At 40.4% G+C, this 116,663-nt stretch overlaps 8 protein-coding genes across 19 annotated transcripts; 5 read left to right on the forward strand and 3 right to left on the reverse strand.

The window, feature by feature from the left end:
- The first annotated feature begins 3,984 nt into the window (after positions 1–3,984).
- Positions 3,985–87,032, forward strand: LOC122639723 (aspartic proteinase). Of its 11 annotated transcripts, none has more exons than XM_043832651.1 (15): positions 3,985–4,038; positions 4,511–4,888; positions 4,996–5,056; positions 5,568–5,662; positions 5,754–5,866; positions 6,152–6,320; positions 6,410–6,449; positions 6,774–6,838; positions 9,458–9,571; positions 9,757–9,821; positions 11,010–11,169; positions 11,251–11,370; positions 11,468–11,527; positions 35,647–35,675; positions 35,878–36,144. In XM_043832651.1, exons 2-15 carry the CDS (start codon positions 4,517–4,519, stop codon positions 35,960–35,962), a joined length of 1,548 nt encoding a protein of 515 aa, XP_043688586.1. In that variant the 5' UTR covers positions 3,985–4,038; positions 4,511–4,516; the 3' UTR covers positions 35,963–36,144. The 11 variants fall into 11 exon arrangements, with proteins under 11 accessions (XP_043688586.1, XP_043688583.1, XP_043688584.1 ...); XM_043832645.1 differs by lacking the exons at positions 3,985–4,038; positions 4,511–4,888; positions 4,996–5,056; ... (8 more) ...; positions 11,251–11,370; positions 11,468–11,527 and adding exons at positions 28,716–29,097; positions 29,189–29,249; positions 29,706–29,800; ... (8 more) ...; positions 37,485–37,490; positions 41,734–41,745 and having other exon boundaries at positions 35,587–35,675; positions 35,878–35,967; XM_043832648.1 differs by lacking the exons at positions 35,647–35,675; positions 35,878–36,144 and adding an exon at positions 11,751–12,010 and having other exon boundaries at positions 11,468–11,556.
- Positions 40,437–53,889, forward strand: LOC122639667 (mitogen-activated protein kinase kinase kinase 18-like). The gene is made up of 2 exons (XM_043832557.1): positions 40,437–41,450; positions 53,606–53,889. Exons 1-2 carry the CDS (start codon positions 40,460–40,462, stop codon positions 53,887–53,889), a joined length of 1,275 nt encoding a protein of 424 aa, XP_043688492.1. The 5' UTR covers positions 40,437–40,459.
- Positions 46,976–48,342, forward strand: LOC122640149 (mitogen-activated protein kinase kinase kinase 18-like). The gene has a single exon (XM_043833302.1). The coding sequence runs from the start codon at positions 47,011–47,013 to the stop codon at positions 48,340–48,342; it is 1,332 nt and encodes a 443-aa protein (XP_043689237.1). The 5' UTR covers positions 46,976–47,010.
- On the reverse strand, positions 68,738–69,179 carry LOC122639726 (probable histone H2B.3). The gene has a single exon (XM_043832658.1). The coding sequence runs from the start codon at positions 69,156–69,158 to the stop codon at positions 68,739–68,741; it is 420 nt and encodes a 139-aa protein (XP_043688593.1). The 5' UTR covers positions 69,159–69,179; the 3' UTR covers position 68,738.
- On the forward strand, positions 80,043–82,389 carry LOC122639722 (pentatricopeptide repeat-containing protein At4g04370). The gene has a single exon (XM_043832643.1). It carries the CDS (start codon positions 80,054–80,056, stop codon positions 82,274–82,276), a length of 2,223 nt encoding a protein of 740 aa, XP_043688578.1. The 5' UTR covers positions 80,043–80,053; the 3' UTR covers positions 82,277–82,389.
- A 4,254-nt stretch (positions 87,033–91,286) lies between the features above and the next one.
- On the reverse strand, positions 91,287–92,627 carry LOC122640284 (mitogen-activated protein kinase kinase kinase 18-like). The gene has a single exon (XM_043833435.1). It carries the CDS (start codon positions 92,583–92,585, stop codon positions 91,287–91,289), a length of 1,299 nt encoding a protein of 432 aa, XP_043689370.1. The 5' UTR covers positions 92,586–92,627.
- An 11,068-nt stretch (positions 92,628–103,695) lies between these two features.
- Positions 103,696–105,089, forward strand: LOC122640285 (mitogen-activated protein kinase kinase kinase 18-like). The gene has a single exon (XM_043833436.1). It carries the CDS (start codon positions 103,713–103,715, stop codon positions 105,087–105,089), a length of 1,377 nt encoding a protein of 458 aa, XP_043689371.1. The 5' UTR covers positions 103,696–103,712.
- Positions 104,623–111,149, reverse strand: LOC122639724 (probable histone H2B.3). 2 transcript variants are annotated; one of them, XM_043832657.1, is made up of 2 exons: positions 110,660–111,149; positions 104,623–104,632 (listed from the first exon to the last, which is right to left on the reverse strand). In XM_043832657.1, the coding sequence occupies exon 1, from the start codon at positions 111,079–111,081 to the stop codon at positions 110,662–110,664; it is 420 nt and encodes a 139-aa protein (XP_043688592.1). In that variant the 5' UTR covers positions 111,082–111,149; the 3' UTR covers positions 104,623–104,632; positions 110,660–110,661. The 2 variants fall into 2 exon arrangements, with proteins under 2 accessions (XP_043688592.1, XP_043688591.1); XM_043832656.1 differs by lacking the exon at positions 104,623–104,632 and adding an exon at positions 110,473–110,621 and having other exon boundaries at positions 110,662–111,149.
- Between the last annotated feature and the right edge of the window lie 5,514 nt (positions 111,150–116,663).

The following is a 116,663-nucleotide window of genomic DNA, read 5'->3' on the forward strand; positions in this document are numbered from 1 at the left end:
AAAATAAAAATTATTTTTCAGACAGTTGATCGTAATGGTAAAACTTACGAATGAAAGTCTGCATCCTTGGACTGGGCTGGATTGCTATCAACCCTAGCCCAACCTCTCCTGGCCCCAGTAGAACCCTACCCATAAAGGAGCATTGATTTAGAATTATCCATATATGTTAATATTGTACTAAATTTTAAATATCAGGGTGATTAGGGTTGAGAACAACCCAAATTGACCTAGGGCAATAATTGGGAAACCTCAGATTTAGGTTGATTTGGTTCATAATTTTAGGATATATCAACTCAGACTGGGCTGGGTTCACACCAACCAGGCCCAAGTTGCCTAACTTTCCTCATCCAAAAGTTATTTCCTATCACCTGCCTTAAAGTTGAATAATGACTTCCATGGTCTAATTTTTGTATATCAAATGTTTTTTTTAAACAATATAACTATGTTTCTCACCTTGGATAGGTTTTCATTTGTAAGAAAAATATAAGGTTTGGGTTCTACTTTGTAAACTCTTAAGAAAATGAAGTTCAATAAAGTAATTCAAGCACTTTGAGAAGGGTGATTCAGTCTTTAATTAGTAGCTAGATGCTTTATTATAATTCAAACTCCACAATTTCAGCTGTAGATAACTCTTTAGGTTTGTACCATTATACTTAGGACTGAGTTTTCTTTTGCCCATGATGAAGAGAGAAACTCTTCGCTTCTGATTTTTTACGCTTAGATGAAAATTAATGGACAGCACCAAGGGTATTTAGAACATTCGTATAAATGGATCATTATGACATCTCAATGGTGGGATTCAATTCACTAACGATGAAGACAAATTTTTGCCTTACATTATTAGATTCTTTTTTCTCGTCCCCCCCCCCCAACCCCCAAAACAAAACAAAACAAAAAAAGTTCCATGAATACAACCATCATTTACAAATGCTAATAGAAGATGGTCGCGATATGTTTAGGTTTTAAATAGGGATTGTTCTTTCTTTTTTTTTTGGGTTATAAAAGTAAGTAATATCGAAGGTAGTGCTTGGCGCGTTGGTCAAGTGCTCACTTGTTGAACGCTTGATCACGGTAAGGCTGCGTGTATTTGACCTTCTCCAGACCCTGCTAAAAGCGGGAGACTTGTGCACTGGGTACAGTCTTTGAAAAGTAAATAATATCATGTTATGACTTATGACTCTGTGATTCTACTCTTGTTCAAGCTTATAACTATAACCACATTGGTTACTGGTTAGATTTTAACTATGGCCTTGATTCTACCATGTGGTAGTTCAGATGGGGCTGAGAGTTCGTGGACATAAAGATCCCAAGGTCCTTCGTACACTTATCAAGGAGTTTTTCCATGTGATTAACATATTCTTTGAATTAATGTCTTTTCTAAGCTCATATATATGTTGGATATCTATTATGCAATAGACGAGATTGGATGTAGGCCCATTGATTCTCTAGCAACCCATAGCCCATGGGCCATTGCTCACTACTCAGAGGAAAACTTGTCTCATTAACACTCCAGATAGGGGTGTTAATAGCTAGCCCACACCAGTAGGCTCGATGGATCTGATGGCTTAAAGGATTGGGCTCTTGACCTCTCCAGCAACCCCCCCCCCCTCCCAAGTGAGTGCCCAGTGAGGCATTCAATGGCTGGGCTGCTGAACGCGTGCAGGGATGTATGCCTGTGTATAACTGAAATAACATAGTCAAATTGGCCCAAATATGAACTCAACCGATTGTACCATTTATAGTTCGATTGATATGAGCCTGGGGATTGAGATTTGTGCAATCTTCGTATTTATCTTGTAAACCAGTACTAAAGTTCTGTTTGGTATTCCACAGAATTAGGGGGTGCAAGATTGGTCATGTCGGCCTGAACCTGCCTCGGCCTGTTCTGAGCCTGAACAAGGCTGGGGCTAATGTACCCTGGCCCTAAAGACGGGTCAGGGCTGGGAATTTCTGGCCTTGAGTGATGGCCGGGCCAGGCCAGGCCAGGTTTGAGGGCCTTGAGCTGAGCCCAACACTATCTTCTTCTTCTTCTTCTTCGTCCTCTTATTCCTGATCTTGTCCTTTCTTCTTCTTCTTCTTCTCCCCAGCCTGAACCATCCCCCGCATCTCCCTTCCCCTTACCCATGGTTTGGGCTAATTAGGGTCAGTCCGGCCCAACTATGAGGGGCGGGTCAGGGTTGGAGTTTTTAGGCCTTGAGTCAGGGACGGGTTAGGACTAGGCCCAATTAAGGGGACTTAGGGTTGGGCTGGGGTTTTAAAAAGCCCGACCCTATTGCAGCCCTACACGGAGTTATTGATCTTACTGAAAAATGGTGTATCCAGTGCACGAGGCTCCCACCTGGGGAGGGTCATAATGATCGCAGCCTTAACCACCGCGTCAAGAAGGATTGTTTCCCTACTCGAACCTGTGACCATTAGGTTGTTGCGAAGAGGTCCACCTTCTTACCCTAGTTTTAGGAAATCAGTATCGGATACGGGATCAATCTCGGATCTGATACCGATCTAGATTGCCCTGTATCGGTCTAGATCAGACAGATTTATCCTTATTTTTTATTTAAAAAAGCGATACAAAACTGGCCAAGAATCGGGGATTGGGAACCACCGATACCAATCCAGATCAGACCATTCCACCGATCCGCTACCTATTCCTAAAACCATGCTTTTTACACCTGATTTCATTCTATACTTTAAAAACTGAAAAAGCCCAAGGAAGACTTGGTGCAGGATGCGTGATTGTATCATTGAATGGCGTATGATATAACTATCAAAATCAAGCTTTAGCGGGCGGGACACGAAATGAGTCAGCTATAAGTAACGTATGGGACATGAAGCCAAAGTGCTTGAGTGGAGAATGTAGATTTAAGTAAACATCCACCCTTTTTACCCGCCGTACTAAAGCCCGGCCTGGCCCGGCACATTTACTAACCGGGTGGCCCTAGAGTAGGGTCTTAGCCTGTTGGGCGCCCGATCTAGCCCCACCAGTTATAGACCTTCCGACTAAAGCCCGGCCCAGCCAGACACATTTACTAATCGGGTGGTCCCGTAATAGGGTCTCAGCCCGTTGGGCGCCCGATCGATTCCAAGCCTGAACTAACACGATGGGTTACAGCCCGACCTTGTCCGACCCTTTAACTTGTAAACTTTGATATGGGTTGGGCCTCGTTTGATTTATTGGTCCAAATCTATTTATGATATTAACTTTTTGTGCTTGATGTATTGGGTATATTTTTATGATATTTATTAGCTTAAATTTATATCATAGGACATAGGCCAACAGGAGTTCCACTAAAAACATTAGAATTAAAGGATAAATTGACCAAATTGCCTTTGGATTTGAAAAAAGAGAACCAACTCATCTTCCCCAAATTGTTTAGGGTTAGAAATCTGTGAGAAAAACATAATAAATTTTTTGGATTCGTAGAAATCTTCTAGAGGTCACTAAGTCACGATTTGAGGAAGATGAGTTGTAGATATAGCAGAGGAGATGTGTTCCTTTCTTTCTCTTTTTTTTTCAAACCCTAAACAATTAAGGGAAAATGAGGGTAATTTGATCAATTTCTTTTTTAATTCCAACACTGTTAATCCCAAGTTAACAGGATGGGTGCATTTGTTAACTTTTTACAAGAGTAAAGAACATGCAAAATTTTTTAAAATTGACAGATATTTTTGTAATTACATGATACATCAGGGAGGAACTTGAAAATTTCCCATTAATTTTTTAAAAGATTCCTTCCCTCCTTAGAGATGGTGTTGTTGACATTGACGTTAAGCGTGTCAGATAACGTTCATCATCGACGGTGGAAAGTCTGTTGACCAAAGAATCCAACAGCTAAAATAGCATAAACACCACACTCAGATGAAGAAGACTAGTATCTGATTCTGATCTGGGGAGGCACTGTATCTGGAAGTGAAAGGTAGTTTTTCAGTTTCTCTTCCCCTTTTTTCCATTTTTGTCTCTCTTTCTTTCTATTCTCCTCCTCCGTCCTTTCTTCTCTCCCACCCCTCTTCTTCTGCTCTGCTAATTTGATCTTCTGATTGGTAAGTGATGGTTTGCTCTGTTTTTCCTCAGCTCTATTTTCCGGTGGATTTGACAGATTACTAAGTACGATGATCTGTGTTCATTTGTTTTAGTTTGCTCATCTGTCTTGATTAATCTCTAACTGTTTTCTTTCTTTGGTATCTGTTTTAAGGCATTTTTTTTTTTTAAAATGTGAGTGGTAGTAGATGATTTCCTTCATCCTGTAGTGTTTCTTAATTTCTAGTCGATGTGCGTATGCCGATTCGTGTTATTGTTTGTGGCTTTTATTCTGTCTCCTGATTTTCTTCTCTGTAATTTAGTTTACATCTTTCGGTACATTATCGAAGTGTCTACTCAGAGAATTTGATGAGCTTCATTTGTTGAATATAGTTGACTTTTCATCTGTAATTTTTATTTCCAGTTTGTGATGATGGTACATCTTCCTCTTAATGTGGTTGTTGTTCATGAGTTTGCTTGATTGTGAACAAACAGGTCAAAATGGGAACCAAATGCAAAATATTTGTGGTTCCTCTATTCCTGTCGTTCTTTTTGTTCCCTTTGGTCTTCTCTGCTTCTTCGGATGGATTGATTAGGATCGGACTGAAGAAAAGAGCATTGGATCAAAATAACCGGATTGCTTCCCGACTTGAGTCTGAAGAAGCGGAGTCTTTAAGGGCTTCTAGCCGGAATTATCGCCTCCGCGGTAACCTTGGAGACTCCGAGGCCACAGACTTAGTTGCATTAAAGAACTACATGGATTCTCAGTACTTTGGCGAGATTGCGATTGGGACTCCCCCTCAAAAATTCACTGTGATATTTGACACTGGTAGTTCAAATTTGTGGGTGCCATCTACCAAGTGCTACTTTTCTGTGAGTTTTAATTTTCTGTGTGTGTTATAGATTGAAATTGCACACGGTTTCCTTATTTGAAAGTTTGGGCAGAAGAGATTCTTATGATTTTATTCTTTTGCACTCAGGTTGCTTGCTTTCTCCATTCCAAGTACAAATCAAGTCAGTCAAGTACCTACAAGAAGAATGGTTTGTTCCTTCTCCCTTATCCTCTATCATGCATCTATGCAGCTTCTTTCGTCCATAATAACCGTATCAAAAATCAGAATCGATTTGGCCGTGACCAATCCCAATTCCAGCCTATCGGCACGGCTAATTCTAGGGTTTTTGTCACGGATCGCTGATTTTTCATATTCGAAAGCTGATTATAGGGTTTTTGAGATCGATTCCGTCAGATCAGAATTGGCAAGGACTAATCCAACCCCTGATTACGATTTTTATAACCTAGTTCATAATTCATAGTGATAGCTGTAACGTTTTTTCAGCTTGTGAGCCTTTGACCCAATTGTTGTGTGCATTATTAGTAAAGCATGAATTAATTATTACAATCATGAGTAATGCAAAATATTTTTTGAGCTGATGTTACTATTAAATACTCACATCTTATCCTCCCGCATATCTTTAGCATTCTTTCTCCTATAATCCCTAGAGTTATGTTGAAGCACATATTATGAAAAAAATCTGGGCTTCTCCTTCACAGGGAAACCAGCTGCGATTCAATATGGGACTGGAGCTATTTCTGGTTTCTTCAGCCTAGACAGTGTCAAGGTCGGTGAACTATTGGTCAAAGATCAGGTAAGCTCCAACTTTTCATACAATGCCCAAGCTAATAGTTTCTTAAGTCTTTGTCAGCTCTGGTATTCTCTTATATGTGATTCTTTACCAGGAGTTTATTGAGGCGAGTAGTGAGCCGGGTATCACATTTCTGGTAGCCAAGTTTGATGGCATACTTGGACTTGGATTTAAAGAGATCTCTGTTGGGGGTTCTGTCCCTGTATGGTAGGCTGGTGTTCTCTTTTCTATCTAATGTGTTGATACTTGACAAAGAGTGCATCATCTAATCATGATTTGTTAACTTCTCTATGGAATGCAGCTTTTTTGTGCTTTATATGTCATCTTTGAAAATTATTTGTGATACTTAATCATCATTGTTGTTGTTGGTTTTCTTGTTTTTCCTTTTTTTTTTTTTTTTCAATGCTACCTAATTAATGCCTAATTGTTTAGTTAGGTGAATATCTTTTGGCATTATTGATTTTGAGCTGACAAAACTTACAAATGGTTTAGGTACAACATGGTTGATCAAGGGCTTGTTAAGGAAGCTGTTTTCTCATTTTGGATGAACCGAAACACACAAGAGCAAGAAGGTGGTGAAATCGTGTTTGGAGGGATTGATCCCAAGCATCACAAAAGTGAACACACATATGTACCTGTGACTCAGAAAGGTTATTGGCAGGTAGGTTGTTCCTCTATGTCAAGTACTATGATTTATATATTTTTTTCCTCATCATTTTCTAATCAATTATTTGTTAATTCCCTAATCAGTTTGACATGGGTGATGTCCTTATTGATGGAAAATCTACAGGTAATCATAAACTCCTGTTAGCCTTCGTGTACAGTGAACATGGAAATCTATCTCTCTTTCTCTCAAACCATTTATATATAATTATCCCATTGTGAGATAATAAAAGCTCAAGAATTCATTGTGCATGAGGACATAATAGCCATTCACATGAAACAAGAGGGCCTCCAAGTAAAAAGGATTAGTCTATCTTCTGGCTAATAGTGCATCCCAAGTGGCAATTATCCTGTATAGGAGAATCAGATGTTAACTATGTCCTATTGTCCTCCATTGTTGTATCTCCTTAATTCTTTTTGTGCGATCATTAATAATTATACTGGTTTTCAGGATTCTGCTCTGGTGGTTGTGCGGCAATTGCTGACTCTGGAACATCGATGTTGGCTGGTCCAACGGTATGTCTCAGTCTTTTAGAGTCTGGATATGTTAGCAGAGTTCAATTTTCCTCCAACATTGTTGCAGCATTCACGCAATTGATGTTTGTTGCCTAAGCTGTCCATTGCATGGTAAAACTAGAGTCCTGAGCAGTGCAAACCTTAACATAAAATGACACTTCTAGGCATGTTTTGATGTCTTGACAGGAAGACACAGCTCATGTCAGATTACATGAGAAATAAAACTGCAGTTATAAAAGCGCAGTCCAAACATCCTAGATACTCATCATACAAAAGAAACACCAAAAAAACATAACAATATGTTTTTGCAAAGAAGTGATTACCGCACCAGTACAAGGCCCAATATAGCACAGACCTCTATGTATTTGCTTCTTGCCATCTCATCTGCAAGGGAATTACTTGATTATAGCCTCAACAGGAATGAAGTCTTTTAAGGCCAAAGATCTGACTTTCTGAACAGATCGTTGAAAATTTTTAAGACTGCAAGGAAACAGTGCAGAATTGTTGCTAAATCTCTTGTGTTGCACTCTAGTTTCAGTTGGAGCATCGTAGACATGTTGCATGATGTTGGTGTTGCCCCCGTATTCCTTCCCCCCACCCCCCAAAAAAGAAAAGAAAATGAAATATAGGTATAATGGAAGATGCTTTGGAAAAAGTAATATGAATAAATGTAAATTTCTGTCATTTTGTTTTCTGTTTCAAAAATTAAAATGAATAAATATAGTAGAATATTTCCATGAGCAGTAAGCAGCAGATGTCCCCTGATTTTGAGAAAGCTGTGGTTTTAAACCATAGGCATCTCGCCAGGAAGTTGGTGAGCTCATCATGAATTAGGTCGGGGTGGATGGTAGTTTCAGGATCCTGTAGAAAATGCTTCTGTTTCACCTTCTATTTTCAACATCTAGGGTTGTATTGCAAATGGAACATTGGGAGAAGTCTAATATTTATTGTAGGTCATGGTTGCAGGAAGAGAGAGAGAGAGCAATGTATGCAGCCTTACCCCCGCTTCGCTGAAAGGCTGTTTCCAGAGACTCGAACCTGTGACCACTTGGTCACAATGGAGCAACCTTATTGGTGCACCAAGGTCCACCCTCTAAATGAGAAAATGGAGTAGAGATTAAAAATAGAAGTGAGAGGGGGCAAGGGGAAAGAGCTTGATTTTGAAAGGAAAGAGGAGATGGGGGAGGGAAGAGAAAGAGAGAGAGCAGTAAAGGGAAAAGATTGTTCAAGTTTGAAAAACTCTCTTTTTCTAAGCATGTGAGAGTAAGATTTTCTTTTTAAATTTATTCTTTTAGATTAAATAATGTATTGTTGTGATGAAAATGCTTGTCAATCAAATAAGTAGTTGGTTGTACTTTTATATAGTAGTATGATGGTAGCACATACTATATTACTATATAAAAGTACGAACTACTACTAGTTTTTGCATTTTCCATTTCTTGCTTTTCTTATCCCATTTCTTCATTTTTACCTTGCATTCCTCTTCATTCCTCTTACTTTGTTTTTGAAAGGATCCATGTAGCCGACCTCATTTAGTTGGGATAAGGCTGAGTTGTTATTGTATACTATTCTTGTCTAAACCTAAAATGTATTAAAAAGAAAATTTCTCACATTCTTGGATTGAGATCTTTCAAACTCAAATTTGAACTCTCATTTCTCTCCCTTCCTCTCCCCCCACCATCTCCATCTCTCCATCTTTCTCTTCCAAACTCAACCTCTATCTCCTCTCCTATTTCACTTCAGTTTGAAATTTTTTTTAAAATTTTTTTGTCTCCTCCCTTCACTTCTTTATTATTATTCTTCTGTTTCTCCTAGGATCCATGTAGCCAACCCCATTAAGATGGGATAAGGCTATGATGTTGTTGTTGTTGTCTCCTCCATTTCAGACTATTCCTCCCCTCCCCTCCTCTCCCATATTGTTGCTCTCTCTCTCTCTCTCTCTCTAGTAGGGTGTGGGGGTGGAGGAATTACAGTTTGTCTGTCCATGTTGCCACTTTTATATGTCAACTATTCTACTCCTATAAGCATTTAGTAACTAGTTTTTCAACAATCTTCATTGCAGCCTTGGTCCAGTTTTGTATGTGGTGTTGTGAAAGGTGCATCCAAAGCTTCTAGGTTCCCACCTAGTACTTACAAGCTTAGGCAACACCCCAGAAGGCATTATTTGGATCTCCTTCTGAAAGTTTCAATCTTTTATACTAGGCTGTGAGGGGTAATAAATCAAATAGGTCATCAAAGACACCATGTGATCAGAAATCACCTTCTATATCTTTTTAAATAAGTCATTAACCTACAAGTTTAAAAAATAATGCCAGAATTACCTTTTAGCACACTTTGCATCACTTTTGCATCAAGAACTTAGGAAGAGAAAAGAAAGAGATGCCTTTTTCATTCTTACAAAGGAGGATAAGATATTTCTTTTTACCTTTTGCATTATCTGCCCTTCCTCTAGGGGAAAAGGTCTATGCTTTTATGGTTGCCAATTCCATATTTTTATCTTACAGGCTTACACCACTCATATACTTTTGAGTTTTTACCTACACTAACTAGTAGCAAACTGTGGTAAAGCACATGCAATTCCGGGCCTGGTTACCATTTTCTTATTACCTTTATTGGCAGGCCATTATTACTAAAATCAATCTAGCAATTGGAGCCAAAGGGATCGTTAGCCAGGAATGCACGACTATTGTTTCTCAATATGGACAGACGATATTGGACTTATTGTTATCAGAGGTGCATACAAGTGTTCCTTTTCCATTTTTTCCCCCTCCCCTCCCCTCCCCTTCTTCAATTTGACTCAATTATCTTACCGTAGCGGAGAAATATCAATTCTGTTGCTGCCACTTAGTGCTTCGTTATCCTCCAGACTTCCTTGGGGGACTTACTCTTTGTGTCTTCTTTTCTCTTCTGTATTACAGGTGGATCCGGATAAAATATGCTCCCAAATTAGTTTGTGTACTTTTGATGGAACTCGAGGTATCAGGTGAGGTTAAATTATGTTCTGTTATTACATACAAGAAAGCAGTGTATTACCATTTAATGTTGCATCAATTCATTTTTTTAAGGGGGGGGGGGGGGGGGAGAAGGTTCATCAGTGTTATCTCCTACACCATTGTAATGCTGTTAGCCAGTTTCGTTTTTTGCCTCTTGTTCATTGGTAATAATTTGAATTGACTAAGGTTGGGTTGGGCTGTGCTGGGCTTGGGGGCATAGTACGGTGTTCGAGGGTCATATGCCAGACTTTCCACCAAGGCCGGAACTTGATTTGAGGCTCAGGCCTACTTGTCACTTGCTTGCAAGGTTCTAAAATTTTATCGTGTATATAATAGTATGCTTATTTGTTGAGGTTTTTTGTTATTTTGTTCCACAAAAGGATCTTGCTGATGTGATGTTCTGTTGGTAAACCCTTTTTTTTTTGCTGGATTACATCTTGACTTTTCTATCATCCGTCAATCGATAGTGCCATCTTGGTTGGTGTCGAGGTGAACAGACCCCACCGATGTGTTTGATGCCATCCTGAATGCATGGTGTACTGTACTTGTCAAATTCTCGTGAGAGAAGAATTTGACTTCACTTGTCTGAGTTATACACTGACTTACGTTGCTTTAATAGAATCCTTTATTTCACATATAATAGTTCAATTATGTGTGGGAGCCTTTTGTATTTGGTCTGTTGGCAAACTTTTTTGATTAATATGATTTTTGTTGGATTTTACCTTGAATTTTCTATCCTCCATCAATAGAGATAGGGTCATGCTGGTTAATATGAAGGTAAACAAATCCACTTATATGTTTGGTTCCATCTTTACTGTGTGGTATACTGCAGTTGTCAAATTCTAGTGAAAGAAGAAAAGAGGATTACTTATTAGTGTTTTGCTTGGGGTTGTGATGACATAAAGTTTGGTATAAGAGGTTGATGTACCTCCATTCTGTGTTGAAAATATTCGGTTTTGGTTTTATATTTTCAAAGTTTGAGCTAAGTATGGCTGAAATCTTGTAATTTGTGGAAGTCTAGTAGAATATCATGCCAATCCTAGGTATTTATATTGTATTGTTTTATGTATTTATATTGTATTGAACTTAATCTTTTTGGGCTACCAAGGAGTCCATCTACTTGTTTCTACCATAATCTAGTCCATGACTCAGTTTGAATTATGGATGCTGTGTTTCAGTGGTGGCATTGAGAGTGTAGTTGATGAGAAGAATGGTGGCAAGTTATCTGGTGTTTTACAGGATGGCATGTGCACTGCCTGTGAAATGGCTGTTGTATGGATGAAGACTCAGCTTCGTCAGAATGCAACACAGCAATTCATATTGAATTATGTCAAAGAGGTGAAGTAATAATATGCATTATACTCTTGTTTCTTATATGTTAATTTGGAGATTGGCTAATGCCATCTGCTGTAATAGCAGCTTTGTGAACGGTTGCCTAGTCCAATGCAAGAATCAGTTGTTGATTGTGGTAAACTTTCTTCGATGCCTCCTGTTTCTTTTACCATCGGTGGCAAAGCATTCAAACTGACTCCAGAGCAGGTACTGCAACATCCAGAGTTTGTGCTTAATTATTATTATTATTAGCATGTAAAGCTTTAAGTCTAGGTGCTTACATTTTATTACTTTTGGTTATCAGTACATCCTCAAAGTTGGTGAGGGAGATGCAGCTCAGTGCATTAGTGGATTTACAGCTTTGGACATTCCACCTCCCCGTGGTCCTCTCTGGTACTTCACATCTCTCTAATCTTTTCTCACTTGAACGATAGTTCATGCATTGGTTGAACTGAATAAGTTGATGAAGGCAGCTAAGTAGTTGATATTGGAATATTTAACCAATGGTGAAACTGAATCCATTTGATGCAGTGATTAATAAAATTCTTTTCTATATTTTACTAATGGGGATGGTGACTTAAATACAGGATACTGGGAGATGTCTTCATGGGACCCTATCATACAGTCTTCGATTACGGCAATCTTAGAGTTGGCTTTGCAGAAGCGGCATAGACGCAATGCTGGCTTTTCAATTACATCAAATTCTTCTGAACACCTTACACATTTTATGGTTTTTTTTTGGTAGTGGCTGTCCGTGTGGAAGGTCTAGCCTGAAAATTGATGCATGGAATGTAAATATTTCTGGATGTTATCTTTATTTTACTCTGTATATAATAGATGTGCTGCACGCTTTCGTGTCTTTAAAAGCTCAATTAGCTGATGTTGAGGTCGTAGTGCCTGGTCTCTCTAATTTGGTCTGACGACCACTGGAGCCTGAGGTCGTGTGTTTGATGTTTTAAGAAGAATTGAATCTTTCTGGTGCTCCATCTTTAATCACATCTCTTTAATCCTCTCTCAGCTCACTTGAAAGTTTTATCCATTGGAGAAGGTGGGCCTTTGCAACTGTAAAGTTGTTCAATTGTGATCAAATGGTCATGGGTGCGAGTCTGAAAATAGTCTCACCCTGAAAACAGGGGTGAAGTTATGTACATTATGACCCTTTCAAACCCGGCAGCAGTGGGAGGTGGGAAATAGTTTTCGCCTTTTTTTTTTTATTACTATTATAATAGAAACTCTTCAAAACCTTCGAAGCTGCTATTGAATAGACTGTGAACTTGGAATTTTTATATCTTGTTAACAACGTGAACCGCCGGTGGCCAGGTGACACATTAGGGACGAACTATGGTTTAGGTTGCCAGTGGTCAGGTGTCCCAATGACGGTAACTTTTCTCTTTTAAGTGGTTCTTTCTTCTTTGAAACCTTCACTTGTCCCGAACGAGGTACAATCTTCTCGAGGTAAATAGGGCAACTCAATCCAGATTATGTCCATGGTGAGATGAGATCTATAACTAAGGAGACTCAGGATTGGACTGGGGTTTTAAAAAGCTTGACTCTATTGCAGTCCTACATAGAATTATTGATCTCACTAAAAATGGGTGTATCCAAGCTCCTGCCTCGGGAGGGTCATAATGATCACAGCCTTAACCACCGCTTCAGGAAGGACTGTTTCCCTACTCGAACATATGACCATTAGGTTGTTGCGAAGAGGTCCATCTTCTCACCTGCAGTTTTAGGAAATAGGTATCGGTTAGGGATCGGTCTCAGTCGATACCGATCCGGATTGCCCTGTAATGGTTTGGATCGAACAGATTTACCATTATCTTTTATTTAAAAAAAAACGATAAAGAACCAGCCAAGAATCGAGGATTGGAAACCACTGATACCGATCCGGATCAGACCATTCCACCAATCTGCTACCTATCCCTAAACACATGCTTCTCACCATGGTTTATGATCTCGGTATTGGTTGGATCGGGATTGCCCAAACTTGGGCAAATATGACACTTTTGTCCCTATTTTCTTATAAAAAAAATTAGTCTTTTACATTTTTACCCCTATCCGTATAGTTGGATCGGATCGGTATCGGGATCGGTCTGGGCCGATAGATCTGATCCGGTCAAAATTGGCCGATCCGATCCGATACCTCAAACTATGCTTCTCACACCTGATCTCATGCTGTTGTTCAAGAATTGAAAAAAGGACAAGGAAGAGTTGGTACAGGATGCGTGATTGTACACTTGAATGGCGTATGAATAACTACTATAAAATCCTGCCTTAGCGGGTGGGACACGAAATTTTTCCCTTTTTTGGGTAAGAAGGCGGGACACGAAATGAGTCAGCTATAAGTAACGTAGGACATGAAGCCAAATGCTTGAGTGCAGATTAAGTAAACATCCACCCTTTTAACCCTAGGTCCTTTTTGGATGCTCTCCTATATCATCGAATCTAAATCTAAAAGGAAATCCAACGGTGGTGGCCGAGAGAAGAGGTCCCGTGCATCATAGTTCATCATACTAACTACAACACAAAGTACTTTCACTTTTTACTCATATTTTATTTAGATCGTGCGTGACAATGAAAGGAGTATTCTTTACTATTAAATAAACAAGAGGAAACTTCTGATGTATCCCCGGCCTTCCAGACAGATTTGCTTCGAGTGTCCATTAAGTTTGTGGACTGTTGATTTTCGGATTTTTAAAGTTTCTGACGAATCCAAAACCTGGGGACCATTTGATTCAGTATCCTCTCCACGTTTTCCCTTTTGTTTTTTTTAATTTTTAAAAAGATTCTTTCCCTCCTTAGTGAAACTGTTGACCTTTAAGTGAAGCGTGTCTGAAACCATTTATCATCTACGGTGGAAAAATCGTTGACCAAGGAATCCAACGGCTAATAGAGCATAAACACCAAACTCAGTGAAGAAGACTAGTATCTGATTCTGACCCGGGGAAGGCACTGTATCTGAAAGGGAAAGGTGTAGTAGTTTTTCAGTTTCTCTTCCCCTTTTATCCATTTGGGTCTCTCTTTCTTTCTATTCTCCTCCTCCGTCCTTTCTTCTCCCCCAGCCCTCTTCGTCTGCTCTGCAAATTTGATCTTCTGATTGGTAAGTGATGGTTTGCCCTGTTTTTCTCAGCTCTATTTTCCTGTGCATTTGACAGATTACTAAGTACGATAATCTGTGTTCATTTGTTTTGGTTTGCTCATTTGTCTTGATTAATGTCTAACTGTTTTCTTTCTTTTGTACCTGTTTCAATAAGAGGATTTAAAAAAAAAAAATTTGAGTAGCTGTAGATGATTTCCTTCATCTTGTAGGGTTTCTAAATTTCTAGTCGATTTGCGTGTGCCGATTCGTGTTGTTGTTTGTGGCTTTTATTCTGTCTCATGATTTTCTTCTCTGAAATTCAGTTTACCTCTTTCAGTACGTTATCGAAGTGTGTACTCAGAATTTGATGATCTTCATTTGTTGAATATAGTTTCATCTATAAGTTTTACTTCCAGCTTGTGATGCTACATTACCCTTGTAACGTGGTTGTTGTTGTTAATGAGTTTGCTTAAGTAACTAGTCGTCCTAATGTCTCGTTTGATGTTTCACTGAACAATAACTTGATTGTGAACAAACAGGTCAACATGGGGACCAAATGCAAGTTCTTCGTGGTTCCTCTATTCCTGTCGTTCATTTTGTTTCCTTTGGTCTTCTCTGCTTCTTCGGATGGATTGATTAGGATCGGACTGAAGAAAAGAGCATTAGATCAAAATAACAGGATTGCTTCTCGACTTGAGTCTGAAGAAGCTGGGTCCTTAAGGGCTTCTAGCCGTAATTATCGCCTCCATGGTAACCTTGGAGACTCAGGGGAGACAGACATAGTTTCATTAAAGAACTACATGGATTCTCAGTACTTCGGTGAGATTGCGATTGGGACTCCCCCTCAAAAATTCACTGTGATATTTGACACTGGTAGTTCAAATTTGTGGGTGCCTTCTGCCAAGTGCTACTTTTCTGTGAGTATTAATTTTCTCTATGTTATAAATTGAAACTGCACACGGTTTCCTTATTTGAAAGTTTGGGCAGTAGAGATTCTTATGATTTTATTTTTTTGCACTCAGGTTGCTTGCTTTTTCCATACCAAGTACAAGTCAAGTCAGTCAAGTACCTACAAGAAGAATGGTTTCTTCCTTCTCCCTTACTCTATCATGCATCTATGCAACTTCTTTCATTCATAATAACCGTATAATAAATCAGAGTCGATTCGGCTGTGACCGATCCCAACTCCGGCCTATTTTTTACGGCTGATTCTAGGGTTTTCGTCATGGATTGCTGATTTTTCATATTCGAAAGCTGATTCTAGGGTTTTTGAGATCGATTCCACCAGATCGGAGTTGGCAAGGACCGATCCGACCCCTGATTCCAATTTTAATAACCTAGTTCATAATTCATAGTGATAGCTGTAACGTTTTTTCAGCTTGTGAGCCTTTGACTCAATTGTTGTGTGCATTATTAGGAAAGCATGAATTAATTATTACAATTATGAGTAATGCAAATATTTTTTGAGCTGATGCTACTATTAAGTACTCACAATGTTCTCTTGTACTTTTTTCATGTAGTATGGTAGTCTTGTAGTCATAGATGCTTCGACCCATCTATGGCCTCATTGGAGGCTTGTACTACTTTCTTATTTCTTCATTTTAATAGCTTTCTTACTTATCAATGAAAATGTTCTCTCATTTTACTTGTAATTTGTCTCAGTAATTTTTCCAACCTTGGAATATCATTTTTACTGAGCACAATTAATATTTTTGCATCCTAAAATTAGTCCCCTCTGATCCTCCCGCATATCTTTGGCATTCTTTCTCCTATAATCCCTAGAGTTATGTTGAAGCACATATTATGAAAACAATCTGGTCTTCTCCTTCACAGGGAAACCAGCTGCGATTCAATATGGGACTGGAGCTATTTCTGGTTTCTTCAGCCTAGACAATGTCAAGGTCGGTGACCTATTGGTCAAAGATCAGGTAAGCTCCAACTTTTCATACAATGGCCAAGCTAATAGTTTCTTAAATCTTTGTCAGCTCTGGTATTGTCTTACATGTGATTCTTTGCCAGGAGTTTATTGAGGCAAGTAGTGAGCCGGGTATCACATTTCTGGTAGCCAAGTTTGATGGCATACTTGGACTTGGATTTAAAGAGATCTCTGTTGGGGGTTCTGTCCCTGTATGGTAGGCTGGTGTTCTCTTTTCTATCTAATGTGTTGATACTTGACAAAGAGTGCATCATCTAATCATGATTTGTTAACATCTCTATGGAATGCAGCTTTTTTGTGCTTTATATGTCATCTTTGAAAATTATTTGTGATACTTAATCATCATTGTTGTTGTTGGTTTTCTTTTTTTTCCTTTTTTTTTTATGCTACCTAATTAATGCCTAATTGTTTAATTAGGTGAATATCTTTTGGCAGTATTGATTTTGAGCTGACAAAACTTACAAATGGTTTAGGTACAACATGGTTGATCAAGGGCTTGTTAAGGAAGCTGTTTTCTCATTTTGGATGAACCGAAACACACAAGAGCAAGAAGGTGGTGAAATCGTGTTTGGAGGGATTGATCCTAAGCATCACAAGGGTGAACACACATATGTACCTGTGACTCGGAAAGGCTATTGGCAGGTCGGTTGCCCCTCTATGTCTAGTAATATGATTTATATATATTTTTTCCTCATAATTTTCTAATCTATTATTTGTTAATTCCCCCATCAGTTTGAAATGGGTGATGTCCTTATTAACGGCAAGTCTACAGGTAATCATAAACTCCTGTTTGCCTTCGTGTACAGTGAACATGGAAATCTCTCCCTCTCCCTCTCTCTCTCTCTCAAACTATTTATATATAACTATCCCTCTGTGAGATAATAAAGCTGAAGAATACATTGTGCATGAAGATGTTATAGCTATTCACAAGAAACAAGAGGGCCTCCAAGTAAAAAAGATTAGTCTATCTTCTGGCTAATAGTGCATCCCAAGTGGCATTTATCCTGTATAGGAGAATCAATTTTAACTATGGCCTATTGTCCTCTATTGCTGTGTCTCCTTAATTCTTTTTGTGTGATCATTAATAATTATACTGGTTTTCAGGATTCTGCTCTGGTGGTTGTGCGGCAATTGCTGACTCTGGAACATCGTTGTTGGCTGGTCCAACGGTATGTGTCAGTCTTTTAGACTCTGGATGTGTTACCTGAGTTCAATTTTCCTCCAACATTGTTGCATATCCAGCATTCACGCAATTGATGTTTGTGGCCTAAGCTGTCATTGCATGGTAAAACTAGACTCCTCAGAAGTGCAACACCTTAACATAAAATGACACTTCTTGGCATGTGTTGATGTCTTGACAGGAAGACACAGTTCATGTCAGATTACACTAGAAATATAAGTGCAGTTATAAAAGCACAGTCCAAACATCGTAGATACTCATCATACAAGAGAAACACCGAAAAAACAGAACAATATGTTTTTGCAAAGAAGTGATTGCTGCAGGAGTACAATGCCCAATATAGCACAGACCTCTATGCATTTGTTTCTTGCCATCTTATCTGCGAGGGAATTACTTGACTATAGCCTCAACGGGAACGAAGTCTTTTAAAGCCAAAGATCTGATTTTCTTGACAGATGGTTGAAAATTTTTAAGACTGTAAGGAAACAGTGCAGAATTGTTGCTAAATCTCTTGTGTTGTTGCATTCTAGTTAAAGTTGGAGCATCATAGACATGTAACATGTTGCATGATGTTGGTGTTGCCTCCGTATTCCTTCCCCCCACCCCCCAAAAAAGAAAAGAAAATGAAATATAGGTATAATGGATGATGCTTTGGAAAAATTAAAATGAATAAATTTAAGTTTCTGTCATTTTGTTTTTTGTTTAAAAAAAAATTAAAATGAATAAATATAGTGGGATGTTTCCATGAGCAGTAAGCAGCAGATGTACCCTTATTTTGAGACAGCTGTGGTTTTAAACTGTAGACATCTTCCAGGAAGTTGGTGTACTCATCATGAATTAGATTGGGGTGGATGGTCGTTTCAGGATCCCGTAGAAAATGCTTCTGTTTCACCTTCTATTTTCAACGTCTAGGGTTGTATTGCAAATGGAACATTGGGAGAAGTCCAATACATTATTGTGGGTCATGGTTGCAGGGAGGGATAAAAATCAAAAGTAACAGGGGTTGGGGTTAGGATTTGAGTTCGAATGAGAAAATGGAGTAAAGAGTGTACCCAGTGCACAAGGCTCCCGCCACTGTGGGGTCTGGGGAGGGTCATAATGGGTTCCAGAGACTCAAACCCATGACCACATGGTCACAATGGAGCAACCTTACCGTTGCACCAAGGTCCACCCTTTAAATTAGAAAATGGAGTAGAGATTAAAAATAGAAGTGAGAGGAGGCAGGGGGAAAGAGGAGATGGGGAAGGGAAGAGAGAGAGAGAGAGAGAGAGAGAGAGCAGGAAAGGGAAGAGAATTTTTCAAGTTTGAAAAACTCTTTTTTTTCTAAGCATGTGAGAGTAAGATTTTCTTTTTAAACTCATTAGTGTTGTGATGAAAATGCTTGTCAATCAAATAAGTAGTAGTTTGTACTTTTATATAGTAGTATGATATGATATGATATGATGGTAGCACATACTATACTACTATATAAAAGTACAAACTGCTACTAGTTTGATTGCAAGCATTTTCATGGCCATACTACCCTTGTCTAACCTAATATATATTAAAAAAAAATTTTCTCACATTCTTGGATTGCGATATTTCAAACTCAAATTTGAACTCTCATTTCTCCCCTTTCTTCTCCCCCCATCTCAATCTGTCCATCTTTGTCTTTCAAACTCAAACTCTATCTCCTCTCCTATTTCACTTCTGTTTTTTATTTTGTCTCCTCCCTTTACTTCTTTATTACTATTCTTCTATCTCTTCTAGGATCCATGTAGCCGACCCCATTAAGTTGGGATAAGGCTATGTTGTTGTTGTTGTTGTCGTCTCCTCCATTTCAGACTATTCTTCCCCTCCCCTCCTCTCCTCGTTGCTCTCTCTGTCTCTCTCTAGTTACTAGGGTATGGGGGTTGGGGGTGGAGGAATTACTGTTGTCTGTCCATGTTGCCACTTGTATATGTAAACTGCTCTACTCCTTTAAGCATTTAGTTTCTAGTTTTTCAACAATCTTCATTGCAGCCTTGATCCGGTTTTGTATGTGGTGTTGTGAAAGGTGCATCCAAAGCTTCTAGGTTCCCACCTAGTACTTACAAGCTTAGGCAACACCCCAGAAGGCAATATTTGGATCTCCTTATAAGTTTCAACTTGTGGAACCTTTGCCTTAAATTTTCTACTAGATCTTTTATACTATGCGGTGCAGGGTAATAAATCAAATAAGTTATCAAAGACACCATGTGATCAGAAATCACCTTCTATATCTTTTTAAATAAGTCATTAACCTACAAGTTTAGAAAATAATGCCAGAATTACCTTTGTAGCACACTTTGCATCACTTTTGCATCAAGAACTTAGGAAGAGAAAAGAAAGAGATGCCTTTTTTTCATTCTTACACAGGAGGATAAGATATTTCATTTTAATTTTTGCATTATCTGGCCTTCCTCTAGGGGAAAATGTCTATGATTTTACGGTTGCCAATTCCATATTTTTATCTTACAGGCTTACACCACTCATATACTTTTGAGTCTTTTCCTACACTAACCAGTAACAAACTGCGGTAAAGCACATATGCAATTCCAGGCCTGGTTACCATGTTCGTGTTTCCTTTATTGGCAGGCCATTGTTACTGAAATCAATCTCGCAATTGGAGCCAAAGGAGTCATTAGCCAGCAATGCAAGACTGTTGTTTCTCAATATGGACAGACGATATTGGACTTATTGTTAGCACAGGTGTATACTAGTGTTCCTTTTCCATTTTTTCCCCTCCCCTCCCCTTCTTCAATTTGACTCAATTATCTTACCGTAGCGGGAGAAATTTCAATTCTCTTGCTGTTACTTAGTGCTTCGTTAGATATTGAAGCTATCCTCCAGACTTCCTCGGGGGACTTACTCTTTGTCTTCTTTTCTCTTCTGTATTTCAGGTGGATCCGGATAAAGTATGCTCCCAGATTAGTTTGTGTACTTTTGATGGAACTCAAGGTATCAGGTGAGGTTAAATTATGCCCTGTTATTATATACAATAAAGCAGTGTATTACCATTTAATGTTGCATCAATTCAAAATTTTTTTTTTTTTTGGGTGGGTTGGGGGGGGGGGGTTCATCTGTATTATCTCCTACACCATTGTAATGCTGTTAACCAGTCTCATTTTGTGCCTCTTGTTCATTGGTTGGGTTGGGCTGGGTTTGGGGGCATACCACGTTATTCGAGGGTCATTTGCCAGACTTCCAATCAAGGCTGGAACTTGATTTGAGGCTCAGGCCTATTGTTAATTGCTTGTAAGATTCTAAACTTTTATCGTGCATATGATAGTACGCTTATTTGTTAAGGTCTTTCTGTTATTTTGTACCATAAAATGATCTTGCTGATGTGTTGTTCTGTTGGCAAACCTTTTTTTTTTTGGTTGGATTACATCTAGACTTTCCTATCATCAGTCAATAGGATAGTGCCACCTTGGTTGGTGTCAAGGTAAACAGAGCCCACCGATGTGTTTGATGCCATCCTGAATGTGTGGTGTACTACAACAACAATAACAAACTAAGCCTTATCCCATCTAAATGGGGTCGGCTTCATGGATCCTTGCAAATCAAAGTAAGAGAAAATAAGAAATGAAGACACATGAGATGAGCAGTGCGAAAAGAGAAGTGAGGGTACATGAAAGTAAGAGGAAATAGGCCCAGCCCAGGAAGTAAAGGAAATCTTAGCTATATGGGGTCTGTAACATGGATCTTTGCCCTCCAAAAGGCTCTATCCGAGGTCATACCTGGTACATGACCCAGACTACGCATGTCATTTCTCACAACCTCTCCTATGGTCATTTTCTGCGTGCCCCTAGCTCTTTTAGCTCCTTCAATCAGAATCAGGTCAGTCCTCCATACTGGGGCATCCTCAGGCCTCCGTTGAACATAGCCGTACACCTCAAATGACATTCTCGCAGCTTGTCCTTGATCAGGGCAACTCCCAATTCAGCTCTAATATGCTCATTCCTTACTTTATCCTTCATGGTCTTGCTGCACATCCATCTTAACATCCTCATCTCTGCTATACATAACTTCTCTATATGACACTTCTTAACTGCCCAACATTCTGCCCCATACATCATAGCCGGTCGAACAACGGTCCTATAGAATTTTCCTTTAAGCTTTAAATGAATACTTCCGTCACATAGTACTCCAGTCGCACCTCTCCACTTCATCCATCCCACCTTAATTCTTCGTAAAACATCATCATCTATGTCACCTTCTTTATTTATGGTTGACCCTAGATATTTAAAATAGTCACTTGCCGACCCCAGAATGTGTGGTGTACTGTACTCGTCAAATTCTTGTGAGAGAGGAATTTGACTTCACTTGTCTGAGTAATACACTGACTTACATTGCTTTAATAGAATCCTTTATTTCACATATAATAGTACAATTATGTGTTGGAGCCTTTTGTGAAGGATCATGTTGTTGTGTTTGGTCTATTGGTAGACCTTTTTGATTAATATGATTTTTTTGGATTTTACCTTGAATTTTCTATCCTCCATCAATAGAGATAGGATCATGCTAGGTAATGTGAAGATAAACAAATCCACTTATATGTTTGGTGCCATCTTTAATGTGCGGTGTATTGTAGTTGTCAAATTCTAGAGAGAGAAGAAAAGAGGATTACTTATTAGTGTTTTGCTTGGGGTTGTGATGACGTAAAGTTTGGTATAAGAGGTTGGATGTACCTCCATTCTGTGTTGAAAATATTCGGTTTTGGTTTTATTTTTTCCTTGTTTGAGCGAAGTTTGGCTGAAATCATGTAATTTGTGGAAGTCTAGTAGAATATCAAGTCAATCCTAGGTATTTATATTTTATCTTTTTATGTCTGCGTGCTAACCGCAGGCATGAATTTAATCTTTTTGGGCTTCCAAGGAGTCCACGTACTTGTTTCTACCATAATCTTGTCCATGACTCGGTTTGAATTATGGATGCTGTGTTTCAGTGGTGGCATTGAGAGTGTTGTTGGTGAGAAGAGTGGTGGCAAGTCATCTAGTGTTTCGCAGGAAGCCATGTGCGTTGCTTGTGAAATGGCTGTTGTATGGATGAAGACTCAGATTCGTCAGAATGCATCACAGCAATTCATTTTGAATTATGTCAATGAGGTGAAGTAATAATGCATTATACTCTTTTTTCTTATATGTTAATTTGGAGATTGGCTAATGCCATCTGCTGTAATTGCAGCTTTGTGAACGGTTGCCTAGTTCAATGGGACCATCAGCTGTTGATTGTGGTAACCTTTCTTCGATGCCTCCTGTTTCTTTTACCATTGGTGGCAAAGCATTCAAACTGACTCCAGAGCAGGTACTGCAACATCCAGAGTTTTGTGCTTAATTATTATTATTAGCATGTAAAGCTATAATTTAGTTGCTTAACATTTTATTACTTCTTGTTAACAGTACATCCTCAAAGTTGGTGAGGGAGATCAAGCCCAATGCATTAGTGGATTTACAGCTATGGATATTCCACCACCCACTGGTCCTCTCTGGTACTTCTATCTTCAATCACATCTCTCTAATCTTTTCTCACTTGAACGGTGGTTCATGCATTGGTTGAACTGAATAAGTTGCAGGCCGCAAAGTAGTTGATATTGGAATATTTTAACCAATGGTGAAACTGAATGCATTTGATGCAGTGAATAATAAATTTCTTTTATATATTTTACTAATGGGGATAGTGACTTAAATACAGGATACTGGGAGATGTCTTCATGGGACCCTACCATACAGTCTTTGATTACGGCAATCTGAGAGTTGGCTTTGCAGAAGCGGCATAGACACAATGCTGGCTTTTCAATTATGTCAAAATCTTCTGAACGCTTACACATTTTATGGGTTTGTTGTGGCTGTCGTGTGAATGATCTAGCCTGAAAATTGATGCATGGAATGTAAATATTTCTGGGTGTGATCTTTATCGTACTATATATGTCATGTCTTTGAAAGCTCAATTGGCTGATGTTGTGGTCGTAGTGCCTGGTCTCTCTAATTTGGTCTGACGACCACTGGAGCCCGAGGTCGTGTGTTTAATGTTTTATGAAGAGAAACAATAATAATAATAAAGGCAGGGAGGAGGGGGAGGGGGTTGATCTCCGGAATGCCTCAGGGTTTAAAAATCTGGAATTGAATCTTTCTGGTACTCCATCTTTAATCACATCTCTTTAATCCTCTTTCACTTGAAAGGTTTATTATGCATTGGTTGAACTGAATAAGTTGCAGGTAGCAAGTAGTTGATATTACAATATTTAACTAGTGGTAAAACTGAAGAAGGGGCCTTGGTGCAAGGGTTAGATGCTCAATTGTGATCAAGTGATCATGGGTACAAGTCTGAAAACAGTCTCCCTGAAAGCAGGGGTAAAGCTGTGTACATTATGACCCGCCCCAAACCCCGTAGTGGGAGGTGGGAAATAGTTTTTTGGTGCTCCTTTGCTTTGTTTTTTTTTTTTTTTTTAATAGAAACTGATGGCGGGCCTTGGTGCAACAGTAAGGTTGCTCCATGCAAAAGCAGCCTGTCGAGGACCTGGTATACGCCCTTTTTTTTTATTATAATAAAAATTCTTCAAAACTTTTGAACCTGCAATTGAATAGATTCTGAACTTGGGATTTTTATATCTTGTTCACAACCTGATCGGCTGGACTAGTTATCTATGATTCAGGCCGCCGGTGGCCAGGTGACATGTTAGGGACGAGTGAACTATAATTTAGGCCGCCGGTGGCCAGGTGTCTCAATGTTGGTAAAGATTTCTCTTTTAAGTGGTTCTTTCTTCTTTGAAACACGTCGAGGACGAGGTACAATCTTCTCGATAGGGCAACTCAATCCAGACTATTAATTGAACCCTTTCCTCTCTTTTTTGGGCAGATTTTCGAATATAATGGCTGTACACTTGTAACAATGGTGTGTAGAAAACCGTGAATCTAAAACAATGCAGAAAAGAGTGGAAATTGTAAATAATCACATAATGCACACAGGGATTGATGTTGTTCGACAAAATTGTCTATGTCCATGGTGAGATGAGATTTATTTCACCATCAATGGAGAATAAGGTTATAGTCGCTCGTCTTTATATCTCTCTTGGATTGATTGCAGAGAAAAAACCTTTGGCCCTTACGATTTCTTAACAGTTTTTCGAAATCAGCCCACTTATGCAAAATGATGGAATACAAGGCATCAAACCTTGGAAAATTATCTCTTGCAATTCCCTATCTAATACAATTCCCTAGTGCCTCTAATAAGAGGGTGGTGGACCTCACTTTGGCAGTGTGTTTGGGTAGGGGTAAGGGGTAGGGTGGTCATTTTTACCCCCTATGAGAGGAATTGCAAGAATTATAATGGATAGGGAATCGCAGGGAATAGAGATCCATCACCCCCCCCCTCTCCAAAATGTTGCAAAATGATGCAATCGACTTGGTGTGTGCGCAGCTTCAGACTATTGCAACCGAAATTCCCAGGATTCACGACATTGAGGTTTACAAGAATTGCTTCTCTTTCATTCATGTGGTGAGTTGGTAATACGCAAGGAAGAGCATAACAACGAGGGATGGGAGGAAACCATGACCTCTTTACCCGATTGAGTAATTGGATAGAATTCAAAAGATTTCTCTTTTTACCCATTTATCCATTTAGTATCCTACTTCTATAGTAATTCATAGGCATTCATTAATAACTTCTAGCCACTACTCTACGTGATGAACAATCCATACATACTAACAACATAATAACCCATGCAACACCTAACGTTCCCATGCACGCACACACGTATCATTTGGTGCCATTAATTCCATTCATGGGGTGAGTTTTCTACGGCTTCATGGTTGGAGGACCATAGTACCCATTCCTGGATTTGGATCCTCTGGTGCCGTCTGCCCGTTGACGTGTAACCTCACATAGGTAGGGGCAAAATGATCATTGGAGTCCACACCGTGCCGGTGTGAAGCTGCACATTGGCCGTACTGGTAGGTGGCAGCAGAGGATCCAAATTGCCCATTCCTGTGGTTAACATCAGCCTTGGTGAGTTTTCTTTGGCTTCAAGTTGGAACGTTTTGTTTTTGAGCATAAGTGCAATTTTCAAGTAGTCTTCGATCAACTACATTTTAATCAATATTTGATTGATCGATAGGGTTTGATTCCTGATTCTTAAAATTCTGATAAATGATGAAAATTCGATTATCAATTGTGAAGCCATGGTTTTAATGCACTGTATCGGATTGGGTCGATACAACATTGATATACATTGATATAGATCAGTACGGATGAGTCTGTATCTGACAAGTTTGCCCCCGTTTCTTTAAACATTTGGGAATTTTTTAAATGTTCACGGTTCACCCCTGTTAGTACCATTTCACTGATATAGTACTAGCACGGTATCGGATCAGTGGCTATAAATCTATAATCTATAATGTCATAAAAAGCTAAACTGCTGAAGGATAAGGGCAATTTTTATCCTCTGCTGTCTGCTCACATGGGTGTGGAATGACGATTTAACCATCCCTTAAGCAGTGTCTTCGGATAGGGTGGTTAAATCATCATTTCACGCCCATGTGAGAGGACAGCACTCTGCTGTCCGGACAGCGGACAGCAAAGGATAACGATTCGGGTAAAGGGATAAATAGGGGTGTTAATGGGTCGGGTTGGGGTAGGCCTGCCTAAACCCTGACCCTGACCCTAGAGGCCTTAACCTAAACCCTAACCCTGACCCAACCCTGGCAGGACCAAGAAACCCTCAACCTTGACCCAACCCTGGCAGGGGTTTTCCTAACCCGGCCCGACCTCAGGGTCGGATTGGCCCTGATTGACCCTATCTTGACCCTGTTTTGACCCTGATTGATGCAACTTAGAGATTTGAATCTGTTTGTGAGATGATGGGTTGATAGGTAATGAGAAAATGTATAAGAAAAGTGAAAAGGGAGAGTATGATAAAGTTATAATAGGGGGCTGTAGTGACTATATACTGTTAGAATATTGGAAATCTGTTTCTCACAGAAGAAGATATTTGTAGTTGGAAATCGTAGGATTGTTGTACATATTGTTAGAATGAGGATGAGAGTATATCAGTCATCAGTTTCGGTTGTGTGGGTATGAATCTGATTTCCTTTTTTTTTTAATATTATTATTTTTGCGTTCTTTACTCCCTATATTCGCACTGATACAGAAACAATCAATAGAATAAAATGCAGGGAGGGGAAAAAAGAGAGGTTTATGTACTACTAAGATGGGCTGTCAATCAGTGTAACCTTATCTTATTTAACTGACAGGAATCCTTTACCCTCATATACTACTAAGAATTAGATAGCTTCCTGTGTTTTCTGGCAGAAGAGGTGCAAAACAGATTGTTAATGAGAGCAACTAAGGCAGATATGAATGAGGTGTAAGCTTGACTACGATGGTACCTGAAAGTCCCAGGGTCTGAATTCTGAAATTCTATATAAGGGAGTGGGCCTCCTTAGCCATGAACTTATTAGAATTTCTGTGGAAGCTAGGCTATAAAATATTTGTTAAAAGCCTTTCAGCCCCTGCAATCGTCCCCTGGCTTGACTTGAGCTTTGTACTAAATCCAATCCGATGGTACAAAAAATCTCCAAATAGATAAGATCAGAAAGCAACTAATATACAATTCTATTGATTCTTTCAATCTCAAGAAACCTAAAAACTTACCTTAGACCAGAAATGAAAAATAGGTAGAGATGCATGCAAGGATGTCTGATGCGTGGACGGATGAGAGAGAGAGAGAGAGAGAGAGAGAGAGAGATTGGGTACTATTTAATGTATTCGTGTAATAAAATTTTACAGCAATATGAAGTACTAGCAGTAGCGTTGTTGCGAGAATGGGGAATGAAGTGATGAACATACCTTGATGCGAATCTGGGAAGGAGGAACCGAGGAAGAAGAAGGCAGACTGCTACTTTGCTAGTTGAGCGGTGGCTTTCTCGTGGATGAAGAAGTGAAGAACGAAGGGTGAAAACGAAAAAGGAAATAGGAATAATGGGATTAGGATTATCATCTCTTAGACTCTTAAGTCTCTTATGGGTATTTTGGTATTTTCAAAAATATACAAGCTTATAATTAATTCAGGGTTGGGTTCGGACCGGGCCGGGCTAAGCCCGGGGTCTTATCCCGAACCCGATCCGACCCTGCCAGGGTCAATCAAAAACTCAACCCTAACCCGCCCTTCGGACTGGTAGATTAGGATTGGGTCCGAGACGGGCTCAGGGCAGGTTCGGGCCAGCCGGACATTATTGACACCCCTAGGGATAAACCGGTTTCCCCTTTTCTCCACCCTTCTATTCTTCGTTCTGATTACCGTATTATGGTATTTGCGTATAATACTAGCGCGGAATCCAGTGGTTATTCCTTACCGAAAATAAAAAGTTGAATCCAGTGGCTATTAATAATTACTTATATCTACGAGATAGATATTTATTAGAGATAAATAATTGCTTGCATCAAAAAATAATTGCTTATAACTCTACTAGATAAGATATTTATTAGAGAAGCCCGGGGAAAGGGAGAAAACAGACCAAACTCTCTCAGTGAAGACTGGTAGCTGAGCTAGGGAAGGCACTGTATCTGAAAGGTTGTTGTTCAGTTTCTCTTCCCCTCTTTAACCATTTCGATCTCTCGTTTTATTCTCTTACCCCTTTTCCTTCTTCGGCTGCTCTGCGAATTTGATCTTCTGTTAGGTGAGTGACGGTTTGCATGTTTTAGTGTTTTTCTCAGTTCAATTTTCTGTTGATTCGACAGATTACCAAGTACGATGATCTGTGTTCTTTTGTTTTAGTTTGCTCATCTTTCTTGATTAATGTCTAATTTTTTCTTTCTTTCTTTGGAATCTGTTTCAATAAGAGGACGTTAATTTTTATGTGAGTAGCAGTAGATGATTTCCTTCATCTTCTAGGGTTTCTTAATTTCTAGTAGATTTGCATCTACCGATTCCTGTTGTTGCTTGTGGTTTTTATTCTTTCTACTGATTTTCTTCTCTGAATTTCAATTTACCTCTTTCGGTACGTTATCGAAGTGTTTTCTTAGAGAATTTGATGATATTCCTTTGTTGAAATTTATTTGATTTTTCATCTTTGGTTTTTGTCTTTGGCAGCTGATTTCACTTTGTACTTGTATGGATTTCCCCCGTTTTTTTTGTTATCTTGCATGTTAAATCCACATCCAAAAATGAAAATTTTACTCCCATGTCTCTGCGTACACCTTTTTGTTTTATAAGTTATGCATAAATTCCAGTTTGTGATAATACGTTTTCTTCATAAGTCATAACGTGGTGGTTGTTGTTCATGAGTTTTTGCTCGAGTGACTAGTCGTCCTAGTGTCTCGTTTGATGTTTCATTGAACAATAACTTGATTGTGAACTAACAGGTCAACATGGGAACCAAATGCAAAATCTTCGTGATTCCTCTATTCCTGTCGTTCTTTTTGCTCCCTTTGGTCTTCTCTGCTTCTTCGGATGGATTGGTTAGGATCGGACTGAAGAAAAGAGCGTTGGATCAAAATAACCGGCTTGCTGCCAGACTTGAATCTCAAGAAGGGGAGCCTTTAAGGGCTTCTATCAGGAAATATCACCTCCGCGGGAACCTTGGAGACTCTGAGGATACTGACATAGTTGCATTAAAGAACTACATGGATGCTCAATACTTCGGCGAGATTGCGATTGGGACTCCCCCTCAAAAATTCACTGTGATATTTGACACTGGTAGTTCAAATTTGTGGGTGCCCTCTGCCAAGTGTTACTTTTCGGTAAGTTCTAATTTTCTCTACGTTGTAAACGGTTTCCCTCTTTTGAAAGTTTGGGCAGAAGAGATTCTCATGATTTTATTTTAGCGCTCAGGTTGCTTGCTATTTCCATTCCAAGTACAAGTCAAGTCGGTCAAGTACCTACAAGAAGAATGGTTTTCTCCTTCTCCCTTACTCTATCATGCATCTATGCAGCTTCTATCACTCATAATTCATAGTGACAGCTGTAATGTTTTTCCAGATTGTGAAGCTTTTGACTCCATTATGTTCTGTATTAATGGGGAAGCATGAATTTATTATTACAATTATAAGTAATGCAAATTTTTTCCCGACCCATCTATGGTCTCATTGGAGGCTTGTACTACTATATTACTTCTTTTTAATAGCTTTTTATCTTATCAAAGAATATGTTCTCACTCATTTTATAAAGAATTTCTCTCAGTAACTTTTCCAACCTTGGAATATCATTCACTGACCACAATTGATATTTTTGCATCCTAAGATTTGTTCCCTCTTATCCGCCCACATATTTCTAGCAATCTTTCTCCTATAATCGTTAGAGTTTTATTGAAGTAAGTATTATGAAAAAAATCTGGTCTTATCCCTCACAGGGAAACCAGCTGAGATTCGATATGGGACTGGAGCCATCTCCGGTTTCTTCAGCCAAGACCATGTCAAGGTTGGTGACCTCGTGGTCAAAAATCAGGTAAGCTCCAACTTTTCGTATAATGCCCAAGCTAATAGTTTCTTAAGTCTTTGTCTGCTCTGGTATTCGCTTACATGTTATTCTTTGACAGGAGTTTATCGAGGCAAGTAGAGAGCCGAGTATCACATTTCTGGTAGCCAAGTTTGATGGCATACTTGGACTTGGATTTAAAGAGATCTCTGTTGGGGGTGCTGTCCCTGTATGGTACGCTGGTGTTTTCTTTGCTATCTTATGTGTTGATATCTGACAAAAGAGTGCATCATCTAATCATGATTTGTTAACATCTCTGAAAACATGGAATGCAGTTCTTTTGTACTTTATGTATCATCTCTGAAAATTATGTGGTACTTAGCTGTTGTCGTTGTTGGTTTGCTTGTTTTTCCTTTTTGATACTACCTAATTAATACCTAATTGTTTAATTGGGTGAATATCTTTTGGCATTTATTGATTTTTATACTGATAAACTTGCAAATGGTTTAGGTACAACATGGTTGATCAAGGGCTTGTTAAGGAACCTGTTTTCTCATTTTGGATTAACCGAAACACAGAAGAGGAAGAAGGTGGTCAAATTGTGTTTGGAGGGGTTGATCCTAATCATTACAAGGGTGATCACACATATGTACCTGTGACTCAGAAAGGCTATTGGCAGGTAGGTTGTCCCTCTATGTCAATTAACATAATTTATTTATTTTTTCTCATAATTTTCTAATCGATAATTTGTAAATTCCCTCATCAGTTTGACATGGGCGATGTCCTTATTGATGGCAAGTCAACAGGTAATAAACTCCCTTTTGCCTATGTGTTCAACGAATATGGAACGCAATCAATCTCTCTCTCTCTCTCTCTCACTCTCTCACACACACACACACATACACAATATCTGTCTATTACTATCCCTCTGTGAGGTAAGAAAAGCTCAAGAAAACATTGCACATGAGTACATAATAGCCATTCCCAGGAAACAAGAAGGCTTCCAAGTAATAAAAGATTAATCTATTTTCTGGCTAATTTTGCATCCCAAGTGGCACTTATCCTGTCTAGGAGAATCTGATGTTAACTATATCCTATTGTCTTCCATGGTTGTATCTCCTCCTTTTTGTGTGATCATTAATAATTATACTCGTTTTCAGGATTCTGCACTGGTGGTTGTGCTGCCATTGCTGACTCTGGAACGTCGTTGTTGGCTGGTCCAACGGTATGTATCATTCTTTTAGACTCTGGATGTGACACCAGAGTTCAATTTTTCTTCAAAATTGTTGCATATCGAGCATTCACACAATTGATGCCTGTGGCCTAAGCTGCCATTGCATGGAAATCTAGAGTCCTGAGAGGTGCAACACCTAACCTAAAATGACACTTCGAGGCATGTCTTGATGCCTTGTCAGGAAGACACAGGTCATTTCAGATTACACTAATATTAGAAGTGCGGTTATGAGAGCATAGTCAAAACAACCAAGATACTCATCATACGAATGAAACACCTAAAAAAATAGAACAATGAGTATTTGCAAAGAAGTAATTCCCACAGGTATACAAGGCCCAATATATAACACAAACCTCTATGGATTTGTTTCTTGTAGACATGTTGCCGGTGCCTCCCCCCCCCTTAAAAAAATAAAAAAATAAAAAATAAAAAAGAAAGAAAAAAGAGAAGAAGAAGAAGAAGAAATGCCACAGTATTTATATAGCATGAGATATGAAAATGAAATAAAGGTATATTGGAAGATGCTTTGAAAATTTTAAATGAATCAAGTATAATTTTCTTTTGTTTCATCTTCTATTTCAATGTCTTAATGTTGTATTACAAATGTGGGAGAAATTCAATACATAATTATAGGTCATGGTTGCATTGGACTTTGACATTTGTTTGACATAGTGAGGCCCCACCAATTCAACGCTGGTTTTGAAGAACTCTCCTTTCAAAGCATGTGAGAGTAGATTTTTCTTCTTCAGTTCGTTTTAATATTAGATAATGCATTGTGTCATGAAGATTGCATATCATCAAACAAGAAGCAGTTCATACTTTTACATAGTAGTATGATGATACACCATTATACATCATTATATTACTATATAAAAGTTCGAACTGTTTCTTGTTTGAATGGTAAGAATTTTCATGCCCTTAGTATCCTTGTCTAATCGAATATAAATTAAGAAGAAACAAAAAATCTCACATTTGGATAGAGATCTTTCAAACTCAAATTCGAATTCTTAATTCTTTCCTTTCATCTCCCCCATCTCCATCCTTCCATCTTTCCCTTTCAAAATTAAGCTCCATCTCATCTCTATTTTACTTCTATTTAATTTATTTTTTTTTGTCTAGTCTCTTCCATTTCACACTTTTTCTTTTCGCCCCTCCCCCTCCCACACTTCATTCATTGTTCTCTCTTTCTCTCTCTTGTAGGGTGGGGGAATTACTGTTCTGTTCATGTTGCCACTTGTATATGTCAGCAATTCGACTCTTTTAAGCATGTAATTTCTTGGTTTTCAGCAATCTTCTTTGCAGCCTTGGTCCAGTTTTGTATGTGGTGCCGTGAAACGTGCATCCAAAACTTCCAGGTTCCCACCTAGTATTTTAAAAGCTTAGGCAACACCCCACAAGCAATATTTGGATCTCCTTATAAGTTGCAACCTGTGGAAACTTTGTTTTGAATTTTGTGCTAGATCTTTTTAGTAGACTGTAAGGAGTATATATCAAATAGGTCATCAAAGACTCCATGTGATCAGAAATCACCTTTAACCTACATGTTTGAAAAATAATCACTTCATGTGCATTAAGAACTTAGGAAGAGAAAAGAAAGAGATGACTCTTCATTCTTACACAGGAGGATAAGATATTTTGTTTTAATTTTGCATTATCTGCCCTGCTGCTAGGGGAAGAGGTCTATGGTTTTATGGTTGGTCACTTCATATCTTTACCTTACAGGCTTACACCATTCATATAGTTTTGAGTTTGTACCTACACTAACCAGTAGCAAACTGAGGCAAAGCACAAATGCAATTCTGAGCCTGGTTACCATTTTCTGTATTACCTTTATTTGCAGACCATTATTACTGAAATCAATCATGCAATTGGCGCCTCTGGGGTCGTTAGCCAGCAATGCAAGACTGTTGTTGCTGAATATGGACAGCAAATATTGGATTTATTGTCAGCAGAGGTGCATACAAATGTTCCTTTTCCTTTTTTGTTTTTCCCTCTCCCTTCTCCTCTTCTTCAAGTCGACTAAATTAGCTTATTGTAGCTGGAGAAATGTCAATTTTGTTGCTGCTACTTACTACTTTGTGAGATATTGAAGCTATCGTCCAGACTCCCTTGGGGTACTTATCTTATTTTATCTTCCTTTTTCTTCTGTATTACAGACAGATCCCGAGACGGTATGCTCGCAGGTTGGTTTGTGTACTTTTGATGGAACTCGAGGTGTTAGGTAAGGTTAAATTATGTAATGTTATTACATACTAGAAAGCAGTGTATTACCATTTTATGTTGCATCAATTCATTTGTTTTTATTTGGGGGGGAGGGGTGAGAGATCATCATTATCATTTCCTACACCATTATAATGCTGTTAATCAGTTTTGTTTTGGCTTCCTGTTCATTGGTAATAATTTGAATTCTGCCTAGGGTTGGGCTGGGCTTGGCTTGGGGGCATAGCCGTGATGTTCGATGGCCATATGCCAGACTTTTCCATCAAGGCTGGAACTTGATTTGAGGCTCAGGCGCTCACAAGTTTCTAAACTTTTATTGTGTATCTAATAGTACGCTTATTTGTTGAGATATTTTGTTATTTTGTACCATAAAAGGATCTTGCTGATGCGTTGTTCTGTTGGCAAACCTTTTATTGTTGTTGTTGGATTACATCTTGACTTTTCTCTCTTCAGTCAATAGGATAATGCCATCTTGGTTGGTGTCAAGGTAAACAAACCCCAATGGCGTGTTTGGTGCCATCCTGAAGTCATAATGTACTCTTGTCAAATTCTCGTGTGAGAAGAATTTGACTTCACTTGTCTGAGTAGTACACCGATGTACATTACTTTAATTGAATTCTTTATTGCACATATAATAGTACAAGTATATGTTGGGGCTTTTTGTTATTTTGTACCATTAAAAGATCATGTTGTTATGTTTGATCTGTTGGCATACCGTTTTGATTGATTTATGTTGGATTTTACCTTGAATTTCTATAATTTATCAATAGAGATAGGGCCATGCCTGTTGGTGTCAAGGTAAACAAAACCACTTATATGTTTGGTGCCATCTTTAATGCATGGTGTCTGCGCTAGTCAAATTCTAGTGAGAGTAGGAAAAAGGATTACTGATTAGTGTTTTGCTTGGGGTTGTGATAACGTGAAGTTTGGTACAAGTGTTTGATGTACGTCCAAGCTGTGTTGAAAATATTCGGTTTTGGTTTTAGTTTTTCTAAGTTTGAGCAAAGTTTGGCAGGAATTCTGTAATTTTTGGAAGTCTAGTAGAATATATTCGGTTTTGGTTTCAGTTTTTCCAAGTTTGAGCAAAGTTTGGCAGGAATTCTGTAATTTTTGGAAGTCTAGTAGAATATCACGTCAGTCCTAGGTATTTATATCATATTTTTTTATGCATGTGTGCTAACAGGCATGAACTTAATCTTGTTGGGCTTCCTAGGAATCCATTGACTTGTTTCTACCATAATCTTGTCCATGACTTGGTTCGAATTATGGATGTTGTGTTACAGTGGTGGCATTGAGAGCGTAGTTGATGAGAAGAATGGGGGCAAGTCATCTGGTGTTTTGCAGGATGCCATGTGCACTGCCTGTGAAATGGCTGTTGTATGGATTCGGAATCAGCTTAAGCGGAATGAAACACAGGATTACATATTGAATTATGTCAATGAGGTGAAGTAATAATGCATTATACTCATGTTTCTTATATGTTAATTTGGAAATTGGCTAATGCCATCTGTTGTAATTGCAGCTTTGTGAACGCTTGCCTAGTCCAATGGGAGAATCAGCTGTTGACTGTGATCAACTTTCTTCATTACCTCCTGTTTCTTTTACCATCGGTGGCAAAGCATTCAAACTGACTCCAGAGCAGGTACCGCAACATACAGAGTTTGTACTTAATTGTTACCATTATTGTCAAGTCATTTGATTTGTGTATCTATTTAAATTGTTTTCAAGTAGTCAGTTAGCTGATCTGGCGGTTTTGAATTGTTTGTACTTCATCTATAAGCAGTGTAGATATATTAGTGTCAATTTAATGGAATTATTACAATCATTATTTACCTTAGGCTGAGCCATGAATGATTTATGTTTTCTGTGGCATCTCATGTTTATTAGTTTAGAAGATCTGTTATTTATTTATTTATTTATTTATTTTTTGGGTGGGGGGGGGGGGAGTTGGGGAATTAATAAAGTCTCCATAAAATCATTAAAAGGTGAAACATAAATTACACCTATCATTGCACAATGATATATATATATATATATATATATATTTGAACTAAAGAAGCTTCCTCTTAATTGCTGGGGTCTACAGACTTTGTTATGTTGAAAGACATGGTGAGAGGATGAAGTTTGTCTTTCAGGTGATCTCGAATGGTGTTTAATAAAAAAAATTGTGGTGTGGCACATTAACTATCTGTCTTTTCTTTTTCTTTTTCATTTCTAGGAGAGAAAAAGTTTGTTCGAATATGGTTTCAAGTAGAATGTCATGATGTTGGTTGTAAAAGCTAATTGTGATGTTCTCCATGTGATGTATATCATGTAAAGCTTCAAGTCTAGGTGCTTACATTTTCTTACTATTGGTTATCAGTACGTCCTCAAAGTTGTCGCGGGAGATGTAGCACAATGCATCAGTGGATTTACAGCTTTAGATGTGCCACCGCCCCGTGGTCCTCTCTGGTACTTCTTCAATCACATCTCTCTAATCCTTTCTCATTTGAAGGGCTCATGCATTGGTTGAAGTGAATTAGTTTCAGGCAGCAAATTAGTTGATATTGGAATATTTGACCAATGGTGAAAAAACTGAAAGCATTAGAGATGCAGTGAGTAATAAATTTCTTTTCTATATTTTCTAATGGGGATGGTGAACTCTTAAATACAGGATACTGGGAGATGTCTTCATGGGCCGCTACCATACAGTCTTCGATTACGGCAATGAAAGAATTGGCTTTGCAGAAGCGGCATAGAAACAATGCTGGCTTTTCAATTGCGTCAAATTCTTCTGAACACCTTACACAATTTATGGTTTTTCTGTAGTGGCGCTGTACGTGTGGAAAGTTTAGCCTAAAAAATGATACACGAATGTAAATATCTGGGTGTGATCTTTCTCGTAGTCTATATATAATAGACATGGTGCATGCTTTCCTGTATCTAAAAAAGCTCAATTGGCTGATGTTAAGGTATTGTAGTAAGCCTGGTCTGTTTAATTGGCTCCTAAATGGTCTGAGACCACTGGAGTCTCTATTGATAATTGCGTTTGTATTTAGTAGCTCTACTACAAACACTGCAGCTCTGCATCTGTAATTGAGGAGCTCATCCATCTCTATTACCCTTACTTCTTCTACTACTAGTATTATTTCTATGGTTTTAAAAATCTGGATACTAGTCGTATCGTACGGCATCAGATGATTTTGCCTTCACTTTAAAATTTGGAGCTGATACCACTACAGGTCGACTGATACGACCGGTACGGTCTGTATGCATGATACAGACATTTGAAACCATGGCTACTACTACTACTAATTAACCAAGTGGGACTAGTTACAACGAAGGGAAAGTTTGGCATTTACATTTTAGTATACATTGAAATGGACGTGCTTACATGACTTCTCAAGGTCAAACACTAGCTATATCACATTACAATCCATGATCTTTCTTATATCAATAATAATAATCATTATTATTAGTATTATTATTTATTATTATAACAAATAATGTCCTAATTATAATAATAGTAGTAATGATTGATTCTGAAAATCTTCCTCTTCAGTCTTAACCATACTTAATAAGGTTGGGTATTTCAATAATATAAGAATGGATATGTACAAGTGTTTAATACGTGTTTTAATACACTTGGTGACGGATTGGGCCGAATTCCCTAATTTAATTCATTGCAACGGTATCCATCAAAGGTCCGAAAGAGAATATGATAGCGCCAGCAGATCTTTCAACACATTGCAGCCGCAGAGAGAGAGAGAGAGAGAGAGAGAGAGGTCTGAGAAGCTCACATATGGCAGTAGCTGATTTGTCATTTTCCATGGGTAAATTACATGGGAGGTGTCCATTATTTGAGAAAAATACACCTCCATTTTAAAAAATAAGGTATATGTGGTGTATTTTTCTCAAAGAAGGGGCACCTCCCATGTAATTTACCCTTCTTTTTTTGTTTTGGTAATGCTGATTTGTTCACATATATATTAGTAGGGATGTAAACGGATCGGATTCGGTTCGGATAGTGCTATATTCGCATCTGCATCCGCATCCGATTAGCTTTCGGACGGATTCAGATAGTGCTAAACGGATGCGGACATAGATACAGATCAGATATTTTATCCATTTACATGTAAATATAGCTTTTTGGATAGCTATAGCCTATCCGTATCCGTATCCGTTTAGCTTTCGGACAGATTCGGATATTGCTAAACGGATACAAACACGAATTCAGAAACGGATTTTGCCTATCCATTTACATCCCTATACATTAGTCAGTAGACAGTTAGTTTAGTTAGGTGAAATTAAATATTATGTGAGAAAACAAAAATTAAAATAGAAAAAAAAAAAGAAAAAGGAAAACGTTGGTTTTGCGTGCCGCCGCCGCCTTCTTCTTCACCAATCCAACGCATGAAAAGTGTGAAAGGCTACAAAAACATAAACACACACGCACACGTCACACATCCCTGAGACCCACCACCCCTCAGGGCCTCAAGGCCCCCATCAGGTGAGTGAGTGATAGATAGTTTTGGTGATTAAAATGTAATCTGGCCGGTCCCAATCTTCTTTTTTGGTATTCAGGCGTGCGTATGCGCGCGAGAGAGAGAGAATTTTACAATCAAATTCCACTTGTCTACTTTGCTGCTTTCCCCACCTCACCTCAGCTCACACCTCACACCCCTCAACACCCCCCACCCCCCAAAAAAAAAACCGACTAAATTGACAGATTCATCCATCCATATTGCTTGTCTTAAAACCACTTTTTTCTTTTTGTGATTCTGGAAACAGAAAATCATTTTTGAAATCCCACTCTCCTCCTTTCCTTTGAAATATTTGGCTTTTTTTTTCTTAGTCATTTTCTGAGTAATGAATGAATGAGTTGTACTTAGGATCCCTTTCCCCTGAATTCTTCTCTAAACCAAGCATCCCCTTCCTAATTCCGCATCTCAAACTCTAATTTTCTTTTTTTTAGGTTTCGATTAAGGGGGAGGGTTTTCTAAGCAAGCGACATAGGGGAGCCAATCAATGAGATGCCGTAAAACAACATCAGACATTGGAGGGCAGAGAAGTCATTTCATATGAAAAGGAGAGAGATAGATACATAAGTACTAGTGCATCCTACTCCAACTACTCAGAGAACCTTTTCCCTTCAATTAATTATATAATGCAAATCCTTCTCTCTAATATTCACCTTCTTTTCCGATTCATAAACCCCCTCCCTCATCCTTCTCCCATTCACACTTTTCTTCTCTTTCCCCGTTGAAAGCTATTCCAACTTCACATTTACTATCTCCGTTTGTTTTAGCATAAAATTTTACCTGAAAAATTTTAGGCAGCAAAATTTACTTCGTAAATATAAAATTTTACATTTGAAAAAATTTCTAATGTTTGTTTCCATAAAAAACAAACATTGGAACACTTTTTAACATTTAAAATTTTACATCTAAAATTTTTGAGTAAATTTTTCTGGTAAAATTTTACGCCGAAACAAACGGAGCCTTATGGAGTAAATCTATAACAAGGCAAATACCACCTTCCCTTTTGGAAGTGTGTCCTTCAAACCAATTTTTATATTATTTGTTATTAATTAGTTTGCATGATATTGACAAGTTGTGATTGTCTTTAAATATCATTAAAAAAAAACGTGTCCACAGATAGGAACGGAATTGGGCTTTATGTTAATACGATACATTGGGTGCCCTAGAATGCTGATTCTGAGGTACAAATATATATGGACATTGAAATGAATCTTACAAGAATATTGCATGTTTTACTTTTAGTTAATGAAGAACAATGTTCTCGATAGTAGCTTGCAATTAGTCTGTTAACCTAAGAGATCCTTATCTTTATGGTTAATTAGTCATTATGGATTGCGGCGTACGTTCAGTTGTTTGATGTCACTATGGCTATGTATCAATATACTTGATTCATAGTGTGTGATCGTGTACGAAACAGATTCTCAATACATAATCCACAATCCTCTTGAAGAGAGAGAGAGAGAATTTATGCATAGGATTGGACAAAAATATCATAGTTGGTGGCATGTTTATAAATTGTTTACAAAGTGTTGTAAAAATGAATATTATGTATAGAGGAAGGGGTTCATGCATAGTTGAATATGACAATCGAAAGCTTCTTCAAATAGAGGGGTGGGGGGTTTTGGTCATTTAAACCCTTGCATTGTCTCCATTGCACGATTATATGTAGAGCCGTGCACCATGCATGGCAGTATATATAACCTTTCACCTTATATATATTAGTATTATTTTACAAATGTTTTTGAAAATGTTTTATGATCCAATAACTAAATTAGAATTTTTGTACATACATTTAAAGGGATCAGATAGTAATTTATTCACATGCCATAAAATCTATTATGTGATATTGAATAGTTAAGGTCTTCTACCCAAAAAAAATAATAATTAGTTAAGGCCTTTAGGGATTAATTCGTGATTATCTACTTCTTTAGAATAGAATATATTAGTGTTGCATTATCTAAGATGTATATATTGATAAATTCTTTAATAAGATTATAGATTCTAATAAATATTCCATTTTTGGTAGTATTCCCAATGAGATCCTATCTATTTCCAATATTTTAGTAATCTAACAATGCCTTGTAGAAAGAAATGAGAAATCTCACAATCTGTAAGATGAGAACAGAAAATCCTATCTTTTAGGAAACCAATCAGATTGGGTGATTGGCTTCCATCTATAAGAACCATGGAAGAGAGTAAGAAACCCTTCTTTCCTTCCTTCCTTCCTTCCTTCCTAAATCCTAATCTTTTCACTAATAATTAGTACTCTTTCAATTATTTCCTTTCTTCCTTCAGCTTTGAGTGTGTGAATGGACAATGAGTCATGCGTGTTCACACACACCACACACCAAACTGAAATCTTTATCATTGGAACCAACCGCCGCCCTCAGGACCTAAGCTATCAGCATTTACTCTTCTTTTGACACGTGGATCACCCCCACCCCGCAAAGCACCTAACATAAACATTAATTAACAAAAAGATTAACAACGGCCAACAATCTATAGCACACTAAGTACCTTTGCTACACCTAATCAATTATTTAGTGTATTAACCCTCTAAATATATCAAGCAATTCATTAGAGAAAGTTAACAAACTTCTTAAGAGCTATATATAAGATCTAAGATCTTCGTCCACAGCCAACTCTATACCTAAAATACTAAACCCCTCGCACAGGCACACCCAACCTTTTTTCTCATCCTATCCACCACCCACCATGGCGTGGATCATCGGCCGCACCATCGGCCGTGGCTCTTCCTTCACCGTCTCCCTCGCTATGTATAGCCAGTCTGGTGAGGTTCTCGCCGTGAAGTCTGTAGAGCTCTCGAGATCGGAGTTCCTACAAAGGGAGCAGAGGATTCTTTCTCTGCTCAAGTGTCCTCGCATAGTTGCGTACCTTGGCTCCGACGTCACAAATGAGAATGGTCAGCTTGTCTACAATCTCTTCATGGAGTATGTCTCCGGTGGCACCCTCACTGACGCAATTCGACAACAAGGTGGTCGCCTCGACGAGTCTGCGATCCGGTCTCACACGCAAGCGATTCTGCAGGGGTTGGATTATATGCACTCTCGCGGTCTCGTGCATTGTGACATTAAGGGTCGGAATGTCTTGGTTGGACAAAATGGAACCAAAATTTCCGACTTGGGTTGCTCGAGATGGGTCGGAGAACAGCCACCGGCGATGCCGATTGCAGGGACCCCTGTTTTCATGGCACCTGAAGTGGCTCGAGGTGATGAACAGAGTTTCCCTGCAGACGTCTGGGCACTTGGGTGTACCGTAATTGAGATGGCCACAGGACGTCCTCCATGGCTGGATGTTGCAGACCCGGTCTCTGCGCTTCACCGGATCGCCTTCTCCTCTGATTTGCCGGATTTCCCAAGATTCCTGTCGGAGGAAGCAAAGGACTTTTTGGGTAAGTGTCTTAGGAGAGATCCAACGGAGCGATGGACGGTTCATGAGCTTCTGAAACACCCATTTCTCGAAGAGGATTGCCTCGAACAGTTGAATTTGAAGCGAATTCAGAGTTCTATTTCTGCAACTTCTCCCATGAGCATACTCGATCAAGGCATCTGGGAATCATTGGAGGAATCCGAGACAGAGAAGGAAGAAGCCACACCACTTCATATGCCCAACCAATTGGAATTAGTTTCTTCTTCAAATTCTCCGGCAGAAAGAATCCGGCGGTTGATTGAATGCACCCCATCTTCTTCACTAACCCCAAGGCTACCCGATTGGACATGGAACGAACACTGGGTCACAGTCAGAAGAAATAACCATGCGGAACACGTTGTTTGTATGGGCCATGACCAAACCATGACGCCCACCGACGAACACGGGGAGACTAGTAGGTCGCCATATACAGACTTGATTAGTGAGGAAGAAGAGCTGGAGTTACACAGAAGAAGCAGCTCCATTTACTACTCTATAAATAGTAATAACTTTAGTAGTAGCAGTCAGAGAAGCTTGTCTATAGCTTGTAAATGTGTTAGAGATGTTGGTGTAATTAGCAATCCCAACAATGAGGTTCAAGGGGAAAAAAAGTTTTTACTTTCTTCAATTTCAATTCTTTTATAATCCTAAACAAATCTCATATTCTGATCATCTCTTGCTCTTCAAAAACTTGACTTTACTAAGATTATGATCTAAACTCTAATGCTCTGAATTGGAGTGGAGATTTAAGAGGTAAACCCCCAACCCTCTATTATTAAAGTCACAATGTCACTTCGTATGTGTGGCAAGAATTGTATCGGATTGAATCGGACAGTTTTGCTATATAAAAATCTTTTTTAGACCATGATATGTGCTATTCTATTGACTCGTATCGGTCAAAATATATGTTTCTCCACATTCCTCTCTCATCATGTAAACGTGTGGGCCTTTCAATACAGCGTTAGTAACCCATTGAAATCCATACTCCTACTTTTTTGAGGTGTAAAGGGCAAACCCAGTGTCCACGAAGCTTCTGCCATTGTAGGGTCTGTTGAGGGTCACACAGTCTTTAGACCCCCTCCCCCTCCCACTCCCACTCCCACTCCCACTCCCACTCCCACGCTTCTTTTTGTGGAGAAATTATTTCCAGACTTGAACAAGAACCCACTAAGTCGCAATGGAGCAACCTTATCATTGTGCCAAGATTCACCCTCAACCACTTAGTAACAATTGACACCCTTACCCTCGACCACTGGGTTGCGGAGAGACTGTTACTTTTACATGCGTATGAAGTCTATATGCACAAGTAGCATGCCCATTCCTCTCCCAATATTTAATTACAAAGCTACTAATATAATATAAGGTACTAATTAAGAGGGTATTATTTAGTCAAGTAATATTTCTATATATCTAATAGAGTGCAACTCTCTTATCTCTGTCTCTATTATTGCTTGTGATGGTGGTATTTGGTGCTAAGGCATATCCATTCAGTACCAACCCACAAAACGTGATGAAATAGACAACACTGCATCTGATCACAATTTGTATTATTAGGTATCTCTACTCTACTAGCAGCAGCTGCAACTACTACTCCTACTACTACTACTACAAAGCAATCAAGTGGAATTACTATTACAACCAGGTGAAAGTTCGGCATGTTGCATGCATGCATGCATGCTTCCTACATTTACATTTTTAGGATACATTATTGAAACGGACATTCCTACCCATTACATTAATCCATCATCATCTTTTGCATGCCAATAATAATAATAAATAAATAAATAAACATATATTAATTTGAAACTATTATTCTTGACCCATCTATTGTCCACTTGTCTTTTTCTTGGAACACTACTGAATCGGACCTCTTCTGCCTTGCTACCAATTGTACTATAGAATCCTAATGTGTGGGGTATATTCTTCCATCAGTGCCTAGCCGCATAAAAGAGAGAGAGCGAGAGGAGATACTACTGTAAATCTTGAGAATGGATCATCAGCACATACCAACAGGTGAACATATATGTGAGAGTCAATCACATTTTAATTTTGTTTTGATAAAAACCCCTCCTCGATCCCCTTGTAAATGGCAAAAATAGGACAGGTGATTGACTCTCACATGTACGTTCACCTGTTGGTACATGCAGAGGAACATAACTCCTATTGATGTTGTGACCAGTCTTACTCTTAACATAAGCTTGAAAAGCAACTCTATTGTCAATACAAAAAAAAAAAAAAAAAAAAAAAAAAGGAAGTGCTTTGTTGCCAACCTGTGTGGTCCCTATAGCAACAAAGGGGCCAATGTGAATGCACACACAAGCAGCGTTCTTGAGAGAGCGTGAGTGTCTGGGTCCATTGGAACCTCACAAATGGCAACAACTCATTTGTCCACATATACAGTAGTCATTAGATAGTTGGTTGGTTAGGTAAAATAAACAATGGACAAAAGGCAAAATAGAAAAAGAAAAATGTTCGTTTGCTTGTTGAAAATTTAGATAGATATTGTAAGTCATTTCGGATGGAAAATCATATATGTAACTACTAAAAATGAATCCTGCCAGGTTCTATATCATTCACTTGTATCTCTCAGTGTCTATCTCTCTCCTGCCTTCCTATGAATGACATATTTGTCCCCTATTTAGAGGGAGGGAGGTGGGAGAGGAGAGAGATAAGGCACAAGAGGCGCAAGTGTATGCTTTGCAGCCTGACAACATTCTTTGTCCAATTTATCTATTGGTTTGCTTTTTAGGCATGTTGATAGATGTTATAAAACATTTAAGATGGAAAAATATATATTTATCTTATGAAACATTATGGATGGCTTGAAGATAATCATTATACTAGAGTCATTGAACAATTTGGAATGTTCTTGATTGTAATTGGAAAAAGAAATGACGTCAATAGATATTTATCGGAAAGAACTCAACACCCAGGGTAAACTGTAATTTGCAATTTTAAGAAAGTATTGAAGGCTTTCATGCAACTAGCAAAAGATCCTAATAAAGTATTGAAGTACCTTCTATTAAGTTATGAGTCACTTAGAATGAATTAAAAAAACCTACTTAAATATCAATGTATCATTCAATTGCAAAAATTGAAATTGTTGAAATGCTTTTATTAAAGTATTTTCTAAATGCTTTTTTTTTTTTTAATATTCAAAATTACTTTCTATGAATTATTATAAAAAAGTTTCACTCCTATTTCAACAAAAACAAATAACAACAAATACTTAAAATAAAAAATACTTTCACAAAATAGTATTACTAAGTAAGGCCATAGAGTCAAGTGTTTTCAGTTAATTTATTAAGGAGAGGGTGTGGGGGCCTTGGAAATGTTAGTGATGCTATTACTCTCAACACAAGAGAGAGATAGAGAGAGAGAATTCTTGATGTTACGACTTCTGACGATTCTATTCCATGTTTTGAGGAATCGATAACAGATCAGTCGGATTGATCAATTTGTATAGGTATTGGTGGAGACTAATACTGAGTTTAGATCGATCTTATATCGGTGGATTAGTATAGATAATGGTAAAATGTTCAAAAAAAAAAATAACAGGTTTTAAACTGTCTAATCCAAACGCATATGAACCAATCCATGGACCAAGACCAATACTGGTATCAATACTGATTACTAAAACCCTACCCTACTCTATCGGAAGTTTCAAAAGTCAACTTTTTCAGTAAAAAAATTGAAAGGAAGTAAAGCGATGAGGTCTGAAGAGCTCACAAACGGCAGCACCTCATTTGTCCACATGTACATAAGTAGAGATTTTTTTTTTTTGGTTAATAGTAGAGAGTTAGTTAGTTAGTTTGGTGATACTAAAATAGAAAAAAGGGTAAGGAAAAGGTTAGTTTTGCACTTTTGCTTGCTTGCTTGCTGTCTTAATGACGACCCAACGCATGAAAAGTGAAACGCTACACACACGCGTCATACCATGCATCACACCCCGGTCACAGTGAAAACGAGGTCAGAGGCTATAAGTTGGATTAGATGTTGTGCTTATTTTTTAAATTAAATACTTTTGGTGAGTAATATTAGATAGATAACTTTGTTTAAATAATTTATCTTTGATGATTAAAATGTAATGTGGCCGGTCCGGGTTTTGAGTTCTTATTATTAGTAGAAATAATTAGAATTTGGGCTTTCGGGTGAAAGTCCGAAAGGGCTTACGATTCCTTCTCATAACCTGTGACTTCCCCAACCTTCTTGTTCGGTATTCAGGCCAAGCCAAGTAAAAAAGAATACTTGGAATAAGAAAGCAAAAAAGAGAGAGAGAGAGAGAGAGAGAGAGAGAGAGAGAAGGTGATTCTTCCCAAAGGGTATCGCTTTCCTTTACAACCAAATGCGACCTTTCGGCTTTGCCACTTTCTCCCCCCCACCCTCAAACACACACACCCCTCACAGGCCACAGCAGGCACAGCTCACCCACTCACACCTTTGCCAACCCAAAGTGAGAGAATCATCCATCCACCATCCATATTGCCTTACTTAAAAACACATTTTCTTTTTTTGGAATTTCCTACCTCCGGTTTGAAAAATCGGATTGGACCGATCCATTCAGGTCGACCAGGATCGAAATTATTAGAGGCTGATCCTGATTCCATTCGATTCAGATCAGACTGATGCTATACAGAAACTAGGGTTTAAGAGGTTTCTATTTTTTTTTTCCCAATTTTCACTGATTCTAGATCGATTTTTGAAGTGAGTGGAAATCGGTAGAGACCGATCCATATCTTGATTCCTGTTTTTAAAATCTGTTCACCCTCCTTAAATCTAGTCTGAATTGTGTCCTTGTACAAATACTGTCCAAGACAGAAAACTATTCGAATATAAATACAAAGAGTATTATAATTCGATTCAAATACGATTCTTTCTCATCCCTAATCCCTAGACCAAGTGAAGTGTCTCACAAACAAACTACTATCTAAAGGCTTTTTTTTGTTAAATGGATATAAAGGATTTCAAAATATGGCAATAATTACCTTCCTTGCTTAGACCGCTCCCAACATCCATTGTACAATAATATCCAATCCTAACCCCTACCTTACTTACCAACCCTTAAATCAACATCTTCTCACTAATTAAAACTTTTTCCGTCCTTCCTCCCTTGAGCTTTGAGTGCTTGAATGAATCAAGAAAACTCATGCGTGTTCATACACATGACACCACACCAAAATCTTTGGCAACTGTTGCTGCTGCTCACGTGTCACCTTGTGAGTCGTATCATTGGAACCCAAAGCAAAGGAAGCAACCTTCCCAAGCCGAACAAAGCTGTCAGCATTTCCTTTTGTTTTGACACGTGGATCATCACAAGTCGTACGTATCCCATTCCAAAGCCCCTAATTAATAGCAACAAAAGATTTTGGTGTGGTGTAAACATTAACAATCGGGAAAAGTTTTCATACACGGTCGTGTAAACCATGTATGTGAGAGGGTGGGAGTTTCTTGGCATGAATTAATGGGTGGGGATTTATGACTTTTCCAAGTCTTTGTGAGAGACCCTCTCACATACACGGCTTACACAATCGTGTATGAAAACTTTCCCCTAACAATATATATATATTTTTTGGATGAAAACATTAAGAAAGATTAATAACTCTCTAATTAGTGTCATCTTTGTTTATTATGTATATTGTCTGACCCACTTCACTCCTCCAAACACAAATACCAAGCAATTCATTATAGAAAGTTACCGAACTTCCTTATATATTGGGGTTTCCTTTCTTATTGGCACCCACCAAGGTGTTCTATATTAGACTTTCGTCTCAAGTGTTACTAAACCCCCCACACCCAAACCCACACTCTTTCCTCTTCCTATTCTCATTCAATCCACCATGGCGTGGATCAGAGGCCCGACCCTCGGCCGTGGCTCTTCTGCCACCGTCTCCCTCGCTATGGATCGTCAGTCTGGTGAGGTTTTCGCCGTGAAGTCTGTAGAGCTCTCGAGATCGGAGTTCTTACAAAGGGAGCAGAGGATTCTTTCTCGGCTCAAGTTTCCTCGCATAGTTGGGTACCGTGGCTGCGACGTTACAAATGAGATTGGTCAGCTTTTCTACAATCTCTTCATGGAGTATGTCTCCGGTGGCACCCTCACTGACGCAATTCAACAACAAGGTGGTCGCCTCGACGAGTCTGCGATCCAGTCTCACACGCAAGCGATTCTGCAGGGGTTGGATTATATGCACTCTCGCGGTCTCGTGCATTGTGACATTAAGGGTCGGAATGTCTTGGTTGGACAAAATGGAACCAAAATTGCAGACTTGGGTTGCGCGAGATGGGTCGGAGAACAGCCTCCGGCGATGCCGATTGCAGGGACCCCTGTTTTCATGGCACCTGAAGTGGCTCGAGGTGATGAACAGGGTTTTCCTGCCGACGTCTGGGCTCTTGGGTGTACTGTAATTGAGATGGCAACAGGACGTCCTCCATGGCCGGATGTTGCAGACCCGGTCTCTGCACTTCACCGGATCGCATTCTCCTCTGATCTGCCTGATTTCCCTAATTTCCTGTCAGAGGAAGCAAAAGACTTTTTGGGCAAGTGTCTTAGGAGAGATCCAAATGAGCGATGGCCGGCTCATGAGCTTCTGAAACACCCATTTCTCGAAGAGGGTATTGGCGTACAATTGAATTTGAAGCGAATTCAGGGTTCTACCTCCGCAACTTCTCCCATGAGCATATTCGATCAAGGATTCTGGGAATCGGTGGAGGAATCTGAAACAGAGACAGAAGAAGTGGCACCACTTCAAATGCCCAACCAATTAGGATTAGGATTGGGTGGTTCTTCTTCAAATTCTCCGACAGAAAGAATCCGGCGGTTGATTCAATGGTTCCCATCTTCTTCTCCAACCCCAATGTTACCTGATTGGACATGCGACAAAGATTGGGTCACAATCAGATGTAACAAAAACCACGCAGAACACGCGGAAACTAGTGGATCGTCATATACAGACTTGATTAGTGAAGAAGAAGAGTTGGAATTACTTGGAAGAAGCAGCAGCAGTAGCTCCATTCACTACTCTGTAAATAGTAATAACTTTAGTAGTAGCAATCAGGGAAGCTTGTCTATAGCTTGTAAATGCGTTGGAGATGTTGGTGTAATTAGCAATCCCTACAATGAGCGTCCAAGGGAAAAGAAATTTTTATCTCTAAACAAATATCATATTTTCTAATTTATCTCTTGCTCTTAAAGACTTAGAGTTTAGTATGATTATAATCTAAAGCTTTGAATTGGAGAGGAGACCTGATTGCGTAAAGAGTGAACAAGAGACCCCGGCATAAAAGTCAAAACGTCAATAGTGTGCATCATGTCCTTGTACAAGTACGGTCCAAAGCCCTCCAAGTCCAGTCACATGAAATCTACTCTCACATTAGATTTCATGTGTGGCCCTATTTGATCATATTCGGCTCTCCTCCAACCCTGGCGAGAGCTGGAGGATCCAGCCTAGTAAAAACATGGGTGTTCTAATCCGATACCAGAACTTAGAATTGAGCACTTATACACGTTTTATCACATTCCTCTCTAGAAATGTAATCTAGCTACTTAAATATTGTATTCTTCTCTTTATTCTACAACAAAGCTACTAAAATAAGATATTAATTAAGAGGGTATTATTTAGTTAAGTAATCACCAGTATATAATAGTGTAAGTCTCTTATCTATCTCTATTATTTCCTTGTGATGGTATGTGGTGCTAAAGGCATCCATCCAATACCACCCAAAAAACGTGATGAAATAGACAACACTGCATCTGATCATAATTTGTATTATTAGGTAGCTCTACTACCAACAGCAACAACTACTAATACTGTAACCAAGTGAAAGTTTGGCATGCTGCATGCATGCCTCCTACATTTACATTTTTAGGATACATTGAAACGGACATTCCTACACATTACATTAATCCATTACCATCTTATGCATGCCAATAATAATAATATTTGAAAATATTATTCTTGGTTCACCTGTTGTCTACTTGTCTTCTTCTTTGAACACTACTTGATCGGACCTCTTCTGTCTTGCTAGCAATTATACTATCAAATCCGAATGTATGGGGTATATTCTTCCATCAATACCACACCGGCATGAGAGAGAGAGAGAGGGGGGGTACAATTGTAAAATTTTGACATTGTACACAGGCATCTATCGGGAGGGGTGATCATTTCACTGTCCAATATATGTGAGAGGGCATAGGGGGACACTGCCAAACAACTTATCTTTTCCCCCAAAAAAATTAGAGAAAAAGAACTTTGATCAGGAGTGTATGTGGCCTACACCAGCACTCCCATGAGTCTATCTCTCTCCTCCCCACACATCGGAGTGTGGCATAGGCCACAACCCAGACAGAAAACTACTTTTCAAAAAATAAATAAATAAATTCCTTTAAAATGAAAATTAAATAAATAAGGAGAGAGAGAGTGTGTGGGGAGGGGGGGTGAACCACACAAATGACAACAATTCATTTGTCCACATATACACTAGTCAGTTGATAGTTAAGCAATGGACAAAAGGCAAAATAGAGAAAGGAAGGAAAACGTTGGTTTGCTTATTGGGATGTAGATAGATGTTGTGAATCCTTTAGATGGAAATTATATATACACCCTAGCACCCAAACACAGGACTGTACAAATTGATGAATGCGCCCTCATTGATTTCCATTTTTTTATGGGGGTGTGGTGGTCATTTCATGCAGTCCTGTGTCTAGGTGCATGGGCTGCGCACCGCACACGACAAGTGGCATTCTTTCTCCCATTAAACTATCAAAAGATCCTGATAAAGTATTAAAGTACCACCTTCATGAATTTATGAGTTATTTAGAATGAATTAAAAAATCCTACTTAAATCTCAATGTATCATTTAATTTCAAATTTTGATATTGATGAAGTGTTTCTATTAAAATACTTTTCAAATATGTTTTTATTTTTTCTTACTTTTTATGTACTACAAAACAAACAAAAAAAAAAAAAATTCACTCCTCCCTCTTCAAAAAAATTACTTTCGAATCAAAAACATTTTCACAATTACAAAATAAGGCTATAGAGTAAAGTGTTTTAATTTAATTTATTGAGGGGAGGGAGGGAGGGAGCGCTCTGGAAATGTTAGTGATGCAGCTCTCAACACAACAGAGAGAAGTTCAATAGTCAAACTGCTTTTGGTCAATAAAAAAACAATAATAACAAAAGTTGAAATGAGAAGAGAGAGAAGTCAAGCGATGAGGTGTGAGAAACTCACAAACGGCAGCATCTCATTTGTCCACATGTACATCAGTGAGTATAGAGTTAGTTGGTTAGGTCAAATTAAATTTTAGAGAAAAAGGTCAATTAAAATAGAAAAAAAAAAAAAAAAAAAAAAAAAAAAAAAAAGGGGGAGGGAAAGAAGACGTTGGTTTTGCTTGCTTGCTGCCTTCCTCACCAATAATCACCACCCAACACATGAAAAGAGAAACGCTACACACACATGTCACACCACCATCACAACCTGTCACAATGAAAACGATGTTAGAGGTTATTAGTTAGATTAGATGCGCTTACTAATTTTTTGAATACTTTTGGTGAGTGTATGGATAGATACCTTTGATGAAAATTGAATGTGGTTGGTCCCAAGTTTCGATTTCTTATTATTAAATGGGGCGGATGTTCTCTGCATCGCGATGTACGAAGGCACAGGCTGCACCCAAACATATGGGGTGGGATAGATGAAAATTATGGTTATTCAGGGGCCGGGGTTGTCATTTCGTCCACTCCCATGGGTCTGGGTATAGCCTGCGTCTCCAATACAAAGAATATTTTCCCTATTATTAGAATTAGACCATTTCTCCTAATAGAAATAATTAGAAATTGGGCTGGAAAAGGGGGGGGGGGGGGAAGAATTTTAAGGATTCAAATATAGACGGTTTCTATTATTTCATAATGCTATTTAATAGGGCTGAGGAAACAGCCGTTACACAACTTCTAGTGACTCACTAACCATTCTCGCACGTAACAAAAGGGTTTATGATTCCTTCTCTTTACTTGTGACTTCCCTAATCTTCTTCTTTGGTATTCAGACCAAAATATATGTACGAGAGAGAGTGTGTACTATTCCTCTTTTACACAGGGTTCTTTATTGTTTTCTCTCTTCTTTGCTTATCATGCAAGTCTTATGTGGACGATATTATTTTCTACATTGTTAATGATGTGTCATTTAGATTCTTCGAAGTCCAGATCAACTCCCCATGTGGGACGAGGAGTCACCATCTCCAACCCATCTCCTAGTGTCCAAGCGATATCCGAGCCACGAATCAAAACATTTAATGCACTATTGACTTGTGGTCTGATACCCCATGGATGATTGGAGATGGAATGGGGAGGTCATCATTTGAGGAGAGGATCCAGACTCGATTCTTCCCTACACTGATGTTTTGGGAGGGAAGGAGTGCCTGAGAAACAAACTTTTGTTAATGATTTTGGATTTGCATATGCTTGCAAGCGACGGCATTGTGATTAGTTGGATGCTTTTATTAACTAACTATGACTCTATTACAATTCTCCTCCTCCTCCTCAGTTAAGAGTGAAGTCTCTCACAAACAAACAACAATCTAAAGGCCTTTTTTGGCACTTTTTTGTTAAATGAATCTAAAGATTTCAAAATATGGCAATAATTAACTAAACAAATAATCCTGCCTTAATTAAACCGCATAATGCTTGGAATATCCCAACATTAATTGTATATTATGGAATCCTAACCCCTACCTTACCAACCCTTAAATTAATATCTTCTCACTAATTAAAACTAAACTTCTTCCCTCCGTCTTTCCTTGAGCTTTGAGTGCGTGAATGAACAAGGAAACTCATGCGTGTTCATACACACGACACCACACCAAAATCTTTGGCACCTTCTGCTGCTCACGTGTCACCATGTGAGTCGTGTATCATTGGAACCCCAAGCGACCTTCCCAACTCGACCTAAGCTAAGCTGTCAACATTTCCTCTTCATTTGATTTGAAACGTGGATCACCAACCTTGCTAATTAAACAAGATGTTTTTTTATAATTACATTATCGAAGATTTATAATTCTCTAATTATTTATATATGGAAAAAAGTTCTCTCTGGGAGGAGTGTATCATTCACACTTAGATACAGAGAGGACAAAATGACCACCCCACTTCCTTAAAAAAGAAAAAATTCCACCCCAATGATGCTAACTTGTGCGCTCTCATTGGCCTCTCACGCAGAGAGAAAGGTTACCCTAAACCCATCTCACTCCTCTACACACATATATCAGGCAACTCACTAGAGAAAGTTACCAAACTTCCTTATACGTAGGGGGTGTTCTTATTGGCACCCTTCAAGGTGTTATATATAAGCCCTTCGTCTCAACTAACTCCAGCACATCAAATACTAAACCCTCAACCCAAACCCCACACTCTTTCCTCCTCCTAATCTCACCTTATCCACCACGCTTCATCATGGCGTGGATCAGAGGCCGCAATCTCGGCCGTGGCTCTTCTGCTACCGTCTCCCTCGCTATGAATTGTCAGTCTGGTGAGGTTTTCGCCGTGAAGTCTGTAGAGCTCTCGAGATCGGAATTCTTACAAAGGGAGCAGAGGATTCTTTCTCTGCTCAAGTGTCCTCGCATAGTTGGGTACCTTGGCTACGACGTTACAAACGAGAATGGTCAGTTCATCTACAATCTCTTCATGGAGTATGTCTCCGGTGGTACCCTCACTGACGCAATTCGACAACAAGGTGGTCGCCTCGACGAATCTGCGATCCGGTCTCACACGCAAGCGATTCTTCAGGGGTTGAATTACTTACACAATCGTGGTCTCGTGCATTGTGACATTAAGGGTCGGAATATCTTGGTTGGACAAAATGGAACCAAAATTGCAGATTTGGGTTGCGCGAGATGGGTCGGAGAACCGCCACCGGCGATGCCGATTGCAGGAACCCCTGTTTTCATGGCACCTGAAGTGGCTCGAGGTGATGAACAGAGTTTCCCTGCCGACGTCTGGGCACTTGGGTGTACCGTAATTGAGATGGCCACAGGACGTCCTCCCTGGCTGGATGTTGCAGACCCGGTCTCTGCGCTTCACCGGATCGCATTCTCCTCTGATTTGCCGGATTTCCCGAGTTTCCTGTCAGAGGAAGCAAAAGACTTTCTGGGCAAGTGCCTTAGGAGAGATCCAAAAGAGCGATGGACGGTTGTTGATCTTTTGAAGCACCCATTTCTCGAGGAGGGTTGTGACTTAGAATTGAATTTGAAGCGAATTCAGAGTTCTATTTCTGCAACTTCTCCCATGAGCATTCTCGATCAAGGCATCTGGGAATCATTGGATGAATCCGAGACAGAAACAGAAACACCAATTCTCATGTCCAACAACCAATTGGTATTGGGTTCTTCTTCAAATTCTCCATCAGAAAGAATCCGGCGGCGGTTGATTGAATGCATCCCAACTTCTTCTCCAACCCCAAGGCTACCCGATTGGACATGGGACGAAGATTGGGTCACAGTCAGAAGAAAGAACCACGCGGAACACGTTGTTTGTGTGGGCCATGATCAAACCTGCATGTCGCCAACAGACCAATACGCGGAGACTAATAGGTCGTCATATACACACTTGATTAGAGACGAAGAAGAAGAGCTGGAGTTACTTGGAAGAAGCAGCACCACCGTTCACTACTCTGTAAATAGTAGTAACTTTAATAGTAGCAGTCAGAGACTTGTCTATATCCTGTAAAGATGTTAGAGATGTTGCAGGGGAAAAGAAGCAGCTCCACCATTCACTACTCTGTAAATAGTAGTAACTTTAATAGTAGCAGTCAAAGAAGCTTGTCTATATCCTGTAAAGATGTTTGAGATGTTGCAGGGGAAAAGAACTTTTTGCTCTCTTCAATTAATTCAATTCTTTTATAACCACCCAAATACAAATATCATATTCTGATCCATATTTCTCGCTCTTAGTGACTTGGACTTTAGTATGGTTATTCAGATCTAAAAGCCTTAAATTGGAGATGAAACTTAAGAGGTCAACCCTCTATTTCTTCATTGTTGTTTGAAGATGGAATGTTTTCAAAAATAAGAGGGCAATAAGAACATTTCATTCAAGGAGCAGAGAGATGGAGAGAGAATGGGTGCCAGTGTACCATCCCTGCAGGTGCCCCAAAGAACCTTTCTTTTTGTCATAATAAAATAGGGGTAGGGGTAGGGGTAGGGGTAGGGGGGGGGGGGGGGCGCCGTGCCACAGCGTAGCCTGCACCCAGGCACATGGGGGTGGGCGCAATGATCACCCTACCCCCTGCACAGATTGCCCATGTGCCTGGGCACAAGCTACATTGCAGCACAGAGAACATTCTCCATAAAATAGGGGGATCCAGATTGTCTACGGCCTGCCTGCCCATAGCAGCCAGAGCGGCGCATTGATGAGGCGTGGCGCAATGATCGTCTTACCCCTGCCCGAGCGAGGGTAAGGCAGACATTGTGCCGTGCCTCATTAGTGCATTGCTATGACCGCTACGGGCAGCAGGCCGTAGACGATCCCGATTGTAAAGTTCTCTACATTGGAAGCGCAGGATGCATCCAAGCACATGGACGATGGGTGATATGTCTAGTCCGCCCTCTATGAATGGCGATAATTCCGCCCCTATCCCCATTTTAGAGGCATTGTTCTCTGCCCGGGAACGCATCTGGGAGCAAGATGCGCCCACAAAAATTAGGGAAGGACATTAGACTATAATGAACTAATGAGGATCCAATAGTCTAATGACATGGTTCACTTCACCCATGGAGATCTTTATCGGTGAAGGAAAACTTTCACCTAATAATAATCATGATGATGGAATGCTATTTTGTCAACCTTGGCATAGTGGTCCACCAAGTTTGAGCCATTTGGTAGATGATGATGTGGCAAATTTATCTTGGTATAAAATTTGGGAGTCTAACTCAATTTCATAAGGCCCACTTATGGTCCATCCTATTATCAAAAAAAAACTTATGGTCCATCTTTTTAGCCTTTAATCATTTTTTTTTTTTTAATTTTTAAATAGTTTCTGGGTTTATATTTCTCCCTATTTAAGACAGATTATGTTGACATTTTATAAGTAGACGAAAGACTGCCACGGCAGATAAATAGGGATTAAACGGTACCACCTACTCTCTTACTAATAATAATAATAATAATAATAATAATAATTTAAATATTAATTTATGTGGTGGATTGCCAATCACATTAGTTTAGTTATGGAGGAGAACTAAATTTTTTGGCTTATAACAGAATGGGTGTTGATGGGTATTAATTAATCAAGAGAATTTGTAAGTTGATCAAAGTCGTGTTAAGAAATACAAACGTTTTTAATACAATTGGCCTTTCTACTTTCCTAAAATAATTTTATGGGCAAGAGATCGCTGCTGTCTGGGCCTCTAGCATCTGCACCAGTATGTGGCCAATGAGAACACGCATAGTGCAGGGCAAGAGATGTTATTTTTTATTTCATAGGAGGCAAGGTGGTACTTTTGCATGCTTTTATGTCTAAATGCCAGAGCCACACAGGCCACGTGACCAAGTAAGTTCTTTTCCCCTAAATTTTTTTATCAAAACAAAAGACTTCAACATCCACATCCGTATGAACCAACCATTCAAATCAACCCAATTCTTAGTTGAGCTGTTTGATCTTGACACTTCAGCCATTCGATCAGGGCTTGTCAATGTAGAATTCTTTTCTAATTGAAAATATTGTATTAGTTGCTTCTTTTCTTGCTTAATTGGTTAATTAGTTGACCTTTTCCATTATCAAAATATATTTTCTCTTTACCCAAAACAAAAAAATTTCAGATGAGTGGTTTTGTTGATGTGGCCTTTCAAAATTTTGTGGACGGAAAAGTTTCCCATGCAATTAGTATATCATTGTGGTCTTACATGGGTTTTATTATCATTATTATTATTATTATTGTTTTGCTGTTTATTGCCCAACTCATATAGTTATTATATGATTGATAATGTTTCTTTATTTTTCCAATGGTGTGGCATTAGAGATTCCTCCCACACTGGTGGTGTGGGGAACTCTCTTTCGTTTTTGCACAGATAGACCATTATGGCTTATGCCCACATACATATCTAGTTTAAGCCAAAGTGAGTTTGCCAAATGATAAAATAGAACATCGAAAAAATTAAAGACAACCAAAAGAATCACGCAGGATGGGTAAATGATTAAATTTGAGTTTGAATTATTAAACATTGCCTATCTAGAGTCCAGACCATTATCAACATTTCCAACGGTTAGAATTGATAAATCACCATTCCACGTGGCAAAATTAGCATGCTTGTATAGAAAACTCTCTACACATGCTCCTCCAAAATTTGTTTTGCTTTTTTGAAGTTTGCTAGAAGTTCTTTAAGTTAGGGATAAAAAGGGGGTTTCAAAATAATTTGAAACCGACTTATGATGTCATTATCAAAAGTTGTCATAGATTGGCTCAATTTATGTATGCATGTGAAGTGATAGAATTTATCGTCTTTAAAAAAATATATATTTTATATGTAAACATAAAGAGTGAAAAATTAAAATTACAAATTATTTGATATCTTAAGGGGTTTCAATAAGAAAATTCTTTTATGTTGAGTAGCGGTTTTCTAGATAACTCAAATATCTGCCACATGGCAACTTAAACAGGGCTCAAATTTAATAGATAGACAGGTCCTTTGTTGACAAGTTAACTTTCAATCCAAACAAAATTGAATAACAAGGGAATGATGTGGATTGGCCGCATATCAAAATTAAAACTCAAATGCAATCACATGTCATCCCATGTATGTTCATGCACTATCCATTTTTGGATGCTTTGTTTTACTACATGAAAAACTCAGATTAGATTAAAACTTGACATGTCAATTGGAGACTTGGGCTAACCTATTCATAATTTTTGGGTCCCATCTGAATTTTCTACCCTGCAAAATAATTTCATTAACCAAAAGAGATCCCTAGAAAACCTCTTCTCATTATTTATTTGAGGGAGAACAAATCATGAAAGACAGTAGACCCTTGCGTCCAGACACACAGGGACACGAAATGACCGCCCCACCCCCTTGAAAGGTGGATATCCCACCCTTGTTGATGCATTTGCATACACTCCCATTGTCCCCGCACGCTACCTTTGATAGAACCTCTCCCTTTAATACGATATAACTATATTTTGTGACCTGACTCTTGCATAATGATTAGGTTCTGAATTATTACATTAATTGAAAGAGTCGTGTTTTTAACTCTTGTACTACTCTAAATTTTCATTTAACCAAAAAATTATTCTTGCCAATAAATTTATACAAGTTGCAGTATCAGCGCATCTGTGGAAGGTGGGCCGAGGCATAAAATTTTTACAGTGGACTGGGCTTAGCCAGAGCCCAATGTGCTTAACCATGGGTAGGGCCTTGCCCGATCCCGCTAGCTTACATAGTTGGATCAGGATCGTCTCCAAGGAGCCCAGCACCCAGGGTGCTGTCAAGGAACATCCAGCAGTTGAGTTGTGCCGCACACATCTTGACACACGCCTAGGGATGTGTGCGGTACAACCCAACAGCTGGCAGCACCTTGGGCGTGCTAGACTCCCTGGAGACGCGCTAAACTCTCCTTACAAGTAAGCATATATATATATATATATATTCAAGTCTGAAATCAGTGCTATGCTTGGATTTTCAATTTTTTTGTATATAAAAAATAAAAAGCACAGTTATTAATGTAACAAAGACAAAATTTGAGTCATCCAATTTTATATTTATTTAATTTAAACCGAATATTCCCACTTAGAGTTAAGAGAGTGCACAATGATGTTTAGAATACTGGAACACATGATTGAATTAGACTCTATAATTTGACATGTGGCTAATTTAAGCCACGTCCTACGTCCTATCTAAACAACGGTCGGAATGAACATATATCATCCATCCACATGACAAAATATGCCAGACCATTTTGACGATAAAACCTACTTAACAGCCTACCATAAACCATATCGATATTCCCCCCCCCCCCCCCCCCCCCCTCCCACCACATAAGAATGGACAACTCAAAAATCCAACTTTTGTTTGTATTCTTTTGGGTTTAATTTTAATCGTCCAACATTATGTGTGTTAATTGGCCCAAACCCGCCAAATTTTATGGAATGGGCTGGGTTTTTTGTTAAGTTGAGAAGTTCCAGCCAGTGGCAAGGTTGGGCCAAGCCAGACCTGGCTTATTTTGTCGGGCTGAACCCTACCCAACTCATATCTATATATTATGGGTTTTTTACAATTACCATCCCAAAATCTTTACTATCTACTATTATCCCCCAAAAACTTTCAAACAACTGTACCCTCTTATGCATATTAACCACGTCCGTTAACGTACATTTCGTAACGGTGGGGTTAGTCATGACAGTGTGCTATTATCATGAATTTTTTAGGACCAAAATACCCTTTTGGGGTGGTAATTGTAAAAAAAAAAAAAGAAAAAAAAAAAAGCCCCCTCCTCCTCCTACTTCTTCTTCCTCCTCTGCAACCCCAAACCTGATTATATTCCCTTGGGAGATAACCAGCTTCTTCCCTCGTCTTCTTCTTCTTCTTTTCCACTTTACTTTTAATTTATTTTGCCGAACTCCAGCCATGACTAACCAGCAGCAGCATCATACCATCCCCTGTTGTTTTCTTTCTCTAGTTCTTCCCTATTGCAAGCTCCATTTCTTCTTTCCCTTTCCCATCAATCCCTGAAACCCCTCTTTCTTCCATTTCGTTTTTATTTTTTTGATTCTCCTTTCAATCACCTGAAATCCATTCATCACAACCCACTTCCTCTTCAAAAAACCATCTTCCAAAACCCATCTGAAACCACCGTTCCTACCCCATTTGTAAACTTCTTCTTCGGAATAACCTATTTCCTTATTCCTCTTCTATTTCTTTTCTTCTTTTCCCCAACCGAAACCACCGTTCCTATTGCGAGCTCCATTTCCTCTTTCCATTTCCCATCAAACCCTGAAACCCCTCTTTCTTCCATTTCGTTTTTATTTTTTTGATTCTCCTTTCAATCACCTGAAACCCATTCACCACAACCCACTTCCTCTTCAAAAAACCATCTTCCAAAACCCATCTGTAACCACCGTTCCTACCCCATTTGTAAACTTCTTCTTCGGAATAACCTATTTCCTTATTCCTCTTCTATTTCTTTTCTTCTTTTCCCCCACCGAAATCCCAGCTCCCATCGTCTATAACCGAATCCTAGTCTTGGTTCATCACGCTCGATTGTGATTTTTGGTGAAGGATTCTACAGATGCTCCATCTTCGATCACACCTTGCACAGTCAGAAAAATCAATGTTGGTGTTGCTGCAGATTACGTTGGAGAACTTGTATCTGGATTTATTTTTATTTTATTATTCTTTTCGTTTATTCTTCATGTAATGGTTTGTAATTAAATCCCCCATCCCCTTTGTTCTTGATCAGTCGCCGGTAGCTTTTCTCCCATTGCTGGCTTTGCAGGTTGATCATCTGTGTTGTGTTGCAGGTGGTGCTGGTGTTGTTGGTGGGAGTAATAATTATGTTAGTGGTACTCATGTTAGGTTTCATTCTCTAGAATTCTCTTCAGTTCCTCCTCGCGGCGTGGTTTCATTCCATCCAAGGTTTTTGATTTTGGTTGGATGGCAGTCACATTTTGGGGTTGCTTGTAGAGGAGGAAGAAGAAGAAGGAGAGGAGAAGGACGGTGATGGGTTTTTTTATTTTTTTTACAATTACCACCCTAGAAGGGTATTTTGGTCTTAAAAAATTTGTGACAAAGGCATACTATCACGACTAACCCCCACCGTTATGGAAATGTAACGGTGGGGGTCAGTTAGTGGTTAGTATGCATCAACGGGGGGTAACAGTTGTTTGAAAATTTTTGGGGGGATAATAGTAGATAGTAAAAATTTTGAGATGATAATTATAAAAAACCCATATATTATTTAGGATAAATTACATGTCACCCCCTGATTTTCAAGCGACATTCAAATCATTCTAGGTTTTTGAAAATACTCAAATCATTCCTTGATATTTTAAAAATCCAAGGGATGATTTGAGTTTTATTTAAAAATCAGGGGGTGACATGTAATTTACCCTATTATATAAGGGCAAGAAAATGCTAACTGGTCATGCAAGCCCCAACTATGATTTTATATTTCATTGGAGGCTGAATAGTCCTTCAATGCACAATGAAATAAAGGGGCATCAATCGAATCCTTATCCCCTCCAATTCCTCCAATGCCTCACATGAGGGTGGAAATGACCACCTTAACCCTTGCCCATGGTGAGGTCCACTCCCCCTATTAGAGGAATTGGAGGTGATCATTATTCGCATGCATCAAGAATGCCATTCATTACTCAACTCCAATAAGAAATTTTCCAGCCACCACCAATCTGATGCAACATTCTGGACTGGGAACGATAAATCAGACAAGTGTCGGGAGTAAAGGAATAAGGGTAACTCCCCCAATACCAATTTCCTTCATCAACGGAGGACGATTTTAGAGGATTCTGATATCGACTATGAAAATGTAAGATTACCGAGACTCGAAGAGACAGGGCCGTGATGTGTCATAAAATCCCCCAACCAACCAAAAGCTACCACGAAACGCACTGAACCGAACGGGCCGAGGCCGAGACCGAGCACTAAAGCCGAGGCCGAGCATCAAGCCGAGGCCGAGGCCGAGAACTAAAGCCGAGGCCGAGCACTGAAGCCGAGGCCGAGGCCGAGCACTGAAGCCGAGGCCGAGGCCGAGAACTAAAGCCGAGGCCGAGCACTGAAGCTGAGGCCGAGAACTGAAGCCGAGGCCGAGGCCGAGAACTAAAGCCGAGGCCGAGCACTGAAGCTGAGGCCGAGGCCAAGAACTGAAGCCGAGGCCGAGGCCGAGGCCGAGCACTGAAGCCGAGGCCGAGGCCGAGAACTGAAGCCGAGGCCGAGCACTGAAGCCGAGGCCGAGGCCAAGAACCGGCCGAGGCCGAGGCCGAGGCCGAGCACCGGGCCGGCCGAGGCCGAGGCCGAGCTCCGCACAAGCCAGGCCGAGGCCGAGAATCGGCCGAGGCCGAGGCCGAGCATCAAGCTGACGAGGCCGAGCATTGAAGCCGAGGCCGAGACCGAGCACTAAAGCCGAGGCCGAGCACTGAAGTCGAGGCCGAGGCCTAGCTCGCACAAGTCAGCCAGGGCCGAGGCCGAGAACTGAAGCCGAGGCCGAGGCCGAGCATTGAAGCTGAGGCCGAGACCGAGCACTAAAGTCGAGGCCGAGCACTGAAGTCGAGGCCGAGGCCTAGCTCGCACAAGTCGCCGGGCCGAGGCCGAGCACTCAAGCCGAGGCCGAGACCGAGCACTAAAGCCGAGGCCGAGCACCAAGCCGAGGCCGAGGCCGAGCATTGAAGCCGAGGCCGAGACCGAGCACTAAAGCCGAGACCGAGCACCGGCCGAAGCCGAGGCCGAGCTCACACAAGTCAACCGGCCGAGGCCGAGCTCACACAAGTCACCATAAACTCCCGACCGAGCATACACAGGACATCCTAGGCCGAGCCGATCCGAGACCGACCTCTCAAAGCCGACTCCTCCAGCCGACCTCCTAGGCCGACCTCCGAGGCCGAGCCCTCCTCCACGGAGGCTACCATAGCGCCCACCGGGATCGCGGCCACGCAAGACATCCCGAGAATCACGGGATAAGGATCGAGCCACGATCCCGGCAGAATATGAAATCACAATTTACATGGACTCTTACCTTAATAAGAGTCCGACCCCGAAAATAGCTCTCCACTCCGCTCTACGCGAGAGAGCCTTCCAAAGAAGGACTCTACCATACTAGGACTCTCCCAACCGCCTCATCTCATCCTCACTCTATAAATACCTGGTATGGAGCACCATTCATCATCTTGCTTTTACTACAGCAGTGTCGCGTTGAAGACCTGACTTGAGCATCGGAGAGTCCTAGGCCGAGCCACACCGCCCTCTCGCGCTCATTGCTTGGTTTTTGCAGGTTCATCCACGGCGAACCAAGCACCGGAGGTTTTCACACGCAATGATTTGGCGCCGCCGTCGTGGGAACGACATCGCAAGTCATCGTCGTTTCCGCCAATTCCCTGAACAATAATAATGGTGCATACGAGGTCGGGCAACATGGCTCTACTTCCCGCATGCGAGGAGCCGCAACCCGCAGCCGACGAGACGATCATCGCCCCGAAGCCTCTCGGCGGGATAAAGAAGACCCCCTAGGGCGGGTGGTGCGCAGCCCATCACGGGCACCATTCCCCCTCCAGAGCGGGAATGGGGGTGGTGCACTAACCACGGCCGCGGCTAGCCGGGCAGGGCCGAGCCAAGTTTGGACGGGAATGTCCTACCGCACCGCCACCCTTGCCGGAGAGTTTGGACCCGAAGCCCCGCAAATAATCGACGTGTCATGGATTTGCACTGCAGATGCTCCACACCAACGAGATGCTGCGCGCCTTCATGAACCGGATGGCCCGAGGCGGGCGATGGGCTAGCCCGGCCGCGTTCCCTCCGCTTCGCCCGCGCTGAAAGAAACTTGCACAAAATGGTGGCCGGCGTAGGGGCCGAGCCGAGTCGGGCTGCGTCCTCACACCCGTCTCATCGGAAGACTCCACCTCCGCGCCCAAGAGAGGCGCTCGACGGGGTGAACAAGAACATCGCCAAAGCCCGCGAACAGGCGGTGAAATTGAACCACTGACTCTAGCAAGGAGGTCGGTATTTTCCGGACGGATCGGAGAGGACGAACCGCCGAGGATATTCCGAGAACAAAGGAAAGACCCGGTTGAAAGGCGTGCGCCGAGACACGGAGAAGGATCGCGTCATACTCCCCGGCGTCGAGCTCACCTCCCGAGAAGAACAACAGGGGAGCCCCGAGGGTCCAACTTCCAAGAAGAAAAAGAACAAGGAAGGATGGTGAGGACCGAGCGACTGTAATGGCCGACTACAATGGGACGACCGACCCTATCAACCCCGGCCGAGGAGCCGGTTGGCCGAGCACCAAACCAAGCCGGAGAAGCGGCTACGAGATTTGGCCGAGCAAGTGGAGGGGTTAAAGAAACAAGCGACCCGGATGCCTACTCTTTGGTCGGCGTCACCCTTATCCTCCCGAGATCATGACCGCGCCGCTACCACACGGTTTCAAACCTCCCCATTCGACCGGTATGACGGGACGATCGACCCGGCGCATCACATCAACTACTTTAATGCGATGATGACCATGTACGGGGAACCGAGATCGCTTTCTTGCCGAGCCTTCCCTCGCATCCCTCAAGGGCGCGGCGACCTCATGGTTTTCCCCGGTTGCCGCCGATTCCATAAAAGCTTCGCTCAACTCGCCGAGCCTTTGTCACGCGCTTCCAGAGTAGTATGAAACATAAGAAGACCACGGTCAACCTCCTCGGCGTGAAGCAAAGGCCCGACGAGTCGATCCGAGCATTCGTCTCCCGCTTCAACAAGGAATCCTTAGATATCAAGGATTTGGATGAGGCCACGGCCCATACGGCTATGAGCAACGGATTGGCCGACATGGACCTTATCAAGGACTTGGCCCGTAGTTCGACAAGAAACTGGCCGAGCTCTTGGAGAGGTGCAACGAGTTCGCGAATATGGCCGAGGTCCTCCAAGCCCGGAAGGGCAACGAAGGTCGCATCGAGCGAGAAAAGGCCGACAACAGACGACCAAAGAGAAGACAAAAGGCCAAGGACGGATCGCCGAGCCGACGGTCGGATCGAGCTCGAGCCCCGACTACACGCCATTGAATGCATCTCGCAAGGAGATCCGATGCAAATACAAGATGGGGGTACATCCGTCGACCCCACCGATGCAAGCGGGTCATCTCGGAATCCCAACAAATATTGCCAATTCCACAAGGACATCGGTCACGACATCGAAGATTGTTATCACAAAAGAGAAATCGAAGAGCGATAAAAGCGGGCCACTTGAAGCGATATGTCAAAGGAGGCCGAGAAGATCGTGGAGGTCGGCGGCCCGATGACCGAGATCAAAGAAGAGCCGAGCCTAGGGCCAACAAAGCGAGTTGAAAGAGATGATGACAAGGTCCGAGCCGAGAATAAGGAGGACGGATCGGGCCGAGCAATGACAAGGAGCCCCCATATACACTATCCTCGGAGGGCCGGGCAAGAAAGTACTCGAAAGGCTAAGGCAACGCCGCTTCGTCGGAGTAGCCGAGATGCCCGCCAAGAAACTCAAGCCGGCGGTGACGATCTCCTTCACGGAAGCCGACCTCGAAGGTATAAGTTTACCTCATGACGATGCTTTAGTGGTGCGGTAGAAATTGCGAACAGACCGTACACGGTATTGGTCGATACCGCGCATCCGTGGACCTTATGTCACCGGAAGCGCATCGACAATTTGGCTTCGGCGACGAGGCGCTCAAGCCCGAAGGCACCTCGCTTCACGGGTTCTCGGGAGCGCCGCGACCATCAAGGGCTCGATCGATCTACTAGTCACAATTGGGCAAGCTCCATGCCAGGCGACGATCCAAGTCAAATTCATGGTGGTACGGTCGGTAGTGGCTTTCAACGCCATACTCGGCCGTCCTTCATTGACCGCCCTCCAAGCCATCATCTCCCGACTCACTTGAAGATGAAGTTCCCACCGAGAACGGTGTCGGCGAGGTCCGAGGCGACCAAAAGAAGGCACGAGAGTGCTACGCTACTTTCGTCCAAGCAAAACAAGGGAAATGTTCGAGGAATGGCCATGTGCGTCGAGCATCTCCCGGAAGATCAGCGGGATGAGCTTATCGAGAGAAGAGGACGACCCGTGGAAGACCCGACCCCACTTCATCTCGGCCGCATCCCACCAAGCAACAAGGAAAATTAGCACCAAATTGGGAAGGCCCGCACATAGTCTCCAAGCAAATTCGCCTGGAACGTATCGCTATGCAGACTCGGGGCAAGAAGGTGCCGAGACCGTGGAACTCGGAAAATTTGAAGAAGTTTTTTCAATAATTGAGCACGCCGTGTATTCGGCTTCGGCCCGACATTTGATTCAATAAAGTCTTTCTCCACCACTTAACGTATTTGCAAGCTCCCAAGTTAAAGTCGTAAGACCGGTCCTCATAGACCTGGCCGACCTCAAAGACCGACCCTCATATGTCGGGCCAAGTCGTAAGACCGGTCCTCATAGACTGGCCGACCTCAAAGGCCGACCCTCATAGGTCGACAAAGAAAGTCGTAAGACCGGTCCTCATAGACCAGCCGACCTCAAAGACCGACACTCAAAGGATGGACGACAACCAAGTCATCGACAACCAAGTCGTAAGACCGGTCCTCATCATAGACCGGCCGACCTCAAAGATCGACCCTCATAGGCCGGCAACCAAGTCGTAAGACCGGTCCTCATAGACTGGCCGACCTCAAAGACCGACCCTCATAGGTCGGCAACCAAGTCGTAAGACCGGTCCTCATAGACTGGCCGACCTCAAAGACCGACCCTCATAGGTCGGCAACCAAGTTGTAAGACCGGCCCTCATAGACTGGCCGACCTCAAAGACCGACCCTCATAGGTCGGCAACCAAGTCATAAGACCAGCCCATAAAGACGGCCGACGTCCGAACCAACAAGAGCAAACTCTCCCCATGGCCGAGTGAACAACGTCTAAAACTAAACTAAGGCATTACGCTCGGCTATGGAGGAAGCTCGCCACAACATCAAAGGGAACAACATACACAAGGAAAATAAGGCTAAAATTGCCGAGCTAAAACAGCTTGGACAAATTTTGAGAAATGAAATTTTCATTGATTAAAGAGCCGATTCGCTCGGCACGATACATGAAGATGCGCTCGGCCCCATACATACCGAAAAAAAAAAAAAAAAAGAGAGAAGAAGAGGAAGAGTTCAAGGTGATTCAACGATCCAAATCAAAAGACGGTTCAAAATCCCGAGCATCATCATTACGTCGAGTATCTGGGCATGATACACCCCAACCGATAGCAGATACATAACGTCAAATCGCTAAAGGAAAGCGCTCGGACTTAGCCTCGTAACGTAACCATTAAGCGGACCGAAGATGACACTCATCAAGGACGAGCCGAGCCTTGATGAGTGGGGGCCTGTGATGTGTCATAAAATCCCCCAACCAACCAAAAGCTACCACGTAAACGCATCGGAATCGAATCCGGCCGAGGCCGAGACCGAGCACTAAAGCCGAGGCCGAGCATCAAGCCGAGGCCGAGGCCGAGAACTAAAGCCGAGGCCGAGCATCAAGCCGAGGCCGAGGCCGAGAATCAAGCCGAGGCCGAGGCCGAGAACTAAAGCCGAGGCCGAGCACTGAAGCCGAGGCCGAGGAAGAACTGAAGGCCGAGGCCGAGGCCGAGAACTAAAGCCGAGGCCGAGCATCAAGCCGAGGCCGAGGCCAAGAATCAAGCCGAGGCCGAGGCCGAGGCCGAGCATCAAGCCGAGGCCGAGGCCGAGAACCGGCCGAGGCCGAGCATCAAGCCGAGGCCGAGGCCAAGAATCGGCCGAGGCCGAGGCCGAGGCCGAGCACCGGCCGAAGCCGGCCGAGGCCGAGGCCGAGCTCGCACAAGCCGCCCGGGCCGAGGCCGAGAATCAAGCCGAGGCCGAGGCCGAGCATCAAGCCGAGGCCGAGGCCGAGCATTGAAGCCGAGGCCGAGACCGAGCACTAAAGCCGAGGCCGAGCATCAAGTCGAGGCCGAGGCCTAGCTCGCACAAGTCGCCCAGGGCCGAGGCCGAGAATCAAGCCGAGGCCGAGGCCGAGCATCAAGCCGAGGCCGAGGCCGAGCATTGAAGCCGAGGCCGAGACCGAGCACTAAAGTCGAGGCCGAGCATCAAGTCGAGGCCGAGGCCTAGCTCGCACAAGTCGCCGGCCGAGGCCGAGCACAAGCCGAGGCCGAGACCGAGCACTAAAGCCGAGGCCGAGCATCAAGCCGAGGCCGAGGCCGAGCATTGAAGCCGAGGCCGAGACCGAGCACTAAAGCCGAGACCGAGCACTCAAGCCGGCCGAGGCCGAGCTCACACAAGTCAACCGGGCCGAGGCCGAGCTCACACAAGTCGCCCATAAACTCCGACCGAGCATACGGACATCCTAGGCCGAGCCGATCGCCTGAGACCGACCCCAAAGCCGACCTCCCAGCCGACCTCCTAGGCCGACCTCCGAGGCCGAGCCCTCCTCCACGTAGGCTACCATAGCGCCCCACCGGGATCGCGGGCCACGCCAAGACATCCCGAGAATCACGGGATAAGGATCGAGCCACGATCCCGGCAGAATATGAAATCACAATTTACATGGACTCTTACCTTAATAAGAGTCCGACCAAAATAGCTCTCCACTCCGCTCACGCGAGAGAGCCTTCCAAAAGAAGGACTCCTACCATACTAGGACTCTCCCAACCGCCCATCTCATCCTCACTCTATAAATACCTGTGTATGGAGCACCATTCATCATCTTGCTTTTACTACGCAGCGATTCTGTCGCGTTGAAGACCCGACTTGAGCATCGGAGAGTCCTAGGCCGGAGCCACACCGGCCCTCTCGCGCCATTGCTTGGTTTTTGCAGTTCATCCACGGGGCAACCAAGCACCGGAGGTTTTCACACGCAACAGGCCGGATGAGAAGGGCAGGGAATAGGGAAGATCTGCCAAAGGAAATCTGAACACGAAGCAGCGCTGATGATTCTAGGCCAATCAATAGGGTTGGAGCTTGCAATTGCATTTTATGAGTCGATTGCAAGTTAGGTTGAACTTTGGCGAGTTCTACAAGACATCATTGTAAATTAAAGTTCAAATTTAACTAAGTACAACCACAACCTGGGACAAATATAACATTCACCGTGTAGAGGGAGGCAGCGGGACAGTGCAGCTATCGTTGGTGCTAGCTGTAGGTGGTGGGGAGGTTGTCTGCAGGCGAGATGGTGGAACTAGTCTGTCGGGGTGATGGGAGGGCAGGGGGCAGCTGTGGGTTGCAGAGTGCGGGGATGGGGGAGCTGGAGACGGAGAAGAATGGGAGAGGAAGAATAAAAGGGAGAATGGAGAAAGAGGGGTAAATTCCAAAAAATGCCTATACCTTAAAAAGTTTCAGTAGAGTGAGGTGGGCAAATAAGTCCGGTTGGTTACAAACAGATTAACCCATCAGGCAATTCGAATCTCAATTTTTGCAAAAATGTTTGGATTGGACATATCAATAATCTAAAGAGCTCAACTCCAAGAGCTCAGTGTTCTCACTAAGCTACCCTTTCTTCGAAGACCTCTTAAAAGGCCTTGACCCAGCTTATTTAAAATTTGCAAACTCAGTTCAATTGCTACCAAAGGAAAGAAGTAAATAAAGCAGGAAAACTCGCTGATGAGAGAAAGTTAGAGTTGGTAAAAGATAGACATTAAAAATGGCAAATCCAACACATTAGAAAGAGAAGGAGTTGTAAAATACTCTCTACATTCAAGAGGATAATGAAGATTTACAGTAAACCAAGAAGTCGATCCCCAGAACATTAGAAACAGAATCAAAATCTAACTAGAAGTTAGATCGAAACCTCAAAACCAGTGGCTAATTATGATTACATATATCGATCTAGAATTAGTAAAAGCAACCAAACATCTAAGAACTGGTGAATTTAGTGACGGCTTTGGTACCCTCAGAGACAGCGTGCTTAGCCAATTCTCCAGGAAGAACGAGGCGAACAGCTGTCTGGATCTCGCGAGAGGTGATGGTGGGTTTCTTGTTGTAGCGAGCAAGCTTGGAAGACTCCTGTGCGAGCTTCTCGAAGATATCGTTGATGAAGCTGTTCATGATGCCCATGGCCTTGCTGGAGATGCCGATGTCAGGGTGGACCTGCTTCAGCACCTTGAAGATGTAGATCTTGTAGGTCTCGGTTCCCTTCTTGTTTTTCTTCTTCTTCTTGTCTGCCGTGGCCGACCCTTCCTTCGGCGGTCTCTTCTCAGCCTTTGGCTTCTTCTCGGCCGGAGCTTTCTGTGCTGGCTTCTTCTCTGCTGGTTTTTTCTCAGCCTTGGGCGCCATTGCGGACTAGAGAGAGAGAGAAAGGGAGCAGAGTGCAAAGATTTGAGCGGGAACAGGAGGGAAAGCGGTCGATTGAAATTCGGTGAATGAATTCAAAATAAGTGGTTTAGGGTATAAATAGGAAGACTTCTGAATTCCTATTATTGGAGTTCACGCGGATCGCTGACTTGGCAACGTTATTTGCTTGTAGTTTTGTACTGCTACTACATTTGCGTTTGTGGTAATTATGAGGGAATTATGAGGGAACGATGGGTTTACTTGTCAGTAGTCAGTACACAGGGTTATTGAGTTATTCTTTAGAGGTTGAAAGCTCTAGAGGTTTGGCTTGAGCAAGAGATCATTCTGCGGTCGTGTAGTCCTTGCACCAGCATAGGGCGCATAAGAACAAGCGCAGAGACATCAACATGGATGGATTTTGAGATAATTACAAGATTAGATTAAATTAAGTTTTTATTACAAAAGTAACCACTTAATAGTTGGATTACAAAAATACACAATATTGGATTTGGGTTTATAAAACCATCGAAAAGAGTGATTCTCCCTCAATCATGTATGTTTTTTGACCGTTTTACTCTTCCAGCTCCCCCTCATCAATCACCATGTTTGCCCCTACAACCCCTCTAACCACCCTTGCTACCACATCCCACTTCTTACTACCCCAGATTATTATCCTCTTCAATTCCTAAAGCTTGGAAATGCGGCAGTGCTAGGTGGAGATGCCGACACATGGCAGCTCGGACATCCAAGCACTACCATGTGTCCGAGCTGCCACATGTCAGCATCTCCACCTAGCACTGCCGCACTGCTGAGCTTTAAGGAATTGGAAAAGATAATTTTCCCTACTACCCCCCTCACAATCTGTCGCAATTGTTGTCTTTAAGGTACCATTCTCGTCATCACTCTGAGTTTGCTCGCAGTCATTGCCACAACATCATATGGGTCCCCTATTGCCCCACCTTCTCCATGACGTCTTCTTCGGCCGTCTCCTTCCTCCCGCCCCAGGGGACCCCACCGCCACTTTCTCTTCCTCTTCTTGTTCTTCCTGCAACACCATCCACCCCCAATCCTTGCTAGAACATAATCCACCCCACTCCCTCTTCTTCTTCTTCCTCATCAGCACCTATCACTTGGCGCAACCTATTCACATTTCTTCACTCTACTAACCACAAACACACAACTGCCCATCACCCCATCTCCTCACACCTACTATTGTTAGATCTATCAAGGGTTTTTTCAAACTTGAATCCATCCCCATACAGTAATCTAGAACACAATTGAATCAAAAGAGCAGGGAAGTAAGGAGTACCTTGCACCACGTTTGTTGATGTAGAAGAGATAAGAATCTACCCACGAACATCAGCAATCCATCAGATGATGTTTGTAAAACAACCACGATGGGGATCTTCTACAGTCTCTTAGACTCTCCCATAGAGTTCCCTTTCTTGTGGAGAAAAGAGAATAGTGACTGCAGGGGCCCCTCATCATTAGTATTTATAATACTCCCCAAAACCCTAACCCACTTCCACAATGGGCCAAGCCGGTCCGGTCCATCTCAATAAATAGTAGCAAGCCACGTTAGTCCTTGTATTTCTTGATCTCTATCAACGATCGACCCGATAATTAATTCAGGTCACTCGTCGCAATTTGAAAAATTCCTAACAATCTTCCACTTAGGCTAGATTAATTATAAGGTCATCATTATCAGATGTGGCCATAGATTCTCAATACAACAATAATGCTACTAAACATTGATCCAGTTAGTAAATATATCGATGTTGAGCAACAGTAGAAAATACACCTCAATATACGGCATATCATTTTCTGTCAGCTACAAACAAAGATTTACTTACATGTCGTGCACGTAGAAAATACACCTCAACATGAACTGCATTGAGATAATTTTGTATAAGGAATGTCGTACATGTCTGTGATCACATAAATATCGCCATCATTCCTTGTAGGTCCTCGAACGTATTATGAGCATTATACGACTCATGGATTACCTTTGAATATCGTCATATTCGTTGGTAATCGAACGACTTGGTTTATCACCAATCTAACATCCATGGTTAGAAATAGCTAAACGACTTGGCTCGTCGTCAATCGAACATCCTTAGACCAAAATGACCTTCAACATATCAATCATATGCATGCATGCAAATGCTATTCATCACATCAAGTAGAAGCATTATAATCGAAACGAAACATATATCTTTAAGTTCTCCCACTCAACAGGCATATCAATCAAAATAAAAAGAACTCCCAATCCACAAACAGATCAATCATGTAAAGAAGTACTCCCACTAATCAAGAGAATCGAATCAACCGAATCAACCGAATCAACCAAGTTTGAAAGTAAAAATTCAAACCACAAATTCTACACCAAGTAATTAAAACTATCAAACTACTCGAACTGATTACTTCTTTTGTTCTTAGTCAAGTTATCATTCTCAAGATTCTTTCTTTCTTGTGCATAATTAGATATCAATTCCTTCAATGACATAATTGTAGTTTGTTAAGTGCATCAATTTCTTTATTATGTTCTTCATGATTTTTAATTCGCTCAGTCATTCATTATTTTATTTCAGTGTTTAGCCTCATCATTCCATATTATTGATATACTTTCAATCCATGCCAACGAAGTAGCTTCCGTCAAATGACTCAAGGCCGATTATACCACATAGGTTACAAATTGATATTAACATAATCTTTCATCATTACAATTCTTATTGATGGATTATTTCGTTCATGGTTCATTATGCACGTTGGTTAACCGTCAGTTACCATAATTATTCACTTATTATTTCATCTACCATAATAAGTTATCATTTGTCAACAATAAAACTTTTTCATCAACATATAGAAACAAACTATCACAATATTAAAGGTTTCTATACCGCACAAATCAACATGTTATTTGACCATCGCGTGTCCATGCATCATACAAACATGTATCAACATATCATCATAAAATCAGTGGTTCTATACATTTATCATCAACAACACACCAGATACATGTATGCATACAATCAAGATGATAAATATCAATCAACAATACTTCTTCATAATATTACATGTTTACCCTTTCGGGTCAAAATGCACATGTCTTTATCTTACCGTAAGTACCGTGAGATAGCAACAATTTTCAGAAATCTCCCTCCGCCTTTGGGTGATAGAGAAACCCCTAGGTTATGCACCTTGTAAGTACCGGGGTCCTCAGGACGAGGGTTCCTCAGCCTCTTGGCGACAAGGATTATCTTCGATGAATAACCGCGTATCGTTCCGATATATCATCATGGGGATTGGGATCATGCTTTATAAAGAAATGGAATCGCCATCTAGGATTAGGGCCTAGGACCCAATGGGTGTAGCCCCATCCAGGGTTAGCGGAAAGGGCTACGTGATTCCAAATGGTCTGGTCAGAGATTCTGGGTAAGTAGTCAGGTTACGAGGGTGGAAAGGTGTTAGGCACCCACCTCGCCCGGATAAATCGATCTTTCTACTAGATGCTGATTTTTTAATATTCTCCCTTAATAATATATCATATACTAACATGTAAGGCTAAGTTATGATGCACTAATCATGACAAAGAAGAAAAAGTCATTTACTATGTACACTAAAATGAGTTGCTTTAATTGTCTACATTATGCCAAGAATAATGAGAGCGAAAGAGACAGATACCTGTCTAGAAATACAAGAAATAAATGAAAGCGCATCGAGGGCAAAATATGTGATGTCCCATGGCTCAGGTGGAGACGGACGATTGGCTTGTCTCTCTCTTGTCAGACAGAATGAGGCTATACGAGATGAGTTTTATCACTCAGACTTCAGGCAGAGTAACGGCTATATAAGAGATTCTCGTTATCTATATACAGACAGAATAACGGCTGTGAAGGGGGATTTTTGTTATCCGTATACTGACGGGATAACAATACCTAAGAGCATAATCGCTCTATGTTTGGATAGGTAATCGAAGGATCTACCCACGTCGAAGAAATCCACTCACTCACATACTCATGAGGGAAAGATGGGGGAAAAGAGGGTGAAAAGGGGGCAAAACAAGCCCTGGAGGGTCTCCTTACCCGAGAAAAGCTTTTAAAAATAAGGGAGGGGGACCCTCACCCTAGCGAGATAAGTCCTCCACGGCGCCGTGGGGACTTTTTCACTGCGCCGTGTGTGATGTCACAGGCTGATGTCACACCTCTTCATGGCGCGATAGAAATCAAGTACCCGTCCCTATGGTGCCGTGGAAGGAGCCCATGGCGCCGTGGTGGGGAGGGTGAGTACCTCCTTCAACGTTTAGTAAAAGGGTTTGATAAGTCATTTTAGGGATATTAGGGTGATTTGGTTCAGATGTAGGGACAAGAGTCCTTCTTGAGAGAGATATCGATGTTTTCCCGTGTCCTGTTGTCATCATCGCTGGGGGGGTGACAAAATTCAGCGTACCTAAATTTCATAATGATTTATCGCACTGCAAATACCGTGAGATGTCGATGACTTTCAAAAATTTTCCTCCACCTTGGGCGATAAGAAAACCCCTAGGCCATGCATTCCAAATTCTTTGAGTACACTATCTTTGGATAGACACACTACCTTTCCATGAAAAGATCAGTAGTTTTCGAAATCCCAACACCTTTGGGCAACTGGAACCCTTAGACCACTATCCCTTCCAATCCATGTGCATATCACCTCGTCAGTCTTTGGCAATATCGCATTTGGGCTAATGTCACCTATATATTCCGCTACCTTGACAGAACCATAAAAGGATTCAATGGGCCACTTTGGTAGATCACCATTTTACCCTCTCATAATTCTTTAACCTGATATGCAGTGATATATGTGAAAGTAAACACATTGATCGTCCATAATGTGTTGTGATATGCACATTCAAGTGACAATGGTCAACTCAAAATAGTCCAAATATGCTCAAAGTAGCATCATCGTCCAAAATAGGTCTTTGAAAGTATTAAACGTCCCAAAATCAAGTACCAGTAGGTAGGTCTTGAAATTACGAACGAAACAAGACCAACTGGAGCCCAATCAGATGCTCTACTCACCCATACGCCACTCAAAGGTGACACAATCGTCATTAACAGGTCCTATAAATTCAACAAAAATATTCAAACAGGATACCCAAACGTCGGCCTTGAAAAATACAAGTAAAATGGGGCATCCCAGGACAGAATCCAATCAAAACGGCATTCCAAAACAGAAAAAATAGCTTCTGGAACAATAAAACGTTCTAGAACAGTTCTGAAAAACAAACAGTTGATTCTGTTCCCAAAACAATTGAAAAACACAAAAACTGCCAAAACAATAGTTTTTGTTTATCCAAGATATACCGTATTGCATATCAAAACAAAGAGCACGAAAAACAGACACACTAGAACAAATCGCGTCTCAAAATTCATCCAAACGAACCCACACGGTCCATTTAAAGGTTTCTCGGTCATTTTCCTCCCTTTTTTTTTTTAAGTCGAACCAAACTCGGTTCAAACCAATCCAAAACGAAAAGAGCGAACCAAAATTGGACCGACCTGGTTCGCTTGAACCGGACTGCCGGTCTACCTGGTCACCGGGTTGAAAAATGAGTCAAAACTCGGGTCTAGGGTCTCGGGTCGGGTCAACGTTGGCCTGGTCAGGAATCTTTGACTGGGCCTCGATTGACTGGGTCAAACTTGACCCGCAAGCAACCACTGACGTCAGGCCTATGACGTCAGATGATGTCATAATCGTTATAGATTTTTTTTTTTTTGAAATAATCGTCGTTGGTGTGTAGATCTCACTCGCGGCTTCGGTCGGCGGTGACGATCCACCCACCAAAATTCTCGTCTCTCCGAGCCCTTCGCACCCATATAAAATATTTGATTTTCGTCGGTGGAAAAATCCGACAGCGGCCAAAATGTTTGGTTTTGCCAAAAATCCCTATTTTCGCCATAAAAAATCTCGATTCATGTTCTTAAACTGACAATCAATCGATCCTAGGTCTGTATGGTCAGCTCTGATACCACTTGTTAGATCGATCAAGGGTTTTGTCAAACCTGAATCCATCCCCATACAGTGATCTAGAACACGATTGAATCAAAAGCGCAGTGAAGTAAGGAGTACCTTGCACCACGTTTGTTGATGTAGAAGAGATAAGAATCTACCCACGAACTACAGCAATCCGTCAGATGATGTTTGCAAAACAACCGCAATGGGGATCTTCTACAGTCTCCTAGACTCTCCCACAGAGTTCCCTTTCTTGTGGAGAAAAGAGAAAAGAGAATAGTGATTGCAGGGACCCCTCATCATTAGTATTTATAATACTCCCCAAAACCCTAACCCACTTCCACAATGAGCCATGCTGGTCCGGTCCATCTTAATAAATAGTAGCAAGCCACGTTAACCCTTGTATTTCTTGATCTCTATCAATGATCGACCCGATAATTATTTAAGCCCACTCGTCGCAATTTGGAAAATTCCTAACAGCTATTTCAACCTCGCCATCCTTACCAACTCCACCCTCTCCATTGCTACTTCTCTCACCACTGTCTTGTGCTCTACTAACCATCCTGCTCTCATTTAAAAAAAAAAACAAAACTTGTCTATCTCTAGTTTTGCCCACCTTTTATAGTAGGGATGGGATGGGTTGGGTTAGGGAAGGGGTAGTTGTAAGGGAGGGTTTCAACGGTGGTGGGGTGGGTTTTCAGGAGAGGGTAGGGGGTTAGGAGCGGAACAAAGGTAATTAAGGAAGGGGGTGGGGACAACGGAGGGGTTGGGTTGTAGGGTGGGATGGGGGGGCAGAACAGAAGGGTGGTCGTGGGGACAAGGGAGGGTGTGTGGGTGGGGTGGAGCAGAAAGAAGGAAAGGGGAGAGGTTTGGGGTGGAACAGAGGAAAGGGGTTGGTGTAGATTCATCCACTTCTCCTCCATTTCTACAATTAGCAACAAGAACAACACATTTGTGTTGCTGGCAATAGCCTGGCAACGGCCAGGAGGGGTTGAGCGAGGGTACCGTGGGCCATGGATGATATCGATTGGTTAGTAGAGATGATACTGATTTGTTGAATAATTGATTCCCACCTGTTAACCATCCATTATCACCATTGTTCTTGCATACATACACAACACCGTAGAACAATGTTTGAGTTAAAATAATACCGCAAGCGTACGGGTCAATCGTAGCTACGGGTCGAACACAAGGAGATATACGCCACTCTATTTAACTAACTTTAAAGTAATGCAAAGTGAACTAAATTAAAGTGTTAAATTAAACTAATTAAACTAATGAAAATTAATGTGTCCTAACTCATAAACATCTAACTTATCAAACTAACTCAAATTGAAAGGAATAAAAATGCAGTCACACATAATAATCGCATAAAAAGGAATAAGGGAATAAAAGTGCATCCACAAACCACAACCATATAAAAAAAATAAAAGAAATAGAGGGAGAAGAAGAAGAAGAAGATAGAGAGGGAGAATGAAATTGAGAGTTTAGAGAATGCAAATCTAGATGTGCTTGAACCGGATTAATTGAAGAAGCTTGAATGAATACTGCATGAACTTACCATGGCCTCCTCTTCTAAATCTCCAAGTCTTGTCATCAACATAGAGCTTAGACTAGGAAGCTTAAAACTCGAAACTATTACAATCAAATTGAAGACATTAAAGCATAAACTAATCCTATTACAACCATTAACTAATCTTATGAAAGCAAAATTAAGAACTTGAAAGAACTAATTTATGAAATCAAACTAAGAACTAAAGCCAAAAATAGGAAAAGAAAAGAAAATTTCACTAAGTGAATGAATTAAAAACTGAATTAAAAATAAATTAAAACTAACTAAAAAAACTGAACTAGAACTAACTTCTTACAACCCTGGAGGGCAAGGGGTATTTATAGGGGAAGAGAGGGGAAGAGAGAAGAGGGAAGTGTAGGAGAAATATTCCTAAGAAAGATAATATTCTCTTCTCCTTCCCTTTTACAATGCCTTGAATTCCAAGAAAAAAAGAAAAAATGGAAAGAGGGAGAGAAGAGAATATTAGTTACATAGATTTTCTATTTCTAGAAAAGTAAGTTCCTAATTTTAACTTGTGCTTACTTTTCTTTGTAGATATCTTCTCCAAGCAATAAAATCAAAGCATCTTTGATTTTCAATCTTCCATAGATGAGAAAATATAAATCTATCCTATGTAGAATTTCAGAAGTGCCCTTGAGAAGTTGGAGGAGAGAGAGAATAAGGGTGATGACTAGGATTCCTTCAAGAATAAATAAAAAACCCATTCTGTCCTTCAAAAAACGTGGAGCATGGGGTGCTTATATAGGCCTCACCATTGTGTTCCTTGCGAAAAATCACCTAAAATAGACCCAAATTTCGTCCAATTTGGAGTTCGGGAGCCCAAGATATCTCAAGTTGAAGTTGGACTGTCCAGAGCCCTCCAAATGGAATCTTTCGGGTACAGAAAATATAACTTCTGGTTATTGCGTTAAGACCCCTAGAATCCAAACTTTCGCTTCACTTTATCCCCGGTCGACTGTTAATAATTACAAATAAACCCTTGCAAACCATTTTTGCGCTTCATTACAAAAACGGCCGTAACTTCTTCGTTTTAACTCGGAATCAAGTGCCGTTTGAACCGTTATGAAGCTGACTCGATGGGCTACGCATCCAAGCCATTAACACCTCTAAACAGCTTAAAAACATTTCCTTAGCATCATCTCCTTCATTTCACAAGAATTCACCTAAACCCCGAAAAGCACAAGAAAGCACCGAATAACTCGTCCAATGTGATAAAATATATGTTTTATCTCCTAAGATTTCACACATAAATGTGCTTATCAAACAACTCACCATAAACCACCCCAAATCTTCTCAATTTGTCCATAACTGCAGCCACATCCCACTCACGTTTGATATGATAGGGCTCATCCAATATGTGTAATTGGTTTGAGATTCCAGGTCAAAAACCAATGAGATATTTGATTTTGGTAAATTGGATGTCAATCCAAGGTCGATGTTACGGGTGGGTTGGGAAGGAGGAGGAGAAGGTTGGGGTGGGTTAGAACACAAATGTGGAGGTGAAGGAGGAGGGGCATGGGAGGAATGGGGTTGCACGTGTGGGCAGGTTTGTAGGGAAGGGTGGATAGTGTGATTGGAGGCGACAGGTTGAAATTAGGGGTAAAATGGTCAAGAATATAGATGGTTAAGTAGAATTACTGTTTTGGATAATTTTGTAGACTCAAACAACAGCTGTCTAGTAGTTGTTGTAAGGAAAAAGAATACATGTTTTTCTTATCATATAATTTTCCATGGATTTTTAATTTCACTGGAGGTGGGGGATAACTACACGCACTCCTGTGTCTGTGCAGAGACTATGTTTGTAACTATTTAAAATTTACATACAGTAAAATTTTACATGGAACAACCCATTTTCGGAAAATAGGGTTTGGAAATTTTCTTTTGATCATGTTCATGCTCATCCCACAGGCCACGATTGAGAACCAGAAAACATAGTTCTACCGCTCCAAAATCTACTGTTCGACTTAAGAGTCAAAGGTTTCATTGTCTCTGCTCCCTGATCGGCCCTCAAATGATTCTCTACAACAATGATGGAAGGGCGCGAATCTTCTACTGGTATGTAGGGGTGTTGTGTATGTACGCAAGAACTCTTCTGCCTTTGAAAACAACCAAATCTATGTCTTCATTGGCTTTGGACAATGAGTTGTTGGTAAGATCTATGTTATTTTGCTTTACTCCCTCTCTCTCTCTCTCTAACATAAAAGTAATTGTGTTGTTATTACACTCTTTTGATAATGTCATACACTCATAATGTGAATTGTAAAGAATATTGTTAGGTATTTGATCAATACACATCATACATCAAAAGCTCCAAAGGTAATGAAACACGTTAAATCAAGTTTTTTAACTTATCACATATTAGATTGACCCAATTTAACATTCATACACTAGAGTGAATCCCATTAAACACATAATAGATAGGAGAGAGAAGCTCATTGATAACCCATGTTTATAATGTTTGACAATTCAAGTTTTAGTGTTTTTTTTTTCAAAAATGTTTGGTAGATACATTTGTTGTTATGTGGAAATTTTTGGGCAATATTTTAACATCATATTGTCCACATGTCATTATTACACAGAAAAAGTAGGGTTTTAGAAAGTGCAAACTCAAATATTGTTGAAGTGGGTCCCACTTTTAACCAAGGCACACACATTATGTTTGGAACGCAAGAAAATAAAAGAAAACATAAGATTGAAAAAAAAAATTCAGGGAAATTTTTAAAATGAAGAAAAAAAAAATATCACATAAAAAAAAAGAAAAATTACATGATTAGCTACTTTTGGGTTTTCATTTACAAAACTGTCCACCCTATGTTTGAGTTAACAAAAATAAACAAAAATTACAAAACTAGATAAAACAGTGACTCTCCTTCCTTCCTCGGCAATTCCCCTCTGAAAAAATCTCTTTTTTTTTCCCTCTATTACTTGGGGTAGCAGAGAATGGCGGTGGCTGGGACAAGGGTAGGGTTGTAGGGAACGAAAGATGCCTAGGCGAGAAGGCAATGACAGGGGTACAAATGTCAAAAAAAGTAATAGTGGGAGGAAAAGACACTATTTTGTCCAGTTTTGTAAATCTTAACTTGTTTTTATCTATGTTTGTTAATTCAAATATAGGATTGACAGTTTTGTAAATGAAAACCCAAGAGTAACTAATCATGTAATTTTCCCTCAAAATAAGTATATTTGTGATTATTACTTTTGTCAGATTATAAACCTTTTTTTTTTCTTCATTTCCAAACATAACCTTTAGTAATGTTTTGTACCTTTTTCTTGCGCAGATTTGTCCTTGATAGATAGTAGAGAGAGAGAGAGAGAGAGAGAGAGAGAGACCATGAACAATGTTAAACCTTGTATCTTGGGCGCTCTCAGAAAACCAAGGCTAACCCTTTCCCTCAACACCACCAAGTCATCTAACGAACTCATCAACCGCCTGTCAGCTTCAGGTGCTCATCGAGAGGTCTTTCTCGTCTACTCCTGCATGGTGAGGGACGACACTCCTCCTGACGCCCACACCTTTCCTAGTTTGCTTAAAGCTTGCACCTCTCTCGGTTTACCTTCACATGGCCTCTCAATACACCAACGCATCATCGTCGATGGCTACTCTTCTGATGCCTACATTGCCACTTCTCTCATCCATATGTATTCAAAATTCGGGAAAACCAATGTTGCATGTCAAATTTTCGATACAATGCCTGAAAGAAGTCTCGTCCCCTGGACTGCTATCATCGGCTGCCAGTCACGTGCTGGCCACGTAGATATGGCTTTCTCTATGTATAATCAGATGAGGCAAGAAGAAATTCAACCCAATTCTGTTACTCTGTTGGGATTGCTCTTTGGGATTTCACAGCTTATCCAACTGCAATGCGTCCATGCTTTCGTGGTTCGATCGGGTTTCGAATCTGATATTTTGGTGGTGAATTCTTTGTTGAACGTGTATGGTAGATGTGGGAGGGTGGAGATGGCTCGTCATTTGTTCGAATCGGTGAATCTAAGGGACATTGTTTCCTGGAATTCTCTACTGTCGGGTTACTCCAAGAATGAGAACGTAAGAGAGTCTTTGGAGATTTTGAATAGGATGAGGATCGATAGAGCAGAACCAGACCAGCAGACATTTGGGTTTGTGGTGTCTGCAATTGCAAATCAGAGCAAACTTCAATTGGGACAATCCGTCCATGGGCAGATTGTCAAGGCTGGTTTTGGATTGGATGCGCATGTGGAGACAACTCTTATGGTCATGTACTTGAAATGTGGAAATGTTCACGATGCTTTTCAGATGTTTAATGAAATCGAAGATAAGGATGTGATCTCGTGGACAGCCATGATCTCGGGTTTGGTACAAAATGATAGGGCTGATGAGGCTCTTAACATGTTCCATTGGATGTTAAAGTCCATAGGGATGCCCTCTACTGCAACCATAGCTAGCGCCCTTGCTGCTTGTGCACAGCTGGGTTCCTCTGTTCTGGGAACGTCCATCCATGGGTACATCATCAGGCAGAAAATTAAAGTAGACACTGCAGCTGAGAACTCGCTTCTTACCATGTACGCAAAGTGTGGTTATCTAGAGCAGAGTTGGGCAGTGTTTAATAGGATAGACAACAGAGATGTTGTTTCGTGGAATGCAATAGTCGCTGGTTATGCCCAGAATGGTGATTTGGATAAGGCCTTGTGCCTCTTCAATGAAATGAGGAGGGCCTGCCAAAGACCTGATCCTATTACTGTTGTTTCCCTTCTCCAAGCTTGTGCCTCTGTTGGGGCACTCCATCAAGGAAAATGGATCCACAATTTTGTGATTAGAAATGGAGTTGGTCCTTCCATTTCAATTGACACTGCTTTGATTGATGTGTACTCAAAATGTGGTGACATAGATGCCGCTCGAAGGTGTTTTGATGATATGCCGGAGCATGACTTGGTCTCATGGAGCACAATGATTGCAGGATATGGTAGTCATGGAAAAGGAGATACAGCTTTTAGGATGTACTCAGAATTTCTGAGCACAGGGATTGAACCTAACCATGTAATTTTCCTTGCCGTCCTCTCGGCGTGTAGTCACTCTGGACTTGTTTCTCAGGGTTTGAGACTTTTCCAGTCTATGACACAAGATTTTGGCATTGAACCAAAGCTTGAGCACCGGGCCTGCATCGTTGATCTCCTCACCCGAGCTGGAAGAGTAGCAGAGGCATATAACTTCGTCAAGAATCTGTTCTCACAACCCAGTGCTGATGTTCTTGGAATACTGCTTGATGCTTGTCGTACCCATAGAAATGCAGCTCTTGCTGATGTTGTTGAGAGGGAAATTATCTTGTTGAAGCCCACCAATGCTAGCAATTATGTCCAATTGGCACAAAGCTATGCTTCAAGGAGCAAATGGGATGGCATGGGAGAAGTGCGGATGCAGATGAGATCCTTGGGCTTGAAAAAAGTGCCCGGTTGGAGTTCTATCGAACTACAGGGAACCATTACAATATTCTTTGTAGATCAGAGTTCACATGCTCAATATGAAAAATTAATGTTAGTGTTGAACATCCTTGGCATGGAAATGAGAGATGAACTCTAGAATCCATAACTAGGTTCACAAATTCCTAGGAAAACCAAAATGGGGCAAAAATACTTCTTACGTACAGTGTTCTCATGAAGCATCACACCAGACGGTCAGCAGTGGTCGGACCCTTAAGAGTTCAGACTGCAAGGATTGATGGTCATACTAACCCAAAACAAGTGAAACTGCTGACTGATCAACAACCTAACTTGATTCATTGATTCTTGATTGTACCACATGTGTGACGCTGAAACTTACCACCGCCAGTACTTATGTGGGCAACTTGTGCAGAAGGTCTTGCTAGCATATCACGAGAAATTTCACGGAGGATCAGTTGGATCCGAACTACTCTCAATCAGCTGTGTGCATCCCTTGTCTCTTTGTCTCTATCTCTCTCTATCTCTTTCGGATTCAGATCCTCTACTGCTGAGCTGCCCGGCGGGACTCTACTGCCATGACACAGTAAGGCGGGGAATGACCGCCTTACCCCTGCCCGAGCGCCTTGCCCGAGTGGGGGTAAGGCGGTCATTTACCGCCTTGCTGTGTCTTGGCAGTAGGGTCCTGCCGGGCAGCTCGGCAGTAGAGGATCCAAATTGATCTCTTTCTTGCACACACTTTACTTTAAGCATTTGATAATATCATTCATGTTACTAAATTTGCTTGTTGCTTGTTTATGTGCCCAACTGTGTGCATCCAGCACGTGCCTATATGCCCAAGTATGGTTCCTACATGCCTAACTGTGTGCCCCCAGCATGTGCCTACATGCCCAAATGTGGTGCCTATGTGCCCAACTGTGTGCCCCCAGCGTGTGCCTACATGCCCAAGTAGACCATTATTACTGAAATCAATCACGCAATTGGAGCCTCCGGGGTCGTTAGCTAGCAATACATGTTTGTTGTTGCTCAATATGGACAGACGATACTGGACTTATTGTTAGCAGAGGTGCATACAAGTGTTTCTTTTTTTCCCTCTCCCCTTCACTTCTTCGAGTTGACTCAATTAGATTACTATAGTGGGACAATATCAATTTTTTTTGCTGCTACTTACTGCCTTGTGAGATAGTGAAGCTATCATCCAGACTTCCTCGGTGTACTTACCTCATTGTATATTCTTTTTTCTTCTGTATTACAGACATATCCTGAGACGGTATGCTTCCAGATTGGTTTGTGTACTTTTGATGGAACTCGAGGTATCAGGTGAGGTGAAATATGTCTTATTATTACATACTAGAAAGCAGTGTATTACCATTTAATGTTGCATCAATTCATTTTCTTTTCCGAGGAGTGGGGGGGGAGGTGAGTTCATCATTATCATCCCCTACACCATTATAATCCTCTTAACCAATTTTGTTTTTGCCTCCTGTTCAATGGCAATAATTTAAATTCTGACTAGGGCTGGGCTGGGCTTGGGGACATAGTGCAGTGTTCGAGGGCTATATACCAAACTTTTGTCAAGGCTGGAACTTGATTTGAGGCTCTGGCATATAGTTAATTGCTTGCAATATTCTAAACCATAGTTGCCATGGCGACGCCATGGCGTCCTGGCGCTGGAGAGGGCTGCATGGCGACCTACGCCATGGCGACCCTCTTTGATTTCTTCTTCCTGACTCTCTTTCCCTCTTCGATTTCTTCTTCCTGTCTTCGATTTCTTCTTCCCTCTTCGATTTCTTCTTTCCCTCTTCAATTTCTTTCGATTTCTTCTTCGATTTCTTCTTCCTGTCTTCTTTCCCTCTTCGATTTCTTTCGATTTCTTCTTTCCCTCTTCGATTTCTTCTTCGATTTCTGAATTTTCTTCTTAAAACTTGAGAAACAATAGAGAAAAAATAAAACATGGCTTGAGTATACATCTATTAACACATTAAAAATAGAGAAAATAAAAAATAAAACATGGTCGACATGCTCGCCATGTCGATATATCGACGTGACGCCCCTCCACCGACTTGGATCGCCGTGACGCCGTGACAACTATGTTCTAAACTTTATTGTGTATATAATAACACGCTTATTTGTTGAGGTCTTTCTGTTATTTTGTACCATAAAAGGATCTTGCTTATGTATTGTTCTGTTGTCAAACCTTTTTATTTTGTTGGATTGCATCTTGACTTTTCTGTCATCAGCCAATATGATTGTGCCATCTTGGTTGGTGACGAGGTAAACAAACCCCACCAATGTGTTTGGTGCTATCCTGAATTCATGGGGAACTGTACTTGTCAAATTCTCATGAGAGAAGAATTTGACTTCACTTGACTGAGTAGTACACCGACATACATTGCTTTACTTGAATCATCTATTGCACATATAATAGTACAGTTATATGTTGGGGCCTTTTGTTATTTTATACCATTAAAGGATCATGTTGTGTTTGATCTGTTGGCAAACCATTTTGATTGATTTTTGTTGGATTTTAACTTGAGTTTTATAGCATTCATCAATAGGATAGGGCCTTGCTGGTTATTGTCAAGGTAAACAAATCAACTTATATGTTTGGTGCCATCTTTAATGCGTGGTGTACTGCACTTGTCAAATTCTAGTGAAACAAGAAAAGAGGATTACTGGTTAGTGTTATGCTTGAGGTTGTGATGACGTGAAGTTTGGTATAAGTGTTTGATGTACTTCCACTCTATGTTGAAAATATTCGGTTTTGGTTTATTATTTTCCAAGTTTGAGCTAAGTTTGACAGAAATTCTGTAATTTTTGGAAGTCGAGTAGAATATGGGAGAGGGTTGGGCATGCCGCCACTTTCGGTAAGCTAGAGGCATACACCAATCACGGAAAATTATCACCTCCAGTTTGCTGACCGGCCCAGTTCCCCAGTTCCTCTAATAGGGGGATGGTGGACCCCACCCGGGCAGGGTGTTTGGGCATGGGTAGAGAGGTCATTTCAGCCCCCCTTTGTTAGTGGAACTGGGGACTGGGCCGGTCAGCAAACTGGAGGTGATAAAGATCCCACCAATCACAGGAGGGAAAAGGGGTCTTTTCCAAAGGGGGAGGAGAGAGGATGACACATGCTGGGTATCCTGGCGGTGTGCTCAGCCTTTTCCCTTATATTATATCTTTTTATGTGTGTGTGCTAACTGCAGGCATGAACTTAATCTTTTTAGGCTTCCAAGGGGTCCATCTACTTGTTTCTACCATAATTTTGTCCATGACTCAGCTCGAATTATGGATGTTGTGTTACAGTGGTGGCGTTGAGAGCATTGTTGATGAGAATAATGGTGGCAAGCTATCTGGTATTTTGCAGGATGCCATGTGCATTGCCTGTGAAATGGCTGTTGTTTGGATCCGGAATCACCTTAAGCTGAATAAAACACATTATTGCATATTGAATTACCTCAATGAGGTGAAGTAGTGGTGCATTTTACTCTTGTTTCTTATATGTTAAGTTGGAGATTGGCTAATGCCATCTGCTGTAATTGCAGCTTTGTGATCGATTGCCTAGTCCAATGGGTGAATCAGCTGTTGATTGTGATAAACTTTCTTCGATGCCTCCTGTTTCTCTTACCATTGGTTACAAAGCATTCAAACTGACTCGAGACTAGGTACAGCAATATTCAGAGTGTTTACTTTATTGTTATGTCAGTTGATTTGTGTACCTTTAAAAAAATATTTTCAAGTAGCCAGTTAAGATGATCTGGCAGTTTTGAATTGTTTTGAATTTATCTATAAGGAATGTAGATATATTAGTGTCAATTTAATGGAATTATTGCAATAATTATTTACCCTAGGCTGATGCCCTGAATGACCCTGTTTCTGTGCCATCTCATGTTTAATAGTTTCGAGGATTTGTTTTTTGTTTTTATTTTTGTTTTTATTTTTTTTTTTTGGGGGTGGGGGAGGGGGAGGATTAATAATGTCTCCATTAAACCATTAAAAGGTGAAACATAAATTATACCCATCGTGGCACAATGACATATATATTTGAACTAAAGAAGCCTGGGTGCAATGGTTAAGTTGCGCTATTGCAACCTATTGGTTGCAGGTTGGTAACATGGAAACAGCCTCTCCGGCGAAGCAGGGGGTAAGGGTACGTACATTTGCCCCTCCCAGAACCTGCAGTAGCTGGAGCCTCGTGCATTGGGATGTTTTTTTTTTTTTTTTTCCTTTTTAAAGAAGCTTCCTCTTTATTGGTGGGGTCTATGGACTTTGTTATGTTGAAAGACATGGTGAGAGGATGAAGTTTGCCTTTCAGGTTATCTCGAATGGTGTCTAATTAAATAAATAGCGGTGTGGCACATTGACTATTTGTCTTTTCATTTTCTTTTTTCCTCTCTAGGAGAGAAAAAATTCTAATGTATTTGGTTGTGCATGTGAGATTATGCTTACTGGGTAGTAACTTCCCATCTCAATTTGTTCGAATGTGGCTTCAAGTAGAATGTCATCATGTTGGTTATAAAATCTAATTGTAATGTCCTCCATGTGATGTATAGCATGTAAAGCTTCAAGTCTAGGTGCTTACATTTTCATACTTTTGGTTATCAGTACGTCCTTAAAGTTGGCGAGGGAGCTGCAGCCCAGTGCATCAGTGGATTTACAGCTTTGGATGTGCCATGAGGTCCTCTCTGGTACTTTATCTCTTCAATCACATCCCTTTAATTCTCTCACTTGAATGGTTCATGCATTGTTTGAACTGAATAAGTTGCAGGCAGCAAGTAGTAGCTGATATTACAATATTTAACCAGTGGTTAAATTGAATGCATTACATCCAGTGAAGAATAATTTTCTTTTCCATATTGTACTAGTGGGGATGGTGACTTAAATCTAGGATGTTGGGAGACATCGTCATGGGTCGCTACCATATTCTCTTTGATTATGGCAATCTGTGAGTTGGCTTTGCAGATGCATCATAGACCCATGAAGCAGCTCAATTGGCTGATTCTTAGATCTTGTAGTTAGCCTGGTTTGTTTAATTGGTTTCTAATTAGTCTGACAATCACTGGAGCCTAGGATTGTGTGTTTAAAGCTGGTTCCCAGTCGGATTGAAATTTGCCGGAATCAGCTAGGTACGGATGGAACCCTAGAAAAACTGTATAGAGATTGATTCAAATCCCGGTGGGAATTGAGATCGTGGCCGATTCTGATCCTACTGATCTGATTACCATATTTTAAACCTGGTTGGTTTGGACTTCCTGACTGCCCCATAGAAAAGAAGAGAGGAGAGAGAAGGGGGAGGGGGAGAGGTGGTGGTTAAATGGCCATTTTAACCTTTTGGATGAAGCAACTCGGACAATTCCTCTGAGTAGATTGGCTAATTCTCTCAATCCACTCGGTCAATCCGTAGAATCGGAGTTGTGATCTATTGGGGTGAGTTAAGATGCCAAATTGACTCGGTTGGTCAAGCCACTCTTGTAGAAATTGTTTCACTGGCATGCATTTACATTGTTCATGAGGAGGGTTTTAAAATTTTTAATGACTATTCAGCTACTTATCGGTCCAACAATGTATCTCTTAGGAGTGTGGATCTGTATACCATCATAAGGAGGAAAGTGGTATGATATTAGGGCCCAAGAACAGAGAGAAGCAAGTGTATTATTGAAAATATTTTGATAAAAAATTCTTGGAATATCGAAGTGAATAGTGATAGTGCTTGCCAAATGGAATTGTGACAGTGTTTGCGAATTTCTGGAGCTATTTAATATTTTTAGTGACACTGGTAGTGAATTTGTGGAGCTCTCTATTATCTTTTGTTGGGGGGTGTTTCTCATCTATGATCTTTGTTAGTTATTTATAACAACGTATTTGCTGTCACAGGATGATGCTAAGATGGATGTGTGACAAAACTAGAAAAGAATAAAATGAGGAATGAACGCATTAAAGTCGATGTGGAGTTGCCCCAATCACCAACAAGCTCCGAGAATAGCGTCTAAGGTGATTTGGTCACGTGCAACGGAAACCTGGGGATGCCCTAGTAAGGAGTGATTTGATTCCTTTTGAAAGAGCTAAAAGAGGTAGGGGCAGGCCTAAAATGACCATAGGTGATGTTGTGAAGAATGACATGCAGAGCCTAGGGCTTATGTCAACTCAAGTATGACCTCAGATAGCGCCTATTGGAGGGCAAGGATCCACGTTGTCGACGCCATGTACCTGAGATTTTCCTGATTTCCTGAGCAATCATCTTTCCTCATACTTCCATTTTTTCATTTCTCACTTTTCTTATCTCATTTCTACATTTTTATTCTTCATTTCTTACTTTGTCTTGAAATAATCCATGTAGCCAAACCCATTTAGTTGGGATAAGGCTGAGTTGTTGTTGTTGATTTGCTGTCATAGTATTGATTATTGAATGAAGGTTTTCTTCGGCCGAACTGATTCTTATTTACGGGGAGAAGGAATAGTAATGTCAGCCCAGTCGGGCTGGAACGTAGCCTTTTGGCAGTGTCACCGCAGAGGATATTTGTACTGACTATTGAGACATTCGTGGAGAACACAAGCCTAGCAACGCAAATTCTGGTGTCCGAACATTGGGCCCACCTATAAGTACCTCCAAGAAGATTGAAGGGATTCTATTGAAGGCAGATCCTCTATTGTCGAGCTGCCCAACAGGACCCTACTGCCAAGACACAACAAGGCGGTATATGACCGCCTTACCCCCACTCGGGCAAGGCGCTTGGGCAGGGGTAAAGCGGTCATTCCTCGCCTTACTATGTCTTGGCAGTAGGGTCCTGCTGGGTAGCTCGGCAGTAGAGGATTCAAATTGAAGGGTGATATTGTCAAGAATCTATTCCATATTTTTTTGTGGAAAGTTTTCCTTCACCCAATTCATCAAGGAGGATGATGAGAACTAGAACAAGAGAGATGATGACAACCGGTAACCACATGTGAAAAGCAAGGATAGTTTAACTATGTGAAGTAGTTTTCTGTCTGGGCAGTTTGGGAGTGTGGTCTACACCAACACTTCCATGTGTCTATCTCTCTCGTCTTCAAAACAAAGGGAGTAGAGGTGTCTTTTCATATGGGGAGGAGAGAAATAGACTCATGGGAGTACTGGCGTAGGCCACACTCACGGATAGAGAGCTTTCTCCCTTAAAAATATGAGGAGAGGAGAGATAAAAAATTTATTGGGCAAGAGATCTCTACTTGGTCGCATGGCCTCTACATAAGCGTCTGGGCCAATGGGTGAGCACGCTTGGGTATCTACCCAGGGGCAGAGGTGTCATCTCACGGTGCCTTGTGAGAAGGCGTAGGAAACACCACCAAGTAGAGATCTTTTTCCCAAATTTAAATATAAGAAGTTATCAGAAAGAAAGTTGAGAGTCGAGGAGAATCAGTAATTATGGGTCCAGTGTAGATGTGCAACTCAGGTTCTTGTACAGCTTGAGTCGTAAAGATGAAATCCAAGAACCCGAGAACTTGAGCCAGCCTCCAAGTGTAGGGGGAGTTGACTATAGCAATTGCCCCTATATTCTTCCATCGGTGCTGGCTGTGGGGCTTTGTGTGTAGATGAATTTAGTTAAAGTGAATAGGTTAAAACACCAAAATGGGTACTGATGTACATAAAATTACATGTCAGGCGGACAAATGACATGTGAACCAAGTCCAGTCAACAAAGGGGTTAAGGGCTTAAGGCGACAGTTCCTTGGGCATCATGACCTCAAACCCCTCACTACGACTAACTCCAGTCTCCAGCAACCAATTTAGCATTCTGTCATGCACCTGCAACACATGTACAAAGAAGGGTGTGAATCATCAAGAGGACTCAACAACCGTCTTTCATTTATATAGTAAAGGAGGGACCAAGATATGACATTAACAATCTGACTCACTTACCTCTCTTCGTATCCCTTTTATAAACTTGTTTGTTGGATAGATTTGACTTAAACATTAGAGAGTTTCCCTCAAAGTTCACTCTGGATTTTTCTTGTATTCTTCACCTATTACAGGTCTCCACATCACTGGACCAGATTCCAGCAACAACAAGTACAAAGTACAAACATGAATCTTTATCCCCTCAATGTATCTGCCCCTGCCCAAATCCATTGCCGAGGTGGGATCCACCTCCCTCTATTAGAGGGAATTAAGGAAATTGGCAGCCAAACTGAGGGGATAATTGTTGTCAAGTGATTTAATTGGGGCAAGTGACATGAAAACGTCAGTGTAACGTCACTCATTGAAGGTACAAAGGAGAATATGACAGCGTCAGCAACTGTCAACACAACGCAGCACAAGAGAGATGTAAAGAGGAGGAGTATATAAGAAGTTTGGGAACCTCACAAATGGCAGCAAATCATTTGTCCACATGTACATTACTTACTTAGTAGGTAGATAGGTACGTAGTTAGTTAAGAAGTGGATGGTTTGAATACATAGAATCAGTATATCAGATAATCTAAGCAACCAAATGAAACTTTTATTAGTGGAATACTCCTTTATCACCAACCCCACATCGATCTGGCTGGACCATGCGTTTTTCTCAAATTCTTTTGAGTGAGTTTATGGACTCCATTCTTCACTTTCGTTCGTGGGAGTAATCAGATTCCAAGTACAACAACGGGCAGGTACGGATGGATGGATTGGGCCAAAGTCAGTTCACGCCAGAGTTCGATAGATCCGACCAGATGTCCATCATTAGGTTTAGACACGTGTAACATTTTTTTTTTTTTTGGAATTAAAAACTTTTATATATAATTTATTTTTTAGGGAAAATTGATAGGAGAAGATACCAACTTAGGAGACTCGAACTCAAGATTTTCTGGTGAACATGGGCATAAAGTACATAACGATTCACCAACCGCATTAGGCAGCTGTTGGTCAAGTGTAACAATTTCATCTTGGTACCGTCGGCATTGGACCGTCTCTTCAATGGGATTTGAGTATTTTTTTGATTTTGCCACACGAATCTCTAGTCCTCCACGCAATGGAAATAGAAGGTTGACATCTTAATAAGTCTCCACTTCAATTCAAAGCTTTTAGATCTGAATAACCATGATTAAAGTCAAGTATAGATGATCAGAATATGATATTTGTATTTGGGTTTTTTTTTATCAAAGAATTGAAATTGATGAAAGTAAAAATTTCTTTTCCCCTTGAACCTCATCATAGTTTGTTTGGTAATGGAACCTCATCATAGTTGAGATTGCAAATTACAGCAACATCTCTACCACATTTACAGGATATAGACAAGCTTCCCTGACTGCTACTACTATTTACAGAGTAGTGGATGGGATATTCATTAATCACAGAGCTGCTGCTGCTTCCAAGTAACTTCAGCTCTTGTTCTTCACTAATCAAGTCTGTATACGCCGACCAACTAGTCTCTATGGGTTCCTCTGCGTGATTGGTTCTTCTGACTGTGACCCAATCTTCGTCCCTTGTCCAATCGGATAGCCTTGGGGTTGGAGAAGAAGATGGGATGCATTCAATTAACCGCCCTATTCTTTCTGAAGGTGAATTTAAAGAAGAACCCAATCCCAATTGGTTGGGCATGTGAACTGCTATGTCTGCTTCTGTCTCTGTCATGGATTCCTCCAATGATTCCCAGATGCCTTGATCGAGTATGCTCATGGGAGAAGTTGCAGAGGTAGACCTCTGAATTCGCTTCAACTTCAATTGTACACCGCTACCCTCTTCCAGAAATGGATGCTTAAGAAGCTCCTGAACTGTCCATCGCTCCTTTGGATCTCTCCTAAGACACTTGCCCAAAAAATCCTTTCCTTCCTCTGACAGGAAACTTGGGAAATCCGGCAAATCAAAGGATAATGAAATCCGATGAAGCGCAGAGACTGGGTCTGAAACATCCAGCCATGGAGGACGTCCTGTTGCCATCTCAATTACAGTACATCCAAGAGCCCAGACGTCGGCAGGAAAACCTTGCTCATCACCTCGAGCCACTTCAGGTGCCATGAAAACAGGGGTCCCTGCAATCGGCATCGCCGGAGGCTGCTCCCCAACCCACCTTGCGCAACCCAAGTCGGCAATTTTGGTTCCATTTTGTCCAACCAAGATATTCCGACCCTTAATGTCACAATGCACGAGACCACGAGAGTGCAGGTAATCCAACCCCTCTAGAATCGCTCGCGTGTGAGACCGGATCGCAGACTCGTCGAGCATGCCACCTTGGTGTCGAATTGTGTCAGTGAGGGTGCCACCGGAGACATACTCCATGAAGAGATTGTAGAAGAGCTGACCATTCTCGTTTGTGACGTCGCAGCCAAGGTACCCAACCATACGAGGACACTTGAGCAGAGAAAGGATGCTCTGTTCCCTTTGTAAGAATTCCGATCTCGAGAGCTCTACAGACTTCACGGCGAAAACCTCACCAGACTGACGATTCATAGCGAGGGAGACGGTGGCAGAAGAGCCACGGCCGAGGGTACGGCCTCTGATCCACCCCATGGTGGATGATGGATTGGATGAGAAGAGGAGGAAACAGTCTGGATTTGGGTAATTGGGGTTTAGACAGTGGAGTTGGTTGGGACGAAGGTCTTCTTATATATGAGGAAGTTTGCTAACTTTCTATGTTGAATTATTTGGTATATCTGCGTGGAGGAGTGAGGTGGGTTTGCGAACATTCCCATATATTGGATTCCATCTGAAAAAACTGTGAGTCATTCACGTAATTAAACTTTGAGAAGAAAGAACGCCACCTCACCTCATCACGCCATATACACCATCCCTGCACTTTGACATAACCGTGCGTGAAATGACCTTCTTGTTTAATGTTTTGTTAAGAGCTTTTAGGGTTGGGGGTTACAACTTACAGCTCGTTTAATTAGAAAGGGTGGTGATACACGTGTTAAAAGAAGAGGAAATGCTGACATGTTAGGTAAGTCGACTAGGGATGGTTGCTTGGGAGTTCCTATGATAGGACTCAGTGACTCACATAGTGACACGTGAGCAGATGCCACAGATTTTGGGTGTAGTGTGTGAACACACATGAGTTGTTTCCTTTGTTCAGTCACGCACTCAAAGCTCAAGGAAGGGAAGGAGAGGAAATGAAATTATTATTAGTGAGAAGATGTTGATTTAAGGTTTGTTTGGTAAGGGTAGGGATTAGAATTGGATATATACAATGAATGTTGGGATATTCTAAGTTTTATGCGGTTTAACTAAACTAAGGCAGGACTTTTTGTTACTTTGAATATCTTTGTTTGTTAGTTATACCCATATTTGAAATCTTTAGATCCATCTAACTAAAAAGGATAAAACAAAAAAATAGCCTTCAGATCGTAGTAGTTTGTTTGTGAGAAACTTCACTTGAGAATTTTATTGTTTTTTTTTACGATGATTCTAGGGATGAAATGAGATTATATTCAAAATAAATATAACATTTTTTTTTGTATCTGTATTCAATTAGTTTTCAATTAGAATCGAAAATAAGAATTCTCCTAAATGAATAAGAACATGAATTCAATATAAATTTTTTATCATCTAAAAATGCGAAATTAACCTAATATACATTCCTAGAATACATATCAAACACAAGTATTTATCTTAGTGACATGGCATGGCCTTTCGAGAATTTTTTGAGTATTGCATTTCTTTTCCCTTTGCTAAGGAGGAGGAGGAGGAGGTGAATTGTGATATAGACTGACTTAATTAATAGAAGCATTCAAATAATCACAATGTGTTGCTTGCAAGCATAAACCCAAATATTAATTATTTATACTAATTTATAAAAAGAGTTCAAAACCCGTGACCGGCCACATTACATTTCACTCACCAAAACTATCTAATCAATTTCTAACCTCTAACCTCTAACCTCATCGAGTGTGTGTGCGGTTTCTCACACTTTTCATGCGTTGGGTGGTGATTATTTATTGGTGACGAAAATTCCAACGTCTTCCTTCCCTTTTTTTCTCCCTATTTTAATTGACTTTTATTGCCATAATTTAATTTCACCTAATTAACTAACTCTCTACTGACTTATGTACACGTGGATAAATGAGATGCTGCCGTTTGTGAGCTTCTCAGACATTCTTGTTTTATTTAATTACTTCTCTCTATTCTCATTTTTATTTTTTTTTGGGATTTTTATAATTACCATCCCAAAAACTTTGATATCTATTATAATCCCCCTAAAAACTATCAAGTAATTACTACCCTCCCCTGTTATATACTAATAACTAACTGGCCCCCTACATTCCCGTAATGGAGAGGGTTAAGCGTGAAAGTGTGCCATTATCATGGATTTTTTAGGACCAAAATACCCTTTTGGGGTGGTAATTATAAAAAAAACCCCACTCCATCACCCTCCCTTTTCCTCCTCCTCCTTCTTCTCCTTCTTCTTCTTCCATGGCGTCGGTTGCAGAGAAGACGGTGTAGACTAGGACGAAGCTACCAACGATCTCAGCACCAAGACCATCACCCTTTGTGTAGCCATGGCTGACTTCGTTGGCTCCACCACCCAACATCTGGGCATCTGGAATTAAGTATCATCCCTGATGGAGTGTTCATCCCTAGAGAATTTCCCAATGGAACCATACCGTTTATCCCAATAGAGTTTCCCAAAGGAATCATCCCTGAGTTACTGCTTGAGGCACTTGATTGAAATGAAATTGTATGCCTATTCAACATGGAAGCCATAAACGCACCCTGATGAATGCCCATGTTTGAATCACCTGCCATTTTCACCTCAAATACCTCAAACCCTCTACTTTAATTATCAAAACCTGCTGATTTTACAGCTGCCCAAATAACAATTTCCAATAGTTTCAGTGCTAAACCCTGAAAACAATCAAAAAAGGCCATTTCGCTTGCTTAGACATTTATTGTACGGATTTCACTAACAGGAACAATCCAAAACCGATATGTCCTCTCTGAATTCAAGGTTACTGAGTCGTAACCCACAAGCTCCCGAAGTTGAAACCCAGATTCTGCCTGGATATATTTGCCGTTCAAACACCTGAAAATAATTTGACCATGTTACAAACACAGAAAGGTTGAGCCACCTCCAAGCTTTAAAATTTCAGTTTCAATTACAGCTAAAAACCTCCAAATAATCCTCCTACGGCCAAGATTTGCTATCAAATGATCCAAATGCCAGGACAGATTCCCGCCAAGCCGAATTCCAGCTGCCCTAGTTCATACCAGAACAGAACGAGAAAAAGAGAATTTTTCTTCCACCTCAACAACTCCTCCAACCCTCCGTTTCTTTTTGAAACTTCAAATCACACAACTTCCCATCAACATCAAGACCCACAAACAGCAAATCCTCTTAGTAATCACAGCCCAAAATCCAAATTCAAACCACAAATCTCCTAAAAACAGTCACAAACTTCGTCTTCAATCCCAAACCAAATACAAAACCGTCAAACCCTTGATTCACCACCAGCAAAGCAGAGGAGGAAGGAAGAAGAAGAAGGAGAAGAAGGAGAAGGAGGAGGACGAGAAGGGACGGTGATGGGGTGGGGGGTATTTTACAATTACCACCCCAAAAGGGCATTTTGATCCTAAAAAATTCGTGATAACGGCATACTCTCACGATTTACCCTCTCCGTTACTAGAATGTAACGGTGGGGGCCAGTTAGTTATTAGTATGCAACATGGAGGTAATAGTATAGATATCAAAGTTTTTGGGGCGATAATTGTAAAAAACCTTTTTTTTTTTTCTTGATCGACTGAAAAAAAATTGACTTTCCAAACTTTCGATAGATCATACCGTGGATGATTCTCACTCTTTGTCTCTCGTTGTATTGAGAACTACTGACGTTATCATATTCATGGTTTGAGGTATTGGTATCGTATCATCCCTATTAGGCAATACGTATTGGTTTTGCAAGAGATCGATCCCAATATCATATCGATACTATATCAATGATACAATCTGATTAAAGGGTAAAATGGTCAAAAAATCCATTTTTAAATAAGAATCAAGGAAAAATTTGTCGTATACGATGGATTAATGCCGATACTGATTCAATACCATATCGGTTTCTAGGTTGACCAACACCGTGCACTAAAACCGTGTTCATTCTCCTTTGTTTCCTTGATAAATAGCAACACTAACATTTCCAAGGCCCTCACTCCCTCCCCTCAATAAATTAAATTAAAACACTTGAGTCTATGACCATATTTAATAATACTTTTATCTTGTGAAAGTGTTTTTTATTCTGAAAATATTTTTTTTGTTTGTTTTTGTTGATATAAGAGTGAATTTTTTATTTTTATTTTTATTTTTGTTAATAGAAGACCAAAAAGAGAAAAAGGAATTATAACAGAAGAACTTCTGGCATTTCAATAATATCAAATTTTGAAATTAAACGATACATTGAGATTTAAATAGAATTTTTTTATTTCCTTCTAAATCAGTCCTAGCTTAATGAAAGGTATTTCAATACTTTATTAGGATCTTTTGCTAGTTTCATGAAAGCTTTCAATACTTTCCTAAAATTACAAATTACTCAAGGAAATTTTTTTTTTTTTCTAACAAAGTTATATTGATGTCATTTTTTCCAACTACAATCAAGAAGATTCCTAGTTGTTCATTGACTCTAATATAATGACTCTTCAAGTGATCCATATTGTTAATGGTTAATAACATATGTTTACATGCCTAACAAGCAAACTTATAAATAAATGGGAGAAAAAATGTTGCCAGGCTGTGTAGCATATGTTAGCGTGTCATTGTGTCTATCTCTCGATCTCCTCCCACAATAGGGAGCAATATTTCATTTCATAGGAGGGGAGGAGAGAGATAGACATAGGGAGGCACTAGGGTAAGCTACGCAGCATGGCAGCCTTTTTTTCCAAGATAAATAGATGATTTTCTATCCTAAATGGTTCACAACATCCATCTACATTCCTCACAACTAAACCAACGTACGTTTTCCTTCATTTTTCTATGTTGCCTTTTTCTCCATTATTTATGTCACCTATGTAACCAACTTTCTATTCACTAATGTATATGTGGACAAATGAGCTGTTGCCATTTTTGAGGCTCCTAGACTCCTCTCTCTCTCCTCATTCTGGATTTTTTTTTTTTTTTTTTTTTTTTTGGGGGTGGGGGGGGGGGGAATCCGAATCAGCTACCCACATGGGGACGGGTGGGGACAAATCTGACCCCTCCATGGGGCGAGGGTCCCACACCTTAAAGGCGGGCCCCACACCCCCATGGAGGGTTCAGATCTGTCTCCACCCGTTCCCATGTGGGTAGCAGATCTGAACTTGGTTTGGGGGGGGGGGGGGGGAGAATGCTACCCGGCAACATGTCCTGAGTCCTCTCACACAGTCTCTCCTCATTCTATTTTCTTTAAGGAAAAAAATGCTAAAAATGCTACCCGAAAACATCTCCGAGCCCTCTCACATTGGACAGTAAAATGACCACCCCACCTCCCCACTTGGATGTCCATGCATGCAAACCCATTGACCCCTGCATTGACACAGGCCACACAACCTGACAACAAATCTTTTCCTTTTTTATTGACGACAAAGTAGAGAGTGGTCATAACATCAAAGATTCACATCTGACCTTGGTGGGGGGGGGGGAGAATGCTACCCGGCAGCATGTCCTGAGTCCTCTCACGCAGTCTCTCCTCATTTCCAATGTGAGAGGGCTCAGATCTGTTTCCACCCGTTCCCATGTGGGTAGCAGATCTAAACTTGGTGGGGGGGGGGGGGGAGATGCTACCCGGCAGCATATCCTGAGTCCTCTCACGCAGTCTCTCCTCATTCTATTTTCTTTAAGGAAAAAAATGCTAAAAATGCTACCCGAAAACATCTCCGAGCCCTCTCACATTGGACAGTGAAATGACCACCCCACCTCTCCACTTGGATGTCCATTGCATGCAAACCCATTGACCCTTGCATTGACACTGGCCACACAACCTGACAACAAATCTTTTCCTTTTTTATTGACGACAGAGTAAAGAGTGGTCACAACATCAAAGATTCACATCTGAACTTGGAGGGGGGGGGGGGGGAGAATGCTACCCGGCAGCATGTCCTGAGTCCTCTCACTCAGTCTCTCCTCATTTCCAATGTGAGAGGGCTCAGATCTGTCTCCACCCGTTCCCATGTGGGTCGCCGATCTGAACTTGGTGGGGGGGGGGGGGGGAGAATGCTACCCGGCAGCATGTCCTGAGTCCTCTCACGGAGTCTCTCCTCATTCTATTTTCTTTAAGGAAAAAAATGCTAAAAATGCTACCCGAAAACATCTTCGAGCCCTCTCACATTGGACAGTGAAATGACCACCCCACCTCTCCACTTGGATGTCCATGCATGCAAACCCATTGACCCCTGCATTGACACATGCCACACAACTTGACAACAAATCTTTTCCTTTTTTATTGACGACAGAGTGGAGAATGGTCACAACATCAAAGATTCACATCTCTCTCTCTCTCTCTCTCTCTCCTTCCTGTGGCTAGGCACTAATGGAAGAATATACCTAGGGCTGTAAACGGGTCGGATTTGGCTCGGATAGTGCTATATCCGTATCCGCATCCGATTAGCTATTGGGCGGATTTGGATAGTGCTAAAAGGATACGGATACGGATACGGATCGGATTTTTTATCAGTCTACATTTAAATATAGCTTTTCGGATAGCTATAACCTATCCGTATCCGCATCCGTTTAGCTTTCGGACGGATTCGGATAGTGCTAAACGGATACGAACACGAATACGGAAACGGATTTCGGCTATTCATTTACACCCCTAAATATACCCTAATACATTTGGAATTGGTAGTAGAAACTAGCTAGACAGAAGAGGTCCAATCGAGTAGTGTTCCCAGAAGAAGACAAGTGTACAATAGATTGACCAAAAATAATATTTTCAAATTATTATTATTGGTATAAGATGATCATGGATTGTAATCTGATGTAGGCATGTCCATATATATATATATATATATATTGGTATAAGATGATCATGGATTGTAATGTGATGTAGGCATGTCCATATATATCAATATATCCTAAAAATGTAAACGTTTAGGAAGCATGCATGCAACATGCCAAATTTTCACTTGGTTGTAGTAATCCCACTTGATTACTTGTAGTAGAAGTAGTAGTAGCTGCAGTTGCTAGCTAGTAGAGCTACCTAATACAAATTATCAAATGTAGTGGAAAGTAGTGTCTATCTCATCAGCTTTTGTGGGGATTGTATTGAATGCCTTAGCATCACATACACCACAAGGAAATAATAGACATATAGAGGCATTTTGACTTTGCCACCCGAATCTCTTGTTCACTCTTAAAAAAAGTTATCAATATATGCATCTTACATAATTTTACACTAATATCTTCCAAAGAAGTGGGTAATTACGAATTAATCTCTCAATTAATCAATATCACATAAACGACTTTAAGGCATGGGAATAAATTAATGTTTCACTTTGGTGGTCCTTTTGCCATCAATATAAGTTTTACTCGCTGATCTATCAGACCCTTGCCTATTCGGCGTGTCTGTTCGAAAGTAGGTTGTGGCAGTATCTGGCGCGTGTGGGCAATATGGATTGTTCCTCTTCGGCATGTATGAAGATCCCTTTATTGGCACGTTAGTGCATATGCTTAAATTTTGCTGTGTTTACAGCTTGATCTCTAAGGTAGTGTGTGTGAACCAAACCCTAGTCAGGAATTGCATGTGAGACCGGACCAATTTTCACTTCTTGGTTTTGGATACCAGTTATCCATACCTTGTGTTTATCATGCTTTCTAGCAGTGTTATGTATTGTGTTTTTCTTTGTTTAACGTTGGGTGCGCATGAATGAATAGCCTTTTTTCTACCACAAAAAAAAAAAAAAAAAAAAAATGTATTGAGATTCTTATTTAAATATTGGACAATAAAACAGTTTTAAAAAATATTTGTCAAATAATATCAATAAATATAATATTAATTTTAAAACACTTTGTAAATAAATATGCCATCGAATCCAGATTTTGTCAATTCTTATGCAAATAATCTTTCTCTATAACATAAATAGCTTTTGAGAATAAGACAAAAGAAAATTAAAAGAAGGAAAGTGTCAAAGTACTAAAGACACTTATAGAGATGTCATTTAGATATTCGCAAAATAAAATTAAAACACTAGACCTTATGGTAGTGTTTGTTAATACTTTATTCTTGTAAAAGTATTATTTTATTCGAAAGTTTTTTCTTATTGATGCAGGAGTGAATTTTTTTTTGTAACAATGCATAATAAATATTTTTTAATTAGAAATATAAACATATTTAGAATGTATTTTAACAAAAGCATTTCTGGCACGTCAGTAAAACCAATTTTAATATTGAGATTTAAGTGATATTTTAGGATTTCAATACTTTTAACATCATTCTTTGCTAGCTTCATGAAAAATTGGAATATTTTCCTAAAGAGATGCTGTTCTCTATGTCGTAGCGTAGGTAGCACCCAGGCACATGGGGGTGGGTGCAATAACCACCCTACTTCCCTGAGTGACAGGCCCATGTGTCTAGACACAACCAATGCTACGACACAGAGAACATTCTCCCTTTCCTAAAATAGTGACTTATAGTGTCATTCATTTGGTTGCTTAAATTTCCGGATATAATGACAACATATTCAAACCATCGACTTCTTAACTAACCAACTATCTACTACACTAATGTATATGTGCACAAATGAGCTGCTGCCATTTGTAAGGTTCTCATACTCTTGATCTATTTACCTTTCTATGTCTCTTTCTTTTCATTTTTTATTGGCGGCAGAGTTGACTTCTCTAAATTATCGATAGAGTAGAGTTGTCATAATATGGAGGATTTACGGTTGTACCCTCTCTCTCTCTCTTGTGCTGCGTTGTGCTGACAGTTGCTGACGCTATCATATTCTTCTTTATACATTTGATGGGTGGCGTTACACAGAGGTTTTCAAGTCTCTTCACCCAACAAAGTCACTGACTATAAATCTGCAAAAAGAAAACGAACATGGGAGCTAGACCGTTCTCTGGGGGGAGGGAGCGTAGGGGTCACGCATGTGCGACAATTAATGAGAGCCTACGCTGATATTTTGAGGGACAAATTTTTTGGTTTTTTTTATGGAGATAGGGTGATCACTTCGCTCCTCATTGTGTTTGGGTGCGGCCTACAATCCCCACTAAAAAACATTTTCTCAACTATTATTTACCTCCTTGCCTTCTCTCAGTCGTCTTTACAGCATTTGAAATCGCCAAAGATCAAGGAATTGAGAATTGGGGCTGATGGGGTGTTGTATTACAATGGGTGGGTTCTCTATGATAGGAGGATACAAGGATAGAGGGATAGTTTTCATACCAACCTTGGGGAAATTTAACTTCATAAATCGAATATAAATTAAATGAATCTTTTTTTTTAATTTTATCAAAATGTAATCATACAAACCACACAGGAATCCCAAATGATTAATCACATTCACACACCCGATGTGAGACTAAACCCATGTATCGTAATTTTATTTTTTATTTTTTTTATGAAAGTGTAATCACACAAACCACCTACTAGTCCAAAATGAGATCTATTTCCATATGACTCAAATGAGATAATTTGATAATTTTAAGAAGAGAAGTAAAACTTAGTGTGTTTTAAAGAGAATTTAAATAAAGGCAAGAGATCAATTGCCCCTTATTGAAAATGTAGTGACATTATCCATCAAAGGTACAAATATATATATATATATATATATATATATATATATATATATATATATATATATATAGGAGAATATGATTGCGTCAATTGCACTCCATACAACGCTGACCCAGGGGTAGGGGAGGTGGGAGGAACAAGAGGTGGATCGAAGAAAGTTCCAAAAGTCAAATAGAAATGAGAGAGAGAGAGAGAGAGAGATCGGGATCTGGGAACATCACAAATGGCAGCAGTTCATTTGTCCACATATACATTAGTCAGTATAGAATTAGTTAGTTAGTTAGGTGAAATAAAACATTATGGGTTGGTACGCATGAGAAATTGTTAAAAACGCTACACACACACACTCACGGATGTTGAACTCTTTTATTCTTTACACTCCACACTACACACTCCAAAGGTCAAAATAAAATTTGTAAATTTGGATCATAGTATGAATGGGGGGGGGGGGGGGGTTCCTCTTTGTCGTGGAAGGGAATGCGTGAGAAATAAGATTTTGTTAATGATTAATTGGATTGGGATTATGCTTGGAACCCACGCATTTGGGATTACTATTTTCATCCTTTTATTAATTCTAAAACTCTCACTCACAACTTCACCGTCTCTTCCTCCTTACCAAATGGTAAAGCAAAGCTGCAAAGGGCGGCACTTCCAAGTTAAAAAGTATACTAAATAGAATAAGAAAACAAAGAGAGAGAGAGAGAGAGAGAGAGAGAGAGAGAGAGAGAGAGAGAGAGAGAGAGAGAGAGAGAGGAATCGCTTTCTGTCGGCTTTGCCCCTGTCTCCACCTCACCTATCCTCACAGCACAGCTCACAGCTCACAGCTCACAGTTCAACCCCCTCAGCCAAACCATAGTGATAGAGAATCCATCCATCCATGCATCAATGTTGCTTGCCTTACTTAAATACATTTTTTGTTCCCTTTTTGTGATTCTGGGAACTGAAATCATTTTGGAATTCCCTCCTCCTCCTCCTCCTCCTCCTCCTTTCCTTTGAAATGAGAAATGATTTTAGGATCCCTTTTCCCACCTCTTCTTCTTCTTCTTCTTCTTCTCCAAACCTAAAGCCTTCTCTTCCTAATTCCTCATCTCAAATGAACAAATCTTTCACTCCACCGCCACTCTCTCTTCTTGATCTTTTTCTATTTTCAATTAATTATATAATAGAGATATCTTTCTGTCCAATCTTCACTTTCTTCTCATGAGATTCAGAACAAAATTAAGTAGTACCCTTAGGTTAGTTAAACCGTATAAAGTTTGGAATATTCCAACATCAATCATATATATCCAATCCTAATCCCTTCCTTTCCAACCCTTAAATTAACATCTTCTCTCACTAATTTAAAAAACTTCCTTTCCTTTCCTTTCCTTGCTTGAGCATTTGAGTGCATGAATGAACAAAAGCAAAACAACTCATGCGTGTTCACACACCCCACACCCAAAATCTTTGGCATCTACTCACGTGTCACCATGTGAATCGTATCATTTGAACCCCAGCTAGTTAGCTTACCCCCTCCCAACCCAACCCAACCCAACCCAACCCAACACAACACAACCCAACAGTCGATCCAAGCTGTCAACATTTCATCTTCTTTTGACACGTGGAGCATTCTTGTTAAAGAACTCGTTAACTCTCCAAGCCCACCCCCCCCCCCCCTAACATTATATTAACAAAAATTAATAACGCCCACCATATATAGTACACCTTTTCTACTCCTCCTAATTGATTAATGGGAAAATGTAGTTTATTACCATCTAATTATCTTCATCTTTAATTTTTTATATATAATATATTGGGTCCAAACCCACCCCAATTCACCAGCGAAAGTTACGGACTTCTTAATATATAAGACCTTCTCTTCCTCCCCAACACCAACTCCTCCTAAAATACTAAACCCACACTCTTTCCTCCTCTTCCTCCTATTCTCATCTAATCCTCCACCATGGGGTGGATCAGAGGCCAAACAGTCGGCCGCGGCTCTTCCGCCACCGTCTCCCTCGCTATGCATCAGCAGTCCGGAGAGTTTTTCGCCGTTAAATCTGTGGAGCTCTCGAGATCGGAATTCTTACAAAGGGAGCAGAGCATCCTTTCACTGCTCAAGTGTCCTCGCATAGTTGGGTATCTTGGCTCCGACGTCACAAATGAGAATGGTCAGCTTGTCTACAATCTCTTCATGGAGTATGTCTCTGGTGGCACCCTCATTGACGCAATTCGGCATCAAGGTGGAAGCCTCGACGAGTCTGCGATCCGGTCTCACACGCGAGCAATTCTTCAGGGGTTGGATTACCTACACAATCGTGGTCTCGTGCATTGTGACATTAAGGGTCGGAATGTCCTGGTTGGACAAAATGGAACCCAAATTGCCGACTTGGGTTGCGCGAGATGGGTTGGGGAACAGTCTCCGGCGATGCCGATTGCAGGGACCCCTGTTTTCATGGCACCTGAAGTGGCTCGAGGTGATGAACAGAGTTTTCCTGCCGACGTCTGGGCTCTTGGGTGTACTGTAATTGAGATGGCAACAGGACGTCCTCCATGGTCAGATGTTGCAGACCCGGTCTCTGCGCTTCACCGGATCGCATTCTCCTCTGATTTGCCAGATTTCCCAAGTTTACTATCAGAGGAAGCAAAGGAATTTTTGTCCAAGTGCCTCAACAGAGATCCAAATGAGCGATCGACGGTTCAAGAGCTTCTTAAGCACCCATTTCTCGACGACAACGGTTGCAGCTTACAATTGAATTTGAAGCGAATACAAAGCTTTACCTCCGCAACTTCAACTTCTCCGATGAGCATACTCGATCAAGGCATCTGGGAATCAGTGGAGGAATCCGAGACAGAAATAGAAACAGAAATACCAGTTCACATCTCCAACAACCAATTGGTATTGGGTTCTTCTTCAAATTCTCCATCGGAAAGAATCCGGCGGCTAATCGGAGACATCCCATCTTCTTCCCCAACCCCAAGGCTACCCGATTGGACTTGGGACGAAGATTGGATCACAGTCAGAAGAAACAACCACGAAGAACACGTTGTTTCTATGGGCCATGATCAAACCATGACACCAACAGACGAACACCCGGAAACTAGTACGTCGGCGAATACAGACTTGGTTAGTGACGGCGAAGAGTTGGAGTCACTAGGAAGAAGCAGCTCCACCATTCACTACTCTGTAAATAGTAGTAGTAGTAGTAGCAGTCAGGGAAGCTTGTCTATTGTATCCTGTAAATATGTTAGAGATATTGCTGTAATTTGCAATCTAAATTATGATAAGGTTAAAGGGGAAAAGAAATATTTAATTTCTTCAATTTCAATTCTTTTATAACCACCCAAATACAAATATCATAATTCTGATAATCTATCGCTCTTAAAAGACTTGACTTTAGCATGGTTATTCAGATCGATCTAAAGCTTTGGATAGCTTCTTTCTTCACTGTTGTTTTAGGTAAGTTGGGATTTGAAACCACTCACGAGTTCGGCCCAATTAAGTAAAAATAGGGGCCCATAAACCATTACCGAGGAGATGGTCTAACGCCACCGGCTCTTAGACGAAGCTGTTCTACGTGTCCAAGCGTGAGGATAGACATCTGGAATTGCAGAACCGGTAGGAACACGTGTCCCATGATGAACGAACCGATAGGATGATGAGAACTCCCCATTTGATGTGATGTGATTGACCGACATTTTCTTTGGTGGATCCATTGAAATCTGGTGTGGACTCTCAATTTGGCCCAGTCCATAAGTAGTACTACTTTCGAATCTGATTACCCTCTACGAAAGAAAGTGAAGAATGGAGTGAGTCCACCATATATATTATAAGGAAGAGAAAACACAGCTAATAGTTTTTTATTATTTTTTATTTTTTATAATTTATGAAAATATATAGACTAATAGTACAATGTTCAAAGAGATAAGGAACATTCGAACGACCGGAATAGTTGTTGTGGTTGTGGGGTTGGTGATAAAAGATTCCAATAATGAGGGTTTGGTATTGGAGGGAATTTTCAGATGATGGTGGGAAAGGGTTTGCCTGGGAAGTTTTGAGCTTTTGAGGTTTTCCAGATAAGGTTTCAAAATTAGATGGGACCAGTTGGCCTTGGTTTAATTGAACCAAAACAAGGCACTTAGAGGTGTTCTGATTCGACCCAATTTTTTATTTGGTGAAAAATCGGCCACGGAATTTCGATCAAAGAATGGGGAAAATCAACCTGAATCCAGCCACTTTATAGTTTATACTTCAACCAAGATTATTAAATATTTGAGTAATGATAGAGTAGGCCCGCGTTTATGCTAGCCCAGAGTCCCAGACCCCCAGACCTTAGGTTTGTATTTCATAGCAAAATAATTAACATTTTCTTTAAGTCTTTTTTCATGCATGATAGCATTGTGTTTTTAACATCGATGTGGATCATATAAGACAAAAAGTTATTATAAATTTTATATTATCATTTTTAATCTTTGGAAAAAAGAAATAAGACTGGCTCCACTCCTATTGCACAAAGAAGGGCAAATGCACTATAATTAGAATTTCAGTGCAAAACCCTTTTGTTTTCATCCTTTGACAGACAAAAGATATGTGATTTCACAGTGTAGAGGTAGGTAGTGCCCACCTTCAACTTGAGCCACTGGGATGGGCCTAACACAACCACACCTCCCCATTCTAGAATTAAGCCTAATTTTATAGGCCAACTTTGTGCTTCATGTTTAGCCATGCTAGGCCTTTGTTACCATTTTGTTTTTGTACTTGCTAGGGAGAGGGTTCTCTGGGCAACCAACCTAGAAGAATTCACCAATAAGATGCGACATAATGGTTTCATATATAGGAGGTTACAAGAACATTTTTTTTGAGAGAGAGAGAGAGGGCTAGTGTATCTTCTCCTTCTCTTGACTGTTCAAAGGATTTTTATTTTTTATAATAAAATAAGGATTAAATTTTCTTTCACCATGGACTTCAATAGCATCAGATGGCTAAAGGGAAATTTTTGCCAAATAATAATATGCTCATTTGTCAACCTTGGCAAAGTGGTCCACTCACTTTGAGCAATTTGAGAGATGATGTGGCAAATTTCAGTAATATGGTTTGATAGGGTTTGCCCTAGATTATCTTGGTATAAAATTTAGTAGTCCAACACTCCAACTATCTTGGCATAAAATTTGGTAGTCCAACACTCCAACTCAAATTCATAAGGCCCACTTGTATTGGATTATTCTTGTTTATTTTCAGTAGTCCATCTTTTTAACCTATAATTTTTTATTTTATTTAATCATTTCTGGCTTTATAATTCTCCCTATTTAAGACAAATTATGTTGACATTTTTAAGTAGACGAAAGACCTCCACGGCAAATAATAATAATTCAAATATTAATTTATGTGGTAGAGGGTCAATCAAATTAGTTTAGTTACAAAAGAGAAATATTACAATATTTACATATAACAGAATGGCCGTTGAAGGGTATTAATTAATCAAGAGAACTTGTGAGTTGATTAATTACGTGTTAAGAAATACAAACGTTTCTTAGTACAATTGGCTTCATTAATAATTTTATGGGCAAGATCACTATCTGGGCGTGTAGCCCGTGCATCAGTGCGGGGACTAATAAGAGTATATGTATGAACATCAACATGGATGTGACTGGTTTTAACCTTTTTTTTTTCCCTAATTTTATTTATCTTAGTAAAAGACTTCAACAGCCACAACCACTTTGAACCATTCAAATCATCCTACTATTGCTTAGTTGAGCTGTTTGATCTTGGCACTTCAGCCATTTGGTCTGGGCTAGTAAATGTAGAATTCTTTTTTAAATGAAAAGCTTGTATTAGTTATATTATTTCTGTTTTTGTTTTTGGGTAAAGTATTAGTTAATTGTTTCCTTGGTTAATTGGCTTAATTAGTTGACCTTTCAAATTGAAAGTAAACCATTTTGTCTCTTGCTAAAATTTCTTCAAGCCAAACAGAGTTTGCTGAATAATAAAATAAAACATTGAAAAATTAAGACCACCAAGATCATGTAGACCATCAACGGGATGCAAGGACATACATGAGAGGGTATTCTATCAAAAACTTGGTAAATTATTGAATTTGGGTATGAAAATTTAAACATCCAAATCTAGACCATTCCAACACACATCCAATGGTTAGAATTGATAATTCACCCTTTCACGTGGCAAAATTAACATGTTCGTTTAGAAAACTCTACACATGTCCATCTAAAATTTTTTCTGTTTTTTCAAAGCTTATCAAAAGTATATCAAGTTAGGAGTAAAAAAAGGTTTTCAAAATAATTTGAAAGTAACTTATAATGTCCTTATCAAAAGTTATCATCTATTTAACATTTGTTTAGGTACTACACGAGGACTGATAGGAATTATTCTCATTGGAAAAAATAAAATTTATATGTGAAAAAAAAATAAGGTTACAAATTATTCGACATTTTCAAGGTGTCAATAAGAAAATCCCTTTATTTATTGTGAAATGGTTTTCTAGGTAACTCATATATCTGGACATGGTAACTTGGATAGGGCTCAAAATTTATAGATAGATAGGTCCAATCCAAACAGAGTTGAATAACAAGAGGATGATGTGGATTGGTGGCATGTCAAAATTAAGACCCAAATTTAATCATATGTCCTTCGCATGATGTTCATGCACCATCGTGGTAGCCCTTAATTTATCAATTCTTTATTTTAGCAGATTTCTCCGAAGAGATTTCAATGTTTTATGTTACCACGTGAAAACTGAGGGGGTGAATGTTCACGTAAGTGAGCGTACATGAACAACTCAGCCATTCAAATGGAACATTCCCATAAAATGGATTCTATCTGAACAGCTGAATCGCTCACGTATGTGAAGATTCTCTGCACTCGTGAAAACTCCTCTTAGACTAAAACTTGATATATCGATTAGAAACCTTGATGTTCACCTGTGCATAAAATAAAAAAATGGTAATTATCCATGTAACAAAAGAAGGTAATGTTTTAAAAAATCACAAGACAAATCTGAACCATCTATTATTATATTTTTTAATCTAAACCATTTGTTCCCACTTAGAATTGGGAGAATGCATAGTAATATCTAGAATATTGATACACATGCATAGCGATGTGTGTCGTTACAAAATAGGGTAGACCATGTTCTCTCTATGTAAATATTGTCTTAAGTCTGAACAGACATGTCATCTATCCACATAACTGGAATATAACTTGTGATTTTTGAAAGCATAATAGACCCTAGTGACAATAAAACCTACTTAACATCCTACCATAAACCATATTTTCCCCCACCATATAAGAATCTACAGAACTGAAAAATGCAACTTTTGTTTATATTTCTTTTGGGTTAAATCTTACTTGTCCGGCATTATGTGTACAAATGGGCCCAAACCCATTCAGGGAGTGGGTTGGATTTCTGCCAATCCAGACCTGGCTCTTTTTTTTTTGGTTTGAGCCCAACTCATATCTATATAATATAATGGACAAGAGATCTCTACTTGGTCGGATGGTCTCTACACAAGTGTCTGGGTCAATGGGGGTAGAGGTGTCATCTCACAATGCCATGTGAGAGGGCATAGGAAACACTACCAAGTAGAGATCTTTTTCCCATAATATATAAATATATGGTATATGAGCTTATAGAGACTATGGGAGATGTTTCTCTAAGCAAGCAATAATAGGAAGCACACCAAGAATTGCACCAAAATGCTATTGTACATGAGAGGACAAGAAGGTCATTTCATGTGACAAAGAGAGACAGATTTAAGTGTACCCTACTCCAGTGACTCACATATCATTCTCCCATAAAATATAAGAGAATTTTCTTTCACCCATCTATCTAAGATCATTATTACTCTACCTGTCCTATATTACAAAACTGGTATTTCCTTGTCCACTATTTCATACCCATCCCAAGATTAAAAAAACCCATGGGCAAAGGATTCTCCATTCACCTTGGGTGTGGCTATGCAGAGAACTACCTCCTAAAATATCTATCCATATGTCGACCATTAATTAGTAGGCAAATTATTATCATCACAAAGGTCTACTATCTTTCCAAATGTCACAAGACATTTATTCTACAATGTGAACAAATGATATGTTCATTTCAACCATTGGATAAAAAGAACATGATTTAGATTAGCCACATATCAAATTTCAAAAATTCAATTCAATACAATGCCCCCTTAAATGTATACTAGTATTCATGCCATTAGTGTGCATTTTCCCAACTCTAAATAGGATTAAAGGGCATTTTCCTCCCCACCCATACAATAAGGTTCACCCACCATCCTAGGGTTCACAACTCTCAAGAGTTTTTGTATGTTCCAAAATTTATATATATTTTTTTTGGATGAAATTATAGCTCAGATTGGCCTCCAATCCAAATCGTCTTAATTTTTAAAACCCTGCTTGGATGTGGCTTTCATTTACAAACTATTATCTTACATTTCCTCCCGAACAGCTAGACCCATCTCAACAGTAAATCGGTTTGTTAGGATGTCAAGGAAGGAAAGAAAAAATTTAAATTGAGAATGAGAGAGAAAATCATAAATCAATCAGTGTATCACCATGATTATTTTTTTCTTATTATTTTTTTATTTTCTTTTCTTGGCATCTAAGGAAAAACCCAATATCTGCCGGAGTAGATTAAAGATAGACAATAAACATGGCAATCTCATATTCTAAATCAAAAGAGAACCAACGTGCATTGGAAAGAGAAGACGAAGTGAAATACTCTCTACATTGGGGAGGAAAATGAAGATTTACAGTAAGCCAAGCAATCGATCCCCAGAACATTAGAAATAGAATCAAAATGTAACTAGAAGTTAGATCGAAACCCCAAAACCCATAGACAATTATGATTACATATATCGATCTAGAATTAATAAAAGCAACCAAACATCTAAGAACTGGTGAATTTAGTGACGGCTTTGGTACCCTCAGAGACAGCGTGCTTAGCCAATTCTCCAGGAAGAACGAGGCGAACAGCTGTCTGGATCTCGCGAGAGGTGATGGTGGGTTTCTTGTTGTAGCGAGCAAGCTTGGAAGACTCCTGTGCGAGCTTCTCGAAGATATCGTTGATGAAGCTGTTCATGATGCCCATGGCCTTGCTGGAGATGCCGATGTCAGGGTGGACCTGCTTCAGCACCTTGAAGATGTAGATCTTGTAGGTCTCGGTTCCCTTCTTGTTTTTCTTCTTCTTCTTGTCTGCCGTAGCCGACCCTTCCTTCGGCGGTCTCTTCTCAGCCTTTGGCTTCTTCTCGGCCGGAGCTTTCTCTGCTGGCTTCTTCTCTGCGGGTTTTTTCTCAGCCTTGGGCGCCATTGCGGACTAGAGAGAGAGAGAGAGAGAAAGGGAGAGTGCGAGGATTTGAGCGGGAGCAGGCGGGAAAGCGGTCGATTGAAATTCGGAGAATGAATTCAAAATGACTGGTTTAGGGTATAAATAAGAAGACTTCCGAATTCCTATTGAATGGTAGGAGTTCACGCGGATCGCTGACCTGTCAGTGTTATTATTCTTATGCTAGTACTACTACTTTTGCGTTGTTGGAATTTACGAGGGAACGATGAGTTTCTCATCGTTACATTTTTAAAACCGGGCCGCACAATGAATGGGATTATATAGTTCAATCTAGGGGCTCAAATGCCAACTGCAGCTAGAGAGGGAAGGTTAAGACAAGCCGACACAAGTCACACAACTACAACTATGAGGGAGGGAGGGGAAGGTGCCTTTCATCGGCACAAATGTGATCAAGAGAGTTGAACCCATGGCCTCCTGTGTTTTGGGGGGAGGGGGAAGCACTTCAATTGGGAAGTCTCTAACTAATCGAGCAAGCAACTGTACACATAGTTCAAAATATTGAGGACAAGAGAATACTAATCAGTCGTGTAGCACGGTTTCGGTTAGACGGTTCTATACACATTTACTATTCTATTTACTAATACTAGTTATTACTTATTACTTACTGAGTTATTAGTTTTTTTTTTTTTTTGAAAAAGGAAATCATTAATGAAGAAACGTGATTAGTTAGTGGTTGCTACTTGCTAGGTTTTGATTTTTCATTTATTAAAAAAAAAAAAAAGTTGTTAGGTTTTTAAACAGTTAGACGGTTTGGTTATAATCGATTTTAATTTTGAAATCATTGGATTAATTGGTCTAAACCAAACGAAATCGATTAAATAAACGGTGTCATTTCTAAAACCATAACCGGATTATTTAACTAAATGGTCTGTCGATTTCGATTTACACGGTTCGGTTCGATTTCGGTAAATGGTTTCAGTTTGGTTTTGACACCCTTAGACTGGGGTGGGGGGCAATAAGAGTGTGCAAGAGCATTTAATTGAATGAGATTTTTTAGTTCATTGATGGCTGATCGGTAATTTTGGTGCGGTCCTATGCCTAGGCACAGGAACCACACGACCAGTTAGCTTTCCTTTTCCCAATATTTCAATAAGCAGAATTTGCCTCCATGGATTCTGATTGCGATTAAACTAGAATTGATTGGAATCGGTCAGAAACATGGTTCGTAATCTCAGATCGATATCAGCCGAGATCGATCCTAGATCTTGACCGATTTGATACCGATCCAATGGTACGACCAAAGGGTAAAAAGTTAATAAAACCCAATTTTAGTTAAAAAATACAAGAGTAAAGCTGTCCGATTTGAACAGATTTTGATCGATCTAGATCTATATAGGATCGGTTTCAGCCCTGACTATCTTGAGACGGATCCCAAGATTAAGAACCATGGTCCGCCGAAAGACTCAAAACCTACTTAGACACTATAACCACTGGTTTTTTGGGGTAAATAACTTGTATACCCCCATGTACTATGGGCCGATTGCTTGACAGTCTCAAAGTTTGAAACTATTACTTGAACCCCCTTGCATTTTAAGAGAGTTTTTACAAAAGCTCTTGTTCGTTAGTCAGTCACCGTTTAGTGATGACATCATGGGTTAGAAAAATCCAAAATACCCTTTAAGGGTAATGAATTGATCATTTTACCCTTTCACTTAAACACTTTCATCGATGAATAATCCTCTCTCTCTCTCTCTCTCTGTTGTTGTGGCGATTTGCAGACGCCACAAAAGAACGAAGCAAGCACTACCGCTTCCCATCACTTGCAGTTTGCTATTGAATGGAAACACATTTCTTTCTTTCTTTGTTTTCCCCTCCCACATGCTCAAAAACCCTAAAATGCCCAACTTTGGTTCCATCCCCATTCATGATAGGTCCTTCAATTACTCTATTTTTAGCGAAACAAACTAGTCTGGCGATGGAGGGAGCTCTCTACTTGTTTAATTTTTGAAGGTTTTGGGTTATACGCTCTTCTTCTCCATGGAAATGCAGTTGGCGCAGAAGGAATTAGATTTCTCATGGAGAAGGAAGAAATGTATTTTGCTACTCGCAACGCTCAGCTTCACTGGTTATGGTGCTTTTAAGGTCTATTATTTGCCTTCTGTGGTGAAGAAGAACAAGATGTTTTTACTTTTTAAAGCTTCTTGGAGCCTTTACTTTCGTGGCCAAAACCGTATCCGATTCCACGAAGACAATCTCAGTCATTTCCAAGGATTTCAAGAAGTTCCTTCAATCAGATTCAGATCAAATTCCCGCTAGTTTGAAGCAAATATCCAAAATCACGAGATCAGAAGAGTTCAATGAGTCGTTGGTTCGAGTGACACAAACTTTAACATTGGGGATTTTGCAAGCTAATCACTCTAATACAAGCAACAGAGAAGAAGCACGAACCACTTATGGCCTAACTAACCGGCTATTGGACATTCTTTTCTCTACGGTTGGCTCTAGTTTTGCTTTTGTGGTTATTGGTAGCTTTCCCAGGAGCTTGGTCTTGGATTTTATATTTTCCCTCTAGAGACATACCTTCATCCGAGAGTTGCTACGGTAAATCTTATCGAAAATTCCAATCATCTTCTTCACCTTCATCTTTGCTGGCGATGGATTAAATCGATTTGGGGTTTTTAGGTTAAAACCTTTAAAGGGTAAGTTGGTCATTTTAATTTCACAAGTTTTAGTTGAATAACTCATAAGGGTAAAGTGGACTTTTCAATTCAACCACTAACGATAGACTAACACTGCTAGGTTTCATGGGGCTCCACATAACAGTTTCAAACATTAGGAGTGTCAATCAATTGCACCATAATACAAGGGTGTCAAAGTAATTTACCTTTTTTAAATTTTTTTTTTTTTTTTTTTTTTTGAATCAGGCATTGACAGGAATCAAATCCAACCAATTCGATAGGCATTGGCAATCTATTTTCGATCCTCAAACTATGGATGGGATGCAGGTTTTAGTTCAAGGTTCACTCAGCCACCAAGAAAGGGTATGGTAGCGCCTCTCTCTTCCCCTCTCACCTCATTAGTACGCTCTTCTATGCGGATTTCTCAAATAACGCTCTCCTTCGTAATTTTTATATAAAGAAGACAATGTAGATATTTCTATTTTCCTGTCATAAAAAAAGCCCAAGCCCAAGCCTAGCCCCAACCAGAGCTTACTTATCGTGGGCCTTAACATCTAGCTCTTCCTGGGTCTGGATTCTGGACTGAGCTTTTTTTGTTTTTCATATTAACCTAAGCCCGTAACACCATAAGGATCCCTCTAAACGTAGCAATTGTATTTTCTGGTAGGCTTATTTTAAGCAAGAGAGGATTTATGCTGATGCGGATGTTTTGTTGATCTCTCTTTCTCTCACCAGATTAGGATATATATGGAAGCTTAAATCATCCTCGTTTCTTTACTATAATGGGCTTTAGGTCTTTACCCTAAACATTGTTTATCATGCTTTATCCAAAATATTTACTTTACAAGCCTTAATTTATTTCCATATATACTCATAAGCATCAATTAACAGTACAAAGACACTGATCACTAAGATAAGCACAAGCACAGCCTCCACCACCTATGCCACCCACTCTATTTTTGCCTTTTCTAATATAAAAATAAAAATGGAGATTTCATTAAATAAAAAAAAAGGATATATACATACATAGGATCTCATTTTGTACATTGTTCCCTTTCCGAAAAGTATATGCATGAAATCCTTATCACAAAAGAGAACTCATTAATACTCTAAAGCAAGAGGGATGGGTACGTGTATGCTAATGGTATACCGTAAGTTAGCACCCTATGTGGCTATGTTTGTCTATCTTTGAAATGACTATCTTATCCCTCAAAGGAAAGAAGAAAGAGATATACACATAGGGTACTGGCTTACTATATACCGCTAGTATACCCAATCTTTTCTCTATTCTAAATACTAAATTTTGAAAATATCCTTAGATATTACACATCTAAACGTACAAAAAGAGAAGAGTCCTATACAGTGCTGACTATAGCTGACTATAGCTAGCTTTGGTGAATTGACATTAGCATTGCATGCACAATGGCATAAACTCGAGTTTGAAATGCTAAGACTGCATGCCCCCACTTGTAGTGAAATGTAGTGATCCATAATCCATATGGGTGCCCTCTTGCTAGATTCCTATCCCCAAAGTTGTAGTACTATTGAAAATAAAAAGAAAAAAAGAAAACCCATTAATTTGGATTCTGATCCTCTAAGGCTGGGTAGGTAGCGGCCATTGTGCTGCCTACACTCAGACAGGGGCAAAATGATCGCCCTACCCATTTTCTAAGCATTTTGTCTAGGTGGGGTCCACATCCCTGTTCAGGTGTAGGCATAGCAATGGCCGTTACCAGCCCGGCCATAGAGGATCCAAATTGATTAGATTTAGGATTTTTCTTCTCAGTCAGTATGCCTATTTTCTTCCCTGTCATTATGCTGAAATATAATGTCACTATTTGCCACATGGTAGTACATGGGTTAGTCCACGTGATAGAGGAACAAGTAAGCATCTCAATGGTACAATTTCAGCTTAAAAAGAATAGAAGAAATTACTAAAATTACAAAAGATATCATTGTGTATTATTGGTTACTAAAATTTGTTCATTGATATGTACTTAGGGTTTTCTATCACGTGAACTAACCCATGTACAGCTGAGTAACAATAGTGAAGCCTAGGCATAGTGACGTTTAAAAGGACTCTTAAATCAAATATATGATGGAAGAGTCATTATTATATCCACTCATCGAAGTAACTGAATCCACCTTCACTGCAACAAAAGTTGACTTTAGGGGTGAAAATGATTGACCATCAGCCTCTAGTGGAGGAACCTTTTTTTTAGTTTTCGATAGAAAAACAAACCACAAGTTTGTTCCTTGAAATGCCATGGCCAAGCCCTTTGTACATATTCTCTCTGTCACTCACTCTCCCCCACCCCTTCCCTTGGGGACTTTGTGGATATGAAGTATGAGCATTGCTCTAAACTCAATTCTTATTAGCAAATCACTTCCTCTGCTTTGAATGGTAAAGGGTACTCAATGCAAATGGGTAAAACTAGCCTACAACTATTTCCTTGGGTGGGTTGTGATTAGTAGTTATCTAAATAATTAAGCTGTTGGTTAATTTTATCATTTATATTGTCAACCTAAAAGCTTGGATCCTCTTTAGCAATGAGTACATGGGTGGGATAATTTTTTTTATAAATGGCTTTTCAATATTCAAAATTGTATAATTATTCGTCCTTCTTTTCAGGAGAAAGTAGTAATCCAGATCCTCTACGGCGTGGGCTGCCCCAATGGCCGTGCTGCGCAGACACAAGGCGGTGTTTAATGATTGCCTTATCCTTGTCTGAACGCCTTGTCCGAGTGAGAGTAAGGTGATCATTGCACACACCACCTTGTGCCTGTGTAGTACGGCCGTTGGGGCAGCCCACCCCGTAGAGGATCTGGATCCAGAAAGTAGACAAGATAAAAGAGATATTCTATTAATGAGGAGTGAATTTAAAACCTATTGTTATGACGTGATCTGGACTTGCTGATTTGGGGTCG

The sequence above is a fragment of the Telopea speciosissima genome, chromosome 9, assembly GCF_018873765.1.
Source record: "Telopea speciosissima isolate NSW1024214 ecotype Mountain lineage chromosome 9, Tspe_v1, whole genome shotgun sequence".
In the NCBI taxonomy this organism is placed as follows: domain Eukaryota; kingdom Viridiplantae; phylum Streptophyta; class Magnoliopsida; order Proteales; family Proteaceae; genus Telopea; species Telopea speciosissima.

What these genes read in the sequence shown, in the direction of transcription:
- LOC122639723 (XM_043832651.1), top strand. Translation starts at nt 4,517, where the DNA reads ATGGGAACCAAATGCAAAATATTTGTGGTTCCTCTATTCCTGTCGTTC. An exon ending in TCAAACTGACTCCAGAGCAG is followed by an intron (nt 11,371 to 11,467) that starts GTACTGCAACAT and finishes TTTGGTTATCAG; the next exon opens with TACATCCTCAAAGTTGGTGA. An exon ending in CCGCCCCGTGGTCCTCTCTG is followed by an intron (nt 35,676 to 35,877) that starts GTACTTCTTCAA and finishes TCTTAAATACAG; the next exon opens with GATACTGGGAGATGTCTTCA.
- LOC122639667 (XM_043832557.1), top strand. Translation starts at nt 40,460, where the DNA reads ATGGCGTGGATCATCGGCCGCACCATCGGCCGTGGCTCTTCCTTCACC. An exon ending in GATTGAATGCACCCCATCTT is followed by an intron (nt 41,451 to 53,605) that starts CTTCACTAACCC and finishes AATGCATCCCAA; the next exon opens with CTTCTTCTCCAACCCCAAGG.
- LOC122640149 (XM_043833302.1), top strand. Translation starts at nt 47,011, where the DNA reads ATGGCGTGGATCAGAGGCCCGACCCTCGGCCGTGGCTCTTCTGCCACC.
- LOC122639726 (XM_043832658.1), bottom strand. Translation starts at nt 69,158, where the DNA reads ATGGCGCCCAAGGCTGAGAAAAAACCAGCAGAGAAGAAGCCAGCACAG.
- LOC122639722 (XM_043832643.1), top strand. Translation starts at nt 80,054, where the DNA reads ATGAACAATGTTAAACCTTGTATCTTGGGCGCTCTCAGAAAACCAAGG.
- LOC122640284 (XM_043833435.1), bottom strand. Translation starts at nt 92,585, where the DNA reads ATGGGGTGGATCAGAGGCCGTACCCTCGGCCGTGGCTCTTCTGCCACC.
- LOC122640285 (XM_043833436.1), top strand. Translation starts at nt 103,713, where the DNA reads ATGGGGTGGATCAGAGGCCAAACAGTCGGCCGCGGCTCTTCCGCCACC.
- LOC122639724 (XM_043832657.1), bottom strand. Translation starts at nt 111,081, where the DNA reads ATGGCGCCCAAGGCTGAGAAAAAACCCGCAGAGAAGAAGCCAGCAGAG.